Source organism: Myxine glutinosa, chromosome 10 (genome assembly GCF_964187855.1).
Source record: "Myxine glutinosa chromosome 10, kmMyxGlut1.1, whole genome shotgun sequence".
NCBI classification, from domain to species: Eukaryota; Metazoa; Chordata; class Myxini; order Myxiniformes; family Myxinidae; genus Myxine; species Myxine glutinosa.
In genome coordinates this window covers 83,006,728-83,150,906 of record NC_136270.1, presented here as the reverse complement: position 1 = coordinate 83,150,906, position 144,179 = coordinate 83,006,728, and the positions used below count along the sequence as shown (strand labels likewise).

At 45.3% G+C, this 144,179-nt stretch overlaps 2 protein-coding genes across 7 annotated transcripts; both read left to right on the top strand.

Moving 5' to 3' along the window:
- Positions 1–9,279: 9,279 nt before the first annotated feature.
- Positions 9,280–53,485, top strand: STX16 (syntaxin 16). Of its 3 annotated transcripts, none has more exons than XR_013624758.1 (10): positions 9,280–9,573; positions 13,010–13,021; positions 13,842–13,949; positions 14,119–14,259; positions 14,406–14,565; positions 18,105–18,193; positions 35,789–35,932; positions 39,486–39,566; positions 49,087–49,806; positions 52,770–53,485. XR_013624758.1 is itself a non-coding variant. In XM_068126643.2 (10 exons), exons 1-10 carry the CDS (start codon positions 9,493–9,495, stop codon positions 49,189–49,191), a joined length of 969 nt encoding a protein of 322 aa, XP_067982744.1. In that variant the 5' UTR covers positions 9,306–9,492; the 3' UTR covers positions 49,192–53,383. The 3 variants fall into 3 exon arrangements, 2 of the variants coding, with proteins under 2 accessions (XP_067982745.1, XP_067982744.1); XM_068126643.2 differs by adding an exon at positions 17,670–17,790 and having other exon boundaries at positions 9,306–9,573; positions 14,406–14,492; positions 49,087–53,383; XM_068126644.2 differs by having other exon boundaries at positions 49,087–53,383.
- A 9,408-nt stretch (positions 53,486–62,893) lies between these two features.
- On the top strand, positions 62,894–134,733 carry SPIRE1 (spire type actin nucleation factor 1). Of its 4 annotated transcripts, XM_068126645.2 has the most exons (15): positions 62,895–63,587; positions 67,522–67,559; positions 92,514–92,717; positions 94,288–94,413; positions 105,120–105,200; positions 105,325–105,486; positions 114,438–114,524; positions 120,624–120,750; positions 120,876–120,955; positions 124,661–124,727; positions 124,965–125,104; positions 129,958–130,095; positions 130,695–130,765; positions 133,208–133,381; positions 133,570–134,733. In XM_068126645.2, the coding sequence occupies exons 1-15, from the start codon at positions 63,011–63,013 to the stop codon at positions 133,808–133,810; spliced, it is 2,313 nt and encodes a 770-aa protein (XP_067982746.2). In that variant the 5' UTR covers positions 62,895–63,010; the 3' UTR covers positions 133,811–134,733. The 4 variants fall into 4 exon arrangements, with proteins under 4 accessions (XP_067982747.2, XP_067982746.2, XP_067982748.2 ...); XM_068126647.2 differs by lacking the exons at positions 62,895–63,587; positions 67,522–67,559 and adding an exon at positions 87,471–87,570; XM_068126648.2 differs by lacking the exons at positions 62,895–63,587; positions 67,522–67,559 and adding an exon at positions 92,199–92,281.
- Positions 134,734–144,179: the final 9,446 nt, after the last annotated feature.

Sequence of the window (144,179 nt, the reverse complement as noted above, 5' to 3'; positions counted from 1 at the left end):
TGTTGAAAGCAAAGCTTTCAGAATCATTGGAATCTCCCGCGATGAAGCCAACTCCGAGGGCCTTTCACTCACTTACCGCAGGCAGGTTGGTGGTCTTTCTGTCTTATACCGACTCCTCTCCGGCCTTGCTCCCCCAGCTCTCTCTGGGCTCTGTCCCCCAAATATTCCTACAGGTCGCACAAGATCTGCCTGCAACCCTCTTATGGTTAAACAGCCAAAATCAAGACTCTCTATTCACTTTCACTCTTTCATTCCTCTTGTCTCCCACCTCTGGAACAAACTCCCTCACTCTCTTCAATCCCACTCCTCCCTCCAGGTCTTTAAATCAGCTGTTCACCACCATCTCTTGTCTTCCACCATCCAAAACCTTGATCTTTTCTACCCCCATTAATTCACCCCAGATCCACTTTTTTGAAATTCCAACTTCTTTCCTGGAAGTCCTAGTAGTGTCCATGTGTTTTGTACCTCTACCACCCCCTCCTCCCCCCTTCCCGTGCCTCCTCCCCCCAAAGCCCTTTCCCTCCCACAGATCTCCTGATGGGCCTGTTCTCAAATGTTGTACTTGTGCGCTTCCCTCTCTCTCCCCATATTGTCTCCCGCTCCCTTTATCTTATGTTTTATGTGTCAGTTTGTCTTTTTGTGATTAATGTTAGCTCTTACACGAGCTTCGATCTTGTATACAAAAAAAACAAAAAAACGAGTGATGGATAATCCCGTCTGCCTTAACCTAATGCCATATATGTATGTAGTTCACCAAAAAAAACAGCCAACCAACAAATAAGCAATAAGCTGTGCTCTTCCGTTTCTGAACCAACCAGGATGGAGCAGACTGGAGTTGTCATTTGCATCTCAGTGTTATTTGCAAAGATTCGGCAGGTTATGGCCTCCTTCCTGGCCAAGTCTTTTCTCTACCGTACAGGGGACACTGTATCAATGGCACCACAGTGCTCCCAGCAATGATGCAAACCTGTGGACAGGTGCTACATACAAAAGATCCTTAATCCAAATCATACAAAATAATCCAAATCATGGAATTGATACGAGTACAATTTAAATAAAACATTTATTCTCAATATTAAAGACGATGATGAAAATAATAATAATAATAACAATAGCAATAATGGTAAATAAAATTGTGCTTTTATAAACAGACTTCCATTTCCAATGGTGGAGTCTGGAGGAATGAGGGACAAACCTCGATCCAAACTCCACTAGCATCTGTCATGAGCACGCAGAGGGGGTCGGATTTTGAAGTGGCATCGGTGTCCAGGAGGTTGTCACAGGAAACGATTAGGTCCACACGTGTCATACAGTGCGCCATTGCTGCTCAATATCCTTGTTGTCAAACTTTCTCACCCAATTTTGCTTTTCCTTCACTCTTGCACACTCTTTCTCTCCTGCAACAGATTGCAAAGCTTATTTACACATCAGCCTTTCTCTAGTACAATGTAATACGGTATATATAACGAGCAGGTACCCACGGAACATCCACACAATGTAAATTGGGACTGCAAGTTCCCAATTACCCCCCCCCCCCCCCTCTCCTTCCAAACCTCAAGTCCTCAACCTCCACCCCCAACCTCAGGCTGTAACCCCTCCCCACTCCAAGCCTTGAAACTCACTCCACTCGTCACAAATCCTCAACCCCATCCCCCCAACCACAACTCACCACCCATCACACCCATAAAACGGCCTCAACCTCCCTCCCCTCAAAGCCTCAACCTCCACCTCCAAACTCATCTTTGCCCTCCTAATTCCAACTCTGTCCTACCTCCCCCCCTTCCTCCCACTCATAAAAACACAAGGACAACCCCACATCGATCATTACATATTTTTTCATTCCCTCATCAAAACAGCAGAATATTTAACTATTTCCCCTCCCCTATCATGCTATCACCGACTTCACAGAAACTGCGATTGAAACAGCAACATCATGGCTCCTACATGTCATGGCCCATCAAGGTCATCGGTCCAACTCACAATCCTTTGAGATATGTGGAAACTCCATGGAATTGCATCTATTAAGTGACTGAGCAGCCTAATTGTGCCAATTAAATACCCTAAACTAAATCTTATTCTTGATGCATATATACACATTGCAAAAGTAAATAATGACGATATTCTCGGAACTCCTCAGACACAGACCTTTATGATGAATGACATGGGTTTTATGGTCACTGGTCGAGTCGTTTAAGAGAAAATAGTCAGAAATAATAGCAAGGACCCGTGGAACCTCCACGGTAAAAGCCCTTGCTCGAGAGAATAATAATAATAATAATAATACATTTATTTTATATAGCGCTTTTCAAGAAGCCCAAAGACGCTTTGACAGAGTACAAAAAACAAGTGCAAAAAGACAAAAATCAATAGGTAAATAATCAAAGCAAAAGGAAGGAGAAGGAGAAGAGATAGTCAGGGGTTAAATGCTGTGGGTTAAATGTTGAATGCAGAATGCAGAATGCCACATAGCTATCTGGGAGGTGTATAGGCAACAGGCTGCTGCCTCGATAGTTCCTGAAAATAAAAACATAGCCCAGGTTTGAAGCAAAAACATGCCCGCCGCCTATGTGCATATATAATATGTATATAGCCTGGATGGATATATTCCAATTGCAGTGACCCATCGGCTAACATCGAGGCCTCAGGACTGAAGTCTGCAACCTATATTTACTGTGGCCTTCACAAGGTCCGTGATGCTTATCAGCTACAACCTTTCGATATTTGATGATCCTTTTAACAGTCGCTTTGGTTGTTTTACCCTGATCGGAAAACTTGGAGGGAGGGCATGGCGATTGTGAATATGACAGCTCTGAATATGGCTTTGGCTTTGCATAGCACCAACATGGCAGCTATATGATGTTGCAGATTGCAATTGTGGGTGGAGTCAGACAATCTGTCCATCCAATGGTTGGAAAAGAGTGTTACACACAGACAGATGGACAAGCATATTATTATATAGATCAATTTTAAACTTTTTAACAAAAGTGTGCAATAAAATATAATCATCTTGGAACAACGGATTTTTCTTGTGAACTCTTTGAATGTCTGCAACAGAAAAATAAGACTATTGGGTGACATTCTGGTAATATTTATGTTTTGCTTTGACTTAAGTTCCATGAGACGTTCGCAAATGACTTTAGAACCATTTAGTCATGTACAAGAAACAGATGAAATGCTTGAAGGTAAATTATACCACCATTGGTCGTGGACTGTAAAACAGACACAATTTGCGACACATTGGGCTTAAACGGTGAGGTTGTCCACATGGTTTGGAAGCAGGTCGCTAAGTAGTGTAAATGTAGTGTCAATTCAGAATAATAATAATAATAATAATAATAAATTTATTTTGTATAGCGCTTTTCAAGAAACCCAAAGACGCTTTGACATAGTACGTAAAACAAAGACAAAAAAGACAAAAATACATAATTAAATAACCAAACAGAAAGGAAGGAGAAGGAGAAGAGACGGTCAGGGGTTGAATGCGGTGTTGAACAGGTGGGCCTTGAGTGATGATTTGAATGTGGTGAGTGAGGAGTCTCTGACGGTTTGAGGTAGTGAGTTCCAGAGTGTGGGAGCGGCTTATTTTCAAGAATAAACCTTGAAAAAATTCCAATGGAAGAAAGTTTTACAAACTTTCCAACAAAATGGAATACCAGACAATTCCAAGGTTTGTTGCAATATTTTTTCAGCAAGTTTTACAAAAGCCTCCACCAAACCCTTTGCACTGCAGACAAGGTCCAACAGAATGATGTAGATGAAGCGGACATGCCTTTAGGCTGTCTAGACTGGGTTTGACTAGAGTCCCTGTATAAAGAGAGTTGCGCCATGCGCTGACCCGAGATTTCTGGTCACGTGATTTCGTGGCGCCATTTTGTGTCTAACTTCACCGTGCGTGAACGTCAGCTTGGTACGGGAATGTTGTTTATTGCCAAACAAAATGACTGGTTGTTCTGCTTTTGGTTGTTCAAACCAATCTGGGAAATATAAGATGTATAGATTTCCAAGTGATAAAGTCAGAAGACAAATTTGGGAAGCGAAAGTCAGACGAAAGAGCTGGAAAGCGATCGACTCCTCGAGACTCTGCCAGGTAGGCCCAAGCCGCTTGATGATCGATGTTCAAAAGCAATTCTATCTGCTCGGTTTTTTTTGGTTGTACTGCATTTTGTCAGAGGGAATTAATTTTGATTTTATAGGGGTGGGAAACCCAAGGTCCGTTTTGTTTTCAGTTGTCTGTCCGTCCATTCAAAACTTATTCCGAGGCAAGTTATTTTTTTGGTTTAAAATCTTTAGCCTAATCGGCAATCATAAAAGCAATTTTATGGGGGGACCTGCTCAATTTTTTTGCGGGTTGTGCAGCCATCCATACGTCCAAAATTTGACGAGTTATTGTTTGCTTTGTACAGTGCTCATGCGTCTTGTGGCATATTTGCTCAAATATTTCCCACCCCGGGATTTATGGCCAAATTGTAGTGATGGAAGATTTTGCACATTGGACAATCCCTATATATTTAACCTGGTGACAGCTATCGTTCCCAAAACATACAATATTTCTAGGTGATTAATGCAGTAAAACAGGTGTATTTGTGTACCCACATTTAAAACTGGCTCAACTTTCAAAAGCTGTTATCCCTGTTTGATATCAATATACATGTGGTCGATAGAGCTAGCGATTTGTCTGGCCATCTTCCGGAAGATTGTCCATGTGATTTTCTGTTGTGGAAGTACTAGTACATGACAGCTCATTAAAATTAAACTGTGTTGTGTTAGAATAAAAATTCTTATAATGTTAGCTCTTATAGTTATAGTTATAGTATAGTTATAGTTATAGTCTTATAGTTAGTTACTTATAATGTTAGCTCTTATATGCAGTGTTGGCTTGTAATATGCATTGCCATACCACTTTTAATATCACCACACAGCTCTTTTTCATGGCAATAGCTGAGTTTTTGACAAAACAAATATCACCTGTATGTAATAATAGGACTAAATATGTGTAGCAAAAATTTTTTTTAGCAGGTTTACAATATATCACCCCATATCGCGAATGTACATGCATATCTAATCCGACACACTTAGACACAAAATGGCGTCCAAATTTGAGTTGACACAACTCTCTATATACAGGGACTCTAGGTTTGACTATAAAGTGTCATACTGGTATGTCGTAGAAAGAAAGGGCATTGCATTGCAAAGTGGGCTCTCCCTTCGGATAGACCATTAAACTGTCTGCCAGCAGTTGGTCGACATTAAAGATCCCATGGCGTTCTTCACAAGGTGTAAATGAATTCTCGCTGAAACCATGAAAAAAATCTCAAATTCATGACCAAATCATCTTCGGTTCAACGTCAGGCCTGGAAAGCCGGTTCGTGAAGGACTTTGCCCGAAAACGTTCTCGGCTGAACCCACACGGTGGGAATAATTGGGACCGTTAAAGCCGTAGTCGTCGTAGTAATATGCACAGTAGACAAAATTTTAACTTTAAACTTGCAACGAAGATTTACTTATTTTTGGCAGCAAAATCCAAATCTTAAAAGCACAAAAATAAATTTACCCTCCACTTTTAATATAGTTTACACCCATTGTTTTTGTATACAAGGTCAACAACACTCATGGAAGAGCTGGAACACTGAACGGATCAGGACACAACAGAACAAAAGGAAGAGTCGAGATAGAGATGGGAAACACCAACAGCAGAGTTGAAGGTCAAAATAGAGGGAGACTTGGACAATAATGGGTGTGGGGATATAGGGATGAGGGGTCGGGGAGGACGCATGGGGTAGACAAGATAGATACAGAAGCAAATTCTCAGGAAGGAAAAACTGGAAATTTGGAATGAGGGCATGTAGAGTTAACCGGGGTAGAAATGATCATGGTCTTGGATTGGGGATGATCTGAGATGGTGGTGAACAGATGTCTTGAATACCTGGAGGGAAAAATGAAATTGAAGGGAATGTGGAAGTTGGTTCTACAGGTGGGGAAAAAGAGGAATGAATGAGTGGAGAGAATCACAAGTGAGAGTGACTTTTAAGCTGTCATCAGAACCTTAGTTGAAAGTTAAAAGACTTTTAAGCTGGAAAGAATAAAAAAGAAGGAAAATAGATTTTAAAAATTTAAACAAATATTTTGATGACTCTGGTGTGTGTGTGTGTGTGTGTGTGTGTGTGTGTGTGTGTGTGTGTGTGTATGCAAGTCGTTTTTGCCTGCTATTCCAACATGTGGGTGGACCTCAGGAGATGGGACAGAGATCTACTGGGTCTCAAGGTATCCACCTCCGTTAGCGTGTGTATGTGTGTGTGTGTGCATGTATGTATGCATATATATGTGTGTGCATGTGTCCTTGTGTGTGTGTGTGTTTGTGTGTATGTGTATGTATGTGTGTGTGTGTGTGTGTGTGTGTGTGTGTGTGTGTGTGTGTGTGTGTGTGTGTGTGTGTGTGTGCACGTGTGTGTGTGTGCACGTGTGTGTGAGTGGCCTGTAATATTTTTTGAGTTTTGACAATTTGAGTTTTGTCATCAAATTTTCAACTAAGCTTTATTATGAGAATATGGAGAAGACAAATTAATAATTTTGTCAAAGGTCTAAAGGTAAAAGGTCAGCATCACATGAAATTGTCAATTTTCATCAAATTGACCTGAAATTTAAACAATTTGCATATTGGTCACTGAATTGGTTCACCAATCAAAAGCTGAAGTCGATTGTTTAGTTTTTTAGATCAAAAGGTCAAAGGTCAAGGTTGCATAAAATCGTCAATTTTCATCCAATTGACTTGAAACTTGAGCAGGGTTCACCAGAAATATTAGGTGACTGAAACCTATTGCTTTTGAGGCAAAAAGGTCAAGGTCGCCTAAAATTCGTCAATTTTTTTTGTATTTAAAAAAAAGCTGTTTTCGTCATCTATCTATAATTCCAGTAATCTCTGTATGTCTGTATGTCTGTGACCGCTGTTTCTCGACAACCACGGGTCCGATATACTTGAAACTTGCCAGGTATATTGCTGGGGACCCGAGGATGTGCCTTTTCAAGGTTTCATATTAATCGGACAAGTAGTTACCGAGCTATGTCCAAAAAACGATTCAACCAATCAGAGAGCAGCGAGTTATCACGTGTGCCGAACGTGGCGAACAGACTCTGCCTCGGACGGCACATTTGAGAGCGTATTCATTTATTTCACGTTGGCAAACTATGTTGCCGCTATGTTGGCGTTAAACTATGTTTTAAAACTAATTAAAACTAATTTGCGATTCTTTCGCTTTCCTGCGCGTTTGTGCACGCTATGGCGATTTCTTTACCAAACTCCACAAGCCGTTCGCTTTGGACCAAACCATTTCATGTAAATAGAGGGGGGGGATTGTCACCGTACTCGCAAGCCGTTCGCTTTGGACCAAACCATTTCATGTAAATAGAGGGGGGGGATTGTCACCGTACTCGCAAGCCGTTCGCTTTGGACCAAACCATTTCATGTAAATAGAGGGGGGGGATTGTCACCGTACTCGCAAGCCGTTCGCTTTGGCTTTGCGAATGGACCAAACCATTTCATGTAAATAGAGGGGGGGGGATATAATTTTAGATATATATATAGTACGGGCACGCCCTAGTGTTTATAATAAGGAAGAAGACGAGGTCTGATTTCAAGGCGGACGCGGACGGGCTTTGCATTTTCAGATGCTTTCTAGTTGTAGTTTAAAACCGTTTTAATCAGTTAACTCGAATGAATTCAATGAGTTGATTTGAATAACCGTTCTACCTCACCTCAGGGTAGGTACGATCCACCTATTATAGTTAGGCAGCTTAGCAATTTTTGGGGGAACGACTTTACAAAAGTACCATTTTTATTTTAGTGGTTCATTGGACCATATGCAATAGAATTAGGACCGGAGGCAAGACATATACAGTGTTTGACTTTTGCGCAAATACGACTCGCACAGCACAATATCGAGCAATACATTTATGCAACATTTATGCAAATAAATCATCAGCTATTGGAGTTAGACTAAAATCGTAAATACATAAATTGCTGGACAAATTACCTTGAACAACATGTTGTCTGTTCTAAAGCTATATTGTCATTACATCCTTGTAGTTGCGTACGTGTTAGATATATGAGAGGTACGCGAGTCACAAGTATAACACATTTGTATAAACACTCGGTATTATATTACTAATTATTATTACATGGAAGCGTAAGATTTATTATGCAGGCATGAATAAGTTTTACAAATAACACTGAATGTGATGAAATAAAAGTTAGCCTCCTTGTTGAAAATATATACATAATTGGTTTTTGTCCAATAAAAAGGTGAAGAACACTATATTTCTTGCTTCCGGTCCTAAATCTATTGTATATGGTCTACTGGACCACCAAAATAAAAATGGCGCTTTTGTCAAGCCGTTCCCCATTTTCGATAAATATGCTGCTGAGCTGCCTGACTATTACTATTAGTATTAGTATTGCAAAGCTTCACGGCTCCACTTGAATGCACAAACTCGGAAATCTGCATTCGAAGCTAAAAAAAAAGCATAAACGTGGCAATTATATTTGGATGTTTATAAAAGTTTTGCATTCGTCGTCTCCCTCCAGCACGAGAAATAATAACGCAAACAATCATCACAAAATCAGTACCTGAACAAGTACTCTCCTCACGTTGCAGCAATAAAATGCTCACCTTTGTGAGCAGACGAAAGAGATAGAGAGACCGATGCAATAGTAACTGAAATCGAATTGGCTTTGGAGTTTGGGTGTGTTCAAGGTTCAAGTGTTGAAAAAAGGGTGTGTCCTTCCTTACAGTTCAAAATGTATTTCATGAGACAAGTAAGAAAATACATATGTATTTAATTAATACGACTCAAATGTTGTAAGTTAATTCAAATTAAGTTTAATATAAATTTGTGATATTTAGTCTACATTGTAATTTATCTTAAAAGCTGGCCGACACCATCCCTCGTCACGGTAAACCACGTGATTAAAGATCGAATCGTCATATACAGTATAATTAATCGTCATGTACATATAAATCGTCATATATACTACCTAATACTCCTCATGATAAATATTTTGTGAACAAAGCCTGGTTTTACGAAATGAAAATAAATTTGAATACATCATAGTGAACAGCGGTTTCAGTTATGCAACGCCCAAAATGGTCTGCTCATTAAATTAATTATTTAGATGTCCTCAGCTGCGCGCTTCATGCAAGAAATATTTTAAAAACAAATAACATAAAGGCACGTAAAGCATACATAACAATTAATTCACTAACACTTTGCAAAACCTTTAACCAAAGACGTTAGCGGCATGTGTTGTGTCCGGAAGTGTTGTGGTTTACAGTAGGTCCACAAGTATCGGCGCAATATATACGATTAACGAGGGGAATGTAACGCTTTAAGCACAAACGCGCCATACAAAGGGTTTGTTGAGAAAGGCAAAGCCGAACAAGAGATAGGAATCTGGAGGGATAGTAGTACGAGGAAGAAGTGCGCTTGGCGAGCACCGACATGGCGAGCCGCAGCTTGACCGAGGTGTTTGTGCTGCTGCGGAACAACGCGGCGCACAGACGTCTACTTCTCCACGAACAGGTCACCGAGAGCATGGGCAATAAGTGATTGTCTCGGTGTGATTGGTCATGATGTGATAGCCAATCTGAAGGAGATATGGACTGTATCTTACTATAATTCACTAAATGTCTGTCCGTTCGAAGGTACCACAAAAACGGCTGAACCGATCGCAACGTTCTGGGACTCCCTGGAGTAAAATAGGCTATATTGTTTTTCCAATTTTCCAGTTTTCCAAACACTATGGAATAATATTTACCGATATGAACAGTGATGTGGCTTTTGTTGAAATTCTACAAATACTGTTTATTCTACGTACCAGGAGAGAGTAGATCGACTCCTGACGAACTCTTCCTATAATCTATATAAACGTGCGGCTCCGAAGTAACATGGCAGCGTGTGCAAAGCAACTGAGAAACAGGTGTAGCGGCGGCTTCCGTGTTACAGATTCGGATCGCACTCTTCGCACATAAACGTGCGACCGAGAAAGACGTGTAGTGGCCGCTTCCGTTTTGCAGAATTCAATCTTTTTTCAAAATGGGCGCCATGTACTGTTTAGATTTTGATGATTTGCGTGTGATATGATTCAACAGATGTTATATGAATCGTTTAAAATAAAAAAAAGCCTTCAATTTCTGATATTTTGCCTTTTCATTTGGGCTTCCCAATTGAAGCCCCGCCCATAGGGCCAGTACCGTTGCTCGTATGTTACAATAAAAGTTGTTAAAGTTGTGTAATATATTGTGGTGGATTTGTGTTCTTTGAGGTGTCATTGAAACCAGATGACTTGGTTGTTAATGAATCAACTCAGATTGCTTTGTGCGAATATACATTATAGCTTGTTGTCATCATGAGCGATGATCATTCATATTTACGATAACAATACCGGTGTCATAATGTTGTGGTTAGGGCTCCTCGGGGTTAAATAATTAATTAACCTTTAGTATAACGATAGTTATTTTTCAAGTATCTGTTTAGTTAAGTGTATCATATTGCTACGGTTTTGAGATTTGTACATATGACATCATTAAAGGCTAAGGGTTTCCCCCCCCCCATAGTTAGTCTACGAGCAACACGTAGGCCCACTTAGAGTATTAGTTATGTCATAGTATGTGTAAGTATAAGCCATTCCCCGAGTAATATCTGTGTTGTGTAACGACATGAGTTTAGGTCCTTTCATTTTGCATCCACCCTCCAATTCCACCTATGGGCATAATTGATCCCGCGGCCCATTTGGCTGATCCCTCAATTCGTTACGCTTTGGCTGCCCGCAGCATTCTGGTACGCTTTGGTTGCCCGCAGCATTCGCTGCCCTTTGTTCGCTCGCTAGTCGGGTAACACGAGGTAGGCCTGAGAAGAGGGGGGAGCGCGGGGTCGGGGTGGAGCGGCGTCAAGGAGCGCGTCAGAGGCGATGACGGTAAGGGCCACCAGCCAACCAGGGCTCTAAGGGCATGGCGTGATAGGGCGTGGTTAGATGCGTCTGGCAAGTGCTAGAAGGTTCGTGGGGCGGGCCTATAAAAGTCACCGCACAAAGCCCTTGGACAGGACTTGGTCAGGACTTATGAGAGAGGACTTGAAGGAATTGCGCTTTGTCAAAGGACTCGGAGGACTGGTTGGAAAGGCACTTGCTTGAAGGAATTTTAGAGGGCTGGTTGGGAGCACATTGAGAGCACTTCATTGTGTTAGCGCTTCGAGGCTATTGAACTGTTACGTACGCATTGTTACGTTCGCCTATTACGTACGCAGCCACGCGAGTGAACGCGGCAATAGCCGCCAGTGTTAACCGCCAGGTCCCAGACCCTACCGTTCACCCCGTATTGTCCCATGTGCGCCAACGACACGCGGAGAGCTCCTGCCTGCTACGGGATCCATCTTCGCGGTACGAGCTGGGGACCGGGGAGAGAGCTGACAATCCGTGGACGTGCCATCCATCCCTGGACGTGCCGACCTTCATCAGCAAGCCCTGTGTGAGTGTGTCTGTGTGTGAGACGGGCCCGTTTGTCCTGGGAGTAAGTTAAGACTGTTTTTAAAGCTGCACCGTGTCTCTGCTTCTTCTCATCATTGTAAATAGTGTGAATAAATTCTGTTCTTCCTTTCTTCCCAATTAGACCGCTTCTGTGATTTCTCCATTGGGTAAGCGTGGCACGAATAAGAACCGCTTGGATCGGGGTCTAGTAATTGATAACGGCTCGGATTACGTGTTCGCTACCGCTCGGCGTATCCACCAACACACGTGATTTGTGCGAGGCTTATCTCCTCGTTTCAGGGCAGCGCTAGTACTTAGGTAATAGCGAATCTGGTCCTACAACCCTATTTAGTGCTGTCCGGAAAGGACGTCGTAGGCCTCGGGTCGCGCCTGGTCAGTCAGGACACAAGGACTAATCCCCCCTTGGTAAGGGGAGAAGGCCGGCGCTGAGATCCGCAACAATATTATATGTGGATAGATATGCGTTGTGTATGTATTAGATAGATGGTCTTCCTTGACCAAGTGTTTTTTTTCCGCACCCGTCTTACAACTTACTTTTTTTCCTCCTTCAACCGGTTCAAAGCAGCTGCAGTTTGCAGAATTTGAGGAACCAGCAACGACTTTGTAATATGTTGAGGGTGCCAGTGATAACTCACTTCTGTTTTGAAACACGTTGTGGGATCTTTAATGTTAACTTCTGCCGACAATTATATATTAGCAGTCTAATGGACGGCGCATACATTGTTGTATTGACCTGCCTGCGGAATATAACTGTGACAGTTTATCGCTGAGTTTAGATTTGAACTCGGGCAAGATGCCTCTGAGGCAAGTTTGTGTACCCCTCGGCCATCCTTCCAGCCCCAACGGATAGTTACAAGATCTGGGATTGATCGGGTGACTCGGTGGATATTGGAGAAAAGCAGCTTCAAAAGGCAAGAAACATTGCTGTAGAATGTTTCTCCTTCACCTGTTTTAGCACACTTGTTTGACTCGTGTTCAACGTGGTGATGGAGCTGGTAAGCAGGAAGGTAAACATGAGGGATATTATGGGGAGGATATTGTATGCGGACGATACAATGTGAGATTTTCCAGGGTGACAGCCTTTCACCCCTCCTGTTTTGCCTCACCCTGGACGACCCACTGCGCAACCTAGTTAATGAGCAAGGACATGGATACACCTTAAACAACCAATAAGAGAACTTCGAAAATTTTACAAACTGCCGAACCAACTACGTACATACTTTCTTCCATCTATACAATATTAATTTTTGTACATTGAGTATTTTTTATTATGAGTACTCAATGAAGGTATGAGTTGTGATTGTGGTGTTGCTGAAGGTGTAGGTACGCTGTTGGAACATAATGATTCATACGTGTTATTTTATTTATAACATCTGAAACTCAACCTTTCAAAATTCTGTCTTCCTTCACAAACCCTCCCCCTTTTGTTGCATTTTTACTTTCCTGAATAACACCTGGCATGACTGACTACAGGAACTGGATGAGGTACGTGAAGGTTTGGGTTCTTTTTTTTTTTAATGACATTACACTTCTGACCTGGAACAGGCTTGCACATAGCAGACTCTTCCTCGCACGCAGAAACCTCATTCTTCATACACTTCATTCTCGCTCTGTGTGGAGCATTCCCCATGCACAGCACCCTCGCTCCACTGGTGGATTATTCCTCACAGTACCCTCGCTCCACATGTGGAACATTCCTCATGCACAGCACCCTCGCTCCACATGTGGAGCATTCCTCACGCACAGCACCCTCACTTCACATGTGGAGCATTCCTCACGCACAGCACCCTCACTCCACATGCAGAGCATTCCTCACGCACAGCACCCTCGCTCCACATGTGGAGCATTCCTCACGCACAGCACCCTCACTCTACATGCTGAGCATTCCTCACGCACAGCACCCTCGCTTCACATGTGGAGCATTCCTCACGCACAGCACCCTCGCTTCACATGTGGAGCATTCCTCGCGCACAGCATCCTCACTCCACATGTGGAGCATTCCCCACGAACAGCACCCTTGCTCCACACAGAGCACAGCTTCCTCACTCCATGCGGACCACTGCCATACATTAACAATCCCTGATTTATCAAACTTTGTGGTATGCAATTTCCTTGCAATAATGTTGACAGCTATTTTTTTTTTCTTCATTTTAAGAAATTATCCCCCATTTCATATTTATTGTAGTGCTGAAACAAATGTTCTGATAAGCCTGCAAAACCAATTTCATTGCTATGAAGCACGAGGGCAAAAGCCAAAAGTTTTTTGATGACATTGTCAGTGCCGTGTTTTTCTGTTTAACTGAAGATCGCCGAAGATCGCATGGCATTGGTGCCAGGAATTGGCAGTGATGCAGACGCAGCCATTGGTGCAGTCAAACGTGTACCACCTGACTGGATTGATTCAATGGATGAGGTGAATTCCCTCTTTCCTTCATATAATCAATATTCATATTGCACCTGCTTTCGTTCCACATCAAAACATTTATCCGACGATGTTGTCAACATTGTGGTATTTCATAATGATCTGCCATCTTCCATGGCATTTACAATATTATCGACTTTTTATCCAACATTTTGGTAAGGTCCATTTTGACGTGATACGAATAAAGAGCAAGCTAAGGGAGCTGGCTGTTCTGCATGACAAACACCTGAATCGACCTACACTGGACGACGTCAGCACTGAGGAGCACACCATTGAGATCAGCACACAGGAGATCACTCAGGTGGATGCATTATTTTTGCCACATCGTTGTGCCACCATTAGAGCTTTCAAGCTCGTGCACTTTCCATTTTTTCTACTCTTTGCTCGAGTACTGTACTCTCCATGATTCTTGTTTTTATTTTTTTCCTTTTTCTGCTCAACGCCCAGATGTTCCACCGGTGCCAGCGTGCTGTCCAGAGTCTCCAGAGGCAGGGAGGTGGGCGTGGCATGAACGACCAAGTGCTTGCCAATGTGGTGAGCTCTTTGGCACAGAGCTTGCAAGAACTATCCATCACCTTCCGCCATGCACAGTCCACGTACCTGCACAGTGAGAAATACACACAGGTCTTGTGTCCTCTTATAGTTGCTCTTCACAACAAAAACAACACAACAGGCATTTTAAGGCCATTTTCCCTGCTAGAGTGGGGGTTAGCCTGACGGGCCTCATGACAATCTCCTCCATTTTGCCCTATTTTCTACATCTCCCCTTGTTAACCCCCTTGTCCGTATTTCTTCTTCCACCACCTTTAGCCAAGTCTTTATCGGTCTTGCCCGTTCTCCACTTCCTTCTACATTCATTTCCATCACTCTTCTCACCCAGTCACTTTCATCCTTCCTCAACACATGACCAAACCATCTCAACCTGTTTCTCTTCACAGCATCCACCACAGGCTCTATTCTCATCATCTTTCGCAATTCAACATTTGTCTTCCTCTCTCTCAACGATACTCCGCACATCCACTGAACCATTCGCAGTGCCACCCTCTCCAGCCTTCGTTGCTGCTCTACATTCATTACCCATGTCTCGCTCCCATAAATCATAACACTTCTCACACATGCAGCATACACCTTTCCCTTCAGCTTCAAGGACACTCCCTTCCTCGTCAGCACGCCACTCAGTTCCCGAAATTTTTTCCGTGCACATCTCACTCTAGCAACCGTTGCGGAGTCTGATCCACCTCTCCATTCAGCATGTCTCCGAGGTAACAAAATGTTTTCACACCTTCCAGCTTCACGCCGTCTCCAAGATCCAACTCAACATTTCCTCCATCTGCAGCTCCCTCTGTGCACACCTTACACTTGAATGTAGCTGCCACACTGGTTAATGACCCTCTCAGACCACTACATGTTTTGATGAACCCACTCAGCGCATATTGTACATTGAATGGAGTTCACTCCGACACCCTTCCTGCACACAGCACATGGCCACTTCCCAGTTCTTTCCACCTCACCACATGCTTTACCACTTGCCACCATCTTCGTCTTTCTGATATTCACCTTCAGACCTTTTGCCTCCATACATTCCTTCCACTTGTTCATCTTCTCCTTCAGTCCATCCATACTCTCCGCAATCAACACCAGATCATCTGCATACAACTCCCACGGTAAACCATCATTTACGTTCGGGGCCAGCACCTCCATCACAGCTACAAATAGTAGTGGACTTAGTACCGACCCCTGATGCACTCCCACCTTCACCTCAAACACACCACTGTTCCCGTCCTTCGTCCATACAAATGTGCGCGCTCTTTCGTACATTGCCATCACCACTCTGATCAACCATTCCTCCACTCCTAACTTCCTCAATGCCCATGTCACAACTACACATAGAACCCTATCAAATGCTTTCTCCAGATCAACAAACCAAAGAAAAAACTTCTTCCTCTTCTCCATGTACTTCTCCTGAAACTGCCTTACAATCAAAAGCGCGTCTGTCGTTCCTCTTCCTGGCATAAATCCAATCTGCATTTCGTCGATCTTCACTTTCTTCCTTATCCTCCTCTCCAACACCCTTTCCAATACCTTCATTCCATGCTCCAATAACATTATCGCTCGATACGAGCCACAGTCCAGAGGGTCACCTTTCCCCTTGTATAGAGGGTCGACGGTACTGAGTTCCCATTCCACTGGAATGCGGCCTTCTATCACCACCAGATTGCAGATCTCTGTCATTCTCTTCACTCCCCAACTTCCTGCTGCCTTCGACATATCTCCCACAACTCCCGTCGGCCCTCCCACTTTTCTACTCTTCATTGCTTTTATCGATTCCTCAACTTCCTTCTCAGTTATCTTCCCTAAAACTGGGTTACTCTCTTTGTTGCCATCCCATTCATTCTCTGCATTCAACAGCATTTCCATATATCTCTTCCATCTGGGTCCACAACGATTAGTCTAACTTCATCCTTCAAGCAACTCACCCCCATCACATCACACCTCTTTTTCACTATCTGCTTTGCAATCCTGAATACCGCTCTCTGACCCTCTTCCAAATCCAAGCTTTCTCCGAAAATTTTCCTACATGCCTCCTGCGCCTTTGCTACCTCTTTCTTTGCAGCCTTCTTGGCTGCCTTATAACTTTCATGCTCTGCCTTTTCTGCCCCCATATTATCCTTTGCCTTCTGCCACTCCTTGAACTTCTTCCTCTTCTTGTCAATCCTCTTTCCAACTTCATCATCCCACCACCATGTTTCCGAGTGCCTCTGTGGTCCTTTTGTCCATCCATATACCTCACCAACGGCTCCCAACAGACTATCTTTCATTGACATCCAACCATTTTCAAGCTCAACCACATCATCCTCGGCCATACTCAGCCTCTCTTTTAATGCCTCCCTCACTGTCACCTCTTTCAACCTCCACACCTTCATTCTCGGTTGGTACTTCACCCGCCGAGCTCTCCTCGCACCTTTCACCCTTATGTCTCAGACAACCAAGTGGTGCTGTGAAACAGTCGCCTCCCCCGGATCACCTTTGTGTCCCGGAGGTGTTTCCTATCTCGCCTACGCACCATCAGGTAATCAACGGTTGTCATCGAACCACCTGACGTCCTGACGTGTATGTCGCAAGCTTATTATCCGCTTTCTGGAACTGAGTATTAAAAATCAACAAATCAGCTCCATCAGCAAACTCCAAAATCCTTTCACGTTCTCCATTCCTCACACCATATCCGTAACCCCCATTGACTCCCTCAAAACCGTCCATACTCCTTCCCACATGTCCATTTAGGTCTCCTCCTACCATAACAACTTCCTCATCTTTCACGTTTTCCATCAGCTTCTCTATTGCACACCAGAACGTGTCCTTCTCTTCATCGCTCCGACCAACCTGCGGAGTATATCCCGAGATGACGTTCACCAAGAGCTTTCCAATCATCATTTTCACCATCATCAACCTATCACTCACTTTAGGCACACTCACCACACTGTCTACAAACTCCTCAGAAAACAGGACAGCAACACCATTGACGCCTTCTGGGCACCCTTGCGACACAAACTTGTATTTATGTCCCTGCCTACCCTTCACCATTCTCACACCACTTCCCTTCCATCTCTTCTCCTACACACAACATATGTCCACTCTTCTTCTGACCAATACTTCCACCACTTCTCCTGATCTCCCTGTCATTGTCCCTACATTCCATGCCCCAAACCTCAGAAACCGATCTCCACGTCGGGCATCAGACGTTTCGTCGTCATAAATGGAGTGATTTCCACCCTTGCTTCGATCGGGTTCTCCACCTTGAGTTTTGACGAGAGGGAGTGGGGTCCCCCACGGGGTACTTCGGGCTGAACCCTGCCCATATGTAATTGTAATGGTTCCCTTTTTGATGCATTGTTTTATGGCCGGATGCCCTTCCTGACGCCAACCCTTTTAGTCGCCTCTTACGACACGCAGGGATACGGTGTACCTATTGTAAACCGGGGTATACACCAGGTAGTTGCTCTTCCTTGTCGAATACGACTTTGATTTGGTTATTTTCCTATTCTTTCATCCCTAACTTAAATGATTTGTACCACAACTCCTCACATTTATCTCAACACATCCACATTCTCCATACCCTCATCTTTCTCTCTCCTATTCATTTACTAGGAATGAAGAGCAGAGAAGAACGATCAGAGGGCTTTTTTGAAATGGGAGGCCTCCTGGAACAGGCAGAGCTTGACGAATTGTATGATAAGGTGAACACACACATAAATACACACACACACACACACATAAGGAGACTACGTAAAACATTTGACCCATTGTTGTGATGCCTCACGAAAAAATGACTATGTGAGGAAAAAATATCGCTTGTTGGACTAAATCGATTTTGTACCACTTTGGATTATTTTTTGTCAGTCTGGAGTCGACTGGTGATCCAAAGATAAAATTTTAATTGTGCAGATGTGGTGGGAGAGGGGTGGGTGGGGCTTGGGGAGGGACCTGAAAAAATCCATTTCAGATTACAAGTAGGATGACTAGACAGCTCAACACAGATCGCTCAGTAAATCAATGAATGCCACATTTGAAAATACTAAGCGACGTCAATAAATAAAGTGAATTTTATGGTCCCTAATAGTGCATGTATCCGGCACTATTAGGGACCATAAAATGCCGGATTAAGCCTCGGCTGGCCCTGAGGCACATTTTGAAATTTTAGAGAATGGCCTGAACAATTTAAATTAGATATCGGGCTCATGGAAATGGACCCCAGACAAAAGATGAACTGATTCATGAACAAAATATTTAATACAAAAAAAGACAAATATTTAATGTGAAAAGAAACTACTTTCAAACTAGTTTAGTCTATACAATTTGCAGTGTATGAATATATGCATGACAAAACACGCACAGATTTGGCACTTTGCTTTACAGTTTACTAGACCTTAGATTGTAACCTTGCGCGCGTTTACAACTGCAAACTCTTCAATTACGGAACTGAAGTCCAGTTCCGTCTTAGCAAATCACTTTCAATGCACAAAAGGGCCAATGCACCAAGACGCTGTTGATGCATGGTAGAACGCTTCACATCTTTGATTCTCCTTAGCTGCGAAAATGAGGGTTCTCCTGAGCAATTGGTGGCCATCAGTGCTAAGTACATTCAGAAAGCCACTGCAGTGTTTGGAAAGGCTGCATGAACTCCAGTGGTGTGCAGCAGCTCAAACATATGCTGTGCCTGTGCACACCCTGTTGAGGGGGAACTTGAGGGCAGTTGGTCTTTATACCAGCAAATGAACTGACGGAACTCTGACGCAAAATCAGTATTCAGATCCTTGTGATACACACTGACAAGCCCTGTAATAGCAGTGTTGATATCCTCGTCGGTTATAGAGTCAAACTCTGTCAGAACGCCAAACCGCTGCAGCACTACAGAATACGCCTCTATGCGTTTCTGCAATGCACTTCGCAGTTGGTCAATGATGACATAAAATGTATTAACTTTGAATTTTTGTTGGCCCGTCTGGCCCGAATCTGCAAATAGAACATCAGATGTATAAGTTTTAAAACCTTTTATTATAAAATACAAACCACATTAAACACTATACAGTGATGTAGCGCACCTTGAAAATATTTGCGAAAATTGAGATACATATATTACCCTGGCAGGGACAGAAATTAGAAATAATTTGTTTAAAATAATAAAAATTGACGAAAACTGCTTGTCCATTTTTGTGGCCCGAATTTTTGGCTGGCCCTAAGGCACATGCCTTGTCTGCCTAATGGTTAATCCGGCAATGCATGTATGTTATATAAGTGTATTATGTGCAATATTGTAGAGGCAAGTGCAAGTCATTTGTTCGCTACTTAGTACCCGACTTCCCCACATGTGGCGCTACTAATCATGCTAAAAGGTGGCTGCCCCACTACAAAAGAGCGCAATTTCAGAGCAGCTAGGAGTTGTAAGGTGTTTGCTTCATAAAGGTGTCAAACCGTGGCATCCATAGAAGAAAGCATTCGCAATATGGTATGAACTGTTTTGAAAAGGACAGGCAACACAGACATGAGTCTTCTGCGGCAGCAGACACTCGTCACTCAGGTTCATCGTACAAACTCGTCCCTGGTTTTTAAAACAGTACACACAATTCATACATGTTCAAACATGATGTGCAGTTTGTACAATATTGTACCCCACCCTTCTCTATTCCATCTCCAGGCGCTGCACAATGTAATCGCCGGGTGCCGAAGGCCTTGTTTGTTTTCTTTCTTGTTTGTTTTCTTTCTTGTTTGTTTTCTTTCTTTCGTGTTTTCTTTCTTGTTCGTTTGTCTGGGCGTTATCTCAGCCATTCTTTGAGCTAGGAAGGCTGAAATTTGGGCAGAAGAGTGAACAATTACTTTGGCAAAACAATATTTTTTTATTTCTTGATTAATCGTTTGATTCATTACTTAATTATTATCGATTTATTAAGTACTTATTTATTTCCTTTCTCATCTGGGTAATATCTCAGGCACCTTTTGAGCGAGGAAGCTGATATTCGGACACGACAGTGACCAAGTGATTTGGCTATAAATGTTGTTATAAATTTTTGGTGATTTGGCTAAATAATAAATTTTGGATTTGTTGATTCATCAATTAATCGATTAATATGTTTAATTTTTCGATTAGTTAATTATTTAATTAATTGCTTTTCAAAAGGTTAGATTCGGATGAAACAATGGTGGTTTAGATATGCTATTAGCCAATTGAGATTAATTATTTTACGATTATTGTTTATTAATTTTAATTACACAATTAATCAATCATTCATTGCACACAACTCCCTTGCAATTCCACCTCAATGTGCTGCACGGCAGCATCGCCTGTTGCCAAAGGCGCACCGGCAATGTTGTGGGCTGGATGATATGTTATTTATTTAGCATAGGGGTGGTGTACTTTGAATGTAGCTCGACTTGTTGTGCAATTGTTCTCTCAAGAATCATTCTCCTATTTGTTTCACTTATAACCTACATTGCCATTGATCAGTAAAGGCATCTATATCATTTGCTTGATATTGTTTAATTGATAACCCATTCCCAGTCTCGCTGTTGGTAACTTTTTATGTTTTTATTTTTACGGCGTATCCCACAGGGCAAAGCCGTCTTGAACAGTGTTTGTCCGTCTGTATGTTTGTATGTATGTATGTACAGTCACGTGAAAAAGTAAGTACACCCCTTGTAAAGTTTTGACTTTTTCAACATATTTCAACGTACAGCTATTTGATCTTCATTTCAACAATATTGATAGATAATGGTGATATAATATAACAAATATCATGAAACATTTACATTTTGTAATCTATTGTATAATTTAAATAAACATAAATGCAAATTTCGCATGTGGAAAAAGTAAGTTCCTCCTTCATGATGTCTCTGATTCCTTGGTATCTCTCCCAGGTTACACCCTCCTCCGGTATGATAGACGTGAGCCTCGTCCTGGAGGTGGGGTGGCTATCTTTATCAAAAACTCTCTTCCTCACTCTACTTGCACTGCCCTCTCTCCACCTCACCCCCAGGAGTACCTTTGGCTACGGCTTCCTCTCCGCTCCCACCTTTTGTTCATATGTGTGTTGTACCGTCCACCAAACAGTGATGACTCCATCTACATCTCGCTGTCTGATAATATGGACCAACTTCTATCTACCCATCCCAACCCTCTCTTCCTCATATGTGGTGATTTCAGTTGTCACCATGCCAGTTGGCTGGGTGTGGGTACCTCTCTCACCAGCCATGGCACCTCAGCAAAGGACTTCTGTGACTCACTGGGATTGACACAATCTGTCAATTTCCCGACCCGGATCTCAGTCAATGGAGTATTTTCTCTTCTCGACTTGGTTATGAGTTATGACAAACTTCCCTGCTAATGTCTTCTGCTCTTCTTCTGCTCCAATTGGTTCTTCTGATCATGTGCTTGTTAAAGTGGACATCTCTCTGACCATTCTCAGAGAGCCTCCTCAGCGTCGACGAGTCTGGCATTTCACTCAGGCCAACTGGCACGGTCTTCAAGCAGCCATCGATCATCTGGACTGGTCTCCCATCTCCACTGCCTCTGACATCAATTCTTCCTGGGAATTCTTCCAAAGCAAACTGCTCTCTCTCTCATGCACAGATTTATCCCATCTCGTCTTCAGTTGTCTTACCCTTCCTCCCGTCCATGGTACACTGAATCTTGTTGCCTTGAAGCTCTGAAACAACTTGCCTTTGCCTCTTGGAAGGCTAATCCAACTGAAGGCAATCTCAGTTCCTTCCACCAAGCTCGGAACAAGTGTGTGTCTACCCTCAGGAGTGCGAGGAAGCACTATCTCTCCACACTCAAGAATGAACTATCAAACCTGTCTCCTTCCTCCAAATCCTGGTGGCGTCTGGTCAAATCCGTTTCTGGTGTTTGTTCCCCCTCCATCCCCTCCCTTACCTCAAATGGCTACACAGTTGACACCGCATGTGACAAAGCCGAATGCCTCAACTCTGTGTTTGCCTCAAAATCTTGTGTCCCAAACCCATCTCTCTCTGTTCCCACCTTACCCAGTCGAACCCAACTGCTCCTGGACTCTGTGTCCTTCTCTCCTGACAAGGTGGAGGAGTTTTTGTCAAACCTTGACTCTGATTCTGCAACTGGACCAGACGGCATCAGCCCACGGGTCCTAAAATCCTGCTCTGCTGCTCTATCTCACCCTCTCTCTGTTCTATTCACCCTCTCTTTTGCTCAAGGTCATCTGCCAGCATCCTGGAAATCAGCAAACATTACCGCTTTACACAAAAAATGTGCAAAAACAGATCCTTGCAACTAAAGACCAAGCAGCCTGCTCCCGATTATCAGCAAAGTCATGGAATCCATCATTGCTTCAGATATCAAATCCTTCCTCTTCTCCAATGGCTTGATCTCCGATCATCAATTTTGATTCAGACCAGGTCATTCTACTCTGGACATGCTGCTTCTGCTGTCTCAACAATGGATGGAGGTCCTCAATGCCAAACAGGAAATCAGAGCTGTCTCCCTTGACATATCACGTGCCTTCCATACGGTCTGGCACCCAGCTCTGCTCACCAAACTCTCCTCCTATGGTATCCATGGAAATCTCCATGCATGGCTTGCGGACTTCCTCTCTGGTCGTAGTCAACGTGTGACCCTGAATGGATTTCTCTCATCTCCCCTTCCTGTTCAGGCTGGAGTTCCCCAAGGCAGTGTTCTGGGCCCTGTGCTTTTTCTGGTCTTTATCAATGATCTCTCCGACTCTCTGGAAAATCCTCTCTATCTCTTTGCTGATGACTCCACTCTCTGCCGCTCCATTCCTCTTCCCTCAGATCGGCAGTCTGCAGCCTCCTCACTCTCTGAAGACCTGGACAAAATCACAGACTGGTCAAACAAGTGGAACATGTCTTTCAATCCTGACAAATCTCACACTCTTACTATGTCTCTCCGAAAAGATCGACTGGACAACCCTCCCTTCTACTTTCTCAACAATCCTCTCCAAGAAGTTCTGTCGCTCAAGCTTTTGGGTCTCACTATCTGTCATGATCTTTCTTGGGAAAACCACATTTCCAAGCTGGCCTCCAAAGCCAGTCGCCGACTGGGCATCCTCCGTCGTGTGAAGTCCTTCCTAGGCACACCTGAGCTCCTCACCACATACAAGGCTTTCATCCGCAGCTCAATGGAATACTGTTCTCCCCTATGGGCCCGTGCTCCAGCCTCACACCCAGCTCGGCTTCACGCTGTTGAAACCAAAGCTTTCAGAATCATTGGAATCTCCCGCGAAGAAGCTATCTCCGAGGGCCACTCACTCACCGCAGGCAGGTAGGTGGTCTTTGTCTTCTACCGACTCCTCTCCGGCCTTGCTCCCCCAGCTCTCTCTGTGCTTTGTCCCCCAAATATTCCTACAGGTCGCACAAGATCTGCCAGCAAGCCTCTGATGGTTAAACTGCCGAAATCTCGGCTCTCTGCTCACCTTCACTCTTTCATTCCCCTTTTCTCCTGCCTCTGGAACAAACTCCCACACTCCCTTCAATCCCACTCCTCCCTCCAGGTCTTTAAAACAGCTGTTCACCACCATCTCTTATCTTCCCCCATCCAAAACCTTGATCTTTTCTACCCCTGCTAATTCACCCCAGATCCACCTTGTTTGAAATTCCAACTTCTTTCCTGGAAGTCCTGGCAGTGTCCATATGTTTTATACATCTCCCACCCCCACCCCCTTCCCATGCCTCCCCCCCCCCCCCCAAAGCCCTCTCCCTCTCACAGATCTCTCGATGTTCCTGCTCTCAAATATTGTGTTTGTGTCCTTCCCCCTCTCTCCCCATCTTGTCTGCCGCTCCCCATGTTATATGTTTTATGTGTCGGTTTGTCTTTCTGTGTGATGAATGTTGGCTCTTTCACGAGCCTCGATCTTGTATCCAAAAGAAAAACCGTAAACATACCAGTAAATCCATCAAGGAATGGCTGAAAAGAAAGAAATGGAGGGTTCTGGAGTGGCCAAGTCAAAGCCCGGATCTAAATCCCATCGAGATGTTGTGGGGGGATTTGAAACGAGCTGTGCATGCAAGAAACCCCTCAAAAATCGCACAGCTGAAATAATTCTGCATGGAGGAGTGAGCAAAAATTTCTCCCAGTCGATGTCAGAGACTGGTAGACAGTTATAAGAAACGCCAACTTGAGGTTGTATCTGCCTAAGGGGGCAATACCACCTATTAGAGCCAAGGGTGTACTTACTTTTTCCACATGCGAAATTTGCATTTATGTTTATTTAAATTATACAATGGACTACAAAATGTAAATGTTTCATGATATTTGTAATATTATATCACCTTTATCTTTCAATATTGTTGAAATGAAGATCAAATAGCTGTATGTTGAAATATGTTGAAAAAGTCAAAATTTTACATGGGGTGTACTTACTTTTTCACGTGACTGTATGTATGTCCCCTCAAACGTATACTAATCACCGCTGAGGATCTGGTCACATGACAGGGTGATGTCATTACGTCTGATGTCATTACGACTGTACGGCGGCTGACTCCACACCGCCATTGTGATTCCAATTTTGTTCCGGCTGAACATATCGTCGAACCTGTCATGTATCACAATCACCATGCTCTACCTTGTAACGTTTTTCATTCAATGTGAAACACGAACAAAGGGATTGTTAAAATGACCATCAAATATCGAAAGCAAAGACGTTGCGGATCTTCCAACGACACAGTACTTATAGGCTTTCGGCTTCTTGCCTTCATGCCTCTCCTTCATGTCGCTTCGGACAAATTAGCCCAGGTTTCTTAATATAGTTGTATTGTTTTCGTAATAATAATAATGGCGTTAATACTAAGGCCAAGTAAAAAAAAAAAAATGTTTCTCGTCCCTGCCCGCTTCATTTTTAGTCGCCGCCTACTTTTATTTACTATTTTATACTATTTTTTTTAAATATATACTTGTTTAAAAAAAAATCGTTTTGCGAAGAAACTCGGTCTAAAACTTGCCGTTTCCGGACGTTTGCTGATCGTATCTTGTGCATTGATGATCTGAACTATTATGGATCCCGCCCTCTAACGGAACTTCCTGGTTAATACATGCTAGGCTTAACGCAGACACTTTGTGCTAAAGACGGTCAATTCTCGCAGCGGTTGTGCACTGGGCAAGTGCAATTTACGTGTAAAAATCTTGCATTTCATACTGTTACGGACACGGCTTAGATGTTATGATGGGCCGAGCGGAATGGCCGCCGTGTTCGCACAGTTTACCCGATTCCACCCGACGTTGACCAAATCGCGCTATGCTAAATCAATGAAGGAAAGGACACAACGGCTGGGATAAATGAAACGACACAAGGGGTACAGTTCTCAAGACCTCCGGAGGAGGATATAATTGGTGGTGGAGGAAAGGGGTAGATTACAAGGTAAGAGGTAAAGCACAGAAGAGATAGGCACTTAGACACAATCTTATCTATCCCAGACAGACCACAGACAAACGGAACAAGACTGACTTACACAGGGATTGATGGCAGGGAAGGACAGGCAGTCGATAGCACAAGGTGCACCTTGGCTCAGGGACAGGATAAAGCATGGTCCAGTAGATGCAGGGAGGTGTCACGGCGCTCGGAGGTGGCGTCCTTTTCTCTCCAAGCTGAGGGCGCATCTGACGTCACCTCCCTCTTCCTGCGCATGCTCAACGGGGAGTGACACGCCCTCGGCTGCTTGGCTCCGCCCCAGATGGGACCGGTCCGCCGCTCCCATTGGGTGCGGGGGTTACCGGGCTCCGCCCTTGACGAGGAGCTGACGGCGAGCCCCTACGTGGTAACCCCGTCGAGCACATGTTCGATGGCGGCTAACCAAGCCGGAGTGAGGACGCGCACTCCCCGCGCCGCCGCCGTTGTTGTTGCTGTTGTTGTTGTTGTTGCTGAACCGTGAGGAAGAGCTGCGGGGAGGTATTGGGAGGTCCTAAACTTCCTAACGGTGCCATACAATCACATTCTGGTGCAACGAAGAGTCAGAATTAATGGAAACGAGTCCTTAACTGACATAGACTAAGAATAACTAGCAAGATGTCCTATAGTTGTCTACGTGAGATGCGGTGGACCTGGATGCGACATTTAATGGGGGAAATAGGGGGAGGTCGGGTCTACAGAGTGTTGTTTACAGAAAATGGGACTAGGGAATGGGGGATTGGGGATAGTTGGGAAGTATGGAGGAAATAGGGGAATATTTACAAGCGGATATGGATGGAGGCCAATCTCATATCCGCAACATTGCACCCTTCTCTACCTCGGGGCGTCCCGACCCGATAAATTTTTACCTACGTTAGTGTGGCACTCAGATGTAGTTCCCTCTACTATTAACTCAACCCTGAGTGCGACAGTTTTACAGATGTTCACAAATGAGTAAATACGTCCCCCTGCGACGTTGCACCCTTCTCCTAACAGAAACACACCCACAGGATAACCGAATCGCGGAAAGCATTCTCAAACTAAACATACAGCCGGTAGGGAGCATTATTTACACAAGACTGATATTTACACTACGATCCAGGACCTGTTCTTTGAGGTACACATGCAGATGTTATGCATAGAGAGAGAGCACGCATGCCAGCATCGATACACCAACCCACGAGTGCCCCGTGGCCCTACGGCCTTTAATAATGTGCAGAGCACCCCATCCAAGCACCAAAAGCACCACCCCATACACACAGTCAGCACCATCCGGTGCACCAATAAAGTGTTCATAAAAATGCACAATTAAGTGTCCATGGTCACCGGTGGTGTCGCAGCCGGCCGATGTTCTGCCGCTGGTCTTACCTTCATGGAGTGCACTTGGCCTTCTGGCTTCTTTAGAAATAAAGAAAGGCGCCAACCGCATCCATTTCTTAATTGTGGCTGTCAGGGGGCCAACTAAAAGTGGTTCACCTGTATGGCATAGGTGCCACGTTGACCCAGAGGTCCATCCACGGGTGGTGCTTGCCCGCAAAAGAACTGCGGTCCCTTGTGGGCGGCCACAAAAATTGCGGTCCATATGGTGTATCGATCCAGGCAGCAAGCAGCGAAAGTACAGGCCCACAACTGCGGAGCCAGCACCTCTCTCTCCTCTCTCTCTGCCCCAAAGCCAGATCCTCGGAGGTGGAAGACAAAAGAAAACAAGTGAGTAAGGTGGTAAGGGCGCAAAAGTGCACGCAATACTAGGTAATGCACACTAGGGGCACATGGGAACCAGGTGAGACAGGTACGTTCCTACCGTACGCCCCCCCCCCCCCCCCCACCAGGTAACCTACATTGCCCCTCCCTTACCCCTTACTGTATCCACAAAACACAACACTACCCATAAACATCTACTTTACACATCAACAAACGTCCCTACTGTCTTCCCCGTTCCTCCCATAAACCAAATTCGTCTTCTCTCCCTCCTAACCAATCAAATTTGCCATTTCCAACTCAACATCAAAATTTGCCATCACCAATTCATCATCAGTCCCTCCTAAGGAGGGAGAGATGGAATCACCCCAATGTCTCATCCACGTCGTGATGCGTCTCACAAATCCACACAGCAATTCTCCTTTCCTGCAACACAGAACTAAGGAACACAGGGGTGGAGTCATCATCACCACAGGTAAGTGGCTGCGTATGGTGCGACAGGTTCATCAATCCTAACTATTTCCTAAATGACTTTAACAACTTTACATTACCCGGGGTCTTTCCCTGCCAATCCATTGGCCAACTTACACTATGGGTTCTAAAAACCAATTCCCATTGACCAAACTGTGGTGCTTCTCAATTTGGGGTCTCACTCCCCCGATTCATCTCCCGGTGCCCTTGCACAATTTCTGGGCTGCGACGTGTAGCTCTCCCAGCAGGTCTACCCACCTGCACACCTCCACCACTGTAGTTGCCACCCGAGCTTACCTGCTCCTCACCCTAACCTAACTAACTGGGGAAGGCCCTCTCGCACTCTCACCCCCTCAGTGCCCTCTCTGGCACGGGCTGCCCGATCCACACCCGGGATCCTCAGGCACCCACTGACACTAACGGCTCCCAGAGCCCACCTGCGGCCTCACCTGGCCGACATCCTCACAGTGGTGGAGTGCCCAAACCAACTACACACACTAACAGGCTACACGCCCAGCCATTTCCACAACACTAATGCACCCATCCACAATACCATTCTGCAACCGCACCACAAATGCCAATATCCAACCACAATTTACCTATACCTTCTAACTATTCTTTAAACTACCCTCCCCGGGTACTCGTGAAAAGGGGTCCACTCTTCCCCCATCCACACCTTCGCACCATGCACACCACTCCGTACCACTTACTCCAACTCTCTCCACACCACTCATTCCAATACTCCATGTATTCCACACACCTGTACTTGCACACCTGTGCTCTCATACTTGGTGCCGCCTGCACCCTTCTCTCCCCCAAGCGCATTCGCGCTGATCCACAACACTCACTACTCATACACTACTCCACACACCTGTCCAGTTCTCACACAGCATCATCTCATCTAACTACTCCCCTCTGAAACTTGCGCTTCCCAGTCGTCCCTTTAAACTATTGCGCTCCCTCGTCATTATCATCCATACTAATCTACCTGCGTCCCCTCTACAGGTATCAGTCACTATCTAACCTTAACGTTACCTAATGTCATCTTCTAGGGCCCTACACACAATATCCTAACCCACCCGGGCTAGTTTTCACTGCCATACACCCCATAAGCTATAGCGCATTTGCCCCCACTTGTGAGGGATGACAGAGTTGCCATCCCACCACATCGGGCATCTCCCACTACCAATTTTGCACATCAAATTTCAACAAATCAAAAATTTGCCAATCACTACTCATCTGCCAATCATTACTGCCAATCCTTTGCCAATCATCAAATTTTGTTTTTCTAATTTCGGGGCCAAAACACTATCCTCGTTATTACAGTCTACTTACTAATGCCTCTCGGTGCGCCAATTAACTTCTAAAGCTCGGCTTCGTACAGCCAAGCCATGAATGCGGGTTGTTTGGTGCCAGCGGCTGGATACGTCCCGCATTCGGTGCAGGGAAGGAGGTTTACCCGGGCCGAGGTCCCACGCACCATCTCGGCACGGAGCCATCCAATGTCCCGATCTCGACCTGCCGGAATGCCTCAACAAAAAGTGGTCGCCATGACGACCCTTCCTATCGGGCTGCCCGCTCCGCCTCGTGGAGCACGGACGCGGCCGTTCAAAGCGAGGCCCAGCGTGGATCGCGTACGGCGGTCCTTTCAAACCCGCCGTGGCTCGGATCCCCGCTGGTTCTCGCGGCACGCGAAGCCCGGCACGCACCGAGGGCCCGATTCGGCTATAAGTCGCTCTAACCGCTAACCCGGTTACCGTCGATGCCTCACCTGCATGCTTACACGCATACGCTACCCCTTTCTTGCCCATACATCCAGCTGTTCCCATGCTCCTCGTCGTACCTTCTCTAACACACCCAGGTACACTCATTCCACTCACAGCCTTGGTCACACACCTGACCACCGAACACTTTGGCACACATTCGTTGGTCGCACACCTCACCAACACACCTCTTCGCGCCCCTTCCTCGGTCACCTCCTCTGTGACAATCACAGGTGTGCTTTCACTCGCACACCCAACCACGTGCCTCACGACCAACTCAAGTGTGCATTCCCACACACGCTCTACCATTCCAGGTGTGCATCCTTCCATTCCAGGTGTACATCCTCGCTCACCTGTCACAACCAACTCACGCTCCGTGTCACTCTCACTACTCTCACCCTTACTCTAGACAGCGCACTCTTTCCTCATGCACCCGTCCGTTACACACCTTTCTTGCGCACACTCTCCCGTTACATCCTCTGTAACACTCACCACAGGCGTGCATTCTTCCTTACCTTTGACAGCGCACTCTTTCCCCATGCACCTGTCCGTCACACATCTTTCTCGCACACCCTCTCCCGTTACATCCTCTGTAACACTCACCACAGGCGTGCATTCTCCCTTTACACCCTCCGTAACACTCCTCACTACGCGCTTCCATGTGCTCCCTCGCACACGCGCTACGACCGACTCACTCTCGACAGCACCCTCACTCCTTGGCACGCACTTTTTCCTCACACACCCCAGAGTCGGACTTTCTCGCACACCTCCTTTTTCGCACACCAGACCTGTCGCACACTTCACCAACGGCCTCTCACGAACACCCGGGTCCATCTCGACCCCCAAGCTTATTAAATCACCTGGCGCATCATACGCACGACCATATTGGTCACCACTTACACCGGGTCCTCTTTCTCTTCGCTTCTCCTCCATCACCTGCGAATCCCTCATCCGGTTAATGAGCACATCATCACGATCCGAACACAGACTTTGGACCAATTCTTTTACTTCCTCCTTTATCTCCTTCTTATCCTCTCTCCGTCGCTTCTTAATTTCGCTCACCCCTTCTTCCACTTCTTCTAATTTCTGCTTCACCTCCTTCATCTCCTCGTGCGCCTCCTCAAGCTCATCCTCTAAGGCCACCTTGACCGTTTCTATGTGCGTCCTCACCTGCCGGTCCTTCGTCTCCATTACCTCTGTCACCTCGTCCAACCTCGTTGTCAGTCCCTCACGTACCATCTGACATTGCCTCTGTGTCGCTGTCAAGTCATTTTTTTGGTCATTTTGTGTCGCTTTTAACCCTCCTAATACCGCAGTGTTCCTTTGAACCTGCTCCGTTAGTCCTTTTTGTCCCTCCGTCAGCTGTTCCACTCCCAGCGTCAACTCCTCTATACCACCTTGCAATTTTACAGTCCCCTTTCTCACCTCCTTCTCCATGCGCTCCTTACAGTGCCTCACCTCCTCGCACACTCCTCCGACCTCCTCACTCACACCTCTTCTGATCTCTTCTCCCATCACTTGCATCTCCTGCCCAGATGCCACCCTCATCTGCTCCATTTCCTCCCTGTGAGCATCCAATTTAGTTTCTACCCCCATTCTGACCCCCTCTATCTGCTGCCCCATTTTTTAACTTCCCTTTCCGCTTGGTCCCTCATGTCCCTCAATTTGCCTTCCATACTGTTTTCTAACCCCTCTAACCCCTTTTGCATCCCTTCCATTTGATTCTCTTGAGCGGCCATTCTGTTTTCTACCCCCATTAACCCATTCTTTACCTCTTTTATCCCATTGTCTAACCCCTCACCGGTACCCCTCGCTTCGTCCCTCATTACCCCCATTTGGCCCTCCAATCGCTCACCCTGAGCATCCATCCGGTTCCCCATTACCCCCAATTGCTCACTCTGCAGTTTGAGGGACGCCTGCATTTGCGCCATAAATTGCTCCATGAGGGCCTGCATTTGGGCCATCCCTCCCACTTGTGCAGCGGGTGCGGCCGCCGTAGCCATGTGCGAGGCGCCATTTTGCGCGCCCGCAACCTCGTGCGCGAGGACGCCATTTTGCGAACCTGCCGCCCTCACTGCTTCGCTCTCCTCTTGTCCCTCAATTCGGTCCTGGATCGACCCTGCCTCACTCTCCTCTACCGGAACCCAGCCGTCTTGATCCGCCATAGCGCGACTTTCAAAATTCGGGTTTTTATTTTACAACAAAACAAATTTCGGTTACTTGTAATTTTGAGCGCGTTAAGCGCGCTTCGGGTCCGATCTCACTCCTCGACACCAATTGTTACGGACACGGCTTAGATGTTATGATGGGCCGAGCGGAATGGCCGCCGTGTTCGCACAGTTTACCCGATTCCACCCGACGTTGACCAAATCGCGCTATGCTAAATCAATGAAGGAAAGGACACAACGGCTGGGATAAATGAAACGACACAAGGGGTACAGTTCTCAAGACCTCCGGAGGAGGATATAATTGGTGGTGGAGGAAAGGGGTAGATTACAAGGTAAGAGGTAAAGCACAGAAGAGATAGGCACTTCGACACAATCTTATCTATCCCAGACAGACCACAGACAAACGGAACAAGACTGACTTACACAGGGATTGATGGCAGGGAAGGACAGGCAGTCGATAGCACAAGGTGCACCTTGGCTCAGGGACAGGATAAAGCACGGTCCAGTAGATGCAGGGAGGTGTCACGGCACTCGGAGGTGGCGTCCTTTTCTCTCCAAGCTGAGGGCGCATCTGACGTCACCTCCCTCTTCCTGCGCATGCTCAACGGGGAGTGACACGCCCTCGGCTGCTTGGCTCCGCCCCAGATGGGACCGGTCCGCCGCTCCCATTGGGTGCGGGGGTTACCGGGCTCCGCCCTTGACGAGGAGCTGACAGCGAGCCCCTACGTGGTAACCCCGTCGAGCACATGTTCGATGGCGGCTAACCAAAGCCGGAGTGCGGACGCGCACTCCCCGCGCCGCCGCCGTTGTTGTTGCTGTTGTTGTTGTTGCTGAACCGTGAGGAAGAGCTGCGGGGAGGTATTGGGAGGTCCTAAACTTCCTAACGGTGCCATACAATCACATTCTGGTGCAACGAAGAGTCAGAATTAATGGAAACGAGTCCTTAACTGACATAGACTAAGAATAACTAGCAAGATGTCCTATAGTTGTCTACGTGAGATGCGGTGGACCTGGATGCGACATTTAATGGGGGAAATAGGGGGAGGTCGGGTCTACAGAGTGTTGTTTACAGAAAATGGGACTAGGGAATGGGGGATTGGGGATAGTTGGGAAGTATGGAGGAAATAGGGGAATATTTACAAGCGGATATGGATGGAGGCCAATCTCATATCCGCAACAATACTTTTAATGGTACAAATTTGAGTAGGGAATATGACGATATTCGTGTGTGTAAGCATACGTTCGTCGACAAAAGTTTTGAAGTCTTGGTTCGCGAGATCAGTTGTAGATGAGAAGCGAACGCTGAACGATCTCTTCGCTAAACTTGCCAGTGGAGAATTTGACGATGGAGATGACATTGGTGATGGATACCAAACAACGAAAGTAAGTTGACGTCGTGATATAGCGTAAATATTTAAGCCATATCAAGACATACATTTTCTAGTGTACTTGTTTTTAAATACTTGGTGCATTAAAAAATCCATATGTAGCTGTAACGCTATACTTGGATGGCCTAGTACTAGTTGTAGTTTCGTGTATTCTGAAGTGTGAATACAGTCAGGCCATAGTCCTACCCTATGATGTAGGTTTAATGGTGGGAGGTGGGAGTACAACGCGGGTCTCTGAGTGAGAAGCTAGGTATCTAGGCCCTGTTGTAGTTAATAAAGTAGGCCTAGATTTCTGCAGTATTGATTTTTCATTTATTTCGTCAAAGAAAATACAATCACAAAAAAATTCTTAACAAAAAAATTCTTAGAAAAAAATAGCAAAAAAAATGAAAATAGTAAATAGTAAGGGCCGCCCTCCTCCTTTTTCAAAAAAGTCCGGACGAGAAACTTTTTTTTTTTTTTACTTGGCCTAATAATATAGTAAGTATAATCGTAACACTGCAATCCCTTTGTCGTTATTGCAAAGTTTCTAGATTGAAGCCGTGTATGGTCGGTTCATTGTTGACTCAAAACAGAATAAACTAATAGTAATACCGGGATTAGGCGGTATCGTGCGTGTGTCTCGTGGTGAAAAGAGTCCTTAAGTTTTGCAGTTTTATTTTTAGTTTATTTTAATTCAATTTTAAATTTAGCAAACGAGGGAGTTCCAATGCTTCAATATGGATTCATAATGACTGTCTTCCTGTATCGCACGGTTTGGTTCTGGGGTTCTGCCTCTGAGGCCTACGTGGTTCTGCAGTGACCGACCCTCTGATGGTCTCTGTGCCGGCGAGGTGCACCCTCCCTCCCTCCCATGACAGCATGGACTGCATGCCCCTGTTTGTGGATGTGGCGGTTTTTGTGATGTTCGGGTTCATGACCTTTCGGGCCGCTCTTGCAGTGGCCAGGAGATTTCTGACAGTGGGTTTCATCAGCGGGGTTTTGAGCAAGGATCGTGATGGAAGAATACCTGAAAACTTGCGAGTTGTGAGTGGTGTCATATCCTTGGCTCTGCATTTTCCTTTCATGCCGGTGCTGTCCTTGGGCTGCTGGCGAGACGGGAACTGCCCTAGATTTCGATGGATTCAGCTCCTGGCTGCACACCTGGCTCTCGGTTGCGCACCTGGCTCTTGGTTGCGCACCTGGCTCTCCGTTGCGCACCTGGCTCTCCGTTGCGCACCTGGCTCTCCGTCGCGCACCTGGCTCTCCGTCGCGCACCTGGCTCTCCGTTGCGCACCTGGCTCTCCGTTGCGCACCTGGCTCTGCGTTGCACATCTGGCTCTGCGTTGCACATCTGGCTCTGTGTTGCATGCTTCCCCTTGGTTTTGTCGGCGACGTTTTGGATCTGCCTTGGCATCACATATGGGCACTCCCTTCCTGCCACGGCTGGCCTCCCTCTGCTCATGACTTGATCTGCTCGCCCCTCCACCCCTTGGCCCGCTGCTTGGTCTGTGTGTGGACCTTGGTGTTCTATGCTGCGTGTGCATGGGACTTCTCAGTGTTTTTCTGCGCAAACGCTGTGGATATCACCGAAGTTGTGGGATGGAGGTCGGGGAGACGGTCAATGTCGCAGCCTCCATGGCTTCTTCGGTCTGATTAAACTTCATGGGGAGGCTTGGTACAGCTTCATTATTATTTATTTTTTCTCGTTACACTTCATGGTGCCTTTGTTGTGCACCAATGTCTGGGTCTACTCTTCCACAATTGATTGTTTTGATCTTTTTCATTATGTTGATATTTTAAATTGCAATACTTTATATTAACTTTCATATTTTCCTTCTGGCCATTTTGTGTTGAAATAACTTGATATTGGTCTATGCATTTTATAACTTGCATCTTGGTGCATCTTACATTATTATTGTAACTTATTATTGTAATCAAAATGCAATATTTGTAAAAAGACTGGAATTCAGCCTACGGCTGCGAAAGTCATTTTGGAATAAACCGATTATTTATTATATTGTTATTATTATTATTATTATTATTATTATTATTATTAATATAATACAGCAGTATTGTTTTCGTAATAATAATAATAATAATAGCGTTAATACTAATAATATAGTAAATATAATCGTAACACTGCAATCCCTTTGTCATTATTGCAAAGTTTCTATATTGAAGCGGTGTATGGTTGGTTCATTGTTGACTCGAAACATAGAATAAACCAGTATCTCAATGCAAAAAAATTAAATACTTCTATTATTTGCTAACTGGTATCCCCACCCAGGTCATACTATCCTCTTCAACTAAGTATCAAACAAGCCCGGCTATGCCAATGTTAGATATTTCGGTCTTGTTTATAAAACAATATTTTTGTTGTGTCATTGCATTGGTTCATCATGTATGTGTGCTTGTGTGCATTTCTGTATTTTGTAGTGTTTTTCTGAGCAGCAGTTGTTGATGGTGGAACACAATTCTCTACTAGTGACAGAGAGGGAGCGAGAGATTCGACACGTGTTGCAGTCCATTTTCGAACTGAACGAGATCTTTCGAGACCTGGCTGATATGATTGTAGAGCAGGTAAGTACAGTATTACATCCAGGTTATATAGTATAGTATATAGTAACACCCCTGCGGTTATATAGTAACACCCCCGTGGACGGATAGCCGATCGAGCTTAAATTCGAGGCATTCAATCCAATGGCAGTGTGAATACGTGCGGGGGATGAGGGCAGCGAATCTCTTACCTGTACAGATCCCACTGGACGTCTTCGACCCTGGTAGTCAATTCAAACCGACATGGAATTAAAATGTAACACCAAAAAGGTTTAATAAAAATAATGCCAGGAAACAAAGAAATGCACAATAAAACTACGATTCCTAATCGAGGGACCCTCCATACGGACTCATAAACAACACAAGGGGAAAATAACTGGAAAATAAGTGTGTGTGTGTGTGTGTGTGTGTGTGTGTGTGTGTGTGTGTGTGTGTGTGTGTGTGTGTGTGTGTGTGTGTGTGTGTGTGTGTGTGTGTGTGTGTGTACTTAGCTCTGGTCCCCTTGATCGTCACAGCCCCCCCGCCCCACCCCCCGTGTCCCTGTGCGGGAAAGCAGACTGGTTGGCACGAAGTCCTTGCGTGGGAACCAGGCCTTGGCGCGCCGTTCGTTCACCCGCCAGCCGCAGCACAGGTCGCCAAGTCTGTCGCTCCACAAAGCACGGTCTGTCCAAGCTCACATCGGTACCAACGAACCAGGGAAAGGAAAATGCGGCCGCTCGAACTGATTGCCCGGACCAAGCAAAGAAAATGAAATGCGCGGATGCGTCCACCTTCCCCGAACACAAGGAACTGAGCAAGGACGTGCGGCTGCTCGTTCTAAAACCCCGAACCAAGAATAAAAAATACATGTGACTGTTCGCTTTCAATGTCCCTGGCGCAAGAGCGCTGTATATGCGACTCTTCGCAGTGAAATCCAGGGCTGAGAGAGAAAATGTCGGGACACCGTTCTTTTGTTCCCCAGGCTCTTACGTCATCCGATGACGTCCGCGTGAGTAAAGTAACGAGCTGCGAAACCAACTTCAATCAGCGAGTCCATCTCCTCGCTCTATGGCCGGACCAATCACTGCTTTTCGGGGCGTGGTCTGACAGACGTGCCTGCTTAATGTTGCGATGTGGCGGCTAGCGGCACCAGCGGGTATTGTTCAATGTCTTGGATCTGGTTATTTTATTTAGTGTTATAATGCACTCTGATTGCTTGGCTTGGCTATGTGTGTGGTGCAGTGTCATAAGGAACAATGGGGGGGAAAATACAGAGGCGACTACACACAGGGAATCTACCCTAATACCCTAACTAATTAGCATAGCTCCACCCCTCGCATGGAGACAAATATACACTTACGCGACATCCGGGCCTGCGACATCCGGGCCTTAACATCGAAGTGTCTACACGGCATACCGAGCACGCTACCTTATACAATTCTACTTGGACTAAAGTATTTCATTACCTAACCCCACAAACGTAACAATATAAATAAATCATATTTCAGAATGTGGGAGAGGCCAGATTGAATTTATTTTTTAAATCATTTGGAAGTGGTCTCGACTCTAGAAACTCCTGCCTCTCTACAATCTGCAGAAAAGAGAAAAAAAAAAATCCCTTTGTCTAAAATTATTCAACAAGCAAGTTCCCGTTCTTGTTTAGAGACACCCTGCACATTATGTGGCAAGATGTTTTTATTTTAAAATAAATATATTTGTGGTGTGATGTGAAGTTGTATGCATTAGATGACTGGAACATTGTATATTGTATAACAACGTTTTATTGGGAATCCTTGCTTTTTACTCATTGCACATTTGTAATTGGTTTGTAAAAACAGATCAGTGCCATTATTATTGACACCCGCATAAAAAAATCTTGTCTTGGTGACAGAGATCTTTCGTTATACAATATAAAAGTCTTGTGTCCTGCAATATAAAACTAGAAAGAGCAATCAGAGATTGCAGACCCATGCCAGGACATGTTTTTTGTGGTTTTTAAGGCTTTTGTGTTAAAACAAATATGGCGGCCGAACCACGTGACAGATGACGTCATCTTTTTTTTCTCCATCAATTTATCCATAGATGAAGCTCAATAAATTTCATCTTGATCGGAAGTTTTATACTTGTTGACTTATGACGTCATAATGGAGGAACCTATGACATCATCATTAACATATCTTACTCCCCATGGAGAGTTCTTTACAATGAGCCATGTCTCATTTTTTTTCTATGCAGCACTTTCGGAGATATAGAGGTGCATAGTTTTTCGGTTTTTCCAAGATGGCGCCCGTACCATGTGACATATGACGTCATAATTATCACTTAAAAATCATACAGGAGGAGGTGCATCGATGGTGAAAATTTCCTGCCAATCGGACTAACCGTTGCAGAGAAAATCATATTTATTCTGTGCGGATAAACAAACAGCCAGACAAACAGAGAGACAGACAAATGAAAAATCACTCATAGCGTGACACTTGGCAAAACAGAACAAAGTAGAATGGCACTCATCTTTTGACTTCAAAAATAATTGGTGGTTGAATTCAGTAACCTGATATGCAAGTCGTCTTCAAATTTTAAGTTAATCAGATGAAAATTGACAATTTTAGAAATTTGGCCTATGTTGACCTCAAAAATAGTTGGTGGTTGGTTTCAGTAAAAAAAACACCTTTAGAGGCCATTTTTCCCCGCAAGCGGGGGTTGGCCTTTTTCGGGAACTGTGGTTGTTGTTGTTTTTCGGTCCCCTTTTTGAAGCAATGTTTTACGGCCGGATGCCCTTCCTGACGCCAACCCTTTTTGCCGCCTTTAACGGCAATGTATGTATGTATGGTTTCAGTAAGCTGATATTAAAATCCTATTCAAATTTCAAGTCAATCGGATGAAAATTGAGGATTTTAGAAATTAGAAAAAAGTGGTTGACCTTTGGCCTATGTTGACCTTGTGACTTATGTTGACCTCAAAAATAGTTGGTGGTTGAATTCAGTTTGCTGATATGAAAATCCTATTCAAATTTCAAGCCAATCGGATGAAAATTGAGGATTTTAGAAAACTGTAAAAAAGTGGTTGACCTTTGGTCTATTTTGACCTTGTGACCTATGTTGATCTCAAAAATAGTTGGTGGTTGAATTCAGTTAGCTGATATGAAAATCGTATTCAAATTTCAAGTCAATCGGATGAAAATTGAGGATTTTAGAAATTTGAAAAAGGTGGTTGACCTTTAGCCTATGTTGACCTTTTGACCTCAAATATATAGGATTTTGTCGGACCACTCTACCGTTTGGTGAAGTTTTGTGAAGATCGGTTTAAAATTGTGACCTGTAGGCAAGTATAAGTGAGTGGACAGACAGACAAACAAAAACACAAACTGGAGTGATCAACATACCGTACTTGTCAAAAAAAAACATTTTTTGCCAAGTAACAAACGGACTCAAATGCAATACCCTCTCCTCAGGCGAGGGTAATAAGATAATGCCATTGTCTGGGTCTCAGCCATGACAACAGGATGCTTAAATTGTTTACTACTCAAATGGGGATATTTTTTTTTTTTCTTCTTTCTGGTACTGGTGTATACATGACCTTCGGCCAATATCTTTCCCAGGGTACGGTGTTGGACAGAATAGATTTCAACATGGAGCAGACCTGCGTGAAAACACAAGAGGGAATCAAACAACTGCAGAAAGTAAGTGCAATCATACGACTTTAAGAGTGTAGTCACAATGACTATACAGTGCATTCAGAAAGTATTCAGACCCCTTCACTTTTTTCACATTTTGTTATGTTGCAGCCTTATACAGAAATCATTTAATTTAAATTTTTCCCTCATCAATCTACACTCAGTACCCCATAATGACAAAGAGAAAACAGGATTTTAGAAAGTTTTGCAAATTTATTAAAAAGAAAAAACTGAAATATCACATTTACATAAGTATTCATACCCTTTGCTATGACACTTGAAATTTAGCTCAAGTGCCTCCCTTTTCTCTTGATCATCTTTGAGATGTTTCTACACCTTGATTGGAGTCCACCTGTGGTAAATAATTCAATTGATTGGACATGATTTGGAAAGGCACACACCTGTCTATATAAGGTCTCACAGCTGACAATGCATATCAGAGCAAAAACCAAGCCATGAGGTCGAAGGAACTGCCTGCAGAGCTCAGAGACAGGATTGTGTCGAGGCACAGATCTGGGGAAGCCTACAAAAACAATTCTGCTGCATTGAAGGTTCGCAAGAGCACAGTGGCCTCTATAATTCTTAAATCGAAGAAGTTTGGAACAACCAGGACTCTTCCTAGAGCTGGCCGCCCAGCGAAACTGAGCAATCGGGGGAGAAGGGCCTTGGTAAGAGAGGTGACCAAGAACCCGATGGTCACTCTGGCTGAGCTCCAGAGATCCTGTGTGGAGATGGAAGAAACTTTCAGAAGGACAACCATCACTGCAACACTCCACCGATCTGGGCTTTATGGCAGAGTGGCCAGACGGAAGCCTCTCTTCAGTGAAAGACACATGAAAGCCCGCTTGGAGTTGGCAAAAAAGTACCTAAAGGACTCCCAGACTGTGAGAAACAAGATTCTGTGGTCTGATGAACCCAAGTTTGAACTGTTTGGGGGAGGGGGGGGGGGGGGGTAGGAAGGTGAGGGGTAGGTTCCCAACATTAAATGCATCACATTTAAGTAAATTCACACACTTTTCATTGTTTATACATTCTGTGTTGTACATTGTAATGCGGTCCTGTAAATAAATTTAAAATGGGGGATGAGGGGGGGGGGGTGGTGAATCACTGAGATCCGGAGGGTTTTCCCCCTTGCTGTGACCTGGAGGTTTCTTCTGGCTGTTGTGAAGACCGTTTTCCTCCCTCCAGAAAAAACCATCAATGGTTTACTGCTTGCTGCTCTGCCTCTTATTTTCTTTATAAACTAGAATATAAGACTTGTCGCTTCGCTGATGGAAATACCATTGTTATAAACAGAGATAGATTTGCGTATGCACGTGAGAGGAATTTTTGTGGTCACGTACGTCCACCCCGCTGTGAAGCACCATGTCGCATCAGTCCGTCACCCCTCACACATGGAGAATACAGTGCAAAGGGGAAGAGGAAAATTCTACCATATTTGCTTATGTAATAAATAGATGGTATAGTGTTTTGACTGATAGGTTTTAAGAGAAAATAAAGAAAAATTAACTTCCATCATTTCTAAAGGGCCTATGTTGACCCTTTAAAAATCGTGCGATTAAGTTATTGAAATATCACCTGCTTTTTTGTTGGTATACTTTTCTCACCTGTATTGCAACCTGCTTTGTGATGCTTCAAAATGCGGTGTATAATCGGAAATGCTGTTTGCTTGGGTGCTATATTACTGTATATATAAAAAGTATTGAATATAGTAAGCGTTTTCTGAATGTAATCAATATGAGAAGTGGGATTGAATGGGGCTCACCATTAATACAAGTGAAGAGGATTAAGGAGGAAGAGCTTTTCTTTTTATGTAAATGAGTATGGTGGGGCAACAGAAGCTGAGAAAGTTGTATTGGTAGGTTCCACAGTAGATTTGTGGAGATTGGGAGTCATCGTAGAGAGAGGGATACGTGGTTGAGTTTACTTCCTGAGAGTGTTTCATTGAAATCCGTGAATCCGTTCTCAAGTTAAAAAAAGAATTCTTGGGAGAGCCTGCCCTCCGTGCGGTGATAACCAGCGTCGAAAGTTGTCACGTTAACCGGGACGATGTCAGGCGGGGACACCTTGTATAAGCACATAAGCAGTACGCATTTTTTTGTTTCATGTCTATACAGTCGGGTTATTACCCTCGCCAGAGGAGAGGGTATTGCATTTTAGTCCGTTTGTTTGTTACTTGCCGGAAAAGATTACGGCAAGTTTGTTGATCGGTTGGTTTGTCTGTCTGTCTGTTTGTTCGCAGTACTACGTCTACACCGTTGCACGTAGAATTGCCAAACTTTACACACATATTTGTTTTGCCCTGGAATAGACTGTGCCCAATTTTTAACTCTCTCGGCCCAAGGCCTCCATAATGACGTCATAATTTGATAATTCGACAAGTACAAAACTTCATCCAATCAAGATGCAATTTCTTGAGCGCCACATCGGCATAAACTGGTGGAGAAAAAAAATTAATGATGACGTAATCGGTCACGTGGTTCGGCCGCCATCTTGGAAAAACTTTGCACCCTCCGAAAGTGCTGAACAGAAAGAATTGAGACATGGCTCATTGTAAAGAACTCTCCATGGGGAATGAATGAATGATCGTTTTAAGGCCATTTTCCCCGCTAGAGCGGGTGTTTGCCTTGCGGGCCCCATGACAATCATGGTTCCCTGTTTTGAGGCAATGTTTTTATGAGGCCGGATGCCCTTCCTGATGCCAACCCTTGGTCACGCTCTTACGATGCGCAGGGATATGGTGTACCTATTCTAAACCGGGGTACACACCGTGATCATTCATCCCAGCAAGCTGGTACTCAATTTGCCGACATCGGAAGGATGACAGGCTGAGTCAACCCCCCTGGCGTTAATTCAGCGATCGACCGGGATTCAAACCCAGGATCCTAGGATCCCAAGCTGGCACCCTAACCGCTAAGCCAACACCAGGCTAAATATGTTACAGGAATAAATACCAGGAATAAAGAAACAACACCAGGAATAAAATATGTCAATGATGATGTCGTAATACGGTGTGTACCCTGGTTTAGAATAGGTACACCATATCCCTGTGTGTCGTAAGAGGCGACTAAGAGGGTTGGCGTCAGGAAGGGCATCCGGCCATAAAAACATTGCCTCAAAAAGAGAACCATGACAATTACAACTACATATGGGCAGGGTACAGCCCGAAGTGGAGATCGGTTTCTGAGGTTTTGGACATGGAATGTAGGGACAATGACAGGGAGATCAGGAGAAGTGGTGGAAGTATTGGTCAGAAGAAGAGTGAACATATGTTGTGTGCAAGAGACGAGATGGAAGGGAAGTGGTGTGAGAATGGTGAAGGGTAGGCAGGGACAGAAATACAAGTTTGCGTGGCAAGGGTGCCCGGAGGGCGTGAATGGTGTTGGTGTCCTGTTTTCTGAGGAGTTTGAGACAGTGTGGTGAGTGTGACTAGAGTGAGTGATAGGTTGATTATGGTAAAAATGATGATTGGAAAGCTCTTGGTGAACGTCATCTTGGGATATGCTCTGCAGGTTGGTCGGAGTGATGAAGAGAAGGACAAGTTCTGGTGTGCGATAGAGAAGCTGATGGAAAACGTGAAAGATGAGGAAGTTGTTGTGGTAGGAGGACACCTAAATGGACATGTGGGAAGGAGTATGGACGGTTTTGAGGGAGGTCATTGGGGTTACGGATATGGCGTGAGAAATGGAGAAGGTGAAAGGATTTTGGAATTTGCTGATGGAGCTGATTTGTTGATTTGTAATACTCAGTTCCAGAAAGAGGATAATAAGCTTGTTACATACACTTCAGGTGGGTCGACGACAACCGTTGACTACCTGATGGTGCGTAGGCGAGATAGGGGGCACCTCCGGGACACAAAGGTGATCCCGGGCGGGGGAGGAGGCTGTTCACAGCACCACTTGGTTGTCTGCGACATAAGGGTGAAAGGTGCAAGGAGAGCTCAGCGGGTGAAGTACCAACCGAGAATGAAGGTGTGGAGGTTGAAAGAGGTGACAGTAAGGGAGGCATTAAAAGAGAGGCTGGGTAGGGTCAAGGATGATGTGGTTGAGCTTGAAAGTGGTTGGATGTCAATGAAAGATAGTCTGGTGGGAGCCGTTGGTGAGGTAGGTGGATGGACAAAAGGACCATCGAGGCACTCGGAAACATGGTGGTGGGATGATTAAGTGAGAAAGAGGATTGACGAGAAGAGGAAGAAGTTCAAGGAGTGGCAGAAGGCGAAGGGTACGGGAGCAGAAAAAGCAGAGCATGAAAGTTATAAGGCAGCCAAGAAGGTTGCAAAGAAAGAGGTAGCAAAGGCGCAGGAGGCATGTAGGAAAATGTTCGGAGAACGCTTGGATTCGGAAGAGGGTAAGAGAGCGGTATTCAGGATTGCAAAGCAGATAGTGAAAGAGAGGTGTGATGAGATGGGGGTGAGTTGCTTGAAGGATGAAGTGGGACAAATCGTTGTGGACCCAGATGGAATTAAAGGAAGATGAAAAAGATATATGGAAATGCTGTTGAATACAAAGAATGAATGGGATAGCAACATAGAGAGTAACCCAGTTTTAGGACCGGCAGAGAAGATAACTGAGCAGGAAGTCGAGGAAGCGATAAAAGCAATGAAGAGTAGAAAAGCGGGAGGGCTGATGGGAGTTGTGGGAGATATGTTGAAGGCAGCAGGAAGTTGGGGTGTGTCGAGAATGACAGAGATCTTAATGTGGTGGTGAAAGAAGGTCGCATTCCAGTGGATTGGGAACTGAGTACCCTCGTCCCTCTGTACAAGGGGAAAGGTGACCCTCTGGAGTGTGGCTCGTAGCGAGCGATAAAGTTATTACAGCATGGAATGAAGGTATTGGAAAGGGTGTTGGAGAGGAGGACAAGGAAGAAAGTGAAGATCGACGAAATGCAGTTTGGATTTATGCCAGGAAGAGGAACGACAGACGCGCTTTTTATTGTGAGGCAGTTGCAGGAGAAGTACATGGAGAAGAGGAAGAAGTTGTTTCTTGGGTTTGTTGATCTGGAGAAAGCATTCGATAGCGTTCCATGCGAAGTATTGACATGGGCATTGAGGAAGTTAGGAGTGGAGGAATGGTTGATCAGAGTAGTGATGGCAATGTACAAAAGAGCGCGCACAGCTGTAAGGACGAAGGACGGGAACAGTGGTGAATTTGAGGTGAAGGTGGGAGTGCATCAGGGGTCGGTACTAAGTCCACTACTATTTGTAGCTGTGATGGAGGTGCTGGCTCAGAACGTAAAGGAGGGTTCACCGTCAGAGTTGTTGGATGCAGATGATCTGGTGTTGATTGCGGAAAGTATGGATGGACTGAAGGAAAAGATGAACAAGTGGAAGGAATGTATGGAGACAAAAGGTCTGAAGGTGAATATCGGAAAGACAAATGTGATGGCAAGTGGTAAAGCATGGGGTGAGGTGGAAAGAACTGGGAAGTGGCCATGTGCTGTGTGCAGGAAGGGTGTCGGAGTGAACTCCATTCAATGTACAATGTGCGCTGAGTGGGTTCATCAAAAATGTAGTGGTCTGAGAGGGTCATTAACCAGTGTGGCAGCTACATTCAAATGTAAGGTGTGCACAGAGGGACCTGCAGATGGAGGAAATGTTGAGTTGGATCTTGGAGACGGCGTGAAGCTGGAAGGTGTGAAAACATTTTGCTACCTCGAAGACATGCTGAATGGAGAAGGTGGATCAGACTCGGCAACGGTTGCTAGAGTGAGATGTGCATGGAAGAAGTTTCGGGAACTGAGTGACGTGCTGATGATGAGGGGAGTGTCGTTGAAGCTGAAGGGAAAGGTGTATGCTGCATGTGTGAGAAGTGTGATGATTTATGGGAGCGAGACATGGGTAATGAACGTAGAGCAGCAACGAAGGCTGGAAAGGGTGGAAATGCGAATGGTTCAGTGGATGTGCGGAGTATCGTTTATAGAGAGGAAGACAAATGATGAATTGCGAAAGATGATGGGAATAGAGCCTGTGATTGATGCTGTGAAGAGGAACAGGTTCAGATGGTTTGGTCATGTGTTGAGGAAGGATGAAAGTGACTGGTTGAGAAGAGTGATGGAAATGAATGTAGAAGGAAGTAGAGGACGGGGAAGACCGAGAAAGACTTGGCTGAAGATGGTGGAAGAAGAAATGCGGGCAAGGGGGTTAACAAGGAGAGACGCAGAAAATAGGGCAAAATGGAGAAGATTGTCATGGGTACCGCAAGGCTAACCCCCGCTCCAGCACGGAAAATGGCCTTAAAATGCCTGTTGTTGTTGTTGTTGTTGTCATGATGATGTAATAGGTGCCTCCATTATGACGTCATAATTCGACAAGTACAAAACTTCATCCAATTAAGATGAAATTTCTTGAGCGCCATGTTGGCATAAACTGGTGGAGAAAAAAAGAAAGATGACGTAATCGGTCACGTGGTTAGGCCGCCATATTTGTCCAAAATGGCCGATTTTTTAAAAAGTATATTCCGGCAAGTCCTCGGTCTCTGACCGATTTTTCATTACTTGCCGGAAAAGATTCCAGCAAGTATGTTGATCGGTTGGTTTGTCTGTCTCTTTGTCTGTCTGTTTGTTCACAGTACTACGTCTACACCGTTGCACATAGAATCGCCAAACTTTACACACATATGTGTCTTGCCCTGGAATAGACTGTGCCAAATTTTTAACTCTCGGCCCAAGGCCTCCATTATGACGTCATAATTCGATAAATCGACAAGTACAAAACTTCATCCAATCAAGATGCAATTTCCTGAGCGACATGACGGCATAAACTGGTGGAGAAAAAAATAATGATGACGTCATCGGTCACGTGGTTCGGTCGCCATCTTGGAAAAACCAAAAAAATTGCACCTTTATATCTCCGAAAGTGCTGAATAGAAAAAATTTAGCCATGGCTCATTATAAAGAACTCTCCATGGGGAATAAAATATGTTAATGATGATGTCGTCGGTGCCTCCATTATGACGTCATAATTCGACGTACAAAACTTCATCCGATCAAGATGAAATTTCTTGAGCATCATCAAGGAATAAATTAGTTTAGAAAACAAATAATGATGACGTAATCGGTCACGTGGTTCGGCCGCCATATTTGTCCAAAATGGCAGATAAAAAAGTACATTCCGGCAAGTCCCCGGTCTCTGACCGATTTTTCATTTGTTTCTGTTTGTTTGTCCGCACAGAATAAATATGATTTTCTCTGCAACCATTAGTCTGATTGACAGGAAATTTTCACCATCGGTGCAACTCTACGTGTATAATTTTTTATTATAATTATGACGTCGTCGGTCACGTGGTTCGGCCGCCATCTTGGAATAATCTAAAAACGTTGCACCTCTATCTCGGAAAGCGCTGAATAGAAAAAATTGAGACATGGCTCATTGTAAAGAACTCTCCATGGGGAATAAAATATGTTAATGATGATGTCATCGGTGCCTCCATTATGACGTCATAATTCGACAAGTACAAAACTTCATCCAATTAAGATGAAATTTATTGAGCGCCATGTCGGCATAAACTGGTGGAGAAAAAAAAATGATGACGTCATCGGTCACGTGGTTAGGCCACCATTTTGGAAAAACCGAAAAGATTTGCACCTCTATATCTCCGAAGGCGCTGAATAGAAAAAATTGAGACATGGCTCATTGTAAAGAACTCTCCATTGGTAATAAAATATGTTAATGATGATGTCATAGGTGCCTCCATTATGACGTCATAATTCGACAAGTACAAAACTTCATCCGATCAAGATGAGATTTCTTGAGCATAATCTAGGAATAAATTAGTTTAGAAAAAAATTAATGATATTTGTTTTAACACAAAAGCCTTAAAAACCACTGAAAATAAATCCTGGCGAGGGTTTGCAATCTCTGATTGCTCTTCTTATTGTCATTATTTTCGGGACCGAGCACAGCAGCGATCTGTGGCATTATACACTGCCTAAATAAAGGGATGAGCAAATTGTTTAATAAATGAAGGTTTTTGAATGTGATGTAATGAAGTGCTTTTAGAAAGTATTCACACCCCTTGACTTTTTCACATTTTGTTGTTACAGCCCAAATTTAAAATGGATTAAATTGAGATTTTTTTTGTCAATGATCGAGTCATAATACACCATGATGTCAAAGTGGCACTTTTCTTTTTAGAAATTGTTACAAATTAATTAAAAATGAAAAGCTGTTCAATGAAAGCTGTTCAAAAAGCTTTTCAATGAAAAATGAAAAGTCTTGACTCGAATAAGTATTCAACCCCTTTTCTATGACACTCCAAATTGAGCTCAGGTGCATCCCATTTCCTTGAGATGTCTCTACAACTTGATTGGATTCCACCTGTGGCCAATTCAATCGATTGGGCATGGTTTACAAAGAAACACCTTTCTATTTAAGGTCCCACAGTTGACAGTGCATGTCAGAGCAGAAACTTTACCATGTAGTTCAGGGAACTGTCTGTGGAACTCCGAGATAGAATTGTGAGGAGGAAGAGATCTTCTTAGAGCTGGCCGTCCGACCAAACTGAGCAAATGGGCAAGAAGGTCCTTGGTCAGAGAGGTGACCAAGAACCCAATGACCACTCTGACAGTACTACAGAGTTCCTTAACTTAAATGGGAGAACCTGTCGGAAGGACAACAGTCTCTGCAGCACTTCACAAATCTAGGCTTTATGGGAGAGAGGCCAGGTGGAAGCCACTCCTGAGAAAGAGGCAAATGGCAGCATATCTGGAGTCTACAAAAAGCCACGTGAAAGACTCAGTCTTAAGAAAGAAGAGCATCAGGCAAAAGATTCTGTAGTCTGATAACACTAAAATGGAAGTCTTTGGCTTGAATGTAAAATGCTACATCTGGCAGAAACTGAGCACAGCTCATCACCCATCTAACACCATCCCTACTGCAAAGCATGGTGGTAGCAGCATCATGCAATGAGGATGCTTTGCAGTGGCAGGGACTGGGAGACTTGTAAGGATAGAGGGAACAATGAATGGAGCTAAATACAGGCAAATCCTTGAGGAGAGCCTGCTTCAGAGTGCAAAAGACCTTTCACTGCGGCGAAGGTTTCTTTTCCAACAGGACAATGACCCCAAGCATCTCGCCAAAGCAACAATGGAATGGCTTCCGAACAAGAACGTGAAAGTCATTGAGTGGCCCAGCCAAACACCAGACTTGAATCCCATTGAGAATCTGTGGAAATACTTGGAGATTGTTGTTCACCGATGCTTCCCATCCCCATAATGCAACTCTTTAGGTATAAGAGCCTTTTTATATTTACATTGCTCTGGGTTGCTCCCAGAACTGTTTTGCGTACCATAGAAGGGTTCATGTGTGGCAGGCATTTCCTGTTGGTCAGGAAGCATACATACAGTATGGCTGTTGTGGAATTTACTTCCTGGTATCCACTACAGTAATGGGGTCTCATCTCGATAAATGAATATGCACAACGCATATACACCTAACTGATGAAGTACAATGGAACTTTCATCAATGACATGCTCAAAACAAAAATTCTACCATTTCTCCACCCCCCACCCCTTTTTTGCCCTCCATCAGGCTGAGAAGTATCAGAAGAAGAACCGGAAAATGTTGTTTATCCTGCTTCTTGTCATCATCATCGTCGTTTTAGTGGTGACTCTGATTGGAATCAAATCCAAATGATCTTCCATGGATGGGCCTGCTGGGTGTACTGCACTTGGTTGTTGCTCCTAAAACTCAATGGGACAAAGGACATTTTTACCAAATCTGATCAACTGACAGAGTTTTCATTTGAGCTCCAAGTTCAGTTACAGATTTCTCTTGATCACCAACCTCAGGGAGCAGTTTGAAGGTGATGTAATGGTGGTGACTGATTGAGGCAGTGCTGGAATTAAAATGAGATGTGTGATCCTGATGGTAAATCATGGCAGGAAGAAAATGATGGCAGAAGTTGGCAGAAGGCTGTGTTGACGATGGTCGTGAACATTAGGTGTTGAAAGAATGGATTTAAGGGGACGACAAGGAGTGAGATTGGGGAAGAGGGAAAATACTTGGTCTCTCGGATGAAATTCCATGATGTTATGCATTCGTTAATGAAATCGTTTCGATGGTGTTTCATCATCGTCACTAATAAATGTGTAAAACGATGGTGTTTCATCGGAAACACCCTGCTGTATAAAGATTTGATGGTGATAATAGTTGCACAAGCAATCATGGAGGGAAAGCAAAAAACTTTGCCACTACAACAAATCTCAAACTCCACAGTGGAGAAGTCCTTTTAAAAGCAATTTGGTCGAGGTAGTTCAGGCCCTGCTCATAACCCCGTATACAACTCATCCGCAAGAGATTTTGAACCTTGATTTGTGTTATTGGACCATTTACCTTTAAAAATCACACAGGTGCTTCTTCGGAACCGGCTGCGAATGGCCGCTAGGGGTGAAAATCCTAGACGGCTGCCAGTAACCATATTGAAAATATAAATTTTGAACCACTCACCATAGAAGTATGTGTAATACCTTGTTTTATGGGTTTTTGGGTGTGGGGAATCCATTTGTGACATCATCCTCATGATTGAAGGCCAAGGTCACATGCAAAGGTCAAGGTCAGAAATCACAAAAAACGACCAATATCGCAGTTTCACAGACATCGAGAAGCAAACTATCAAAGTTTGATGAGTGATACAATTACTGATGTTTTGCAACTTAACTGACTGTGGGAATAAGTGTAGGCCATGTAGGTTTTTCAAATCTTGTTTATTTTACAACTTCTCATTTTATTTGGCTCACAATATCGTAGGCATACACATTGTTCACTTATGAATTGGAACATTTTAATCATTCTTTAGAACACACAATCTGAAGGAAAAAAAAAAAAAGCTACATTACAGTGCCATATAATACCTGCATATAAGCCATATTCCTTATAATTATGACTAAAAATGAATGGTATATGAGTCAGATGCCCAGATGAGAGAGCTAAGGTGGGAACTTGGCATTTGTTTATTTGTTCACACAGATGGGCTCAACAACCTTCTTATGGCAGTAGATCACACACATAACTTCTGCTGCTTTGCAGGAACAACGCTTTGAGCTACACTTCCCACTACAGCCACACAGGGTCAGAATTTTGGTGGGTATCGGCTTCAGAGACTTAAGGGGCAGGAGCGTGCCATCTTGTTTGATCCAACCATAATGAATAGGGTCAAGCTGACTGGCATCAGCTAGCAAGGTCAAGGCATTGCGGATCACGTAGAATGCCCTCCTCAAATGTCCCCGGATGACGCTGGATGTGGGTGCTCGTTCTTCTAGCCCTACCACTGAATGCCTGTGGACGTCGAGTCTCAAGTGGATAAATGCAGTTGCAGTGGGTTTGCTTTTCGCACCGGTCCATACATGGACGAGGTATTTGTTCCGCCTGATGTATGTCCACTTCAGAGAGAACAGGAGACTCTCCAAAGCTGGAGAGAAACCTTGCAGGTCTGCATACGAGTGCTGCATGTTTTGTGCCCACCTTGCTCAGTGCATCGTCCCCAGTCGTGACATGCGCCTTGATGAGTACACGGCATAATTCGTCTCCTAGCCTGAGGTGCAGCACATGAAGTGGAATCATATGTCGCTTCTCTCCTGTCCCAAACTGAACCCAAAGCTCCTGCAAGCCAACCTCTTTGAACAAACCAATGTAGCGCAGGAGAAGGATAACAGTATCTGTGTCATTAAACACCACAACCACTCTCTCACAGCCCCTTCCAACTGCCCAATGCACGTGAGATATTATGCGGTGGTCTGCCTCCTCCTGCCAGTTGTTGAGAAGTGACGGATCACTCGCAGGTGATCCAGTCAGCTTCAATCTCGCAGATATTAGTTCTTCATTGACCACCATCCCACTCAGAACCACGTCCTGCAGATCTCGTTCCCCCACATCCCGCGCCAGCAGCTGTAGGTTCTGTTTGTTGACACTAGATGCCCATAACTTGTCCAACTGGTGTGGAATAGGCACAGACTCGTCCACGACGGCCAAGTCAACAGCGCTATTCTCACCAGCTCTACGGATCCGCTCACCCTCCTTGATGCTCAATTCATTGTAGCTGTCGAATACTATGTGAGTCATTTCCAGTGATGGACAAACTCGATGGGCACTCTTGAAAACTTCTTGAATTACTCCACCAAAGTTTGTAAATGTAGACCGGAGATTGGGGAATTGTCGTATTTTCGACATAAAGTCAAGCAAAACATGTGTTGCTTGGGGATTATCCCGATTGAATTGGTAGTCAACTGGGGCAAGATTCGTTTCCAGCTCAGTGACCAATTGTGCTTTGTCAGGCTTTGTTGTGATTTCTCCGACAAATAGTGGGCTAGACTGCAGAAGGTCATGTGCATATAGCTTTTCTGGCGAAATTCCACGTAGTGTAGCAATCTCTGCCTCTCTCTGTGCAGATGCGATGTCCGTCGTGGAAATGGTAGCCTTGGTTGCTGCTGTGTCTGTGCTGGTCTTCTTCATGGTACACTGTGAGTCGAAGGCTGGAAGATTCCCAAGGAAGATCCCCAAGGAATAGAAGCCTTCACTGTTCTGACATGCAATGGCCAGTTGCCATCACGGTCTGCAGCAATCAGCTGCTTGATGATTGCAACGATCATCCGAAAGTTCATGAAGTAGTTACATGAAGTAGTTACATGAAGTTACATGAAGTAGTTACATGTTGCATGAAGAAGTTCATGAAGACACGTCTATGCGGATACACATATGCACTACACACCTGCGGAGTATAAAACAACCTTAGTCAGTGGCAAGTTGGTAATGAGTAATAAAATTGCAATGGTCTTAACATCCAGAGCATGACCTTGACCTTCCATCAAAGCAATCATATAGGCAAAGTATAATTTACATCATAAACTTTTAAATAGTGAGTTATACTTGATAGTCTGCTTCTCGATGTGTGTAAAACTGCGATTTTGGCCGTTTTTTGTGATTTCTGACCTTGACCTTAGCATGTGACATTGGACTTCAATCATGAAAATGATGTCACAAATGGATTCCCCACACCCAAAAACCCATAAAACAAGGTATTACACACTTCTATGGTGAATGGTTCAAAATTTATATTTTCAATATGGCTACTGGCGGCCATCTAGGATTTTTACCCCTCGCGGCCATTCGCAGCCGGTTCCGAAGAAGCACCTGTGTGATTTTTAAAGGTAAATAGTCCAATAACTCAAATCAAGTTTCAAAATCTCTTGTGGATGAGTTGTATACGGGGTTATGAGCAGGGCCAGGACTAAGTTTACTCGGAGACATTCTCAGCCGATTTTGATTGGGTGAGCCTACGGAAGTTTTGAACATCTTGAGACAACATTGGTGGCTAAAATGGTCGATTGTTTTCAAACTCTTTGCCTATGAGCAGTTGTGATGTGGTGTTATGAACTGTGTTTCCAGAACATTGAAGCAGTGTTTCCAGAACATTGAAGCAGTGTTTCTTCTTGTTTGTATTGTGTACAATCTTTGGTGTGTATGGGAACCACTGTGCTGGTCACAGATGGTGGAATGGGACAGAGACCTTTGTTTTTAGTGGCCACGCTGATCGGATGGTGTTGCTTTAGTTGCACTGCAGTTGTACCGCTGTCCAGAAGCTTTACGTGGGTTGTATTCACTGGTACGTCACGTTTTGACTTGTAGTCTGAATCCATAACATGTGACATCCCAAATAATTTCTGATAATAGTTCTGCATTCGAGGAGGATATCATGACAGTGTCATTCCAGGTGAAGATACATGCTCTTGGTAAATAGTTCATGAGATATGGCTGTAAATGTTATCATTTAATGTTGAAAATGATGATCACGATTATGTTTTATGTTGGGAATAAAGTTTTAATCATTTGATTGGGTGGTTGTGAGTGTAGATTTTTAGATGTAAGATAAAACAAATGTTTGCCAAAAGATTGTCATGTTTGGGTACATAATAAAATGATGCCTTATTCCGAATCTGAAATATTTACATTGTTATGTATCGTTCACTGTGTCCCATAAAAGGTTACATAGTCGGCCAAACGAGGATGACATTGGCATCATCAGAAAGCTACTCAATACGTTCTATTATCAGGAAAATTGGTTCTAAAATGTCTTCGATAACAGCGAAATTATTCTTGTTTTCCACCACTATGAGCACCGTTCCTCATTTCATTGAGACGGATAAACCTGGACAAAATAAATATTTAATCGGAACCTTTTAAAGTTTGCGCTGTCTAATTATATAATTCTCATAATTATATGGCTTTAACAGGACAAATTATTCCCATGTTGTGTGGGGACATTTTTGGCCCAAGTATTTAACAAACCAACTGGCCACGTCTGACGTTCGACTGAAGGAGGCAGGTGCCAGTGATAACTCCTCTACTCTTCACACAAGTTGCCGTGGGACCTTCAACGTGCATCAACTAAAGCTGGCATATGAGACGCCCAGTTAAACGTTCATCCGGGCGACGGCACACACGTTGATGAATCGCCCTGCCTGCGAAACACCAGGGTGGCAGTTGAAACACCAGCCAGGCACGTGCTGAATAAAAAAAGAACAAGTACAGATACATTCAAAGTACACCGCACCCATGCCAAATAAATAAATATCCTCCAGCGCAGCAGGCGCCCGGCAATGCCGCCGTGCAGTACATGGATATGTTATTGGAAGTGAGAGGTGTTCAAGTGTACAGTTAATTTAAATCAAATTAAAATCAGTTAAAAAGTGTACAAATAAATAATTGCATAATTAAAATCAACAAATAATTCTCATAAAATATTTTCTAAATCAATTGGCTAATAGCATACCTAAACCACCAGTGCTCCATCTAAAGCTGTAACTTTTTGAAAATTAATTAAATAAGTCATTAATTGGAAAAAAACCAAATAATTAATTGATTAAGCAATAAATAATTAATTAATCGATAAATCAAAAATATCCTTTATAGCCACATCACTAGGTCACTGTCATGTCCAAATATCAACTTCCTAGCTCAAAAGGTGCCTGAGATGTTGCCCAGATGAGAAAGAAAACAAATAAATGATTAATAATGAAAATAAATAAATAATAATCATAAAAAATTAAATAATTAATCAATTGGCTAATAGAATACCTAAACCACCACTGTTTCATTTGAATCTGTAACTTAAAAAAAATTAATCAATGGTCATTCATCGAATAATTAAATAATTAATCGATTGATTGATTAATTAATAAATCAAAAAGCACTTGGTCAGCCAAATCAGTAATTGTCATGTAAATTAATTGATTAATCAAAAAACCAAAAAATACGGTTTTTGCCAAAGCACTTGCTCACTATAGTGCCGAAATTTCAGCTTCCTAGCTCAAAGGAGGGCTGAGATATCGCCCAGACAAACAAACAAACAAGAAAGAAACCAGAGTGAAAACTGAGTACTCCCTCTCAGTGCGCATCATCGCTGGGCCCTCTTCGGTGGCTGGCAATAACGTCATGCAACGCCTGGAGATGGCATAAGAAAGGAGCGGAGTACAACAATAAATATGTCGTGCATAGCACGATACTTGCGAAATCCTTAAAATAAGTTGTTGGCCTATGATGACCTCAAAAATAGTTAGGGGTTGAATTCAGTGACCAGATGTGCAAATCCTCTTCAAATTTCAAGTTAATTGGATGAAAATTGAGGATTTTAGAAACTTGGCCTATGTTGACCTTTTGGCCTTTGTTGACCTCAAAAATACTTTGTGGTTGAATTCAATGACCTGGTATGCAAATCCTCTTAAAATTGCAAGTCACAGATGAAAATTGAAAATTTTAGAAATTTGGCCTATGTTGACCTAAAATATAATTGGTAGTTTCATTCAGTGACCAGATATGCCAATTCTCTTCAAATTTCAAGTCAATCGAATGAAAATTGAGGATTTAAAAAATTTGACAAAGTTGGTGACATTTGGCCTATGTTGATCTATTGACCTTTTGACCCCAAAAACAATAGGCTTCTTGCTTATGACCAACTCTACCATTTGGTGAAGTTTCATGAAGATCAGTTGAAAATTGGGACCTGTAGGTGACTGAAATACAGACAGACAGAATAACGCACAAGACCAACCAACATACTGTACTTGAATAATCTTCGATTTCCGCAAGTAACAAGAAAATAACAGGAGTGAAAACTGAGTACTCCCTTCCAGCGTGCGTCATTGATGGGGTCCCTTCGATGCCTGGCATTGATGTCATGCAGCGCCTGGAGATGGCATAGGAAAGGAGTGGTGTGCAACAAGAAAGAAAGCAAGAAACCGGAGTGAAAACTGAGTACTCCCTTTCAGTGCATGTCCTCGCCGGGCCCCATTCGGTGCCTGGCGATGACATCATGCAGCGCCTGGAAAGTGCTTTAAATGAGGATCAAATAAACAAGACCAAAAGTCTAACAGCGCCAAAGTCTAACAGACCAAAAGTCTAAGAGTCAAAAGTCTAACTTTGTTAGACCAAAAGTCTAACAACACCAAAAGTCTAACAGGCTTGTAAAATATTATAAACCACAAACACACATGATTAGCTTTTTAAACAGTCGCTAATGCTGTTTATAACATTAAACAAAGAAATTTGGAGGAATCCAGACATCAATGAGGTAAGTTTTACTTTCAGAACTGAGCGAAGATCTACTGTGATCTACATACCCCACAAGGGTTGGAGGTGTGCTCATTTACCAAGCAGCTAGCTAGCGATTGCCAAGCTAGCCATTCCTTAAGGTTTTTGAATGGAGTGCTTGCTCGAATGATTTAACCACTTGGCGATCTCTCCACAAGAACCTTAGGAAATGAACACACACCCAATGTTCTTGAGACCCGATCATAGATCGACCGTAATCTATGTACCCCAAAGAGGAATGACCTTTCCTGCCGCTCTCAAAGTGAGCAGGTGTTTATGCCATAATGACATCATATACGTAATGACGTAGCATGACGGCTGGACACAAAACTTCCGTTACTTTAATATATATAAAATATATATTTAACCTCCAGTAACGTTGCAGTCACTATAAAGGGATTAGTGTTACGATTAGATTTACTATAATAATAACGTTACATTATTATTACGAAAATTTTATTATTTAAAAAAAAACCGAGGTGAATTCCTCAGGTCAGCTTTTACACCGCTTCAATCCATCAACTTTCCATTCACGACATTGGGATTAAAGTGTTATGGTTATATTTACAATAATATTATTATTACTACGAAAACGATACTACTGAAACGATATCACTGTATTAAGAAACCTGGGTTTAATTTGTCCGAAGCGGATGGTGAGTCATAACGCCTAAGGCTTACACATACCGTATTGTTGGAAGAGACGTAACGCCGATGCTTTCGATATTTGATGGTCATTTTAACAATCGGGTTGTTTGTGTTTCACACTGAATTAAAAACATAAAGGTAGAGCATGGCGATTGTGATATATGACAGGTTCGACGATATGTTCTGCCTGAACGGCACATAAATCAAAATGGCGGTGCGTGGAGAGTCAGCCACAGCACCGCCGTAATGATATCAGACTTAGTCACATCACCCCATCATGTGACCAGATTCTCAGCTCTCATTGGTATACGTTTGAGGGGACATACATACATACAGACAGACAAACTGTTCTAGACGGCTATGCCATAAAAAGAAACATAATTTGGGAGGTAAAATGAATCAAACAAATTGATATTTAATAGGATGGAATTGCTTATAATCTACATAATTTAAAATCAAACTATAAACATTACCTTGAAGGAGCAGTGCTCCTGCTTGAGACGGACGAAGTGACGGACAAGACACAAACTCGTCCGAGAAGATGTTTAATGTATAATCAACTCGGGAACTCTGAAAACCCGTTTATCGGGTTCGCATATATATAATCCAAGCCAAAAAACATACGTCAGAACCAAAGCCACGCCTCTCAGGCGAGGCACGCTTTGGTGGTCATGTGACCGACAGGTGCAAGCAATTATAACCTCGGCGCCGCGGTTTGTCCGCCGGTTACGTCACCGGCTGGGGCAAGGAGATTATGTTGCTGGTCTCGAGCTTTGGGGGACCCATGGGTCGCTACACACGCCCCCCCCATAATTGACTTGGTCCAGGAAGGTCAACCTGAGGGGGGTCCGGATGACCCGACCGGAACGACCCCTGGCTGGTCACAGGGGGGGGGGGGGTCCGGTGTAGTGGCGGGAGGCCGGGCGGGGGGTGCAGTGGACGGGGGGCGGCCGCGCCGCGGTGGGAGAGCCAGCCGTGGCGGCTGGCCGACGTCCATGTGGGCCGGCTTGAGGCGGTCCACCGAAATCCGGTCTGCCCGGCCGCCAATGCTGACGACGAAGGACTTGTTGTCCCGTCGTAGGACCCGGCAGGGCCCGTCGTATGGTGGCCGGAGCGGCCCCCGGTGCGCGTGGTGGCGCACAAAGAGGTACTCCGCCGTGCGGAGTGCTGGGGGGACGTAGGATTGGGGGTCGCGGTGGCGGGACGTGGGCACCGGGGCGAAACGTTGGGCGGCCTCCTGGAAGTCCGTGCGCTGGTGCGCGGAGGACAAGGGGCTGGTGGCGTCAGGCACGAACTCGCCCGGGACGCGGAGGGCCTGGCCGTACACCAGCTCGGCGGTGGACGCCTGGAGGTCCTCCTTTGGAGCCGTGCGGAGGCCCAAAAAGTCCCACGGGAGCTGGTCGGCCCAGCCGTCGTCCTGGAGGCCGGCCATGAGTGCGGCCTTCATGGAGCGGTGGAACCGCTCGCACAACCCGTTGGCCTGGGGGTGGTAGGCTGTGGTGCGGTGCAGGGTAATGCCCAATGTGCGGGCGACCGCGCCCCACAGTTTGGACGTGAACTGTGGGCCGCGGTCCGACGAGATGTCCGCCGGTGCGCCGAAACGCCTGGGCCACGTCGGCGGTGGAGGCGAGGAGCACGGCCTCCGGCCACCTGGTGGTCCTGTCCACCATGGTAAGCAGGTGGGTGAACCCCTGCGATGGGGGAAGGGGACCCACCAGGTCCACGTGGACGTGGTCGAAACGTCGCTCGGGCATGGTGAAAGGAGCCAGCGGAGCCTGGGTGTGACGGTGGACCTTGGCCCGCTGGCAGGGTGTGCAGGCGTTGGCCCAGTCACGGACGTCCCGTCGCAACCCGTGCCAGACAAAACGTGCCGACACCAGCCTCTGGGACGCCTTCCGGCCCGGGTGAGAGGCCGTGGAGCGAAGCAAAAATGCGACGCTGCCAGGTGACCGGCACAACGGGGCGAGGTCGGCCTTGGGAGACGTCACAAAGCAGGACCGTGTCCGCGAAGGGGACGTCAGCCAAGCGGAGGCCCGTGTCCGCCACCCGGAGCGCCTGCACCGTGCCGTCGGTGGCCTGGTCCGTCGCCATCAGGGCGAAATCGACGCCGAGGTGGACGGCATTGGCGCCGGCTCGAGAAAGGCAGTCGGCCACGGCGTTGTCCTTTCCGGCGACGTGCCGGATGTCCGTGGTGTATTCCGACACGGCGGAGAGGTGGCGCTGCTGGCAGGCCGACCACGGCTCCGTGACCTTGGCCATGGCGAAAATCAATGGCTTGTGGTCGACAAAGGCCATGAACGGGCGGCCCTCCAGGAGGTGGCGAAAATGGCGGACGGCCAGGTACAGCCCGAGGAGCTCGCGGTCGAAAGTGCTGTACTTCAACTCGTTGGGCAGGAGTTGCCGGCTGAAGAACGCGAGCGGCTGCCAGGCCCCGTTTACCCATTGTTCATGAACCTCGCCCACGGCGTAGTCAGAGGCGTCCGTGGTGAGGGCGATGGGAGCATGGGGTACCGGGTGGGCCAGCAGCGTGGCGTTGGCGAGGGCCCGTTTCGCGCCGGTGAAAGCAGCGTCCATGTCTGTGGACCAGACGACGTCGCGCTTCGCCGGCTGGCCGTGTAGGGCGGTGTACAAGGGCCGCATGAGTTGCACAGCTCAGGGCACAAAGCGGTGATAAATGTTCACCATCCCGAGGAACTCCTGCAGCGCCTTGATGGAGCGGGGGCGCGGGAAAGCGGCGATGGCCTCGACTTTGGCCGGTAGCGGCACGGCGCCGTTCCGGGTGATGCGGTGGCCCAAAAAGTCGATCGTCGCCGCACCAAAGTGACATTTGGCCGGGTTGACGATCAAGCCGAGCTCGCTGAGGCGGCCGAACAGCGTCCGGAGGTGGAGGAGGTGCTCGGCTCTGGACGTGCTGGCGACGAGGATGTCGTCCAGGTAGGTAAAGAGGAACGGCAAGTTGCGCAGCACGCCATCCATCAGGCGCTGGAACGCCTGTGCCGCGTTTTTGAGGCCGAAGGGCATCCGGAGGAATTCGAAGAGGCCGAAGGGTGTAATAATGGCCGTCTTCGGGATGTCGGCCGGGCGGACGGGCACCTGGTGGTACCCCTGAATCAGGTCCACTTTTGAAAAAATGGTCCGCCCCGCCAACCGGGCGGAAAAATCCTGGATGTGCGGGACGGGGTACCTGTCGGGGGTAGTGGCGTCGTTGAGGCGGCGGTAGTCGCCGCATGGCCGCCATCCGCCCCCCGGGTTCGGGACGATGTGCAGCGGCGAGGCCCAGGCGCTGTCGGAGCGCAGCACGATGCCGAGGCGCTCCAGCGCGGCGAACTCGGCCTTGGCGACGGCGAGTTTGGCTGGGTCGAGATGGCGAGCTCGGGCGTACACCGGCGGGCCCGTAGTGGGAATATGATGATCGATGCCGTGACGCACTGCGACGGCCGAAAACGTCGGTCGCGTGAGGGCCGGGAACTCTGCGAGGAGACGCGCGAAGTCGTCTGCCAACGGGAGGACGCAGGAAAGATCGGTGGGCGCGGAAGGGCTCAAGGCGCACACCAGCGAGCTGAAAGTTTCGGCATTGACGAGACGCCGGCGTTTAACGTCGACCAGCAGCCCATGGGCGCAAAGGAAATCGGCACCGAGCAAAGCCATGGGGACGTCCGCCGTCACGAACTCCCAGCGAAAGAGCTGGCTGCCGAAGCGGAGGGCGACGGTGCGTGGGCCGAAGGTGCGGATGGCGGAGCCGTTGGCCGCGATTAAGGAGGGGCCGCAAATGGCGGCCCGCCTGTCCTGAGCCGAAGCGGGAATGACGCTCAGTTGAGCGCCGGTGTCGCAGAGAAAACGCCGCCCCGACGCTTGGTCCGCGATGAATAGCAGGCTTCCGGAACGGCCAGCGCTCATGGCTGGTAGTGAGCGCCGGCCCGACCATTTCCCGACTTGCCGAACGTGCACGGGGGTCGACATGATCGGGCCCGCCGCCCGAACCTGGCGTGGAAATAACACCAGGCCGGGTCTGGCGGGGGCTCCGGTCGACGCGTCGGGACCGGGCGACGCGGCGTCGCCGCTGCCAGTCGCGCCAGCCCGGCGGCCTCCGGGAAGGAAGCTGCGTCGTGGGCGTTGGGCGGGTGGGCGGGAAACTGCGCCGCGGGTGCCGACTGGGCGGCGGGCGGGCTCCCGGCAGCCACCCCGACAAGCTGGCTCGCTGCTCCGACGAGCTGGCTTGCCGAATAGATCTTGTCGGCCTCCCTGGCGAGGTCGCGGGGGTTCGCGATGGTCGTGCTTGCCAGGGCGACCCGTACCTGGGCCGGGAGCTGGCGGAGAAAAAGCTCTCGGAAAAGGAAATCCGAGGGGTGCTCGCCGAGCAACGCGAGCATGTAGTCCATATGTTCGGACGGGCGCGTATCGCCGAGCTCAGGAAGGTCGAGCAGGCGTCATGCGCGTTCAGCCGGGGAGAGGGCGAAAGCGCTCTGAAGAAGTGCCTTGATGGCGTCGTACTTGCTGTCAGCGGGCGGGCTCTGGAGGAGGCTCAGGCAGCGGGCGGCGGTCACGGAGCGGAGCGCGGCGACCACGTAATGGTATTTAGTGGTGTCCTCCGTAATGCCACGCAGGGCGAACTGGGAGTCCGCCTGAGCGAACCAGACTGCGGCATGTGCTTCCCAGAAAGTGGGCAATTTGAGGGACACTGCCGTGTCCATCGCGTGTCGTGAACTCGGGGTCACCAGTGAAGGAGCAGTGCTCCTGCTTGAGACAGACGAAGTGACGGACAAGCCACAAACTCGTCCGAGAAGATGTTTAATGTATAATCAACTCGGGAACTCTGAAAACCCGTTTATCGGGTTCGCATATATATAATCCAAGCCAAAAAACATACGTCAGAACCAAAGCCACGCCTCTCAGGCGAGGCACGCTTTGGTGGTCATGTGACCGACAGGTGCAAGCAATTATAACCTCGGCGCCGCGGTTTGTCCGCCGGTTACGTCACCGGCTGGGGCAAGGAGATTATGTTGCTGGTCTCGAGCTTTGGGGGACCCATGGGTCGCTACAACCTCGTGACTGTTCTTTATAGTACATTTTGCACATTAGCCACATTAATGGCCATTTCAATGGTTCAATGGCCATTTGCATTAGCCATTAGCCCACATTGCCAGTGGCATATCCAAACCTCTGCATCAAGGAAGGCAAAATCCTGGCAAATTATATATGTCAACAGGGCCAAATGGTCAAATTATATATTGCATGGTCATTTGGCCAAATGTTACCCTTATTATTCTCAACCTGCATGAACCACCTCTATTGGGCCAAAAGAAACCGTCATGGAATGAGTACATGAAACTTTCTGTCTATCTAAATTTTCTGTCTGAACAATCGACAGATGCATTTATTCATACAGCAAATACAAATTCAACTTTGAACCGATCTTGACATGAAAGCTTTGCACCCTACTAAATCGACCATTTACCGCAAGTTTTATTCTGACATTTCCTTGAATTAGGCGTCATTTTATCGGACTTTTTTTTTCTTAGTAGATCATTCATTCATACACACACACACACACACACACACACACACACACACACACACACACACACACACACACACACACACACACACACACACACACACACACACACACACACACACACACACTACCTCCATATTATATATAGATAAGATCCTCCAAAGGTATTAATCCCCAACATCTGACCTAGAATTGAGGCATTTGGTGGGGAGGAACGAATTCCACGAAGGGTGACAAAAAAAATGTCGAATTAGCGAATGACTCGCCAGGGAATGAAGAATGATTTTGTGCTTTGCAGAAGAAATCCAAAAACGTTACGGTTTAATTCCCCATTTGTATCCTCATTGGTACAATTAACCCCGGGTTCCGATCCAACGACCTCGTCAACCCCAGAAACCGCCGAAAAAAAGGGGCTTCGCGTCCTCTGGGGATCTTTGGAACCTTCATGACTGAACTATTGTGCTCTCGGTCCTCTCCGATCCCCACCTTCTATCTCCCACCAAGCCCCGCCTTCTATTTCCCACCGAGCCCCGCCTTCCATCACACACAGAGCCCTGCCTTCTATCTTCCACCAAGCCCCGCCCTCCTTCTATACACCTCCCCTTCCTTCGTCTTTCTCCTCCCCTCTAGTCTCCTCCCGTTTGTTTGATTCATTTTCTCCACCTGCGGCATCGTCACCGTCTCCACCTCCCTTTACTCGACGCCGTGATGGAAGGAAATGCAAGGCCTAGAGATTCCGTGGAACCCAAAGCTAGTAATACTAATAGTATATGTTGTGTTAGCGATTCGGCATCTTCGTCGTCATCGTCATCGTCTTCCTCACTGCTTACAACCTCGGCGGAAAAATCCTTCATAGCGACGCTGAGGAGAGCAACAAACCCAACGGCAGAAACGACAGGACAACAACGGTCAAAAAAGAAAGCATCAACAAGAATGGTGTCAGCACCGATGGAAACGTCAATATCAGCACCAACGTCACCACCTTGTCGGAGGCGTGCGACAACGTCACCACCTTGTCGGAGGCGTGCGACATCGACCTCACCACGATCCCGGGTGAACACCGAGGAGACGACCGAGACGAGCTTGGAGGACGTGCTTTCAGCCTACGGCCGGCACCTGCGGGAAGAGCAGGCGTGGGCTGTGTGTTACCAGAGCGCCCTGTGGTTGTCGCAGCGCCGACGACTCCAACCACCACCGAGGATGTTCCTTGTACCGGCCTTACCGTGCCACCTCACACTGCATCGGGACGGCTCAGTCAGTTGTCGACGCGGCTTGTCCACTCGTGGTACCTGCATTGACACGCTCGCATCCTGCCATCCATTTCATTTGCATGAAAGCGGCCATCAGTTGTTGCACCTGTGCGGTCCCGCGTCCGGTTTGGCCGACCCTCCGCGCGGTCCCACGTCCGGTCTGGCCGACTCTTCGCGAGGTCCCACGTCCGGTCTGGCCGACCCTCCGCGCGGTCCCACGTCCGGTCTGGCCGACCCTCCGCGCGGTCCCACGTCCGGTCTGGCCGACCCTCCGCGCGGTCCCACGTCAGGTCTGGCCGACCCTCCGCGCGGTCCCACGTCAGGTCTGGCCGACCCTCCGCGCGGTCCCACGTCAGGTCTGGCCGACCCTCCGCGCGGTCCCACGTCAGGTCTGGCCGACCCTCCGCGCGGTCCCACGTCCGGTCTGGCCGACCCTCCGCGCGGTCCCACGTCCGGTCTGGCCGACCCTCCGCGCGGTCCCACGTCCGATCTGGACGAACCCTCCGCGCGGTCCCACGTCCGGTCTGGCCGACCCTCCGCGCGGTCCCACGTCCGGTCTGGCAGACCCTCCGCGCGGTCCCACGTCCGGTCTGGCCGACCCTCCGCGCGATCCCACTTCCAGTATGGCCGACCCTCCGCGCGGTCCCACGTCCAGTCTGGCCTAACCCTCCGCGGGGTCCCAGGTCCGGTCTGGCCGAACCCTCCGCGGGGTCCCCCAGGTCCGGTCTGGCCTAACCTTCCGCGCGGTCCCACGTCCGGTCTGGCCGACCCTCCGCGCGGTCCCACGTCAGGTCTGGCCGACCCTCCGCGCGGTCCCACGTCCGGTCTGGCCGACCCTCCGCGCGGTCCCACGTCAGGTCTGGCCGACCCTCCGCGCGGTCCCACGTCCAGTCTGGCCGACCCTCCGCGCGGTCCCACGTCCGGTCTGGACGAACCCTCCGCGCGGTCCCACGTCCGGTCTGGCCTAACCCTCCGTGCGATCCCAGGTCCGGTCTGGCCTAACCTTCCGCGCGGTCACACTTCCGGTATGGCCGACCCACCGCGCGGTCCCACGTCCGGTCTGGCCTAACCCTCCGCGGGGTCCCAGGTCCGCTCTGGCCGAACCCTCCGCGGGGTCCCAGATCCAGTCTGGCCTAACCCTCCGCGCGGTCCCACGTCCGGTCTGACCGACCCTCCGCGCGGTCCCACTTCCGGTATGGCCGACCCACCGCGCGGTCCCACATCCGGTCTGGCCTAACCCTCCGCGGGGTCCCAGATCCGGTCTGGCCGAACCCTCCGCATGGTCCCAGGTCAGATCTGGCCTAACCCTCCGCACGGTCCCATGTCCGGTCTGGCCTAACCCTCCGCGCGGCGCCACGTCCAGTCTGGCCTAGCCCTCCGCACGGTCCCACTTGCGGTATGGCCGACCCTCCACACGGTCCCACGTCCGTTCTGGCCTCACCCTCCGCAGGGTCCCAGGTCCGGTCTAGCCTAACCCTCCGCACAGGTCCGGTCTGGCCTAACCCTCCGCGTGGTCCCAGGTCCGGTCTGGCCTAACCCTCCACGGGGTCCCAGGTCCGGTTCGCCTAACCCTCCGCACAGTCCCAGGTCCGGTCTGGCCTAATCCTCCGTGGGGTCCCAAGTCCGGTTCGCCCAACCCTCCGCGCGGTCCCAGGTCTGTTTCACTTGACCATCCTCGCGGTCCCACGTCTGTTCCGCCCGACCCTCTACACCAGGGGTCAGCAACCTTTTTGACATGAAGTGCCAGTTTGAAATGTTCTTGTTAATTAGTGTGCCATATCAACATTAAGTTTAACATTAAGTTTAATTATGACACCACATCAAAAAAATACTTCCAACAGACATGGAATTTTATTCCATCCATACAGGCTACATGCATAGCAACAACATCCATACAGGCTACATGCATAGCAACAACATCCATACAGGCTACATGCATAGCAACAACATCCATACAGGCTACATGCATAGCAACAACATCCATACAGGCTACATGCATAGCAACAACATCCATACAGGCTACATGCATAGCAACAACATCCATACAGGCTACATGCATAGCAACAACATCCATACAGGCTACATGCACAGCAACAACATCCATACAGGCTACATGCATAGCAACAACATCCATACAGGCTACATGCATAGCAACAACATCCATACAGGCTACATGCATAGCAACAACATCCATACAGGCTACATGCATAGCAACAACATCCATACAGGCTACATGCATAGCAACAACATCCATACAGGCTACATGCATAGCAACAACATCCATACAGGCTACATGCATAGCAACAACATTTTAAAGAAACATTTATCTCTCATAATTAGGACATTGTAATGATCATTTTATCATTGTAAAATTTGTCCCCAATGAGGTTACAAATTATATGCACGGACCCCATTTCAAAACACTGCTTTCAGTAACTCATTTACAAAGTATTGCATTGGAAACAAATGTCAAAAAGTGAGAAAGTGTATCAAACAGAAATACCAGTACTATACAAGAATGCTGCCATCCTCATGAAAACATCCACATCAGAGTTGGAAAAAAAGAGATGGACAAACAGCTACATATGCAAACCCATGTGTACTACAAATAAACAGATGCCTACCAGTCAGTGTGATCCCTGGCCTTGCTTTCCTTTGCTGAGCTCAATTATCTGGGGGTTGTCGTTAGTCACTTTAAGTTGCACACATGCTTCGGAGTGGTCGGTTGTCAAACGACTACGGGAGGCCATTTCTTCAATGCGTCGCTCAACACTTCTAGCTGACATGGGAATATCTTTTATTCTTGATTTGATTATCTCTTTGATGGTAAGCCTTCAAACAGAACCTCTGAGCTACAGAGAAAAGCCTCCTTAATATATTCGCCATCCGTGAATGGCTTTCCACGTTTCGCAATGCAATGAGCAATGCGATAGCTTGCTCCAGTCGCTTGGTTTTTAGCAGTGGCAAAGATTTTGAGGGTGTTGGCTTGCTTCCCATACCTGGACACGGCACGTTTGATGGATTCTGCCTTGTCTGCCTGATCTTTGAAAGTTTTCTCGTGCTTTGTCTCAAAATGGCGCTTAACACTCAACGTTCGACAAACAACATTTTCAAAACATAAAGTACACACAGCACGGTCCTTCTGAAAAACAAAACCCCACTCTTCTGTCCATGAGGGCTGGAATGCTCGAACCTTTACTTCAGCTTTCTTAGCTAGCGGGGTTGCCATCATCTACCGAACCTGAACCGCTTCACTGCACTGTGGGAAATGTGAGCGGGAGGCCGTACCGTCAATCAAACTAAATAAGACAGGCCGCGCAACAGCCAATGGCTGTTCAAGAAGTGATTTGTCATGCAACTGAGAGGGCACTGCTTTCGCCAGTGTGCCAATGATTACGCTGCCGCGTGCCAATGGTGGCACGCGTGCCTAAGGTTGCCGACCCCTGCTCTACACTGTACTGCATCCATTCTGCCCGACTCTCCGCACCGTTGTGCGTCCGGTCCTTCTGACTCTCCGCATGGTCCCGCGTCCGGTTCTTCTGATTCTCTGCACAGTCCGACATCCGGTTCTCCCGACTCTCTGCAAAGCTCGGCGTCTGGTCCGCTCGACTCTCCACACGGTGCCTCAACAGTAATAATAACATTAACCTTCACAAAACTTGATGAATTATGCTCTTGTAATCCATTTACAGTTTATTTCTATCATGTGCACATAAAAAGTTATAAAAGTTCAAAATTGCCCATGGATTTTATGGACACGTGTATTGTAATAATATATGTTGACATGTCTCATGATACTGACTATCTCGGTCGTCAAAGTTTTTTTTAAATCCTCGTTGTACCACATGAACGATATAAAACTTGTCACCATTTTAATGGTTTCTACCGATTGAAAGTTTATTACAACTGTTGAAATGTTTTATACCAATTCTAAGGTGCTTAATATTAATCAAATGTTATTTGTTGCAGATGATGAAGTGGAAAAGGAAGCTGCAACAGAATCACAGGTAAAGATGTCGTGTAGGAAAGGGAATGCGTCAATCGTAGTTGACTGTATCCATGGTGCAGTTTAAATGAACATTTGTCTGTCCGTCCGTCCCAATTTCCACTACTTTTACCTTCTTATGAAGTTATGGTTTCACCCCTGTCTGTTTGTTCGTTTGTGAACAGGATATCTCAAAAAGTTGTCGACAGATTTGGATGAAATTTGGAGGAGACGTTGGAGATGTGGCAAGGACAAATTGATTGAAGTTTGGTGAAGACCCAGATCTGGCGAGAATAATTTTAAGTGATTTTTCACCATTGGGAGATTTGGCCAAAAACGATATATAGCAGGATATTTCAAAAGGTTGTGGACGGATCATGACAAAACTTGGTGAATGAGTTGGTTAAGTGACAAGACAAGTGGATTAGATTTTGGTTCAGGTCTGAATCCAGATCCCACCTATCGGTGGATACAAAACGTAAACTGTTCAGCCTGGTGGCGTATGCTCTCTACCGAGTGCCGTTCTCGTTTGTCCTGTGTTTCTTGTTGTATTTTCCTCACAATCCCACCCAGTCCTTGTCATGCTTTCTATGATCCACAACTCCCACCTCCAACCCCCCTCCCCTTCACCCCACTTATCCCTGCCCTTCCCCCTCCACTCATTCCCACTTGTCATGAGATCAGGAAACACAAGACCGTTAGCTGTGTTAGAACAACAAGAAACCACTCCCTTCCAGTTCACTCGTTCTCCCCTTTCCGGGCTCTTAATTGCTTCGAAAACTCCACTGACTCCTGTTTTCACATACCACTTAATTTTGCCGTCTAACTTGCGCAATATAATCTTACTTTTATAGCTTTCTTTCTCTGCCCGAATGTATTCCAAAGGTTTTCCTTTTACCGTTGTATATCATTCATTCATTCATTCATTCATTCATTCATTCTTTCATTCCAACCTACCTTGCGCAACCTCTCCTGCTTGGCTCCAATGGTTGGCCGTTGTCTGGGAGGTTGTCCTGGCCTTTTGCCATTGTCCTTATTCCATTTTGCTTTGACTGTTTCCCATAGCATTGCGTCTTTGGAATCCCTGTGATGTCAGTTGTTACCAAGGTAGCGGACATCAAAGCAATTGTAGGATTGTTTGAAATGGCTTTAATGCGTGTGTAAATGAGGGAGGGATGGTTGTTTGCTGAAGTATGTCAACTCAAGTCTTTGATTGTTGCTTCTTGCAAACCCTTTGGATTTATTATTGGCTGTTTGTGTTGTTTGCATCCGTGCGACAGTTTTGTTGGTTGCTCAACCTCTTCGGTGATCCATAGCTGTTGTTTCGCATTCAAGTCTAGCTGTGCTCGTCTCTTTGTTGACTGCCTTTGAGCCGCGTTCCCATGGTCTGTTTATGGTCTCCATTTGAGTACTTGCCTCGTTCTGCTTTGACCCCAGGTTCAATTCCCATATAATGCATTGATTTGTGCATTTCCTTGTAATATCTTTATTCAAGCTCCTGCGCAAACCTTAACTGCTGTAGAACATTCCAACAATTCATAATTCCTGCAATATAAATTTTGGGCAAATCGTCATAATAATAATAATAATAATAATAAAAATCATAAATAATGGTTAATTTCATTGCAAAGACTTTAATGGCCAGAGGTTGAATTTCAATCAATTTACAATGATTTACCAGCAAGTAAAAAATAAATAAAACCTAAACATTAAAGACAGTAATGCGTTGCTTAGCGCTCAGGATGCATTCCTGCAGAAGAGAGCAACAACACAACAACATACATTTTAAGGCCATTTTCCCTGCTAGAGCAGGGGTTAGCCTTGCGGTCCCCATGACAATCTTCTCCATCTTGCCCTATTTTCTGCATCTCTCCTTGTTTAATCCCCTTGCCCGCATTTCTTCTTCCACCATCTTTAGCCAAGTCTTTCTCGGTCTTCCCCGTCCTCTAATTCCTTCTACATTCATTTCCATCACTCTTCTCAACCAGTCACTTTCATCCTTCCTCAACACATGACCAAACCATCTCAACCTGTTTCTCTTCACAGCATCAATCACAGGCTCTATTCCCATCATTTTTCGCAATTCATCATTTGTCTTCCTCTCTTTCAACGATACTCCGCACATCCATCGAACCATTCGCATTTCCACCCTTTCCAGCCTTCGTTGCTGCTCTACGTTCATTACCCATGTCTCGCTCCCATAAATCATAACACTTCTCACACATGCAGCATACACCTTTCCCTTCAGCTTCAACGACACTCCCCTCCTCATCAGCACGCCACTCAGTTCCCGAAACTTCTTCCATGCACATCTCACTCTAGCAACCGTTGCCGAGTCTGATCCACCTCCTCCATTCAGCATGTCTCCGAGGCAGCAAAATGTTTTCACACCTTCCAGCTTCACGCCGTCTCCAAGATCCAACTCAACATTTCCTCCATCTGCAGCTCCCTCTGTGCACACCTTACATTTGAATGCAGCTGCCACACTGGTTAATGACCCTCTCAGACCACTACATTTTTGATGAACCCACTCAGCGCACATTGTACATTGAATGGAGTTCACTCCGACACCCTTCCTGCACACAGCACAGGGCCACTTCCCAGTTCTTTCCACCTCACCACATGCTTTACCACTTGCCATCACCTTCGTTTTTCCGATATTCACGTTCAGACCTTTTGTCTCCATACATTCCTTCCACTTGTTCATCTTCTCCTTCAGTCCATCCATACTTTCCGCAATCAACACCAGATCATCTGCATAGAACAACTCCCACGGTAAACCCTCCTTTACGTTCTGAGCCAGCACCTCCATCACGGCTACAAATAGTCATGGACTTAGTACCGACCCCTGATGCACTCCCACCTTCACCTCAAACTCACCACTGTTCCCGTCCTTCGTCCTTACAGCTGTGCGCGCTCTTTTGTACATTGCCATCACTAATCTGATCAACCATTCCTCCACTCCTAACTTCCTCAATGCCCATGTCAATACTTTGCGTGGAACCCTATCGAATGCTTTCTCCAGATCAACAAACCCAAGAAACAACTTCTTCCTCTTCTCCATGTACTTCTCCTGCAACTGCCTCACAATAAAAAGCGCATCTGTCGTTCCTCTTCCTGGCATAAATCCAAACTGCATTTCATCGATCTTCATTTTCTTCCTTATCCTCCTCTCCAACACCCTTTCCAATACCTTCATTCCATGCTCCAATAACTTTATCGCTCGGTACGAGCCACACTCCAGAGGGTCACCTTTCCCCTTGTATAGAGGGACGAGGGTACTCAGTTCCCAAACCACTGGAATGCGGCCTTCTTTCACCGCCAGATTACAGATCTCTGTCATTCTCTTCACACCCCAACTTCCTGCTGCCTTCAACATATCTCCCACAACTCCCGTCGGCCCTCCCGCTTTTCTACTCTTCATTGCTTTTATCGCTTCCTCAACTTCCTTCTCAGTTATCTTCTCTGCCGGTCCTAAAACTGGGTTACTCTCTATGTTGCCATCCAATTCATTCTCTGTATTCAACAGCATTTCCATATATATTTTCCATTTCCTTTAATTCCATCTGGGTCCACAACGATTTGTCCCACTTCATCCTTCAAGCAACTCACCCCCATCACATCACACCTCTCTTTCGCTATCTGCTTTGCAATCCTGAATACCATCACCTTGATCACAAGAGGGTCACCTCTTACCCTCTTCCGAATCCAAGCGTTCTCCGAACATTTTCCTACATGCCTCCTGCGCCTTTGCTACCTCTTTCTTTGCAGCCTTCTTTGCTGTTTTTTTTTTGTTTGTTTTTTTTGTATACAAGATCGAGGCTCGTGAAAGAACGAACATTAATCACACAGAAAGACAGACCGACACATAAAACATATAACATCGGGAGCGGTAGACAAGATGGGGAGAGAGGGGGAAGGACACAAACACAACATTTGAGAGCAGGGACCGAGAGACATGGAGACATCGAGAGATCTGAGAGAGGGCGAGGGCTTTCGGGGGGGGGGGGGGGGGGGCATGGGAAGGGGGCGGTGGGAGAGGTATAAAACATATGGACACTGCCAGGACTTCCAGGAAAGAAGTTGGAATTTCAAACAAGGTGGATCTGGGGTGAATTAGCGGGGGTAGAAAAGATCAAGGTTTTGGATGGGGGAAGATAAGAGATGGTGGTGAACAGCTGTTTTAAAGACCTGGAGGGAGGGGTGTGATTGAAGGGAGTGAGGGAGTTTGTTCCAGAGGTGGTGGGGTTGAGAGGTTGGGGTATTAAATCAAGCCTCTCAAAATATCAGCACTACACACCACGTCGGCCCGGTCGGCCCAGAGCCTGGCGCGAAGTCTGAAGAATCAGTTGAGAAATAAATAAAAAATTCTCGTATCCGGATTCGTATTCTGATCTTCACCAAAATCGAATTGATTCTTGCTTGTCACATGCCCAACGTCTCCACCAAATTTCTTCCAAATCCGTCCACATCTTTTTGAGATATCCTGTTCAAACAGACAAAACATAACATCCGCCACACCTTTGGTGGCGGGGATAATGTCATGGCATTTGCTGCAAAGAACTGGTTTGTTCAATGTCACCAAGTTTGACACAAAGTTATCGACACCTTCTGTGTAGTGTGAGACCTCCGGGTTACCATAAACAGTCATTTATCATGGCTAAGAGCACTACCAGACGGAGTTTTTGTGCCTTGTGGAACCCCAGCATTTGTTGTTTCCACGTGGAAACCCCACTGATCTAATTGGCTTGTTCTTGTCACCGTTCAACTCATCCACCAAGTTTTGTCATAAAAAGTTGATTATTTGTCATAATCAACTTTTTGAGATATTGTGCTATATATCGTTTTGGCCTTGTCTCAGCCTGGCTTCTGTTGGGTAAATATAATTAATTATGCAGATCCGTGGAATAATGCATGGTCTAACACCAAGGTTAATGAATTTATCAGCAACAATATGGTGGCTAACTATGTCAGTTGCAACCAATACTGAGGAATGTTCAGGTACATCAGTTCGTTCTTTCTTTTTTTTTCCTTTTTTTTTGTATACGGAGTCGAGGCTCGTGAAAGAGCTAACATTTATCAAACAAACATATCAAACAAACAAGCAAACAAAGTATATAAAAAGAGGAGCGGTCGACAAGATGGGGAGAGAAGGGGAGGAAGCACACAAACACAACGTTTGAGAGCAGGGACATCGGGAGATGTGTGGGAGGGAGAGGGCCTGGGGGGAGGCAGGATAGGTATAAAACGCAAGGACACCAAGGACTTCCAGGAAAGAAGTCAAAAGTCACCTCAAAAAAGTGGATTTGGGGTGAAATTAGCAGGGGTAGAAAAGATCAAGGTTTTGGATTGGGGAAGATAAGAGATGGTGGTGAACAGCTATTTTAAAGACCTGGAGGGAGGAGTGGGATTGAAGAGAGTGAGGGAGTTTGTTCCAGAGGCGGGAGAAAATAGGAATGAAGGAGTGAAGGTGAGCAGAGAGTCTTGATTTTGGCAGTTTAACCATAAGAGGGTTGCAGGCAGATCTTGTGCGACCTGTAGGAATATTTGGGGGACAGAGCCCAGAGAGAGCTGGGGGAGCAAGGCCGGAGAGAAGTCGGTAGAAGATGGAAAGACCACCAACCTGCCTGCGGTGAGTAAGTGAAAGGCCCTCGGAGATAGCGTCATCGCGGGAGATTCCAATGATTCTGAACGCTTTGGTTTCAACAGCGTGAAGACGAGCTAGGTGTGAGGCAGGAGCACCAGCCCAGAGGGGAGAGCAGTACTCCATTGAGCTGCGGATGAAAGCCTTGTATGTGGTGAGGAGCTCAGGTGTGCCAAGGAAGGACTTCGCACGACGGAGGATGCCCAGTCGGCGACTGGCTTTGGAGGCCAGCTTGGAAATGTGGTTTTCCCAGGGAAGATCATGGCAGATAGTGAGACCCAAAAGCTTGAGTGACAGAACTTCTTGGAGAGGATTATTCAGAAAGTAGATGGGAGGGTTGTCCAGTCGGTCTTTTCGGAGAGACATCGTAAGAGTGTGAGATTTGTCAGGATTGAAAGACATGTTCCACTTGTTTGCCCAGTCTGTGATTTTGTCCAGGTCTGCAGAGAGTGAGGAGGCTGCAGACTGCCGATCTGAGGGATGAGGAATGGAGCGGCAGAGAGTGGAGTCATCAACAAAGAGATAGAGAGGATTTTCAAGAGAGTCAGAGAGATCATTGATGAAGACCAGAAAAAGCACAGGGCCCAGAACACCGCCTTGGGGAACTCCAGCCTGAACAGGAAGAGGAGATGAGAGAAACCCATTCAGGGCCACACGTTGACCGACTATAGAGGAAGTCCGCCAGCCATGCGTGGAGATTTCCATGGATACCCAAAGGAGGAGAGTTTGGTGAGCAGAGCGGGGTGCCAGACCGTATCGAAGGCACGTGATATGTCGAGGGAGACAGCTCTAATTTCCTGTTTGGCATTGAGGACCTCCATCCATTGTTGAGAAAGCAGAAGCAGCATGTCCAGAGTGGAGTGACCTGGTCTGAAACCAAATTGATGATCAGAGATCAAGCCATTGGAGAAGAGGAAAGATTTCATATCCGAAGCAATGATGGATTCCATGACTTTGCTGATAATTGGGAGAAAGCTGATTGGTCTGTAGTTGCTAGGATCTGTTTTTGCACCTTTTTTGTGCAAAGCGGTGATGTTGGCTGATTTCCAAGCAGATGGCAGTTGACCTTGAGCAAAAGAGAGGGTGAAGAGAACAGAGAGAGGGAGTGAAAGAGCGGAAGAACAGGATTTTAGGACCCGTGGGCTGATGCCGTCAGGTCCAGTTGCAGAATCAGAGTCGAGGGTTGACAGAAACTTTTCCACCTTGTCAGGAGGAAAGGACACGGAGTCCAGGAGCAGCTGGGTACGACTGGGTACGGTGGGTACAGAGAGGGATGGGTTTGGGACACAAGATTTAGAGGCAAACACAGAGTTGAGGCATTCAGCTTTTTCACGTGCGGAGTCAGCTGTGTAGCCGTTTGAGGTAAGGGAGGGGATGGAGGGGGGAACAAACACCAGAAACAGATTTGACCAGATGCCACCAGGATTTGGAAGAGGGAGACAGGTAAGAGAGTTCGGTCTTGAGAACGGAGAGATATTTTTTCCTGGCTCTCCTGAGGGTGGACACACACTTTTTTCGGGCTTTGTGAAAGGAAATGAGATTTCCTTCCGTTGGATTTGCTTTCCAGGAGACGAAGGCAAGTTGTTTCTGGGCAACAGCCTCACCACAAGATTCCGTGTACCATGGACGGGAGGAAGGGTATGACAACTGAAGACGAGATGGGATAAATCTGTGCATGAGAGAGAGCAATTTACTTTGGAAGAATTCCCAGGATGAGTTGATGTCAGAGGTGGTAGAGATGGGAGACCAGTCCAGATGATTGATGGCTGCTTGAAGACCGTGCCAGTTGGCCTGAGTGAAACGCCAGACTCGTCGACGCTGAGGAGGCTCTCTGAGAATGGTCAGAGAGATGTCCACTTTAACAAGCACATGATCAGATGAGCCGATTGGAGCAGAAGAAGAGCAGCAGACATTTGCAGGGAAGTTAGTCATAACCAAGTCCAGAAGAGAAGATGCTCCGTTGACTGAGATCTGGGTCGGGAAATTGACAGATTGTGTCAGTCCCAGTGAGTCGCAGAACTCCTTTGCTGAGGAGCCATGGCTGGTGAGAGAGGTACCCACACCCAGCCAACTGGCATGGTGACAATTGAAATCACCACATATGAGGAAGAGAGAGTTGGGATGGGTAGATAGAAGTTGGTCCATATTATCAGACAGCGAGATGTAGATGGAGTCATCACTGTTTGGTGGACGGTACAACACACATATGAACAAAAGGTGGGAGCGAAGGGGAAGCCGTAGCCAAAGGTATTCCTGGGGGTGAGGTGGAGAGAGGGCAGTGCAGGGCGAGTGAGGAAGAGAGTTTTTGATAAAGATAGCAACCCCACCTCCAGGACGAGGCTCAGGCCTATCATACCGGAGGAGGGAGTAACCCGGAAGAGATACTAAGGAATCAGAGACATCATGAAGGAGGAAAGTTTCTGTAAAGCAGATCACGTCTGGTTTGACAGAAGCAACCTGTATGGAGAGATCAGTTAAGTTTGAACGAAGGCCCCGCATGTTTGAGGTCCATACCGTTAATGAAGAGGAAGGGGGGGCATCGGATACAGAACAGGGGGGAGGAGGGGTAGGGTAAGATGTGGAAGAGGTGGAAGAGGTAGGGAGAGCTGTTGAAGGTGTGTCAGAGATTTCAGGATAGCTCGGAGAAAGGGAAGGATGGGGCGGACAAAAGGATTGATGGTGATTGGGTGAGGCACAATGAGGTGTTATTTGAGGAGGGGGAAGAGCGAGGCAGAAGGTTTGGGGAGATGGAAGTGAGAGTTGGAAGGGGGAAGAAGTGGGGAGGATGCTTTGAGGAGGGGGAGTGAGAGGGGGGAAATTGAGAAGAAATTAGGGTGGGGAGATTTGAAGGGGAGGGGCGAGGGGGGAGTTTAGGAGGGGAGGGATTTGAAAGGGCTGGGATATGGGGGAGATTTGGAGGGGAGGGGTGAGGAGGGAGTCTTGGAGGGGAGGGGCGAGGGGGGAGATTTGAAAGGGATGGGTGATGGGGAGGATTAGGAGGGGAGGGGAAAGGGGGAAGATTTGAAAGGGATGGGTGATGGGGAAGATTTGGAGGGGAGGGGTGATGGGGGAGATTTGAAGGGGAGGGGTGTGGGTGGAGTTTAGGAGGGAAGGGGCAAGGGGGGAGATTTGAAAGGGATGGGTGATGGGGAGGATTAGGAGGGGAGGGGAAAGGGGGAAGATTTGAAAGGGATGGGTGATGGGGAAGATTTGGAGGGGAGGGGTGATGTGGAAGATTTGGAGGGGAGGGGTTATGGGGAAGATTTGGAGGGGAGGGGTGAGATTGGATTTTAGAAAGTGTACGATTAATGGGAAACTTTTAAAACATCATCCAGTATTTTATCAAAACAGTGGGTTGTAGACAGACAGACCCCTGAGATAACCAAACAGTTTAATATCAATATAATTTCTCATGTCCTCAGATATACAATTTACAACAAATCCTCATAAACTTTGGATAATAAACATGTGAGTGGGTTGAGACTTGGGACCAGTATAAATACTATAAGCAGATTTTCAAATGTCAGGTAATACATCTTCAGGAAGTGAGCAATTGAGTATTTCACTAAGAGGGGAACACTGTGTGTTTGCAAATTCCTTAATAATACGAGTTGGAATACAGATCGGTCCGCCACTCTTATCAATGTTCAGTTTCTTGGGTTTCTTGATAACAGCCGACGGAAACACTTAATGTGGTGGAGTAGAAAAAGGTAGGTAAGGTTGGTAGGCAGGTGAGTGAGATAATCAAGACCCTTTGTCATCAAAAACCTTCATTCAAATTTGTAACAACCTGGGAACATTCATTTGTTTATAGTGTGGGAGCTGCTGCCAGGACAACAACTACAATGAAATAGCAAGCATTGCAACCTGGTGTCGACTGTGCAAGATCAGAGCACTTTCTACCCACAGTTTTTTGGCAGGAATTTGTAATGTGTTCTTTGTGGCAGCGATACTCACCGACTCCTCACGACCATTTCTAGCAGGCAAGTCCTCCAGTTTAACGACCATCCGTAAGGTGCGTATATTGAGCTGAGATTCGAACCGAGGCTAAGCAGGTCAAAGGCAAGTTTGCATACCTCAAAAGGCTATCCTGGAAGTCCAATGGACTCCTATAGGCTTTAGAGTAGCAAAACGTACTACAAATTATATTGTGGACAGAACCAATGCGCAGCAATATAGTGCACAGCTCTGTGGACCTTCTGTCAAAAATGAGTTAACTTGGGTTCGTAATGATTGATCATTTTAATTTGAGGCTTTATTTATGTATTTTTCTGTTGTCTCACGCATTCTTTCTTCTCCATGATTAGCATTGGTTCTTTGGAAAAATGCATTTTATATCCTGTCGGTACAAGTATTTGAGCCAATTTGCATTCCTTGACTTGTAAGAGAAAAGGTACTTGCTACAGGTGATGTCATGCTTGTACTTTATTGGTATCCCATTATCTATTCCATTTTACTAAAATATTTTTTTCTTTGGTCGATGAAAGTAGATAGGGACATTTTTCCCGATTGGTTGACATATACAGTGCCCTCCTTAAGTATTGGAACAGCGAAGTCAAATTTGTTATCGCTTTTTACTAAAGAAATTTGGATTTGAGATCAAAAGATGAATATGAGTCAACAATACAGAAGGTCAGCTTTTATTTATTGGTATTTCAATGCATATGTTTTACCATTGTCGACCAATAGCACTTTTTACTTTCAGGTCCCCCATTTTAGGTAAGCATAAGTATTGGAACAGATGATTGGCAGGTGTTCCTTGTTGTTCAGGTGTTTCTTATGTTGCATTGACTGTTCACATATAAAAGAGCTGTGAATGTGTAGCTTGGTTTTAGCCTTTACTTTTTCCTTGAGTATCTGCTTTTAGAGTCGGGAGGTATAAAGCGATATGGAGACAAGAGAACTGTTTATGAAAGAAAAGCAAACAATAATTCAATTGGAATCATAACACAAAAACTGGGCATATAATATTTTGTATGATTTGATTCCATTTGGAATAGTGTTTATAGTATTTGTATTTGGAGTATTTGGATACAACAATTTGGAATATTTTGAAAAAGAAAAAGAAACCACGAGTGTACTTAGCAATAGACAATAGCCAGGTCGGCAAAGGAAAAAAACTGCAATTGATGACAGAAAAATCATCAGAGCTGTGAAGAAAAACTCTAAAACAACTATCAGTGACATCACCAACAACCTTCAGAGTGCAGGGATGAAATTATTGCAACTAGCAACGGTACCTACCCTATGGGCGGGGGCTTCAATTGGGAGGCCCAAATGAAAAGGCAAAATATCAGAAATTGAAGGCTTTTTTATTTTAAACGATTCATATAAACATCAGTTGAATCATAAAACATGCAAATCATCAAAATCTAAACAGTGCATGGTGCCCATTTTGAAAAAAGATTGAATTCTGCAAAACGGAAGCGGCCTCAACACGTCTTTCTCTGTCGCACATTTATGTGTGAAGAGTGAGCGCCGAATCTGTAACACGGAAGCGGCCGCTACACCTGTTTCTCAGTCGCTTTGCACATGCTGCCATGTTACTTCGGAGCCACGCGTTTATATAGGAAGAGTTCATCAGGAGTCGATCTACTCTCTCCTGGTACGTAGAATAAACAGTATTTGTAGAATTTCATTAAAAGCCACATCACTGTTCATATCGGTAAATATTATTCCATCGTGTTTGGGGAAAATCGGAAAACTTGGAAAAATTGGAAAAACAATATAGCCTATTTTACTCCCGGGGTCCCAGAAATACCCACCCAAAATAGCGTTGTGATCGGTTGAGCCGTTTTTGCGGTACCTTCGAACGGACGGACGGACATTTGGTGAATTATTGTAAGATTTACCGTTCGCAGAAGATTTCGACAACAGAAATACAAAGGCTACATTGCAAAATGTAAAGCTCTCATCAGCACCAAAAATAGAAAGGCCAGATTCGAATTTGCCAAGAAGTGCAGAGGTGAGCCAGTAGAGTTCTGGAACAAAGTTCCCAAGTCTCAACCACCAAACCACATAAAACAAAGTTTTATGGACAGATGAGACCAAGCTAAACCTTTACCAAAGGGATGAAAATGCGAAAGTGTAGAGAAATGAGGGACTACATTTGATCCAAAGCATACTACCTCACATGTGAAGAATGGTGCCATGGCTTGGGCTTGCATGGCTGCCGCTGGAATGAGCTCACCCATCTTTATTGATGATGTAACTAATGATGGCAGCAGCAGAATTAATTTTGAAGTGTACAGAATCATTTTGTCTGCTTATGTACAAGAAAATGCTTCCAAACTTATTCTGCGGCACTTCACCATGCAGCAAGACAGTGACCCAAAAACACACCACACACCGCCAAAATGACCAGGAAGTTCATCGGGGGGGGGGGGGGGGGGGAGGGGGGAGACAAGAAGAGTCAAATTCCTGATTCTGAATCAGTCCCAATTTCAATCCAATGGAGCATGCATTTCACTTGCTGAAGTCATACTAAAGTCAGAAACCCCAAAGGCGAGCAACAACTGAAAATATAGCAATAAAGGCTTGGTAAAGCATCTCAAAGGAAGATACCAAGAGTTTGGTGATGTCAATGGATCACAGGTTCGATGCAGTAATTGCATGCAATGGATATGCAACCAAATACGAACTATTATACGACTTAAATTTACTTTAGGTTAATCTATTCCAATACTTGTGCTTACCTAAAATTGGGGGACTGAAAATAAAAAGTGCTATTGTTTTACAATGCTAAAACATATATACATATAAATACCAGAAATAAAAGATGACCTTCTGTACTCTTGCCTCATATTCATCTTTTGGTCTCAAATCTAAATTTCTTGAGTATATAGCAGTAATAATAAATTTGACTTCACTGTTCCAATACCTTTATGAGGTCACTATTTGATCTATTGGAAGCCTTATATCTTTTAAAAGAAAGTCAACAGACTGTGGCATAACGGTGAGAGTGTCTGCTCTGAGTCTGCGACATTGGTAGTTTGAATCTCACTCTGGCCGAGTCGGACTAAAGACTCAAATAATGGTACGTACTGCTTCCTTGCTTGACGCTCAGCATTTAAAGGATAGAGCATGGATAAACCCCATGTGTTTGGCATTCCATGGGGAGGGGGAAAATTAGTAATTGCACCGTTGACCGTGGAGAGAAAAGGGACCGCCAAATTTACTTGGTGCCCTGGGGAGTCACGTTGCTTCCTGTGAGGTGGGCAGCATGTTTGTCTGAAGTCTGTCCACCGAATTGAAGAACTGACCAGACTCGGTGGTGTAAGGGTTAGAGCAGTGGTTCTTAACCTTTTTAAAGGCGCCGAACCCTAACGAAACCCACCGAACACTCGTGGAACCCCTCAAATTTGACCAAAAAATTAAGAAGAAATGCATCTTAATGCGTTTTCTGTTCTTCTTTTCTTCTTTCCCAGGCGATCTGGGAAATGCGTGGTTTTGTTTTGGCAAGGGCCACACTCAAATCATTTTCGCATGCAAGCCTGCTCCTTATCTTTGTTTTAATGTCCACCAATTTTGAAAACGCATGCTCGCAGAGATACGTTGTAACGAACGGCGTGAGGATCTCAAGGGCAATTTTAGCGATGTGAGGATACCCTTCCATTTGGCGGCACCAAAACATTGAGAGCATTGTTGTGCCGAAGAGTTGTTGTTGAGTCTGGCTCTGCTGAAGTTTGATGAGGTCGTCGAGGTATTGGTCGTTGACATCTGCCATTGCAACGTCGAAAGTAAACGGCTGCTGCACCCATGCCTGGTATTGCTCTTGGTTGGGGAAGTAGCCGTCGAATGACTTTCCCAGCTCATCCAAGTGTGTGGCAATCGCTTGCTTCAGCTCCCCCGGTACAGCAGGGCCTCCAACTTCAGACTCGTCTTCGATCCCGCTCACGCACTCGTCCAGTAGCGAAAAGTTCACGAAGTTGTCGTTCTCTTTTCGCCGCCTCCACAACGGTAACTTCTTTCGGAAAGCGCTCAGCTTTTCTTCAGATTCGATGACATTCACTCCACCGCCCTGCATCTGGCAATTGAGATGATTGAGTGCGTCGAAGATGTCAGCCAAGTACGCCAAGGCGAGGATGAGCTCTGACTCTTGGAAGTGCGTTGCATGGCAATGCTGGTGTTCTCGCAAAAACAGGGCTAATTCTACACGCAAGGCAAAAACACGGCTCGCTACCTTCCCTCGTGATAACCATCAAAAGTTAGAGTGGTAGAGAAGGACTTCGAATTCAGAGCCGATTTCATTGCACAGCTCTTTGACGATGCGATGATTCAGAGCATGGCTTCACACGTAATTCACAGTTTCAACGACGATTTTCAGAACATTGGCCAGTTTTGGAGGCAGGGTTTTTGATGCCAGCGCGTGTCTGTGCAGGACGCAGTGCGTGACGATGATGTGTGGTGCATCGGCCTTCACCAGCGCTCCAAAACCGGAGTTGCATCCCAGCATGGCTGGAGCTCCGTCCGAGCAAACTGCAGACACCATGTTCCACGAGAGGCCGTTGCTTCTGAAGAAGTCGTCCACAAGCTTCATCACATCAGCTGCCTTCGTCGTTGTGAGAGGCTTGCAGAACAGAAAGTCTTCCTTGATCTCGTCTCCTTTGACATAACGCACAAATAAGATGAGCTGGCTCAAATTCGAAACGTCGGTGGTCTCGTCGATTTGAAGGCTGAATTTCGTCGGGCTCGCGACTAAATCTGCAACTACCTGGGCGAGGTTGTCGTCGCTCATATCGTCGATTCTGCATCTGATGGTGTCATTTGAGAGTGGAACGAGAGACAACTTGTTTTCAGCAGCTTTTCCCAGCATGATGTTGGCCATCTTCAACGTGGCCGGTTTGATGAGTGTCTCGCCAACAGTGTGCGGTTTGCCCTGCTTTGCGATCAGGTACGCAACTTCATACAACGCGGTGAGGATCGGTTTGTCAATTGGAACGAAGCCGAGAGTAGGCCAAGGTAGCACTTGCGTCGAATCGGACTCTCTTCAATTTGAATTCATCCAGCGTTGCGTCTTTAGCCTGGTGTTGGATTAGAGGTTAGGGTGCCGGCTTGGGATCCTAGGATCCTGGGTTCAAATCCAGGTCAATCGCTGAATTAACGCCAGGGGGGTTGACTCAGCCTGTCATCCTTCCAAGGTCGGCAAATCGAGTACCAGTTCACTGGTAATTCCCTGTGTGTCGCAAGAGGCAACCAACAGGGTTGGCGGCAGGAAGGGCATCGGCCATAAAACATTGCTTCAAAAAGGGGACCACGGTGCCCGAAAAAGGCCAACCCCTGCTCTGCGGGGAAAAATGGCTTCTAAAGGTGGTTCTTCAGCGTTGTGTCTTTGTACTGCCCCTCGCCGTGCAGTTTTTTGAAGTGTTCCCGTAATTTTGCTGGTGTTAGGCTGGAGTTGCTCAACTTGACATTGCAAAGCATGCATTGAGGACGCTGACTTCCGTCCCGTTCCGTCAAACACGTGAACCTGTACCGCACGTAATCCTCTGACCACTTCCTTTTTTTGCTCTACATACTGCGAAAAAAAAGTAACAAACTGATCTTAATTGAGTTCGGGCAAATAATTATATGACAAAAATTTAAAAAGGAACATGCTTAAATATAATCAGTACTCCTCTGAAAACTGAGAAATTTTAACGAAGAAAACATAACTTATAGTTACGATAACGGGATTTATTATCGACTCAACTCTGTCACCTCAAATCCCATTATAATATTACATAAAAAACTGCAAATTGTTAGTTTTGAAAGTCTAAAAGCGACGTAGATGGGCTTGTTTGATACTTTAGTTGAAGAGGATAGTCGGACCTGGGTGGAGATACCAGTTAGCAAATAATGTATTTACATTTTTTTAAGTACTCTAAGTCTGTAAGCTGTCTGTCACCATGGATGTGAAAAGATTGCATTGAGACACTGGTTTATTCTATGTTTCGAGTCACCAATGAACCAACCATACACCGCTTCAATCCAGTAACTTTGCAGTCATGACAAAGGGATTTCAGTGTTACGATTATATTTACTTTATTATTATTATTACTAGCAACGGTACCCGCCCTATTGGCGGGGCTTCAATTGAGAGGCCCAAATGAAAAGGCAAAATATCAGAAATTGAAGGCTTTTTTTTATTTTAAATGATTTATATAAACATCCGTTAAATCATATCACACGCAAATCATCAACATCTAAACAGTATTTGTAGAATTTCAATAAAAGCCACATCACTGTTCAGTGTTCATATCGGTAAATATTATTCTATCGTGTTTCAAATTTGGGCAATGGGCTCTCCAATATTCGATGTGTTCACGGTTTTAAGTAACGTAATGTTTGTGACGATGTTGTGACGATGTTTGTGTTCATAGTAGTGTTTGATGTGATGGTGTGAACGTAATTTCGTAATGTTTTTCGTATTTATTTTCGTAATCGTTTAATGAACATTTAATGTTTAATGAACGTTTAATGAGCGTAAGAATGAGCGTAATGATCATTAAATGAATGAATGAATGTATTGAATAATTCGATGTGAAGCGAAAGACGCCTCAGAGCTGTCACATTCACAATCGCTATGTCGTATGTACTCCCCATACGTGTTTCCTTCATTGTAAAAACTACCAAGTCAACAGTTAAAAGCATTTTGAACCGAGAGGTGTTACGGCCTTGGCAAGATCGATGGAGACAGCGATCTGTTAGCTTATACACCGCCCAAATAGCTATGTGGAATTCTCTCATGTAGAGATTAAACTCACGTCGTTTGAACTTTGGCCGAGGTCATTATTTACTTTTAATGATGTTTATATACTCAGTGTCGTCTTTGTCTTTTCCATATTGAATATCTGTGGCGCGATTTTGGCCAACGTCCAGGAATCGGGTTAGTCGGGGTAACTGTTAGGGCCGCGGCGCCATCCGCTCGGCAAAACAACATCCTATCCACGGTCCGTAACAATTGGTGTTGGGCTAGCGGCTAGGGTGCCGGCTTAGGATCCTAGGATCCTGGGTTCGAATCCCGGTTGATCGCTGAATTAACGCCAGGGGGATTGACTCAGCCTGTCATCCTTCCGAGGTCGGCTAATTGAGTACCAGTTCACTGGTAATTCCCTGTTTGTCGTTAAAGGCGGCAAAAAGGGTTGGCGTCAGGAAGGGCATCCGGCCGTAAAACATTGCTTCAAAAAGGGGACCAAAAAACAACAACAACCACGGTTCCCGAAAAAGGCCAACCCCCGCTTTGTGGGGGAAAATGGCCTCTAAAGGTGGTTATATTTTATATATATATAATGATGTTTATATACGAATCAAAAAGAAGATAATTGGTTTTACGTCGTCCTTTCCGCATATCTCGTGGGATTGTGAGTTGGTGAGACGACCGTGATGGCAGGGAGGGGGTTGGCATTCTCTCAAGCAGGGATTCAACCCATGTCCTTATAAAAGGTCTTTGTCCGAGGTCACCGAGTCCGATCGGTGCAGCTGTGCAGCGATAGGTGCAGCAGTTTGTGCGGCACCCGGGAAAATAACATTATGTTGGAGTCCAAACCTGAAAATGCTGGAGGCCAAAGCTGAAATTGGAAAAACAATATAGCCTATTTTACTCAAGGGGATCCCAGGATTACCCACCCAAAATATTGTTGCGATCGGTTCAGCCATTTGTGCGGTACCTACAAACAGACAGACAGACAGACAGACGGACGGACATTTGGTGAATTATAGTAAGATTAACGTTATTATTATTACTTGCAAAATCGAATATTTTTCAAGTATATTGGTCGGTTGCGTTTGTGGTTGTCTGTCTGTCTGTTTGTTTGTCTGTTTGTCTGTCACCGGCCTACAAGTTACAATTCTAAACCGATCGTCATGAAACTTCAAGTTGTATAGGTCGTCCCAATTGAGAACCCTGTTGATTTTTGAGGTCAAAAGTCATCTGGAGGTCAAATTTCTAAAATCGCCATTTTAAATCCGATTGACTTGAAAATTGAATAGCATTTGTATATTGAGTCACTAAATTGGGAAATGAAATATTTTTGAGGTCAAAAGGTCAAAGGACAACTCAAGGTCAAATTTTTAAAATCATCAATTTTCATCTAAAAAGCTGTCAATTCTCAACCGATTGACTTGAAAATTGAACAGCATTTGCATATCGAGTCACTAAATTGGGAAACATACTATTTTTGAGGTCAAAATGTCAAAGGTTAACTCAAGGTCAAACTTCCAAAATCATCACTTTTCATCTGAAAAATTGTCACTTTTCATCCTGTTGACCCGAGCTTTGATCAAGATCGTAAATTTTAATCTTCATGAAATGGACAATTTGCTGTATCAATGGAAAACTTTTTGGGGGGAAGGGGGATTTTGCAAGTATCATGTTCCGCATGACGTCTTCTTGTTTTTATTATTATTATTATTATTATTATTATTATTTCGAAAACAACACTACTGTATTAAGAAACCTGGGCTCATTTGTCCGAAGCGACCTGAAGGTGAGGCATGAAGGCATGAAGCCTAAGGCCTATGGCCTATACGTACTGTGTCGTTGGAAGACCCGTAATGCCTATGCTTTAGATATTTGATGATCATTTTAACAATCACTTTGTTTGTATTTTACACTGAATGAAATACGTAAAGGTAGAGCATAGCGATTTTGATATATGACAGGTTCGACACTATGTTCGGGCTGAACGGTATAGAAATTAAAATGTTGGTGTGTGGAGTCAGCCGCCGTACACCCTAATGACATCACAGACGTAATCACATCACATCACCCCTGTCATGTGACCAGATCCTCAGATTGGTGTACGTTTGTGAGTGGCATACATACATATGGACAGACAAACACTGTTCTCGACGGCTTTGCCCTTCGGGCTACACCGTGAAAAAAGTCAGTGGTACGTGCTACTTCCTTACTTGACAGCATTTTAAAAGGATAGAGTATGGACAAACAATGTTGGGAAGGCAATGGCAAACCACACAGTGTAAGTCTTGCCAAAAACTGCTTCAGCTGCACCAACGCTCAATAATATAGTACATCAAAATGAAAAATATTGAACAACTGCATGTTTGATAATGGAAATACCCTGTAGTGTTGTGCTGCAATGGCAATTTTTCGGGTAATCCTCTCCCAATGTGAGTTCAGCCTGAGGTGTTAAAAACACGAGTGAGTAAACTTAGTTCTGCCATCCTTGTGCTGAAGATTCATGTTCTCCTGTTCTGACATTTCAAATTGCTATTTGGTGCCTTCAGGGTATTGTTGTATCTGGAAGTACTGCATTCAAGTTTATTAGCCCCAAACTGGGTGCCAGCCTGGCTGGGAGCTTATAATTTGCATCATGTCCATCCGTCTGTCCGGAGCCTCTACTCAAAAATGACTGAACGCATTTCTTTCATAATCAAAACTTTTGTAATAATATTTGGGAGTGAGGTACATCAAATTATTTTGAAATCGGAGCCAAATGTCATGGGATACACAATTATATTTCCAATATATTTATATCATTTTTGGCGATTAAAAGTGTTTTTGGGCTTTCGCTCTATGGAGAATATCCAGGCTATCTTGTCACCCGTAAATGGAGGACTGCCATCTTGAAACGCATTTCCTCCAATTACAGATGAGATGTGATTGGGCTTTTAGTATTCATATGTTAATTGCTATCAGCATTGCACTTGTTACATTTTTGGGAACCTCAGTGGTTTGAGTTTCTATCTCCACTGTCACTGATTAGTTGCGAATAAGTCATGTAAGTGTTGAAACCGGTCCGGCGGCTGGTTTGAGTGTAGCATTGGGTTTCTCAAACATGTGCTACTTTTAATTGTCTGCAGCTGTGGAGGAACCCGGGTAGGGTTTGAAACAGAAAAGGCTTACCCTGTGTAGCTTTTTTGGTTGGTTTTATGCAGCCTTCGTTCCCTTGAAGGGCCATGTTGATGAAAAAATTTGGGGCAATGCCCCTGGGCTCACCTGAACCACTTGTAGGCATGGATGATCCATGAAATATGTAACAGGAAAGAAAGCAAATATCTATTTTTGGGGGGGGGAGGGGGGGGGTCAAACACTCTGTGATCCCCTTAGACCCTGACTTTTTATTTAGTACTGCAAGCAAAATTTGGTACATCACAGGTGATGAAGGTTGTGGTCCAGTTTCATCGACATTGTGTGTGTAGTTTCGGAGAAGTTATGAGGAGTGTTTACATACTGCCTGATTCACTGACGGACATCACATGATGCTAATACTTCACCTGAATAATTTTTGTTCCAGGTGAGCTAAAATGAGGAGGGGACACATCTACATGCATTCACTTCTATTTCAATTCTTCATTTGCTCCTCCAAAGAAAGTGGCAGCAAAGGCACAGGAGGCATGCAGGAAAATGTTCGGAGAATGCTTGGATTCGGAAGAGGGTCAGAGAGCGGTATGCAGGATTGCAAAGCAGATAGCGAAAGAGAGGTGTGATGTGATGGGGGTGAGTTGCTTGAAGGATGAAGTGGGACAAATTGTTGTGGACCCAGATGTAATTAAAGGAAGATGGAAGAGATATATGGAAATGCTGTTGAATGCAGAGAATGAATGGGACGGCAAGATCGAGAGTAACCCAGTTTTAGGACCGGCAGAGAAGATAACTGAGAAGGAAGTTGAGGAAGCGATAAAAGCAATGAAGAGTAGAAAGGCGGGAGGGCCGACGGGAGTTGTGGGAGATATGTTGAAGGCAGCAGGAAGTTGGGGTGTGAAGAGAATGACAGAGATCTGTAATCTGGTGGTGAAAGAAGGCTGCATTCCAGTGGATTGGGAACCGAGTACCCTCGTCCCTCTATACAAGGGGAAAGGTGACCCTCTGGAGTCTGGACTGTGGCTCATATCAAGCGATAAAGTTATTGGAGCATGGAATGAAGGTATTGGAAAGAGTGTTGAAGAGGAGGATAAGGAAGAAAGTGAAGATTGACGAATTGCAGTTTGGGTTTATGCCAGAAAGAGGAACGACAGACGCACTTTTTATTGTAAGGCAGTTTCAGGAGAAGTACATGGAGAAGAGGAAGAAGTTGTTTCTTGGGTTTGTTGATCTGGAGAAAGCATTCAATAGGGTTCCACGTGAAGTAGTGACATGGGCATTGAGGAAGTTAGGAGTGGAGGAATGGTTGATCAGAGTAGTGATTGCAATGTACGAGAGAGCGCGCACAGCTGTAAGGACAAAGGACGGGAACAGTGGTGAGTTTGAGGTGAAGGTGGGAGTGTATCAGTGGTCAGTACTAAGTTCACTACTATTTGTAGCTGTGATGGAGGTGCTGGCTTGGAATGTAAAGGAGGGTTTACCATGGGAGTTGTTGTATGCAGATGATCTGGTGTTGATTGTGGAAGGTATGGATGGACTGAAGGAGAAGATGAACAAGTGGAAGGAATGTATGGAGGCAAAGGGTCTTGAGGTGCATATTGGAAAGACGAAGGTGATGGCAAGTGGTAAAGCATGTGGTGAGGTGGAAAGAATTGGGAAGTGGCCTTGTGCTGTGTGCAGGAACAGTGTTGGAGTGAACTCCATTCAATGTACAATGTGTGCAGAGTGGGTTTATCAAAAATGTAGTGGTCTGAGAGGGTCATTAACCAGTGTGGCAGCTACATTCAAGTGTAAGGTGTGCACAGAGGGAGCAGCAGATGGAGGAAATGTTGAGTTGGATCTTGGAGATGGCGTGAAGCTGGAAGGTGTGAAAACATTTTGCTACCTCAGAGACATGCTGAATGGAGAATGTGGATCAGACTCGGCAACGGTTGCTGGAGTGTGATGTGCATGGAAGAAGTTTCGGGAACTGAGTGGCGTGCTGACGAGGAGGGGAGTGTCGTTGAAGCTGAAGGGAAGGGTGTATGCTGCATGTGTGAGAAGTGTTATGATTTATGGGAGCAAGACATGGGTAATGAATGTACAGCAGCAATGAAGGCTGGAAAAGGTGGAAATGCGAATGGTTCGTTGGATGTGTGGAGTATCGTTGAGAGAGAGGAAGACAAATGATGAATTGCGAAAGATGATGGGAATAGAGCCTGTGATGGATTCTGTGAAGAGAAACAGGTTTAGATGGTTTGGTCATGTGTTGAGGAAGGATGAAAGTGACTGGTTGAGAAGAGTGATGGAAATGAATGTAGAAGGAAGTAGAGGATGGGGAAGACCAAGAAAGAATTGGCTGAAGATGGTGGAAGAAGAAATGTGGGCAAGGGGGTTAACAAGGGGAGATGCAGAAAATAGGGCAAAATGGAGAAGATTGTCATGGGGCCCGCAAGGCTAACCCCCGCTCTAGCAGTGAAAATGGCCGTAAAATGCCTGATGTTGTTGTATTTGCTCCTCCCATTGAGCTTGACATTGCTTTTAACCTTATATCAGCATGTGAACCTGACACAGTTTTTCATCATGGTGGGGATATGGCCTTTTCTTACATGTAGTAGCTGTCACATGTGTACAGACTTCTTGACTCTTCAACCTTCAAATAATTGTTTTAAAAAACATGAAAAAAATGTAATATTGCACAAACCTCATCAATATAACCATCATCAATACAAGGGTCATGGAGGATCTAAATGGCAAAGGCCAATAAGTTTACCGACTACCAAAGAGGATTGGGGTGGGGTGAGGTTGGGCAAGCATGAAAGGCAAAAACAAGTAACAATGGTCCAGAGAGGAAAATAACAGGAAATAATCTGTGTGTAGAAGAGATTGTGAATGTGCCTGAGGTAGTTTTGGGCAGTGCATTTGAAAGACAAGTAACGAGGACAAGAAAACAGAAACACACAGACAATTCCAAAATCGGCAGAATAAGGGGATGAATTAATGCATGTGGGGTGAGGGCTTCTCAAACAGGTGGGGAATGCTTGTGACCTGGGGTGGCTTGGAGAGGGCAGGAGGAGCAATATGAGACGTAAGCTTGTATATAATAGAGAGCCCACCAACCTACTGCCGGTGGAAGAGTCCTTGGGACTTAGCCTCCTGTCTTGAGATTCCAATGGTGTGGAATTCCTTGTTTTTGACATGCCTCAAGAGGGGCTAAGGTGTGGAATGCAGGTTCACTAACCCAGAATGGGGAGCCATTCTCAATGAAGTTCCATCCAAATATAAAGGTCTTTCCAATTAATAAAAACAGAGCTCGGTGTGGCTCAAGAATGTATTTGCTCTATGGAGAATATCCAGACCAACCTTTGATACCGGTTTGGTGATAGGATCCTCACAGAAAAGGTTATGGCAGATAGTGAGGTCAATGAGTTCAATAACTGCACCTCTTCCAGGGGTTCTCCAGAGAAGTGGATTAAAACATTTGATTTCTGATCCTTGTGGAGAGTATGTGATTTGCCTGCATTTTACGTCATGTTCTAAATGGCTGCCAAATGGCCCAGCAACCTATCTTGTCCATGCCTGGAAATTACTTGTAGTGACAAGTGAATGAATCCATTCATTATTTCCACCATTGAAGGTCGACAGACGTTGTGTTTTCACCCCTCTCTGTCTGTTTGTTTGTTTGTTTGTTTGTGAAGAACTGGTTCAATTTTGGTGAAGATCTGGATCCGAGATTTGTGTAAGCGATTCTTCACCAATGAGTGATAGGGCCAAAAATGATATGTAATATGATATTTCAAAAAGTTCTGGATGGATTATGACAAAACTCAGTGGATGAGTTGGGTAGCTGATGAGAACAAGCTGATTTGATTTTGGTTAAGGTCTGGATGCAGATCCGACCTATCGGTGGGATACAAAATGTAAACTGTTCAGCCTGGCGGAGATATGCAGCTAGTCCTGGTTTTCACAAAAGATTGGCTATTTACTTTGGGGCCCAATATTATAATGTTGATCTTTCTTTTTCTCCCGTTGTCTTCATATGCTTTGGTATTCACCTTCCATCTCTCCTCATGCAAGTTGATGAAAAAAAGAATTAATTCTCACAAATGCCATAATACACTTGTTTCCACTTTTTAGAATTGCCCACATGTCGATATCATTTGCACAACTATGTTTATTATAAAGACTGTGTAAATAAAGTACTCTCTCTATACCTCATGCAACCCTGGTGTTGGGCTAGCGGCTAGGGTGCCGGCTTAGGATCCTAGGATCCTGGGTTCAAATCCCGGTCGATCGCTGAATTAACGCCAGGGGGGTTGACTCAGCCTGTCATCCTTCCGAGGTCGGCTAATTGAGTACCAGTTCACTGGTAATTCCCTGTTTGTCGTTAAAGGCGGCAAAAAGGGTTGGCGTCAGGAAGGGCATCCGGCCGTAAAACATTGCTTCAAATAGGGGACCGAAAAACAACAACAACCACGGTTCCCGAAAAAGGCCAACCCCCGCTTTGCGGGGAAAAATGGCCTCTAAAGGTGGTTTTATACCTCATGCCAGGGCCTAAGTCCCAGAGGAAGATGTTGGCACAGTTCCAACAAGGAATGCTAATGGATTTTGATTTGGGTACGGCCAACCAACAATGTGGACTGTCTTATCTTGGGGGAACATGATCATTAAGTGGATGAATGAGGAGGGCAGCAACTGCACAGAAGTGAGGTCTGTGTATGGTGCTCCGCAAAGAATGACTATCCCAGAACCTCGCCATATGGAAGCTGGTTTTGTGTTCCGCATTCATTCCAGGTACACATTGTTTACATCTAACAGCAGGGTTTTTAGGATGTGTTGGGATGTCATATATCCACTCGATGATGACCAAACTCAAGGAATCACACACTGTGGTGTGAGCAGGAGAGCAACGTGAGAAACGGCAGAGAATCTCGTGTTTCATACATGAAAAAAAAAAAATTAAAAGGGTCTGGGTCATCTTTGGGGCTTGAGAAGCCCCAATAAGATACAAAATGGATGCCTGTTGAGGCCTGTTATGCATCGAAAAAAAAGAAAATGTCCTGTGATAGTTGGTAAATAATGTCCTGCGACATTTGGTAGGACACATCATGAGTAAGTGTTTGTGTGTACCTTGTTTTGTCAAAATGGCAACTGTCATTGCTTTACTTCTTTTTTCTTTTTTTTCTTGGTTTCGTTAATTTATTTCAGAATAAACCTGCCCAGCTCAACAAGTGAGGGCACGTCTGAATCGCACTTGTTTATAACAGTCAACATTCAATGTGCTTGAATAGCCAGAGTACAGGCCTTGTGCTTCAATGTAAGTTGAATGAAAGATTTTAAAGCCTAATGTTCTGTTTGGCCTTTCTTTTCAATTTGCCTTTCTTCTCACCATTCTACCTTCTTGGTACCCATATTATTTTGCCCCTTGATCACCCCAACGCTGTTGTATTGGCATGCCGCTCATTTTGCTCAACGTTATAATGCTTGTTTATCATCACCATTCTCACCCATTTCCCCCTCCCTTCTCCCGTGTGGACTACTGCCATCAGCTCGTGGAATGGCTCGGCTTGGTTACGTACCGTGCCTTGGACTGGGGCTTGAGTGAAGATGAAGAACGAGATTTGGACCCAACGCTGGAGTCGCTCATTGACTGGATGACGAGCTTGCGTGACGGTGGGGAGGACGAAGGGTATGAAGCTATAGATGATGACTACGCAAAGTGTTTCCAAGGAGCTCTCCACGCGGTCTTGAAGGTGCATTTTACAGAAATTGTTCACTTAACTCTGAATGTTACCTTCAAAGGAAAACTCTTATTTCCAGCCATTGACATGAAAGCAATTTTATGTACAGACAAGCATATACAGTGCCCTCCATAAGTACTGGAACAATGAAGGTCAAATTTGTTATTATTGCTATATACTGAACTAGCAACAGTACCCGGTGTTGCTGGGCAACGCTGGGTCCCTCCTTCCACCCCTTCCCATGCCTCGTCCCACCCCGCCCCACCCCTACTCCTCCCTCCTCACACACGTTTCCTTCCCTCCTTCCACACCATAACCCCTCCCTCCAGATTCTCACCCCTACCCCCTTTCTCCTCCCCTCCCACACCACCCCTTCACCTACCTCCTCCCCTCCCATCCCACACTACCCCACTCCACCCTCTTCCCACTTCTTCCCCTGCCTCCTCTCATCCCACCCCTCGTTTCCCTAGCCTCTCAAGCAGGCCATTGGTATGGGTTTTTTTTTTAACCGCCTCTCTCGTCTATCTCCAACTTCTCTTTCATCCCCCTGACCTTCCCCAGCAACTCCAGCTTGGACGTGTTCTTCCAGTAACCTTTTCCTTTTTATGTTTCCAAAATCCATGGCTGAAAGTTTCAAAATCGTTTTACATTTGCAAAATCCATTTCCTAAACTTATTTGCTCCTCGCTTCCCCTGTCTGTCTCCTGTCTCGCTTCTCCTTCTCCTGTCTGTAGAACCACCTTTCTGAGGCTGTATTATCCCACTCTTCCCTGTCGAGCTTCAAGCAGGTGGTGCATCTCCATATTGTCATTTCCCCATCCATACCCATATCCCCCTTGTTGGCTTAGCAGTTAGGGTGCCGGCTTGGGATCCTAGGATCCTGGGTTCGAATCCCGATCGATCGCTGAATTAACGCCAGGGGGGTTGACTCAGCCTGTCATCCTTCCGAGGTCGGCAAATTGAGTACCAGCTTGCTGGGATGAATGATCACGGTGTGTACCCCGATTTAGAATAGGTACACGGTATCCCTGCGCATAGTAAGAGCGTGACCAAGGGTTGGCGTCAGGAAGGGCATCCGGCCATAAAAACATTGCCTCAAAACAGGGAACCATGATTGTCATGGGGCCCGCAAGGCTAACCCCTGCTCTAGCGGGGAAAAATGGCCTTAAAACGATCATTCATACCCATATCCCCCTTCCCTCCAATTGATCGTGCCTAGCCCAATACTCTTACTTGTAGGTCGCTGTCTTTCATCCCTTCCCCCTCTCTTTTCCTGTTGGTTCATTCCCTTGTTTGTAATGACCAACTATTGCTACGTCTGTTCATAACCTCCATCATCTCACTTTCATGATCCTCAATTCTGTAAAGAAAAAAAGTCTTTGCAGCCTTTTCCAATACTTCTCAAATGATCTTTTAAAACGAATTCACAGCAGAGGTATATTGCACTGTCCATTAAAAGAACTTCATATCCCTGCGGAACCTGATTCACAGTTGTTGTGGAATACAAGGAATTCAATTGAACATAAATGGCAGTGTTTAATTATTGCATGGTGATGTATGTTTTCACACATGTGGCCCTCCAGCAATGTGCTAACCACCTGCCTGTTCCACGGGAGGCATCCAGTCATTATCAAGCTGTGTGCCGTGCCCTCTTTGCTGAGGCCTTGGAGCTACGGACATTCCTCGCTCAGATTCATGATGCAAAGCAGGTAAGGCTTCTCTTTTTTTATATCCAAAGTCAGGGATCATGTCAGAGCTAGAACATAGAACCGATCAGGACATTTCAGAACAAAGGGAATAGTTAAAGGAGAGGGGGAGCACACCAACAGCTGAATGACAGCTGAATGCTGAATGAATGCCTCAACTCTGTGTTTGCAGAGTTGAGGCATTCAACTATACAAAGCTGAATGCCTCAACTCTGTGTTTGCCTCAAAATCCTTAGTCCCAAACCCATCTCTCCCTGTTCCCACCTTTCCCAGTCGAACCCAACTGCTCCTGGACTCTGTGTCCTTCTCTCCTAACAAGGTGGAGGAGTTTTTGTCAAACCTCGACTCTGATTCTGCAACTGGACCAGACGGCATCAGCCCACGGGTCCTAAAATCCTGCTCTGCCGCTCTATCTCACCCTCTCTCTGTTCTTTTCACCCTATCTTTTGCTCAAGGTCATCTGCCAGCATCCTGGAAATCAGCAAACATTACCGCTTTACACAAAAAAGGTGCAAAAACAGATCCTTGCAACTACAGACCAATCAGCCTGCTCCCAATTATCAGCAAAGTCATGGAATCCATCATTGCTTCGGATATGAAATCTTTCCTCTTCTCCAATGGCTTGATCTCTGATCATCAATTTGGTTTCAGACCAGGTCACTCTACTCTGGGCATGCTGCTTCTGCTGTCTCAACAATGGATGGAGGTCCTCAATGCCAAACAGGAAATCAGAGCTGTCTCCCTTGACATATCACGTGCCTTCGATACGGTCTGGCACCCAGCTCTGCTCACCAAACTCTCCTCCTATGGTATCCATGGAAATCTCCATGCATGGCTTGCGGACTTCCTCTCTGGTCGTCGTCAACGTGTGGCCCTGAATGGATTTCTCTCATCTCCCCCTTCCTGTTCAGGCTGGAGTTCCCCAAGGCAGTGTGCTGGGCCCTGTGCTTTTTCTGGTCTTTATCAATGATCTCTCCGACTCTCTGGAAAATCCTCTCTATCTCTTTGCTGATGACTCCACTCTCTGCCGCTCCAATCCTCTTCCCGCAGATCGGCAGTCTGCAGCCTCCTCACTCTCTGAAGACCTGGACAAAATCACAGACTGGTCAAACAAGTGGAACATGTCTTTCAATCCTGACAAATCTCACACTCTTACTCTGTCTCTCCGAAAAGATCGACTGGACAACCCTCCCATCTCCTTTCTCAACAATCCTCTCCAAGAAGTTCTGTCGCTCAAGCTTTTGGGTCTCACTATCTGCCATGATCTTTCTTGGGAAAACCACATTTCCAAGCTGGCCTCCAAAGCCAGTCGCCGACTGGGCATCCTCCGTCGTGCGAAGTCCTTCCTAGGCACACCTGAGCTCCTCACCACATACAAGGCTTTCATCCGCAGCTCAATGGAATACTGTTCTCCCCTATGGGCTGGTGCTCCTGCCCCACACCTGGCTCGGCTTCACGCTGTTGAATCCAAAGCTTTCAGAATCATTGGAATCTCCCGCAATGAAGCTATCTCTGAGGGCCTTTCACTCACTCACCGCAGGCAGGTAGCTGGTCTTTCTGTCTTCTACCGACTCCTCTCCGGCCTTGCTCCCCCAGCTCTCTCTGTGCTCTGTCCCCAAAACATTCCTACAGGTCGCACAAGATCTGCCAGCCACCCTCTGATGGTTAAACTGCCGAAATCTCGGCTCTCTGCTCACCTTCACTCTTTCAATTCCTCTTTTCTCCCGCCTCTGGAACAAACTCCCACACTCACTTCAATCACACTCCTCCCTCCAGGTCTTTAAAACAGCTGTTCACCACCATCTCTAATCTTCCCCCATCCAAAACCTTGATCTTTTCTACCCCCACTAATTCACCCCAGATCCACCTTGTTTGAAATTCCAACTTCTTTCCTGGAAGTCCTGGCAATGTCCATATGTTTTATACCTCTCCCACCCCCCCCCCCCTTCCCATGCCTTCCCCCCAAAGCCCTCTCCCTCCCACAGTTCTCTTGATGTCTCCATGTCTCTCGGTCCCTGCTCTCAAATGTTGTGTTTGTGTCCTTCCCGCTCTCTCTAACGCTCCCGATGTTATTTGTTTTATGTGTCTGTTTGTCTTTCTGTGTGATTAATGTTCGCTCTTTCACGAGCCTCGATCTTGTATACAAAAAAAAAAAAAAAAAAAAAAAACAGCAGGGTTGAAGAACAAAATAGAGGGAGGGGGACTAGGAGAAATAAAGGATGTGGGAAAGAAAGATGGATATGGAAGGACACACAGGTGAACAGGATGGATATAGAAACAAACTCTTAGGAAGGAAAAACTGGAAACATGGAAAGAGGTGGGCTTGGAGAGAGTTAATATTGGTGGAAAAGATCATGGTTTTGGATGGGTGATTATCTGAGATAAAGACCTGGAGGGGGAAATGAGATTGAAGAGTGTTGAAGTTGGTTCCACAGGTGTTTAAAAAAGAGGAATAAGAATGAATGCAGGTGAGTAATGATTCTGGATTTGGGTGGTTTCAACAGAAGAGGCTTGCTAGCAGACTGTGTGTGCACTGTAGAAGCCTGGGAGGAAGCAAAGGGTTAGGGGTACCTAGCATGGAAAGAATAGAAGGTGCAAGACCACAAAGGAAGCAGTAAAAGGCAGAGACCACCGACCTATCTGCAGTGTGAAAATGATAAGGCCCATAGACTCGGCTTCATAGCAGGAGATTCCAATAATCTTGAAGGCCTTGGTTTCCATGGCATCAGGCTGAGCAAGGTGTGTGGCAGGGGTGCCAACCCAGAGGGGGAGAGCAGTACTCAATCAAGCTGCAGATAAAGGCTTTGTAGATTGATAAGAGTTCTGGTGTGCCAAAGAAGGACTGCGTGCGACGGAGGATGCCCAGTCGGTGACTGGATTTTGAGGCCAACTTTGAAATGTTGTTTGTCCAGGAAAGATCATGATTGTTAGTGAGGCCCAAAAGTTTGAGTGACTGAACTTCCTCAAGCGGATTGTTAAGAAAGTAGATGGGAGGGTTTTCCAGACAGTCCTTTCGGAGAGAGATGGTAAGAGTGTGAGATTTGTCAGGATTGAAAGACGTATCCCAAGTGTTTGACTAGCTTATGATTTTTTTTTTTCAAGGTCTGATCTACTGTTCTACTGTAATCCATACACCCCAGAGAGGATACCTGACCTTTCCTGCCGCTTCCATAGGGAATGGGTGTACTAGTATATTAACGCAATGAAGCTACATGAGTATGAAGCCTTCAAACCCATTGGCTGGAAAGTTAGTTTTACTCCACCCACAATTGTTAGGAAGAAAGATAATGCATCTGCCATGTGGGTTTTCAGACAAGTCTAAGATGCCTTTGGAAGTCTTATATTCACAATATGAATTATCTGAGTTATATAACCATGATGTATTATATATACACATAAGTAGTAAGCATGTTTTTGCTTAATGTACGTCAGTTGGGGGGGGGGGTTTTGTTTTTTTGGGGGAGCGATTGAGGCAGCGATCTGGCCAATACACTACCCCCAAAGAATGGGATTAGCAATTTTTATGATACATTAAGGTTTTTGTGTGTAATTAGTCCGAGTTGTGAAGGCTCAACAGTGAGTGTATTGTGTAGCGCTATTGTTGTTGTTCATGGCTATTACAAGTCATGCCGGTAATGTAATAAAATATATCGATTTATCTGCATGAAAACCATTGACATTGGAAATTATCATGATTGTTTGAGTTTTTTGTTTGTTTGTTTGACTTGTATCCACTCTTGCACCGCTGAACTGAATAAGCTTAAAACTGCAGCTTGTGCTCAGGGGTGAAAGGGTAGAAAAGGTAGTTTATTATTTTGACAGTATGATTTGAGAAGTGCCTGTGGGTTTATCATTCACGGATGATGTATAGTGGGTGGTAAGTCATAAACATTTATCGTTTACCAATGGTGTACGGTGGCAAATAAGTGTGACAGTGCATATGTTAAAGTGGTATGTGTTTACATTTATAGTCGTACCTCTGTATCAGGCACCCTGGTAAAAACAAACATTCAGCACATGTTTAAATCAATGCATAACTCCCTGTATTCACGATTCACATTGCCGCACGATCCACATTGCTGGAAATTAACCCGGAAATAAAGAAAGGTCGCTTTGTCCCGGCAAGTTGAAAGCGGATACAAGGCCGTATGTTCAATAATCCTCGAAATACAGATGAGATTGCTGAAATCGATTTATCCAAAACATCAAGAGAAACAATAATTTTATTATTGATTCATATATTCATATATTGAAACAATAATTCATATATTCATTCTGCGTGTTTGTGTTGCTCTGGTGCTGAAATACACCATCCAGTACTAATTACATCTGCGCTGCTTAAGAAGAGGGCATGCTAGCTAGCATTCAGAGCAACCAGTTCCAGTGTAAACTACACCTCTTAAATGTAAAGCTTATCTGTTAGAAAAAAAAAAGAAGGTAAAAACACTGATTGCTGTCATGTGGCAACATGTCTGCTTGGGTCAAGCATGACCCACAATCCTTTGTCCAGGCTCTTTCCATTTTAAATGCTAAGTGTCGAGCAAGAAAGCAGCACTTCCGGTTTTTAAAAGTTGTTGGTTTGACTCAGCCGGAGTTCGCAATGCCCAACTCCCAGACCCAGAACGGATCCTCTGACCATTACACCCCCTATTCTGGTCATGCAGTTGCTGTGAAAACTTCATTATGTCAACCCGGGGGTACAACGAGCCACATAATTTCTGGGTTTTATATATGGCGGTATGATTCAAAAAGTGTCTGAAGTTTTTGTCGTTTACGGACAATATAGTTTTTGCCGTTTACGGACGATATATTTTTTTGTCCTTTACGGACGATGTAGAGTGATAGCAAGTAGTAAAATTTAACGTTTTCAGACATCAGACAATGTGAAGTGGTAGGTGTTGCATTTTAAAATTTGGGATGCCATTGAGGTAGAGGGACAGAGACTTCCAGCTGGGCGAGGCATGCTTGGACCTGCCCCATTGGAATTCAGGTTAAGTAAGAGGTTCGGAGAGACCAAATATAGGTTTTTCCAAACAGAATTTTTGCTTTACAGCAGCGTTTTGTTGTCCCCCGTCGCACCGCGGAGCGAAAGGGGGACTATGGTTTTCCCCTCCGTCCGTCCGTCTGTCCGGGCGTGCGTGCGTGCGTACGTACGTGCGTGCGTAAGCGAAGGACCGCATTCAAATTTGGTGTGTGGGTGCAACCCACGTCAAAATCTAAGATGGCCGACGCCATGTATGTCTGAACCTTGTGAGCGGAATATCTTGAAAAATAAGCAAAGTACCAACTTCTAATCTGGTGTGTGGGTGTATCTCGGCAGAAGGAAGAACCCTATTGAAAATTGGGCCGCCACCTCAAAATCCAAGATGGCCGCCGCCATGTATGTCTGAACCTTGTGAGATGAATATCTTGAAAAATAAGCGAAGTACCAACTTCTAATCTGGTGTGTGGGTGTATCTCGGCAGAAGGAAGAACGCTATTGAAAATTGGGTTGCCACGTCAAAATCCAAGATGGCCGCCACCATATATATGTCTGAACCTTGTGAGCGAAATATCTTGAAAAATAAGCAAAGTACCAACTTCTAATCTGGTGTGTGGGTGTATCTAGGCATAAGGAAGAACGCTATTGAAAATTGGGCCGCCACCTCAAAATCCAAGATGGCCGCCGCCATGTATGTCTGAACCTTGTGAGATGAATATCTTGAAAAATAAGCGAAGTACCAACTTCTAATTTGGTGTGTGGGTGTATCTCGGCAGAAAGAAGAACGCTATTTAAAATTGGGTTGCCACGTCAAAATCCAAGATGGCCGCCACCATATATATGTCTGAACCTTGTGAGCGAAATATCTTGGAAAAATAAACGAACTACTAACTTCTAATCTGGTGCGTGGGTGTATCGAAGCATAAGGGAGAACGCTATTGAAAATTGGGTCGCCATGTCAAAATCCAAGATGGCCGCCTTGCGTCTTCCACTTTGTCAACTCGCATCACTTTACGATGGGGGACCTAGGCGTAACGCTTGTTTACTCATCAAGGCATTCCTTCTTCAGTCATATACCGTCTTGAAACGTGCAAAATGACTGTTATACTGTTCTGTCCCAAACACGACTGCGTTTATTGTCAGATCGGGAGTTGGACCTAGAATTGCTATTTCTCTAACAGCGTATCACATAAATCATTACTAATCTTTGTTCAATCAGCTTGACAAAAATCAAACATGCGAACTTAACATCATGATTACTATAATTGGCTCCACCGCTGTGGAAAGTGGGAACGGCTACAAAAATATGATAAGCAATGGGACATAGTCTGAGACTCCATCTTTGAAGAATCAAAAACGCGTCCTCTTCGAGTTGCCGAGTAACCCATTCGAGTGTCGACAATAATACCCACTCATGTCACGCCGTGAGGCGCCGAGGCCGTGTTATTGGCTCAGGAGTACAATCCTGGACGGGTCGCCACCACTCCGACGCAGGATACTCGAATGGCTTATTACCCCAGTAAGCTGATACCCATTGTGCCGACCTCGGAAGAATGACAGGCTGAACGAGCCCACCTGGAGTTATTTCAACGACACGATGGGCTCAAACTCAAAACCCTAATATCTTAAGTCGGCCACCTTAACCATTAAGCCAACACCAGGCTAGTGTCAACAATAGTTTTATTTTTTAACTTTAACCTATTTACAATAAAAATGGTATTGGAGTGAAGTTTTAAATAAATAACTCATTCTGATCACTCATTCTTTATTTGCTCGAGTTATTTATGTTCTTGCACCACAACATAGGGTTCTTCCACAGAAACCTGCGTTTAAAAAGAAAGAACTCATGGACATTTAGAATTGATTGGACAATAAAATGAGGTGGAAAGAGTTGGAATGAAAACTAATGGAAGATGGCGGATTGTGGCCTAAGAACCTGTTTATAAAAATATGGGTCTTCAAGTCATCCGCATCGAGTGCTTCATCCAATCGTTTCTGCCCCGAGACTTTAAGTTGCGTAACGTCTGAATATACTTGTCTTTGTATACCGTTTCGTCTTTCCCAAGGAAATCCACAATAATTACCCCTTCCTGATACCAAAAGATTGATGCCCTTGCTCTTTCTTTACTTTTGAACTTCTATGCCTAACTGGGGACCCTTTGTGTTTGCTTTGCTGCGTTTCACGTTCTGTTTCTATGCCGCAAGTCGTGATCTCATGAGAGAAAACGCCGTCGGTCCTTCTATATGAATCCAGCAATTGCTGCAAATGTCCTTGCGGAGCGTTTTCTTCTTCCTATTGCTGTTGTTGGCAGGTTTGAAGCCCTCTAATTATCTTTTCTGTGGTGCCCTTCATCCAGTTCGACACACTGGCCGATTCACCGGTAATTGCAGGACGATTTGCTCGGATTAAAGCATCTGCCTACCTTCGTTTCGTTCTCGTCTGGCGCAAAGCGAATCGGGAGGCCGCTTTGTGGTTTGTCGGGCGGATCCGTTTTGCCGTCTTTCGAATAGCGAATGCATCTTTGAAAGTTGCTGACGTAAATCGTGCTTTCCGTAAACTGTGGCCAGTTGTTTTAAATCTACGGAACAATTTTCACCGGACTTCACAAGGAATTTGATCGCCACACTTTTGCAAAGCTTGCCGTCGTTTGTTGAGTTTATTATTAGGAAACAAATGTAAACATGAATGAGCGCATGACTGAAGAGGAATGGTGGGAGATTGTCTGTATGAAAATTCTTCTTCTTTTTTTTTTTTTTTAATATAACTTGTGGCTCAACAGGCCTTTCTCCCATATTTAATTGCTCATTTTGTATGCAGCCTTTGGCTGCTGGTTGCGTTATTGCTGGGAGTGTGGTTGTGCCGCTGATGTCGCGCCCCCTGTAGGTTAGAGGTGGAATTTGTTGAGGGTGCTGGCGATAGCTCGCCTACTCTTCGTGAAGGAGACGGTGGGATCTTTGACGTCCACCAACTAATGCCGGCAGATGGAATGCCCAGTTTAACATCCATCCGAGCGACAGCACACCCATTGGTGCCTCTCCCTGCCTGCGAGACACCAGGATGGAAGTGTATAGCTGAGATTTGAACCCAGGCCAGATGCCTCAGATGGAGGTGTGTGGACCCCTACGCCATTCTGCCAGTCCTTACCCCAATATAATGTGGGTAGTGACAAATTTAGTTTTACAAGTAAGCAGCATAAATTAATCGATTACTCATTCAATTGAAAGCCAAATAAGGTCCATGAGAATAGGTGTGATAGTACTGTACTGTATTTGTGTGATTGTGTCACCAATCATGTGGCAGAATCCTGAACTAGTTGTAAATGATGAATACCAGCAAGTATAGCTAGTTGCATTAGTCAGGGTGGGGAATAATTAGAGCAGACAGAGGTTTTGCTCTGGTATAATCGATGCAGGAACTGATTTAGCAATGTTGTGTAGCTGCCACGTTATGGTTTTGCAAGTTTTGCAAATCTGAAGGTCAGCACTTTGTATTGGGTTCATGTCAAATCTAGCATTGCATATTTTTGCAGCAGAAAGAAGTTTATGACAGCCCAATTGGTCACTGTAATATGTGTCATTTTAACAGCAGGTAGGGGATCCAAATATATGCAGATCTGTTTTGATCTCATTTAGTTGGACTCAAATGAATCAACCTGTATTTCGATCTCCATCTTTGAAGAGATAATCTTCATTCACATTAAAGCTTAATACCTGGCCATAAAAAAAACTATCCATTAAAAAGTTTTTTTTAAAGTATCCATTCTTTTGTCTTTTGGGTCCTCAGGGTCTTTTGGGTCTTTGGACAGGGTCTTTAAGGGTCTTTGGTGTATTTGGGATCTTTAAGGGTCTTTTTGGTCTTCACCGTATTTTAGGTCATCTGGGTCTTTTGAATATTTAGTGTCTAAAATAGTTTTAAAGAGTAGTTTTAGGTTTCCAAAATGTTTAAGGTATCTTAAAGGGTCTTGGGGGAGGGGGTGGTCTTAGTGGTCCTAAGAGTTTTAAGAATTATAGGGTCCTTGTGGGTCTTCGTGGTCCTTGGGTTATTCATGGTCTTAATGGGTCTCAGGGTTGCAAAGGTTTGAGTGGATCGTAGAGGTCATGATGTGTCTTAGGGTTCTAAAGGGTTTAATCTATCTATAATTCCATTAATCTCTGTGTGTATGTGTGTATGTGTGTTTGTATGTTTGTCTGTGACCGCTGTTTCTCGACAACCACGGGTCCGATATACTTTAAACTTGCCAGGTATATTGCTGGGGACCCGAGGATGTGCCTTTTCAAGGTTTCATATTAATCGGACAAGTACTTACCGAGCTATGGCGATTTAGCCGTTCGCCGTTCGCTTTGGCGTTGCGAATGAACCAAACCATTTCATGTAAATAGAGGGGGGGGGTTCTGTGGTCGTTGCGAATGGACCAAACCATTTCATGTAAATAGAGGGGGGGGATTGTCACTGTACTCGCAAGCCGTTCGCCGTTCGCTTTGGCGTTGCGAATGAACCAAAACATTTCATGGACCAAACCATTTCATGTAAATAGAGGGGGGGGGGATTGTCACCGTACTCGCACCCACGTACCCACGTACCCACGTACGGGCATTGCACCCACGTACGGGCATGCCCTAGTGTAATTAATGCACGTACTTACGTTCTGTGCGGACAAACAAACAAACAAACGAACCCAAATGCAATAGCCTCTCCTCTGGTGAGGGTAAAAATATATGCAGATGAAAAACATAATATTTATTTACATATACTGTACTTACACACAACTTTAGACTGCAAATGAATGTCGTGTTGTCACCGGACAATCTACTAATGAGCGCACTGTCCAGAAGGCAAAACTCGGAGGGATGCCATCACTTCATTGATGAAGCCCTAGTAGTTCAGTTTCAGTTATTTTACAGATTGAATCGTTTTTTCTTTATCCATATTTCTAAAGTATCTGTCTTGGTTTGATTAGTCTGACCAGAAATTGCAAAAAGTTTGATTTGCACAGTTAAAAAAAAAAAAAAAAAAAATTGCAAAGTGCATTTTCTGGTGTGTACTTAGTCATTCGAATGTATGCGCTCATGCATCTCAGCTATAAATTGTCGTCCTGGTACTTCGCAGGTAGGCCAATACATCAATGTTTCCATCGTCCCTCAGGCGAATATTAAACTGGGCGCACCCCATCTGTTGGTGGACGTTAAAGATCCCATGGTGTCCTAAACCTAAAGAGTAGGTGAGCTATCTCCGGCACTCTGACCAAATTCCTGATCTAACCTCCAGGGAGCACTGCATCAGCGGCACTGCCACGTCTTAACAAGAACCAATGCTAATCCACAGCCACATGTTGCATACAAACGATGACTCGTCGCATGCCAATACTGTATGCTGAGAGCCAAAGCCTTAAAGGATCCCTTCAAATGTGGAAGTCGGGAGGGGGTGACAAACAAAGAGAATGCACATTTTAAATTGTTACAATAAAATTGATTTGTTTACTCATGAAGTTGGTGAGATGATTCACATAGCTAGTGATGTGGACTGAAATGTTGGTGCAAGTCCTCCCTCCAGCTTTTATATGCACGACCACCAGACCACCAGTAATCTTTAAGACGCCTTGGACACTGATCTCATCTTCCAGCCCTTTTAGCTACATTAAGTATTCTTCGGAAAAACGAATATTTTCCCAAAACTTTACACTGACAATGCTTGTTTTCGTTTTTTTTTTTTCGTTTTTTTTTTTTTCAGATGCTTCATAGCTTGGGAGAAACCAACACCAGAGACCGGATGAAATCTGCAGAGCTTCAGGAACTGCAGAATGCAGACTGGGTTAGCTGTAGCATCAGTTCTTTTTGTCCAGTTCTCATTGGATTTCGTGTTGCCGTTGAGTGGATTGCACTAACCTCCCTACCCCGAACACCCTTCCCCGTCTCGATCGTCTTGTCCGCACCAGGCACAGCTGTGGGGACAGGTGGTGTGCGATCTTCGCCGTGGAGTGCAGTTAAAGCACACGCCCCATTGTGAGGATCGCCTGCCCATCGAGTATGCACTCACACCTTACGAGATGCTCATGGCTGACATCCGTGATCGGCGGTACACCCTTCGAAAAGTCATGGTGAGTGCCCCATCACCCGAGACGATGTCAAATTCGGTTCTCCACTACCATCTGATTGGTTCATTATCCTAAAGTTACCTTTTACACATTGACTTTGCTATTGTTTGTCTGCATTGCTTAATGATAAATATTTCCTACTATGAACTTGCAGTTGGTCACCGTCTTTAACATCAATACAATTTTTCATGACAGACCAGAGGCATCAAAAGCTACATATATAGAACACTATCCGAAAGCACCCGCTGTTGCCCGGGTTCTTTTTGAATGAATTTACTACTATAATTCAGCTTTTACTCGCGGCCATAGAAGATTGACTACTATAATTCAGCTCAGCTTTTAATTGCGAAATGGGCCCAGCCCGGCCGAGGCGGTCTCGACCGCCCTCGCCACCTAGCCTATAACCTTCCTGGGGCCCGTCCCGACATTTTTTTTATTAGAGGTTTCCTCCTATCTTTCACCGTTCAGGAGATTAGCGCGTGCAGGCAAACAAACAAACGTTGGACGAGTTGGTTAGGTGAGAAGAACAAGCAGATAAGATTTTGGTTCAGGTCCGAATCCAGATCTGACCTATCAGTGGGAATCAAAACGTAAACTGTTCAGCCTGGTGGAGGTATGCTCGCTAACGATTGCCGCTTTAGTTGAAGTTGCTTCCTGAATGCTTGCATTTTCCTTGCACCCTTTATGTATGGTAAATGTAATAGATGCTACCCCACTTTCTAGTAAAGACAATAATTATCCTTTACCCACCCCCAACTTCCGACATAAAAGAGCAAAATTATCCTTTCCCGCCACCCGTTTCACAAATCAAACATAAGCACCCACACGTCCACTTATTAAATTGCAACATTTACTCTCCCTCACCCATTTACAGCATCTCCTCATCTTGGGGTAGGGAGGGGCCATATGATGGAGGCAAATTAATTTTGTTCCCTTGACTTTCCCATGGGTACTTTGAGCATGTATGCAAAAGTTAATCAAAATTGACCAAGCAACCCTTACATGACTGAAGAGAAGCATAACTATGGGTCACCCATATACAGTCACGTGAAAAAGTAAGTACACCCCATGTAAAGTTTTGACTTTTTCAACATATTTCAACATACAGCTATTTGATCTTCATTTCAACAATATTGATAGATAAAGGTGATATAATATAACAAATATCATGAAACATTTACATTTTGTAGTCCATTGTATAATATAAATAAACATAAATGCAAATTTCGCATGTGGAAAAAGTAAGTACACCCTTGGCTCTAATAGCTGGTATTGCCCCCATTGGCAGAAACAACCTCAAGTAGGCGTTTCTTATAACTGTCTACCAGTCTCTGACATTGACTGGGAGAAATTTTTGCCCACTCCTCCATGCAGAATTCTTTCAGCTGTGTGATGTTTGAGGGGATTCTTGCATGCACAGCTCGTTTCAAATCCCCCCACAACATCTCGATGGGATTTAGATCCGGGCTTTGACTTGGCCATTCCAGAACCCTCCATTTCTTTCTTTTCAGCCATTCCTTGGTGGATTTACTGGTATGTTTAGGGTCATTGTCATGTTGCAAGGTCCACCTTCGGTTGAGCTTCAACTTTCCAACAGATGGCCTCACATTATCCTCAAGCACTCTGGTACAATGAAGAATTCATCGTGGATTCTATGATGGTGAGCTGCTCAGGCCCTGATGCAGCAAAGCTGCCCCAAACCACAATATTTCCACCACCATGCTTTACAGTTGGTATCAGGTTCTTGTGGTCAAATGCTGTCTTTGGTCGAAGCCAAACATGTCTTCTGGTACTGTGGCCAAATAGCTCTACCTTTGACTCATCTGTCCAGAGCACATTGTTCCAGAAGTGCCGGTCTTTGCCTAGGTGATCATTGGCAAACTTTAGTCTTGCCCTGATGTTCTTTCTGGACAGCAAAGGTTTCCTCCTGGCACACCTCCCATGTAGATCAAATTTGTGCAGCCTCTTTTTAATGGTAGACTCGTGCACTTTGACATCAACAGTGGCAAGAGCTACCTGTAGGTCCCGTGATGACATTCTGGGGTTCTTTGAGACTTCATTCAGCATCTTGCGGTCTGCTCTCGGGCTGAACATGCTGCGGCGGCCTGGCCTGAACAAGTTGGCAGTTCTTTGTAATCTTCTCCACTTGTAGATGTTCTTCCGGACAGTGGAATGATTGATTTCAAATTGTTTGGAGATCTTTTTAAATCCCTTCCCAGACTCGTAGGCATCTATAACAGTCTTTCTGAAGGCCTCAGAGAGCTCTTTTGATCTAGGCATGGTGACGCCGCACGCTTCAACAACAAAGAGCAAACCAAACTAAATGTCTGAGGTTTAAATAAGACAGGTTCCTCCAAGATCCTCTCTAACGATGTTCTAATCATTTGCACCTGAGCTGGTGCACCTGATTCTAATTTTAGGTATTTGAAGTAGTGATAAATGGAGGGGTGTACTTACTTTTTCCACATGCGAAATTTGCATTTATGTTTATTTAAATTATACAATGGACTACAAAATGTAAATGTTTCATGATATTTGTTATATTATATCACCTTTATCTCTCAATATTGTTGAAATGAAGAGCAAATAGCTGTACATTGAAATATGTTGAAAAAGTCAAAACTTTGCATGAGATGTACTTACTTTTTCACGTGACTGTATGATGTGCTTTCTGTCTCTACTCAACACACATTGCAATCATCAACACCTCTGTTTTCTTTGTTGTTGTTATGTAAGCAGATTAATTTCATATGATTACCATCCTGATCTAGAATAGTCAAATTTGGCACAAAGCTTCATATTTTGTACACAAAGGTGCAATCATCCAATACTTGCATGATGAATTACCCTATATATTACCCGATAGTAATTACCCTATAGCAGAAAGTGCATATCTATCTACATGTAGTCATGTACTTAACTTTCTTTTGTTTTTGTTTTTTTTAATCCTGGAGCACAAAGTTTAACTTGTCCAAGACATTAACAATACCAGCAATGGTACCCGCCCTATGGGCGGGGCTTCAATTGAGAAGCCCAAATGGAAAGGCAAAATATCAGAAATTGAAGGCTTTTTTTATTTTAAACGATTCATATAAACATCCGTTGAATCGTATCACGCACAAATCATCAAAATCTAACCAGTACATGGCGCCCATTTTGAAAAAAGATTGAATTCTGCAAAATGGAAGCGGCCGCTACACGTCTTTCTCAGGCGCACGTTTATGTGTGAAGAGTGCGCGCCGAATCTGTAACACGGAAGCGGCCGCTACACCTGTTTCTGAGTCGCTTTGCACACGCTGCTGTGTTACTTCGGAGCCGTACGTTTATATAGGAAGAGTTCATCAGGCATTGATCTACTCTCTCCTGGTGCGTAGAATTTCAACAAAAGCCACATCACTTCATCACAGTTATTTCCTCTTTTCTCCCGCCTCTGGAACAAACTCCCTCACTCTCTTCAATCCCACTCCACCCTCCAGGTCTTTAAAACAGCTGTTCACCACCATCTCTTATCTTCCCCCATCCAAAACCTTGATCTTTTCTGCCCCCACTAATTTCACCCCAAATCCACTTTTTTGAAATATCAACTTCTGTCCTGGAAGTCCTTGGTGTCCTTGTGTTTTTTCTTCTCCCACCACCCCGCCCCCCTTCCCACGCTTCCTCCCCCCAAGCCCTCTCCCTCCCACACATCTCCCTGCTCTCAAATGTTATGTTTGTGTGCTTCCCCTTCTCTCCCCATCTTGTCTTCCGCTCCCTCTTTTTATATATTTTGTTTGTCTGGTTGATTTGTTTGTGAAATAAATGTTAGCTCTTTCACGAGCCTCGATTCAGTATACAAAAAAAACAAAAAATCGGTAAATATTGTTCCATCGTGTTTGGAAAAACTGGAAAATTGGAAAACTTGGAAAAATTAGAAAAACAATCTGGCCTATTTTACTCCCAGGAGTCCCAGAAATACCCACCCAAAATATCGTTGCGATCGGTTCAGCCGTTTTTGCGGTACCTTCGAACGGACGGACAGACATTTGGTGAATTATAGTAAGATGAAGCCCTGTGCCAAATTTGGCGAATCTAGCTTTCCTCGTTGGCCAGTTGGTTTCCATACAAATACAGGCAGTATCATCACGATACTCATGCACTCAGCCTCCAGCCGTGGTGTGAGTAATGACATCGAGGTTGTGTGTGTTTTTAATTGTACATACAAGGATTTTTGAAGTTTTTGGGAGGAAATTGACATGCAGGTACCAGAATGTATTTATCCCCCACCCATTAGCTTTCTCCACTCCACTAATTTTCCAGTCCCCTCTCCCCTACCACCCCACCCCACATTTCATGATTTCGATTTGAACCTGTTCAGTAATGATTTGATTAACCTTTTTGGGTAACTGTGAAAACATGATGGTTATATTTTTAATTATGGGACTGCTACAACTGCTACTGCTTCGAGCAATACTACTACAACTACTGCTACTAATACTCGTACTAATACAACAACAACAAACAACATGCATTTTAAAGGCCATTTTCCCTACTAGAGCGGGGGTTAGCCTTGCGGTCCCCATGACAATCTTCTCCATTTTGCCCTGTTTTCTGCATCTCTCCTTGTTAACCCCCTTGCCCGCATTTCTTCTTCCACCATCTTTAGCCAAGTCTTTCTCGGTCTTCCCTGTCCTCTACTTCCTTCTACATTCATTTCCATCACTCTTCTCAACCAGTCACTTTCATCCTTCCTCAACACATGACCAAACCATCTCAACCTGTTCCTCTTCAAAGCATCAATCACAGGCTCTATTCCCATCATCTTTCGCAATTCATCATTTGTCTTCCTCTCTCTCAACGATACTCCGCACATCCGTCGAACCATTCGCATTTCCACCCTTTCCAACCTTCGTTGTTCATTACCCATGTCTCGCTCCCATAAATCATAACACTTCTCACACATGCAGCATACACCTTTCCCTTCAGCTTCAACGACACTCCCCTCATCATCAGCACGCCACTCAGTTCCCGAAACTTCTTCCATGCACATCTCACTCCAGCAACCGTTGCCGAGTCTGATCCACCTTCTCCATTCAGCATGTCTCCGAGGTAGCAAAATGTTTTCACACCTTCCAGCTTCATGCCGTCTCCAAGATACAACTCAACATTTCCTCCATCTGCAGCTCCCTCTGTGCACACCTTACATTTGAATGCAGCTGCCACACTGGTTAATGACCCTCTCAGACCACTACATTTTTGATGAACCCACTCAGCGCACACTGTACATTGAATGGAGTTCACTCCGACACCCTTCCTACACATAGCACAGGGCTACTTCCCAGTTCTTTCCACCACTTGCCACCACTTTACCACTTGCCATCACCTTCGTCTTTCCGATTTTCACCTTCAGACCTTTTGTCTCCATACATTCCTTCCACTTGTTCATCTTTTCCTTCAGTCCATCCATACTTTCCGCAATCAACACCAGATCATCTGCATACAACAACTCCCACGGTAAACCCTCCTTTACGTTCTGAGCCAGCACCTCCATCACAGCTACAAATAGTAGTGGACTTAGCACCGACCCCTGATACACTCCCACCTTCACCTCAAACTCACCACTGTTCCCGTCCTTCGTCCTTACAGCTGTGCGTGCTCGTTTGTACATTGCCATCACTACTCTGATCAACCATTCCTCCACTCCTAACTTCCTCAATGCCCATGTCAATACTTTGTGTGGAACGCTATCGAATGCTTTCTCCAGATCAACAAACCCAAGAAACAACTTCTTCCTCTTCTCCATGTACTTCTCCTGCAACTGCCTCGCAATGAAAAGCGCGTCTGTCGTTCCTCTTCCTGGCATAAATCCAAACTGCATTTCGTCGATCTTCACTTTCTTCCTTATCCTCCTCTCCAACACCCTTTCCAATACCTTCATTCCATGCTCCAATAACTTTATCGCTCGGTACGAGCCACACTCCAGAGGGTCACCTTTCCCCTTGTATAGAGGGATGAGGGTACTCGGTTCCCAATCCACTGGAATGCGGCCTTCTTTCACCACCAGATTACAGATCTCTGTCATTCTCTTCACACCCCAACTTCCTGCTGCCTTCAACATATCTCACACAACTCCCATCGGCCCTCCCGCTTTTCTACCCTCCATTGCTTTTATCGCTTCCTCAACTTCCTTCTCAGTTATCTTCCCTGCCGGTCCTAAAACTGGGTTAATGTCTATGTTGCCATCCCATTCATTCTCTGTATTCAACAGCATTTCCATATATCTTTTCCATCTTCCTTTAATTCCATCTGGGTCGACAACGATTTGTCCCACTTCATCCGTCAAGCAACTCACCCCCATCACATCACACCTCTCTTTCGCTATCTGCTTTGCAATCCTGAATACTGCTTTCTGACCCTCTTCCGAATCCAAGCATTCTCCGAACATTTTCCTACATGCCTCCTGCGCCTTTGCTACCTCTTTCTTTGCAGCCTTCCTGGCTGCCTTATAACTTTCATGCTCTGCTGTTTCTGCTCCCGCACCCTTCGCCTTCTGCCACTCCTTGAACTTCTTCCTCTTCTCGTCAATCCTCTTTCCAACTTCATCATCCCACCACCATGTTTCCCGAGTGACTCGGTGGTCCTTTTGTCCATCCACATACATCACCAACGGCTCCCAACAGACTAGCTTTCATTGACATCCAACCACTTTCATGCTCAACCACATCATCCTCGACCCTACTCAGCCTCTCTTTTAATGCCTCCCTTACTGTCACCTCTTTCAACCTCCACACCTTACTTCTCGGTTGGTACTTCACCCACCGAGCTCTCCTCGCACCTTTCACCCTTATGTCGCAGACAACCAAGTGGTGCTGTGAAACAGCCTCCTCCCCCGGGATCACCTTTGTGTCCCGGAGGTGCCCCCTATCTCGCCTACGCACCATCAGGTAGTCAACGGTTGTCGTCGACCCACCTGACGTGTATGTAACAAGCTTATTATCCTCTTTCTGGAACTGAGTATTACAAATCAACAAATCAGCAAACTCCAAAATCCTTTCACCTTCTCCATTTCTCACACCATATCCGTAACCCCCATGAACTCCGTCAAAACCATCCATACTCCTTCCCACATGTCCATTTAGGTCTCCTCCTACCACAACAACTTCCTCATCTTTCACGTTTTCCATCAGCTTCTCTATCGCACACCAGAACTTGTCCTTCTCTTCATCGCTTCGACCAACCTGCGGAGCATATCCCGAGATGACGTTCACGAAGAGCTTTCCAATCATTTTCATCATCATCAACCTCTCACTCACTCTAGTCACACTCACCACACTGTCTACAAACTCCTCAGAAAACAGGACACCAACACCATTCACGCCCTCCAGGCACCCTTACCACATAAACTTGTATTTCTGTCCCTGCCTACCCTTCACCATTCACCATTCTCACACCACTTCCCTTCCATCTCGTCTCTTGCACACAACATATGTCCACTCTTCTTCTGACCAATACTTCCACCACTTCTCCTGATCTCCCTGTCATTGTCCCTACATTCCATGTCCCAAACCTCAGAAACCGATCTCCACTTCGGGCTGTACCCTGCCCATATGTAGTTGTAATTGTCATGGTTCTCTTTTTGAGGCAATGTTTTTATGGCCGGATGCCCTTCCTGACGCCAACCCTCTTCGTCGTCTCTTACGACACGCAGGGATACGGTGTACCTATTCTAATCCAGGGTATACACTGAGAAACATTTAAAACATGTAAATTCGGGCGCGGGGGGGAGGGGGGGGGTGGTGGTGGTGGCGTCAGCATCACTGCTGCGGTTTAAACATATTTAAATAATATTTAAACAAAACCATGAAAAACAATCTGGGAAAAGTCTCTAAGTGAGAACGTGGATTTGAGAAAGCAGGAGCAGAGGTGGAAGAAAAACGAGATATAGGGGGTGGGGCACAAGTCGAGATGAGGAGGAGAGCGAACAAGCACGTGTCCGGGAGGAGAGAAAGAATTAATATAGAATTTTTTGTTGTTGTTTATTTGTTTGTTCTGTTTTCAAAACGCTGGACAAAGGGTAAGATGTTTGTGAGAGGTAGGGGGGAGAAAAGAAAATCAAAGAAACAAGCAAATACTATGAAGGAAAGAACCCATATTCACAAAACACTGATGGGGGGGGAGGGAGCATGGAGAGACCAGGCCGCGCACGAGGCGCGAACAAAAAAACGACTAATTACACGCAAATGTGCAACAACTACAAAACCAAAACCAAATAGAAACACACAATAACACATGCACAACAAAATACCCAGCGGAAATTTGACAAAGACACGAACGGGAAAACACTCAAACTTTGATGCCGTGGAGAGATCGAAGCAAGCCTCGTCGCTCGAGGGACCGGAAGTCGGAAGCCTAATATTGCTTTTAACATCCCCCAATTATTTCCACCTCATTGTGGGTCAGACAAGCAAAGCTTTCAACACAAGTCTCTCAAAAACAGACAGGTCAATCCTGGCAGTCGACTGAAGGTGATATAAATTTTGTAATTTGACCAGTTTGCCAGTGATAACACACTCGCCTATGCTACGTGAAAGACAAAATGTGATTTTCGACATCTAACGACTAATGCTAACAGGCAGGTCATATAGTTTAACGCCAGAGGCACTGCGTGCTTTGTGATCCAATCCTCGGCCTGCAAAGTACCAATCAGACAGTGGAGAGTCGGGTCGGTAATTGAACTAGGCAACTCAAAGCTACCTCTCCACAATCCTTTTGGTGCCAATTTAATTATGGGACCATCTACTTCTTACTTATTACATAAGCACTAGGGCAAGCCAATTTCTTAAGCCTTGCACAAACTGATGTTTATCATGATATAATTTAGTTGTTCGCATTAAGCATTTCGTATTGCCTGGGCTTCCTCTAGTCATTTCCCAACTTGTGTTGAACTCATCTTTTCTGGTGTGATATGCACTTTACAGGTTCATGGAGACATCCTGCCACGTATTAGGAAGAGTGCCCATGACATTATCTTGGATTTCATTCGCTCCCGCCCAACTCTCAATCCTGTAAGTTCCTATTCGATCATCTCTATTATTGTTGCTGCTATAACCTTTTGTTCTACACATCTTGGTTTATGAAACTGATGTTTCATCTATTCTTCCCTTGAGCATCTACAACTCCTGGATTAGCTTTCACATGCAGTGCACACGGAACAGTAACACCAAGATATGTCTGTGCACTTTTATTCATAAAGTGCAGGACCATTAACATACAATTGACAGATCAATATAATGCATGGAAATTGAACCCAGGATCTCAGCATCAATGAACTGCATGCTCGGATGTCAACCCCCAATAAACTAACTCATAACTATCAGCTTTACATCTCAGCACTAACTTTAGAAAACAATCAGAAATTGCAAACCCTCACCAGGACTTGTTTTGTGTGGTGTTCGTGTGGCGTGTAGATGATGCATTGACCACGTAGTTTAAGTTCTTACAGCGGACAAATATATGTATATTTTTATGTAGATTCACCTTCCAATCGTATATACTTTCGAGACCTACACGGTCCAATTGCATGTACATTATAGACATACTCACATCAATACAGTAGTGCATACTTTAGACGTACTCGCATTCCAATTGTACATTGGTATTGGACAACCAAACAGCATGTTTTTCGGTTTTATTATACAGATTATACGGAATTGATAAAGCTGCTCATGTTCCAATAATACGTAATTAGACATAGTTCCAATTGGACGTAATTAAGACATACTCACATTTCAATAGTACTTAATGTAATTAGTAAACATACTCGTATTCCAATGGTATGTAATTAGATGTACTCACATTACAATAGTACATAATAAAGACGTATTTGCATTTCAAGAGTCAGTAATTCATAGAAGTAATCACATTTCAATAGTACGCAATTAATAGATGTGCTCTCATTTCAATAGTACCAATAGACATACTCGCATTTCAATAGTATGTATTTAATAAACATACATATTGTTACGGGGTCCCCCCCCTTACCCCCGGTCTCGGTAGGCCTCCGAACCCCGAGAGGGTCCCCGGCAGAAAGATGTTATCCCTGGTTGAAACCCAGCAGATAACGTCCCTCAATGGAACCAGCAAATGAAACAGCCGAACCAATGGTGCAACCACACCAAGTTATAAGCAAACCATACTATATTGTAAATCACACACAAAGCCATACAGCAATGGGGCAATCACCCCTACTTTCAAATCTTACGATAATATCCTTGTCAATCCCCTTAAACCCACTCACGGCACCTCCCCCAATGTCTCTGCTCTCCTCCAAGGCGAAGTCCCAATGTCTCTGTGCGCTCCCGCGATCGGGGAGTCAAGGCCCGGTGGTCAATTGAGGCGTGGACGAGCGAGACGACCCCGAGGTCACGTGCTCCGCCCCCAGCAGCACAGCGGTGGCGAGGAACCTCACAAAGATGCGCTCCGACGTACACGTTGCGGTTCCACCTGCGAGCCTCTGTATAATTCTCACGTGTCCCTTTCTGGCACAGCCGTTCCCGGCAATCCACCAGGGAATAATGTCCAGCTGACACGACGAAAGCCGGTGCACGGCCGGGTGCTCGCGTGGCCAAGATGACGGACGGCTTTCGCTCCAACCCGGATTCTCAAGGCCTGGATCCTCCGGAACCTCAAGGAGAATTCCCGACGACACCGACTCCACACACTCCGGCGATATTTCTTATCGACCGAACTTCCCTTCAAGGACGCAAAGTTCCCTCGCCCAGTACGTCGAACGCTCGGCCCGGAGCTTCAAACCCCACGTCTCTTTTTGATCTCCTCCCACCTCCTTTTCTTCGCTCCACCTCTTCCGGTCTCGATCTGGATTTCTGGCCACATTTTACCAAGAGCGCTTTTAAATCTTTTACTCACAACAACCCTTTCCCTTAAGTCACAATAAGCCTAATATCTAGAATACTTCGAACCAGCAACAATACTCATAACCACAATCATTAAGGCCGAGTCCGTAACAATATCAATAGTACGTTACGTTTATGGGGGTCGGTGAAAGGTTACCGTAGGGAAGGTAGGACTGTATGTATAGTTGGAGCATTTACCGTGGATGCGTAGGAGAAACCTCGATGTACAGTAAGTAGGGAAACTGTAGCTTAAGATTGTTTATGTCTTCACATGAGGGGTGAAGCAGTGCTAATTATTGTAGGGATTAAGGCTAATTTTCCCCAGTACATGATTTCCCCTCTGTAATTTTCTCTTTACGTTTTCGCTGACTCGACCGGCCATGCAAAAACCTCCTTCAAACAACAGCAGCAACCGCCCACTGCAAGCAAGCAGGTTCCCAGACTAAGGTCAGGTCAGCTATGGGAGCATGTGCTGGAGCAGCGTGTCACCACATCCACTTTCCGACGGTATTCCAGGGGCCTCCGTCTGGCCACCCCCCAGGCTGATGCCTGGCCCATCCCTATCTCCTTGAGATGCCGATCAACCTGCTGCAACCACGAGGCATGCGGATGGCCCGTTGGCCTCCTCCACTCACGAGGCTCCCTAGCTGAGAGTATCTGGTGAGCTGGATCAGGGTCCGGAAAACGAGCCACATGTCCATACAGCCGCAGCTGACGCTCACGGACCATACAGGAAACAAATCTCATCTGAGTTTCACTCAGCAACTGCTCGTTGGACACGAAGTCCGATCAGCGATAGTCAAGGATTCCCCGAAATCTTGGTTCCAACGGCATTGTCTCATTCTTTGGCCCTTGGTAAGGGTCCAAGTCTCACATCCGTAGAGCCAAACTGGAAGCACCAACAACTTAAAGACTCTGACTTTCGTCCTCCTGCATAGATACCGACCGTGCCACACCCCATGATCCAGTGAATCCATGACTCCCCAGGCCTGACCCAGATGTCTATCAACCTCTGGCTCGCAACATGTGGAGACATGAATAACGCTGCCAAGGTAAGTGAATCTCTTCGTGACCTCAACTTCGGGATGTGGGTGGGGAGGCCAACGATGCGATTGGTTCTCAGGAGTAAAGAAGAGGAGTGTGCTTGGTTGGTCTAAAACTAACAGGACGCTCGCCATTTTTGGTTCTGTGGGATCTTGACTTTGCGAGGGAGGAGAGCGTGGACGGAGAGCTTGGTGGAGGAGCAGGAAACTGTGCTTCGTGGCAGAAAGGACCATAGGAGTGTAAAGCGGAGTCCGTGGTTGAGGAAAAGGGATTGCGGGTAGTGCTCGTCCCCCGCCTCATTGCCGAGCGCTTTTTGGCGCGTGGTGCTCAACACGTCGCCATCTTCCCACCTACGTGTTCGGGCATCCAAGCCCGCAGGCGGGAAGATGCACTATAAAATGCACTCCAACGAACTCGTTGGGACGACGAGCTAAGTGCACTATAAAAAGGAAACATTTTATTTTGTTATCTTTTCCCTGTGTGTGTATTCGAGACTGCTGGAGGATAATCAAAGTAGGAATTTCAATTCGTTTACCTCACCATTCATTTTATTCTTTGGTTTGTTTTCATTAAATTCATATTTGTTGAATTTACTGTCATGTTTTTGTCGTGGGTTCAGAATAAACCGGTGTTGCTTTCGTTCCATTCATGTAAACGTCTCGCATCCCGTCATTCCCGTATGTATTTAATAAACATACATATCAATAGTACATAATTAATAGAAATACTCACATTTCAATAGTATGTATTTAATAAACATACATTTCAATAGTACCTAATTAATAGAAATACTTACATTTCAAAATGATGTATTTGATAAACATACTGTCGTGTCGCCAGTGATTAAGATCACAGGCGGCAGACAGCCGAATGTTGCTTTACCTCCGAGGCGTATTTCGAAACTTGGCAGGGATTATCTTTTCGCGCGCGCGGGAAAGGCCCGATGCCTTATCTAATCGGATGGCCGCCATGGGGTTATTACTCGACCCCCCCCCCCCCCCCGCATCCCCCTTTCCCCCCGCTCAATCCCAAAGCTGGCACAAGAGAGAGAGAGCGAGTCCGCTTCTTCCTCGTCCTCTCCACGATCGTGCACGGGCCAGGAACAGCCAAGCCTGGGACAAAGAACAAAAGCAACTGCCCGATCCAATTGCCAGGACCAAGGAGAGGCAAAACAATTACAACTGTTCGCCACGCACGCCAGCACCAGAGAGAGTGAGAGAGGGGGGTGCACCCCCTTTGTCCCTCGCTGACGTCACTCCCCGACCAATCCTGATGTCCCATTACATCAGTCCATGGCCATGACCAATCATCGTCTTCAGGGCGGGGTCTTGCGGCCTTGCTTGACGCCCAATGATGGTCGAGGCGTGGCCTCCCTGTCACGAGTCGTCGGGGGGTGGAGTCTAATCTCTGTTCGGGAATGTTGGGATGACGTCGGGGTTTACTTGCTGATTGGCAAATGTGCTGGGTTTCTGTCGAGCTTGTCAGTATGGTTGTGGCAATGTGCCGAGTGCATGGCTGGCCGAGTGAATTTTATAAAAACAAAGGGAAAATTACAGGAGGCGTTACATACTCGGGATTAATTAACCATAAGCCCTATTTAACTAGCACAAAACCGTATGTCGACATGCAAACGCTCTTGCCCGCACAGTCGGCCTACTTAATAGAGATTCTTCCTCTTCGCGGCATACGTTCCATTCTAAACTCTCCATTCATGACTTCACTAAGGTATTTCATCTCCTACCCCCACAAACGTAACAATACATTTCAATAGTACGTAATTAAAAGAAATACTCACATTTCAATAGTATGTATTTAATAAACATACATTTCAATAGTATGTATTTAATAAACATACATTTCAATAGTACGTAATTAATAAACATACATTTCAATAGTATGTAATCAATAAACATACATTTCAATAGTATGTATTTAATAATAGTATGTAATTACTAGATGCACTCTTTTAAATAGTACGTAATAGACATATGCACATTTCAATAGTACGCAAATAATAGATGTACTCTCATTTCAATACGATGTAATTCATAGATGTACTCATTTCAATAGTACGCAATAGACATACTCACATTTCAATAGTACGCAATTGTACTCACATTTCTCACACTCACATTTCAATAGTACGCAATTGACATTCTCACATTTCAATAGTACGCAATAGACATACTCACATTTCAATTGTACGCAATAGACATACTCACATTTCAATAGTACGCAATTAATAGATGTACTCGCATTTCAATGGTATGTAATAGACAAACAGTACTCTCACTTTGAGGGGATGTAATTAATAGACTTACGCACATTTCAATCATGCATAATTAATGGATGTACTCACATATCATTAGTAATTAATAGATGTACTCACATTTCAATAGTAATTAATAGATGTACTCACATTTCAATAGTAATTAATAGATGCACTCACATATCAATAGTACGTAATAGAATGAATGAATGATTGAATGAATCTCACATTTCAATTGTGCATAATTAATGCATGTACTCGCATTTCAATGTTGTGTAATTAGGATATGTACTCATTTCAATAGTATGTGATTAATAGACATGCACACATTTCAGTAGTACATAATTAATAGATGTACTCATTTCAATACTACGTAATTAGTAGATGTACTCATTTCAATACTACGTAATTAGTAGATGTACCATTTCAATTCTATGTAATTAGAAGATGTACTCACATTGCAATAGTACGTAATTAAAAGATGTACTCTTATTTCAATAGCACATAATATGTCGACGTATTTGCGTTTCTAGTGTAAGTAACTCATATGTACTCACATTTCAATAGCATGTAATTAATCGACGTACTCACATTTCAATAGTATGTAATTAATAGAGGTATTCGTATTTTAATAGTACGTAATAGACATACACACATTTCAATCGTGCATAATTAATGGATGCACTTGCATTACAATAGTATGTAATTTGTGAGATGTACTCACATTTCAATAGTACATAATTAAGACATACTTCAACAGTATATAATGAATAAACATCTTCACATTTCAATAGTATGTAATTAATAGCCACATTCTGTGCAGACAGACACAGAGAAAGGACCCAAAAGCAATACTTTCTCTCTGCAATATATGGTAACACAAGCCTCATTATATTCAACCTTTTGTGAAATCTAAAGAAAAAAAATTCTTCTTGAAGGCGGTGGAGCGGCGCTTGCGACACCCGACACCGAGACCTCGCAGCCTCCATGAACAAATGCTTGATGAGATTCGCGGTGATCACAGACTGCGACCTGTCTCGCCTTTATTGCAGCGCAGCCATTCAGGTATGTGGTCTCCACCCTTCTGCGCAATATACATAAATTATTGCTCTGTCTTTAATACCTCCATGACATTCTCTGACCTTTGTTCCATTAATATTACATTCCCCACTTTGTCTTCTCCTGTCTAGAGGTGAATGTTGCCAAGGGGAAACCAGGCCGCAAGCGAGTTCTGCTCAAAGCACCCACTCTAGCAGAGTTGGAACCAGATGTAAGGAACAACCAGGCCAAGCTTGATTTTATCTCAACACTTCTCTCTTTGAGCAGTGCAGGATAATTTATACCATTCAAGTGCATCAGCCATCTTGGTTATACTTGATGGCTTTGATCACTTCGTTATTTTGAAACTGCCCTTGTAAAAGGCACATTCAGGTTTGATGAGTTTTGTTTTGGAAAAGGTTGTTTTGTTGATACAAATGGTTTATGGAATATTAAAAACCTAGGTGAAAGCCAATGGGAAAAATACCCCGATAGAAAAAGGGGGGAAAAGTAAGGCTTTTATTACTGTGCTGGTTGAAAGAGGTCAAAAATAATAATAAAATCGTATTTCTTAAGAGTAAAGATATCGCAACACATCCTCGCTTCATATTGGTACCTTAGTTTATATTTCACGTGGAAAGTCCGAATCCAACCTCTCCATCACTTTGCTCCCTTGCAACGCGGATCCTTTACATCCTACCACATTTTCTTCTCGATATTGGCAAATATGCAAACGGCTTAGTCTGCATGTCGTGGGTTTGGGAAGATTAGTGTCTGCACGGATAGCACCCCACATCGCTCGGTTTTGAATCGCTATTTGCGGGTCGGGCGTGAGGAAGTACCAGCACGTCGCATAGCAGGCTCAAACGTTCCACCGAAGCAAGGTGGCGCTGCCTCAGGGACTTGCTTTATACACATCGTTAAAAGTAAATAATGACAGAGGTTGTGTTGTTTTTTTTACACAATGTCGTGAGATTACTCGGACAAAGGCCCTTGTAATCGATGCCATGGGTTTTCTGGTGTAGTCCCTGGTGGAGTTGTGTAAATATAAAATAGATGGAAACAGACAGCTGTTTCTATCACCCAAAAAAAAAAAACCCCACATTTGAAGCAAAAACATTTTCACTGCCGACGTACACATCTTCCTATAATTCACCAGATGTCTGTCCGTCTGTCCGTCCGTTCCCAGGTACCGCAAAAAACGGCTGAACCGATCGCAACGATATTTTGGGTGGGTAATCCTGGGACCCCCTGGAGTAAAATAAGCTATATTGTTTTTCCAATTTCAGCTTTGGTCTCCAGCATTTTCATGTTTGGACTCCTGCCTAACATTATTGTCCCGGGTACCGCAAAAACGGCTGCACCGATCGCAACGATTTCCTGGAACCCCTGCAGTAAAATCCTATGATAATTCACCAAAGGAACATGACATGAAAATTAAAAACGGCTGAACAGTATTTCATGAACATTTCATGGCGGAATTGAGGAAAATCCTGATGAATTACGAACCTGCCGCAAATGCGGAAGTGGACAGATTACGGCAATGAGCTGGTTTGATAATATCCCAAATAAATGACAACCGTCATTTAAAGTAGTATTTTGTTAAAGTATCAATTGATGGTTGGAATTGAGTGAATACAATTACGATTTTGAATAAGTAATTGTATTCACCCAACCGTACGGAACTTCACATCAGGATTTAAATATTTGTTTATGTCACGAATGTTGTTAAAAGTTAATTTTTTTTTTTAATGCTATTTAATTTGTGATTGGAGTTATGCTGTTTGGAATGAAAAAAGATATCGAGTTCAAGTGAATGACGAAATGCCATGACGGTTTCTACTTTCTAAATGTGAAATTCGCAGATCGCAATATGCAGATTCGCCATTGACTGGGTATGGAACAAACATACCCGTTTGTTTGCGAACGGGTACGTTTTTCATGGAAGTCCTTCACGAACTTGCTGTCCATGTCTGACATGTGACTGAAGGTGCTACAGGAATGTGGAATTTATTGGTTTCATACTTTAGCATTCGCCGTTTCTGCATTGTCTGTTTGCTTCCGGCCTCCCACCCGTGCGTGGCACGGGTACCTCACTAGTATAATAAATACATTATGCTTGTATAGCTCGGATAGATTCCAATTGCACTTACCAGACCTGAAGCACGAAGCCTATATCATTACAAAGGCCAATATGCAGATGAGCTGCAACCTTTCAATATTTGAGGATCATTTTAACAGTCCCATTGGTCGTTTTATACTGAAGAGAAAAGTTGTAGGGAGGGCAGGCAATTGTGAATATGACCACTCCGAATAAGTCTTTTCCTTTGCATAAGACCAACATGGCTGCCGAATGATGCCTTTAATGAGTGGACGAAATGTTACACAAACAGTGTATTATTGTATGTACTCGTATCTACTCACATTGCATTATTGTATCTATAGATGTATTGAGTAGGGTCAAAATTTAAAATAATCATATTTCTCAACAGAAAAGATATCGCTGCATATCTTGGAATTGAAAATAAATTGAGGAGCAATCAAAGCAGCAGTCGGCCCTATACACTGCTCAGGTTTAATTGTTTGTCAGATTGAATTTTTTTTAATTTTTCCGTAGGTTTGGATTCGTTTGAAGCAACTTACCTAATATATTTCCTCTCCGTATTGTAAGGCTACGTATTGTAGGGATCACAGGATAGCTGAGAGGTACACACAGCCCCTCTGAGCTGTCTAGCCTGGGTTTGATTCCCGGCCAAGCTATAAACCGTCATCCTGGTGTTTCGCTGGCAGGGTGGGTGATTCGTCAATGTGTGTCGTCCCTCCAAAGCGACGTTAAACTGGGCATCTCATCTGCCAGCTTTCGTTGGTGGACGTTGAAGGTCTCACGGTATCTCAATACAGACACTTCTGTCTGTCCTAGGTCCACTGACTAATCGCTATTCAAGTGCTTTCCAGCTCCATCAGCTCGTTTTGCACTGTACACCACCAGGTCTTTTCTCTGGGTCGTCCTACCCTCCTTCGACCTTCAGGCTTCCAACACAATTACTCTTTTTGTGATATTGTTTTCCAGACACAGTACACGCCCAATCTATCTCCCTCTCCTCATTTTAATTTCCTCCATGACCTTTTTCCTTTTAATCGCTTTCTACAATGTGTAAAATTATTGGAATCTTGGTACTTTATATCCTCGAGAACAACACTCGTGTTTCTGAAGTGTATCAAGAACTGCCAAGTGCACTTGTATTGATCGACTAATTGATTTAGAGGTCAAGACTTGTGGAAGGACTGAACATAGGATGGAATGTTGAGAAGTTGATGATGGGATTTAGAGGAACATGTGGACAAGGGAGAATCCAGACAAACAAGTTTGGGATTTGCATGAATGGAAAAGCTCCATGGGTAGGTGTTGGAGAGACACAAGATGGCAATACGATGCTGTCTTGAGGGATTTTAGGGAGAACATGACGGTACTCAGGAAGGTGATTCCACAGTTTGCAAAGATGAACAAAGGAGCAGAGGTGATCATAAAGATCATGCATAGAAAGTGCAACCAGAAATGTGTTCCTGAATGAATGGTTGCTACCTGGTAGAGCTGGAGATGGAGAAAAATATAAAGAAGCGCACAGTGAGAATTGCCTTCAATACATGTCCCCTAACGGTCCCAATGAATGTTATTTGTGGGAAATTGACGAAACACCCTGAAACTCGAATTTGTTTTGTAACTTGTCATAATAAGGCTATGTACCAAGTTTTAGTTGAATATGTTAGCACAGCACCAGAGTGCTGTGAGGCCACAGGCCTGACTGCATTGAGATACAGTAACTCCGATGATGATGTCATGATGGTACCTTAGCCAAGCAGTTGGGTCTTCAACTTTTGTATTTCATTCGTTGCTGTCCACTTGTCACATGTCCAACTCTTCATTTTCATCAACCAGGACAGCTCAGAAGAAGACCTCTCCCCAGAATCTCCACTTGGGCTACTTCCTCCTTTAGCTCTGCATGGTAAGTTGGCATTCACATTGGGAAAAGCTTAAGTTTTGCAGGAAATTGGAAGTTACAAGTGGAACGAAATGGGGCATGAAATAAATGTAGATGTATTGATTGATAGGTTGTTTGAGCAATGCTGCACTTGCATTCAATAAAGCATATAGGCCATGTTGAGAGAAAAAGGGAGAAGGGATTAAGGTAACAGAGGCAAATGCTGTCTTTTATTTAATTATTTTTCACTGTGCCTTACAGGCCGGCGTGCCAGGCCCGTTTCTGCTACTCCTCAACCGCAGCGCCGTGCACCCACGGCTCGGAGGCATTCAATCGAGAAGTTCATGGATGCAGACCAATCATTTGACTCCGAGAACCGGCGGAATAATTCAGAGTCTCTGGTCAGTTTCTCACCAAAGATTGTTCTGTCTTTTTATTACCTCCAGCTGTGTCCATGCAATTGTGTCCGCTTTATACCAACCTCCAAAGTCCTCTACCATTAATTTTTTTACACACACACACACACACACACACACACACACACACACACAGACACACAGACACACAGACACACCAGACATGACAGATGAGACAAACAGCCACTGAGCTTTCGGGGTAAGTGCCGTCACTTCCTGTGGCTCTCTCATTGCCAGCAACGTTGCAACAACGGCGCCGCCTTTCTCACCACACTCATTGGGGCATTTCCAAAGGAGGAAATACCTCATCCCAATGCATGCCAACCTATAAAAGGGCTCTCATCTAATATATAATACCGTCTGTGCTCTCATCTAATATACAATACCGTCTGTGCTCTTATCTAATATATAATACCGTCTGTGCTCTTATCTAATATATAATACCGTCTGTGCTCTTATCTAATATACAGTGCGTATCAAAAAAAAGGTAATCCGAATTCAAAGGGTTAATATGCAAAGGTTATTTAGTTTGACAATTTGCATGTGGTTTACCAATCATGAGGAGATCCTCAGCTTTCCATTGATGCCTTTCATGCATCATTGCTGTCACACATGACCAAGTACATGTTCATTGAAAATGACGAGTTCAAATCGCATTTTTACAAGTTTGGCTAATTTAATCTCCTCATTTTAATTTTAATTTTAATCTCCTCATTTGTCGCTAATTTAATTTGGCAAGACAGTTTTAAATGGACGCATTACTTGTCGAATGCCAAGTTGATTATGTAAAATTGTTAAGCTGGTCTGGTAATCGTCGGTTGCATCATCCTTTGTTTAAGATGGGTATTTAAGATGGGCCTGCAGTGTATGGGTTTAGAGACAGTCCGAGTCATTGAAAAGATGGTTCAACTTACGACGGAACAGCGGACCTTCGTGATTACAACCTTTCACCAAACTGGAAATTTGCAGCAAACTCGTGATGCGTTCAGGGAACGTTTCCCAGAACGGGAGCCTCCAGCAGCCAAAACCATCTGGGCGAATGTTAGAAAATACCAAGAGCATGGCACTAGCCTCAACCGCAACAAGGAGAATTCTGGTAGGAGGCGCACTGGGCGATCGGAAATGAACATTGCAGCAGTAAGGCAGCAAGTTTTGGAGCATCCTCGGGATACCAGCGCAAGACGAAATGGGACGGGATTGCTTTCGGCAACATTCAACCGAATCACAAGACTGGACCTCCACCAACATCCATATCGGATTCATATCCGGCATCAACTTACGCCATGGGATTTTGCCAGGAGGCTGGTGCTTGCCAGATGGTTGATAGCACATTGCGAAGCAGATGTCAATTTCCTGCGGTATCTCGTTATCGGCGACGAAACTGCTTTTTGCCATGGACGGCAAGGTCAATACCCATATTGTTCTTGAATATGCACCGACAGGACAACCTCCGGAATTTAATTTTGACACCAACATGAATCGACAAAAGTGGACTGTTTGGTTGGGACTTTGTGGAAGTGGTCAGGTGATCGGACCATTTTTCTTTCAAAGGAATGTCAATGGTAACAGGTATCTGCAGATGATCAATGATGAAGTTTTACCGCAGCTGGAGGAGAACATTGAGCGACAGTTTCGTGGTGTCTTCAGATATCTCTGTTGGGCCCAAGACGGCGCCCCAGCACATCGTCTTGTCTATCTCCCCCTTCCCTTCCCCCTTCCCCCCTCCCCTCCCCCTTCCCCCCTCCCCTCCCCCCTTCCCCCCTCCCCTCCCCCTTTCCCCCCTACCCCTCCCTTTCCCCCTACCCCTTCCTTTCCCCCCTACCCCTTCCCCTTCCCCCTCTCCCCCCCTCCCCCTCCCCCCTCCCTCCCCCTCCCCCCTCCCTTTTCCCCTCCCTTCCCCCTCCACCCTACCCTCTCCCCTACCCTCTCCCCATCTCCCCTCCACTCCCCCCTCCCCCTAGACTCCCCCCTCCCCTTCCCCCCTCTTCTCCCCTCCCCCCCCCCTCTCCTCCCCTCCCCCCGTTCCCCTCCCCTCTCCTTTCCCCTCACCCTCCCCTCCCCCGCCCGGCAATGCCGGGTACTTCTGCTAGTCTAATATATAATACCGTATGTGTTCTTATCTGATATATAATACCATCTGTGCTCTCATCTAATATATAATACCGTCTGTGCTCTTATCTATATATATATATAAAGCAGTAAAGTATGTTTGTTTGTTTGTCGTCTTATAACTCGAGAACTACTCATCGCAGAGAAAAACCAAAGGCATATTTGGAATCAGTACGTCTCAGAGCAACTACAGCACACCTTAAATTTAAAAAAAACTTCGGGTTTAAAATTAGCGTATTAGCGCAGAAGCGCTAGCAGAAGAGGGAGGGAATCGAAGGGAGGGAATCGAAGGGAGGGAGCGCAGCGCTCCCTCTAGCGCCACTGTATGTTCGTTTAATACGTACGCGCTTTGATGGGCGGGGCGTATGGCGTTCTTGAAATGGTCGAATGCGGAAGTGCTTGAAGCCGTTGCGAGCGACTCGCATGATCTCTTGTCATGGTCCACAAGATTATCACAGAGACGTGCGTCGTGCACCCAGCATTACGAGATATGATCGAGACCTAACTTTTGAGACCAGTCCCAGCCTTCTAGGCCCCGTGGTTGGTTCAGACGACCCCGACAAAGGACGTGTTGGATTTTATCGCGAGCCGATTCGAGCGCCGACGTGCCGGCGAACAAAACCAGTCATATCTTTTTAACGCGTGGTTCGATTTTTACAAGATAAACTTTTTCTTGAAGGGCTGAACCGTGCGCTCACAACGATACCGAGTTTGACCCTGGGAGAGCCGTTGTGCGCCGGCAAAGGCGCCTTGTTTTCCGTGATGACCATGTCGTGCTGCATAGATTACCATAAATTATAATATATTACCGGCGGCGCGTTCCGTGACGTCATGGCTCATTTAATTGCAATTATCTCTGGGATTCCTTGGCCGAATCGTACCAACTTCTATATATATAAAGCAGTAAAGTATGTTTGTTTGTCCTCTTATAACTCGAGAACTACTCATCGCAGAGAAAAACCAAAGGCATATTCGGAATCAGTACGTCTCAGAGCAACTACAGCACACCTTAAATTTTAAAAAACTTCGGGTTTTAAAATTAGCGTATTAGCGCAGAAACGCTAGCAGAAGAGGGAGGGAATCGAAGGGAGGGAGCGCAGCGCTCCCTCTCGCGCTTCGCAGCGCCAGCGCTTCTGTTAGCGTAATTAGCGTATTTCGGAACGTTAATTTTTCAACTTCATCATTCGGAATCAGTACGTCCCAGAGAAACTTCGTAATGTTAATTTTTCAACTTCATCCGATTGACATGGGACCAACGGCATGTGACAGAGAGTGAAACATACATGCTACATTTATTTGACGGCAATGAGTTCCGACTTCCGGGTTCGTGCCGCCAACCCTGTTAGGCGCCTCTTGCGGCACACAGGGAATTACCAGTGAACTGATACTCAATTTGCCGACCTCGGTAGGATGACAGGCTGAGTCAACCCCCCTGGTGTTAAGGGGGAGGAGGGGAGGGGGAAGAGGAGGGGAGGGGAACGGGGGGGAGGGGGAAGGGGGAGAGAGGGAGGTGAAGGGGGAGGGGGGAGGGGCCCTTCTTCCCCCGGGCACACCCTCCCCTCCCCCTCCCCCCCCTTCCCCCTCCCCCTCCCCCCTGTTCCCCTCCCCTCCTCTTCCCCCTCCCCTCCTCCTCCCCCCCCTTCCCCCTCCCCCTCCCCCCCGTTCCCCTCCCCTCCTCTTCCCCCTCCCCTCCTCCTCCCCCGACCGGCAATGCCGGGTACTTCTGCTAGTCTAATATATAATACCGAGTCGGGTTGTTTTTTTTTAGCAAATCGTTTACGTGCTTGCCAATTTACTTCATGTCCATAGTTTGGACCATACATCAGTTTACATCACCCACGTTGTGGACATTGACAAGTTTATATCCATTTGTTGATTGTCCTTTTTATTCATGTTTTAGCCAATTTTAAAGGTACACACGTTCCTGTATGCCTGCCATTGATTTCCACGTCTGACCGACCTCTCTCCCATGAGCTTGGATCATTTCACGTGACAAAAAGACCTATTGAAAAAAAAAAAACCTTTTCATGACAAAAACTTTTAATTTCATGTTTGTTGTGTGTGTGGCAATCTCACTGTCATCCAACTTAGCGAGAATGATAAAGGGTTTATACACCGCCTCGTCAAAACTCGCAATAATCTACGTCTTTCCCATGATTGCATTTATATATTACATTTATATATATGCCTACCTTTTTAGTGACGAGTAGTTTCTTTTACCGCAGCCTTACCTTTAGATACTTCTGAGTATTTTTTTGTCGTTTGTACTTTTTGTGACATGTTCTGTACACTCGCTTTTTCCCTTTAACTTGTATGTTTTTCAACGTGGATTGTTCCACGGATATCACTGGTCTTTTAAATGCCGAACTTCAAGCAGTGAATAACATAAATGCAACACGTACCATTTTAGAAGTCTTTGGTATCATTCGGTCGGAGTTCTATCCGCCGACCTACCGAACTCGGAGCAAACGCTTAAACCATTACACCACCAAGTCTGGTTGCACCAAGTCTACCAATTTCCTCCATCTCAAACACTCTTCCCCTCTTTTCCTTCCACTTGTACCCTTAATTTTTCTATCACTCCACTGTTCTTGGGTGTTTTCAGCCCTTCTTGGATGGGGAGGAGGGTGTTTGGGGAGTTTGGGGGGAGGAGTGTGAAGGATTGTGCATCACGTGGTGCATTGCTATATTTTTGGTTATGTTCTACAAATTTTTCACTTTTTACTTAGAGAGATCTTGTGTTGCCTGGGGATGAAGTATTGCTCTCGGTTGCTGAGGTGATGCATATCCGCCAAGTCCTCGTTAAAGCAGAGCTGGAGAAGGAGCAGCAGCACAAGGAAATGTACAATGCATTCAAAAAGGGCAAGGTGTGTGTTTCAGCGAATCCCTATAAATTAAACGAGTGTCCACCCATCCATATCTTATTGCACTTCCAATCTCCTCTAACTGCTTTGTGCGTAGTCAACAAACTTCATTGAGATAATTTAACAGTATTGAAATTCTGCGAATGGCATCTAAACTTACTTACACCTCCTCTATTTATTCCGTTTGGCCCACTTGAAAGTAGACTTTTCTCAAGGCATTTCCAAAGCTGGATGACGTCATGGCATTCCGGTGGGCGGAGCTAGAATCACAACCATCAAGGGGTTTTGTTGCCGTCTCCATTTATGTTATTCTGTAATGGCCCTGGTGCCCTATCAAATTCCATTCCATCCCATCACCTGTGCTTGACAGGTATGCACGCTAGTTGTAAATATTTGCAAATAAACGGTTCATTTATGGATTGCGACTTGTACATATCAAGACCCCCCAATCCACCTTATTGCTCACCTGCTTTCTGTGCATAGGTAATAAATAGATGGTTCATCTTCATCAAACATTTAAAATATTTTCAATGAACATTTTCCATCGCCACTGCTCCCCTCCCCGCCCCCCCCCCCCCCACCCCTCTTGCCTCTCTCTTTAGATATGTTTCTGCTGCCGTAACAAACGATTCTCCATCTTCAATTGGTCATACACCTGCCAATTTTGCAAAAGGTATTGCTTGCTGAACCATCTGGTGAGGTAGGCATGTTGCACCATGCCTGTTCAGTGGTGCAATTTTGCGTTGGATCTACGAATTAGCCATTTCCCATGACTGACTGTAGTTTTACTGCACACTTGTCACTTTGCTGCTTTCTTGCCTTCACCATGATCCGTTGTGTCGTTTACATCCACTTTGTGCATCCGTTTGAAAATGTGATGACATTCAGCCGGAATTGCTTGCCGCATTTCAAGCTCATCCCTCCGTGCTTCAAGCAGATAGTGCACCATCTGTCGTACATCATGCTACTCTTTTATACCCCCAATAACCCTATTTTACTTGTAGGTTACCATTTCTTCATCCGCATTCTGTCTCCTTTTGATTCCCTTGCATTTAAAAAAAAAAAAAAAAAAAAAAAAAACCTTTAGGGGCCATTTCCCCCCCGCAAAGCGGGGGTTGGCCTTTTTTGGGGACCGTGGTTGTTGTTGTTTTTCGGTCCCCTTTTTGAAGCAATGTTTTACGGCCGGATGCCCTTCCTGCCGCCAACCCTTTTTGTCGCCTTTTACGACAAACAGGGAATTACCAGTGAACTGGTACTCAATTAGCCGACCTCGGAAGGACGACAGGCTGAGTCAACCTCCCTGGCATTAATTCAGCGATCGACCGGGATTCGAACCCAGGATCCTAGGATACTAAGCCGGCACCCTAGCCGCTAGCCCAACACCAGGGCATATTGTATCGAATTGTGGCCCACTCTCAGTTCGATCCCTTTTTGCTTTTCGAGTGAGGCTCATGGAAGAGCAAGGTTGAACTGACATTGGGGTAGTGGTATAACATTTGGGCACGGTTAGCAAAGGAATAAATGAACAGAAAAGGAGAGAATGGGAGGAACCACTGAAACCAACAGGTACAAGAGTTAGATTAGGAATGGTTAATGAAGGCACTAAACATCATGGGTCATGACGGGGGGTTAACCAGAGGTCCTGCTTGAAGGCGGGGAGAGTGGGAGAGTGGGAGAGAATGGCATTTGGAAGGCAGATCCATAATTGAGAGAAGCGAGGCACAAATGAGTTGTGTGCAGTCAACCTGGATTTTGGAAGTTTAACCTTAAGGGGATTAATGGAAGAACAAGTGCATCAACAAGTTGCTGGAAAAGGTCGGATGACAGAGCAGACAGCGCAATATTAAAGAGGCAGCAAAGACCAGTGACCTGCTTGAATGTGAAAGCAGCAGACCTTGTGCTTTAGCCTCATCACTGAAGATTCCAATAATGTTGAGAGCTTGAGATGCCACAGATGTGAGGCTGGGTCACCAGCCCATAGTGAAGAGCAGTACTCCATTGAGCTGTGGCAAAGGCTTTGTAGACTATGGAAATGCTCCGGCCTTCCAAAGAACGACTTGGATTGACCAACGATGCCCAGTCTGCAGCTGTCTTTGGAAGCCAGCTTTATGTGGTTGCCCAGGAAAGGTCACGTCCTATTGGTGCGGCCTTGAAGTTCAAGAGAACCTCTTCCAGTGGCTTCCAATGGTAATAGAGAGGTGGGTTAGTTTGTCGATCCTTCCAGAAGAACAATGTGAACGGTGATATTTGTCAAGGACTGAAGGACATGTTCCATTTATCACACCAGAATATAATCGATTCGAGATCAGCAAAGTGAGATACAGCTGCAGTCTGTCACGCAGTGGATTGTGGGTACTGCGCATTGCAATGTGGAGTCGTCTGCATAAAGGAAGAACGGTTTTCCAACGCATCAGAGAGGTCATCAATATCGACGAGGAACAAGACTCGATCCAAGACAATGCCGTAGGCATCTCCAGCCCCCACTAGAAGAGGAGTGGAAAGGGTTCCATTGAAGACGACACATTGGCTGCGTGATTGGAGGAAATCTGAAATACAGGAAAGAAGGTAGTCTTGTATGCCACAGGCAGAAAGCTTGCCAAGCAAAGCAGGATGCCAGACCATGTCGAAATGCCTGATATGTCCAAAGAGATTGTGCTGACCTCTTGTGATTTAGGGCCTCCAACCATTGCTGAGAGGTGCAGCAGCACGTCCAGAGTTGCATGACCGGGACAGAAACCAAACTGATGGTCAGAGATTATGCCGTTTCAAATGTATCATGATCTTAACTGAAGGACTCACTAGGAAAGAACCACTGACACCCATGAAACTGTTTTCAAACTGGTCTTCAAATACGGGCCAATCAATCCGATCAATCGATGCCTGTTGTCTAAGAACCTGGTTTGGCTTGGATTTCATTCAGATTGTTCATGAAAAAAAAAAGGACATCAGTTATCCCATGGGCTGTTTTTGCTGCAATCCCGTGCCGACATGAGGATGTGTGTATTGGTGTGCTCTATGTTGATGAAAGCAGTACAGATTACAGTTTTAAGGTTAAATGTTATATCAGGGGCAGTGAACAGGACACGCATCATGTACCTGTCTTCCTTTCCCACAGTCCGGTGTGTGCTCAGTGCTGTAAGAAGATGCGCCTTCCTCACAAGCACGCTGAACGGATTCCCATCGGCGTATTGGCAACGTCGGAGTGCCAAGCATCTGCCGCAGGTTCACAAACGACTTCCGCAGGTTCACAAACGACTTCCGCTCGTAGTCGTCATTCAAACCGTATGAGGTATTGTTTTTCTGCCGCTTGCTTCAGTATCTGCAATGTCTTGAGGTTAACTTTGGAGAAAAACGACTTGATGTTAATGTGTAACAGCTTTCTTTCACAAAATTTGCTCGTCGTCTTGTTGTTGTTAGATGTTGTTGTTGTTAGACGAGCAATACAATACGATGTCCTCCTTTTGTTCACATTCCCAGTCCAGCTGACGTGAATTCCTCTACATCGTACACCAGCAGCCTGTCAGCGGAATGGCCACAGAGTGACGTCTGCACTGTATGCCAAGGTTTTGTGCACGACGTCATAGCATCTAGTAACAAGAGCGGCCAGTCTGTCGGTTGCCGGCCATCTTGGGACCAGTGGCGAGCGAAGCGCACCGTTAGGCCGTCTCTCCGCAGCAAGGTTTGTCCCAGCCGAGATGGGAGCTGTGGCAATGTGTAATACGAAGTCAACACAACCACAGGTGGACATGTCAGAAGGTGCTGGGTGAGACTTTTTCACGATTGCTGAACGAATGTGAGATAGTCCTTCGGGACGTCGTGAGAATTGTTTGTTTGCTGCGATGCGAGACGTATCGCGTTCCCTTACGCCGAGCGAACTCGGCCTTGCTCGGTCTTACCTTCGCAAATTCTGAACTACGTGCGTCTCGGAATGACTTAATCTTCAACTACTCTCTAATCGGCGCAGGCACGGGTATCGGTTGATCCCCAACTGGCGCGTGCACCGGTGAGCTTATCCGTCCAACGTAACATTGCACGTGCCAGTAAAAGGATGATCGTAAATGGCGCTACTCTCGCATGGATCATTCGGCCGGACGACGAGCATGACCCAGCATTAAGCCGGATGCTTGTCCCGAGTCACCAAACTCCTAACCGTGGATGTAATTTGGTGTTCAGCTCGTAAATGAAGGATACACATCAATTGCAGTTATTTCATACTAGTCGAGGCTCAGCCAAGCATTGTAATTCCAAATAAATGCAGTACATAGGAATGCCTATTATAAAATAACAACTGCAAACCTTTCTGGTAATAATTTATTGTAAATTATTTTTATACAACCAAGCAAATGAATGGCACTTTTGTTATCGTTTTTTGGAGAATTCAGCTTGAGTTGAAAAACTTGTGTAACAGGCACTTTGAGATGCAAGGCGTTCATTTTTTTTTTTTTTAAGTACTCCACAAACAAGCTTCTTGTGACTAACGCTCATGCTAATTTATGCATGCTTATTGCCACGGAAGGAGATAATAAAAACTTTCTTTTTAATTTATTCTAATCTCTGCAGATTCAGTTGTGGCTTTGTACATGTCCAGTGAATTCCACTTTTTTTTGTTAACCAATTACAGTATTAAAGCACTAACAATAATTTTGACTTGTCCTTTTTAACGATTGATTCATTTCATTCACAACATTTCATTCACAACATTTCATTCACAACATTCACAACATGATTCATTCACAACATTTCATTGCATTCAGCCAGCTGAAAATACATTTTCCATCTAACCCGCGCTCCTCCCTCACTCTCCGTTTGGCATGTCTGGATATGGGTAAATGATGAGTAAAGAATGAGGTTTTCACCAAATACCAAAATAGGCAAAGTGTCAAAAATAAAAATTTAGTTAGTATAAGCAGCATTGAAAGTGCACATAAAGGTAGCTCTGGCCATTTTTTGGAAGGCTTGAAGTAGATCGTCTCAGCTATTTATAATGTGAAAATGGTGGCAATTTGTGTGACGTCCATCAACAGGGTGCCAACTGCAATAAACAAGCAAACTTTGTCAAAGCTTCGGCTTGGAATTTATAATCGACTAATCAGATTTCAGTTCATACAACAATGCCCAAGTTCCTGGAACAATCACAATACCATTCGTTTTGTTGACCATACATGGATATTTTCACACTGGAGTTTTCTATCAATCCTTTGCAGCATTTTCATTCTCGGGGATACAAAGTGTTGCTGGAATTTGCACTGGGGATAAGTCGCGCTTCATTCCAGATGGATAAACCTGCTCCATAATTTTATTTTAGGGTCGATTGCATTGACTACATGCAATTTTAATAACCCTCAAATATTCATTAAACATCCAATAGTCTTGAACTATTTTAATTTAAAAACAAACAAACATTTCATTGGAAATGCAGGAAGTTGTGATGCAATCTGAGCTTTTGACTGAAGAGCTGTTAATTGTCCTCAAGGTGATGAATCTTTCAAACCACAACCCAAAATGGTTTTGCACTGAGCAGCAAATCCTAACCGGCTCTAAATCACAATTTTGTACCTGAGTGAGGCTCGGTGATATATACCATGGGTAAGTTCAGGTTAAACATAAAAAGTGTGAAGGGCGCAAAAAGAGACAATACCAACTATAGGCCCATGAGCTTAATTACAACCACAAGCAAAGTCACAGAATCCATCAAAAGTCACAGTCTTCTGTCATCGAGCCGGCAAGCTGGGAGCAACAATTCACATTTATTGCCAAATCTGATGTGATTTAAATTCTCTGATGGCGGAAACTCTTTGTTCGATATACGTAGCTTTTTGATGCCTAGGATGTGTAATAAAAATTAGTATTGGTGTCAACGCCAGTGACCATTTGCAAATTAATAGTGGGACGTCAATTCTTTGCCGTTTTCAAACAACCTGATCTCTGACCATCAGTTGGATTCCGTCCGAGTCATTCAACTCCGGACATGCTTCTGCTCATCTCACAGCAATGGTTGTTGACCCTCGATCTCAAAGGACAGATTGCACAAGTGCGCAAAGTGGTTTTGCATCACCAGCACAAGTGTGGAAAGTGGTTTTGCCTCACTAGCACAAGTGTGGAAAGTAGTTTTGCAACACTAACACAAGTGGGGAAAGTGGTTTTGCACAAGTGTGGAAAGTGGTTTTGCATCACTCGTAGTCCGGGGGCCAAAAGCCTGAATTTTGGTGAACCTGGTTTTGTTGGATAAAGTTTTTTATCTTTGCTGTTTCTTGTAGCCTGGGGGTAGCTCATTAAGTTTAGGAGGGTGCCCGGTGAGATCCCTTGGGCAACTCAAGATATTAACCCCTTCATGCGATATGCGCCCAAATCATGAAAAAATGGGAACTTCCCATAATTTCATGGTGAATACTCATCAAATGCATCAAATTTAAGTCAGATATGAGGAAAATGGAAGAGGAGACGAATACCACCACAGTTCAACTGTATCACAAGGAGGAGGCCAAGGCAAGGATAGAAGCAGATGCCAAGGACAGGGCTGGACTTTGAAAGAAACTCGACACATGCCTTCATCCATTGGATCCCAAGGCACATCCAGGGGGGAGTACTGTTGTCAACATTATCAGCGGGAAGCTAGCTCCACCATCTGTCAATGTAGACAATGCTGTGAACATTGGAGAGGCAATGTTAGAAGATTTTGAGAAGACCTGGCCTGAGGGATTTTACAATACCATCCCCAAGAAAGTGGTGACTATGGCAGCAACAAGCAAATCTGTCCAAGTTGGTGACTCCAAAGTCTATGATATGAATGCCATCTACTTAAGGGTCATCGCATTGTTATCTAGTGACTGCGATATTGACGTGAAGGATGTCCTTTCCTATGAGCTTGCACCTGTCCCAACTGCAATGTTCACGAAGGATGGAATGCGGATTTGTAAAGACAAGTCCACACTCAAGAGGTTGCTCCAGGTTGAAGTCTCCAGGAGGAATGCCGGTGATGCAAACGTCACTGTCATAGATGGATCAGCCCTTCTTTGGACCATCCATTGGCCAGCAGATGGCACAGTAGCCGATTTCATTGCGAATGTCAAGAAGCGGATAACTTCATACTTGACAGACAGTGACATTTACCTCATCTTTGACAGGTACCATGAGTACAGTATAAAGTCCGTCACGAGGGATGGCAGGGAGACGGGGGTTAGCAGGAAACATCATCTGCTACGGACAATGAAGCTTCCAGCCCAGAAGGTTGTCTTGTCATCTGTTAAAAACAAGAAACAGCGTATCCGAATATTATGTGATGAACTGACTCAGGACAGGCTTTTCCATCTACGGAGCACGGAGAAACACAAGTTGGTTGTGACAGGGGAGGACCCTTGTCCCATCGAAATCAAGAAGGAAGAAAGAAGGAGCCGGTACGATCGAGAGACTCATCATGAAGAAGCCGATATCATCATTGTCCAACAAGTCTTGGAGTGTGCTGGAGAAGCCCATCAAGTCTCTGTGGTTGGATGTGTTCGTATTGCCACTTCATGATTACCAATTGGCAAGACTGGAAGTACCACTGGCCATGGAATCCCCAAGCAAGGAAAGGGCAATAGTGGACATCGTCAACACTGGCTCAGCATCAAGAAATTGTAAAGAACCTTTTACCTGCCCATGCCATATCAGGATGTGACACTGTAGCATGTTACTTTGGCATTGGAAAAGGCTCTGTAATCAAAGCCCTGACAGCTGGATATGAATTATCGGCCATCGGCAATGTGGACGCACCGCTCCAACAAGTCATTAATCAAGCCACTGGCTTCATCTCAGCCTCTAGCTGAGGACATGGACATGTCACACACAAGGCTGCTTGTATGGGGGAAAAAGAATGGAAAAGGTCATATGTCTGCACCAAACCTGGCTGCTCTTCCGCCAACGACAAAAGCATTTATTGAAAATGTGAAGAGGGCCCACTTTCAGGCAATTTTGTGGCGAACCATCAATGTAAATCCTCCGCCAGCTCTGAACCCAGAAGAATTTGGATGGAAGGAAGACACAATCAACAGGTCACTGAGCCCAACCAATCTACCAGAAAATGCCAAACTTGCCCCAGACTACATTTTGAAAATGATCACATGCGGCTGCAAAAGTGAACCCCTTTGTAACTCCAAGAGATGCAGTTGTCAGGTTAAAGGCTAAGCTTGCACAATGTTTTGTGCATGTTGATTTTTCACAATGGTTTTTCAATACCAACACAAGAGGGGAAGGTGCAACACTAGCACAAGTGCGAAAAGTGGTTTTCAACACTAACACATGTGCGAAAAGTGGTTTTCAACGTGAGCACGAGTGCGAAAACTGGTTTTCAATGCAACCACAAGTGCGGAAAGTGGTTCTGCAACACTAACACTCGTGCAGAAAGTGGTTTTGCAACACCAACACAAGTGTGGAAAGTGGTTTTGCATCACTAGCACAAGTGTGGAAAGTGGTTTTGCAACACTAACACAAGTGGGGAAAGTGGTTTTGCAACCATTGCACACGTGCGCAAAGTGGTTTTGCAACACCAACACAAGTGGGGAAAGTGGTTTTCAACGCTAGCACAAGTGTTAAAAGTGTTTTTTCAACACGAAGAGGAGTGTGAAAAGTGTTTTTCAACAATAAGTGGAGTGTGAAAAGTTGTTTTCAATGCTAGCACTAGTGCGAAAAGTGTTTTTGCATCACTAACACAAGTGTGAAATGTGTTTTACAAAACTAAGAGGAGTGCGGAAAGTGGTTTTCAATGCCAGCACAAGTGCAGAAAGTGGTTTTGCAACATCAGCACAAAGTGCGGAAAGTGGTTTTGTATCAGTAGCACAAGTGTGGAAAGAGGTTTTGCAACACTAACACAAGTGTTAAAAGTGTTTTTTCAACACGAAGAGGAGTGTGAAAAGTGTTTTTTCAAAAATAAGTGGAGTGCGAAAAGTGGTTTTGCAACACTAAGTCAAGTGTGAAAAATGGTTTTCAACTCAAGCACAAGTGTAGAAAGTGGTTTTGCAACAATTGCACAAGCGCACAAAGTGGATTTGCATCACTAACACAAGTGGAGAAAGTGGTTTTGCATCAATTGCACAAGTGCGCAAAGTGGTTTTGCATCACTAACACAAGTGCGCAAAGTGTTTTGCATAATGAGCACAATTGCACAAAGTCGTTTTGCATCACAAGTGTGGAAAGTGGTTTTGCAACACCAGCACAAGTGCAGAAAGTGGTTTTTGAATGCCAGCAGCAGTGCAAAAAGTTGTTTTTCAACACTAACACAAGTGGGGAAAGTGGTTTGCATCAATTGCACAAATGCGCAAAGTGGTTTTGCAACAATTGCCCAAGTGCTAAAAGTGGGTTTCAACGCGAGCACGTGTGCGAAAAGTGTTTTTCAATTCAACCACCAGTGTGAAAAGTGGTTCTGCATCACTAACACTCGTGCAGAAAGTGGTTTTGCAACACGAACAAGTGTGGAAAGGGGTTTTGCAACACTAGCACAAGTGCAGAAAGCGGTTTTCAACGCTGCCACGAGTGCAAAAAGTTGTTTTTCAACACTAAGAGGAGTGTGTAAAGAGGTTCCAAAACTAAGAGGAGTGAGGAAGTGGTTTTCAACGCCAGCACAAGAACAAGTGCGGTGTGCACAAGTGTCACCAGCACAAGTGTGGAACGTGGTTTTGCAACACTAACGCAAGTGTGGAAAGTGGTTTTGCAACACTAACACAAGTGCGAAAAGTGGTTTTCAACGCCAGTACAAGTGCGGAAAGTGGTTTTGCAACACCAACACAAGTGTGAAAAGTGGTTTTCGACACTAACGCAAGTGCAGAAAGTGTTTTTTCAACAATAAGGAGTGCGAAAAGTTGTTTTCAATGCTAGCGCAAGTGCGAAAAGTGGATTTGCAACACTAACACAAGTGGGAAAAGTGGTTTTGCAACAATTGCACAAGTGCGCAAAGTGGTTTTGCATCACCAGCACAAGTGTGGAAAGGCGTTTTGGAACACCAACACAAGTGTGGAAAGTGGTTTTGCATCACGAGCACAAGTGTAGAAAGTGGTATTGCAACACTAACACAAGTGTGGAAAGGGGTTTTGGAACACTAACACAAGTGGAGAAAGTGGTTTTGCAACACGAACACAAGTGTGGAAGTGGTTTTGCAACAAGTGTGCAAAGTGGTTTTGCATCACCAGCACAAGTGTGGAAAGTGGTTTTGCAACACTAACACAAGTGAGGAAAGTGGTTTTGCAACAATTGCACAAGTGTGGAAAGTGGTTTTGCGTCACGAGCACAAGTGTGGAAAGTGATTTTGCATCACGAGCAAAAGTGTAGAAAGTGGTTTTGCAACACTAACACAAGTGTGGAAAGGGGTTTTGGAACACTAACACAAGTGCGCAAAGTGGTTTTGCAACACGCGCACAAGTGGAGAAAGTGATTTTGCAAAACTAACACAAGTGAGGAAAGTGGTTTTGCAACAATTGCACGTGTGGAAAGTGGTTTTGCGTCACGAGCACAAGTGTGGAAAGTGGCTTTGCAACACTAGCACAAGTGCAGAAAGCGGTTTTCAACGCTGGCACAAGTGCAAAAAGTTGTTTTTCAACACTAAGAGGAGTGTGAAAAGAGGTTTCAAAACTAAGAGGAGTGAGGAAGTGGTTTTCAATGCCAGCACAAGAACAAGTGCGGTGTGCACAAGTGTCACCAGCACAAGTGTGGAAAGTGGTTTTGCAACACTAACACAAGTGCGAAAAGTGGTTTTCAACGCCAGTACAAGTTCGGAAAGTGGTTTTGCAACACTAACACAAGTGTAAAAAGTGGTTTTCGACGCTGACGCAAGTGCGGAAAGTGTTTTTTCAACAATAAGTGGAGTGCGAAAAGTTGTTTTCCATGCTAGCACAAGTGCGAAAAGTGGATTTCAACACTAACAGGAGCGTGAAAAGTGGTTTTACATCACCAGTCCAAGTGTGGACAGTGGTTTTTTTAAACTAACACAAGTGGGGAAAGTGGTTTTGCATCAATTGCACAAGTGCACAAAGTGGTTTTGCATCACTAGCACAAGTGTAGAAAGGGGTTTTGAACACAAACACAAGTGTGGAAAGTGGTTTTGCAACAATTGCACAAGCGCACAAAGTGGCTTTGTGTCACTAACACAAGTGGAGAAAGTGGTTTTGCATCAATTGCACAAGTGCGCAAAGTGGTTTTGCATCACTAGCAGAAGTGTGGAAAGTGGTTTTGCAACACTAACACAAGTGGGGAAAGTGGTTTTGCATCACGAGCACAAGTGTAGAAAGTGGTTTTGCAACACTAACACAAGTGTGGAAAGGGGTTTTGGAACACTAACACAAGTGTGGAAAGGGGTTTTGGAACACTAACACAAGTGTGGAAAGTGGTTTTGAATGCCAGTACAAGGGCAGAAAGTGGGCTTTGAACGCGAGCAGCAGTGCAAAAAGTTGTTTTTCAACAGTAACACAAGTGGGGAAAGTGGTTTTGCATCAATTGCACAAATGCGTAAAGTGGTTTTGCAACAATTGCTCAAGTGCGCAAAGTGGTTTTCAACGTGAGCATGAGTATGAAAAGTGGTTTTCAATGCAACCACAAGTGCGGAAAGTGGTTCTGCAACACTAACACTCGTGCAGAAAGTGGTTTGCAACACCAACACAAGTGTCGAAAGTGGTTCTGCATCAAGAGCACAATTGCACAAAGTGGTTTTGCATCACAAGTGTGGAAAGTGGTTTTGCAACACCAGCCCAAGTGCAGAAAGTGGTTTTTGAATGCCAGCAGCAGTGCAAAAAGTTGTTTTTTAACACTAACACAAGTGGGGAAAGTGGTTTGCATCAATTGCACAAAGTGGTTTTGCAACAATTGCACAAGTGATGTCTCTGATTCCTTGGTATCTCTCACAGGTTACTCCCTCCTCCGGTATGATAGACCTGAGCCTCGTCCTGGAGGGGGAGTTGCTATCTTTATAAAAAACTCTTCCTCACTCACCCTGCACTGCCCTCTCTCCACCTCACCCCCAGGAATACCTTTGGCTACGGCTTCCCCTTCGCTCCCACCTTTTGTTCATATGTGTGTTGTACCGTCCACCAAACAGTGATGACTCCATCTACATCTCGCTGTCTGATATGGACCAACTTCTATCTACCCATCCCAACTCTCTCTTCCTCATATGTGGTGATTTCAATTGTCACCATGCCAGTTGGCTGGGTGTGGGTTCCTCTCTCACCAGCCATGGCTCTTCAGCAAAGGATTTCTGTGACTCACTGGGACTGACACAATCTGTCAATTTCCCGACCCGGATCTCAGTCAACGGAGCATCTTCTCTTCTGGACTTGGTTATGACAAACCTCCCTGAAAATGTCTGCTGCTCTTCTTCTGCTCCAATCGGCTCATCTGATCATGTGCTTGTTAAAGTGGACATCTCTCTGACCATTCTCAGAGAGCCTCCTCAGCGTCGACGAGTCTGGCATTTCACTCAGGCCAACTGGCACGGTCTTCAAGCAGCCATCAATCATCTGGACTGGTCTCCCATCTCTACCGCCTCTGACATCAACTCATCCTGGGAATTCTTCCAAAGTAAATTGCTCTCTCTCATGCACAGATTTATCCCATCTCGTCTTCAGTTGTCATACCCTTCCTCCCGTCCATGGCATACGGAATCTTGTGGTGAAGCTATTGCCCAGAAACAACTTGCTTTCGTCTCCTGGAAAGCAAATCCAACGGAAGGAAATCTCATTTCCTTTCACAAAGCCCGAAACAAGTGTGTGTCCACCCTCAGGAGAGCCAGGAAACAATATCTTTCCGTTCTCAGGACAGAACTCTCTGATCTGTCTCCCTCTTCCAAATCCTGGTGGCGTCTGGTCAAATCTGTTTCTGGTGTTTGTTCCCCCTCCATCCCCTCCCTCACCTCAAACGGCCACACGGCTGATTCCACACGTGAAAAAGCTGAATGCCTCAACTCTGTTTGCCTCTAAATCTTGTGTCCCAAACCCATCCCTCTCTGTACCCACCGTACCCAGTCGTACCCAGCTGCTCCTGGACTCTGTGTCCTTTCCTCCTGACAAGGTGGAAAAGTTTCTGTCAACCCTCGACTCTGATTCTGCAACTGGACCTGACGGCATCAGCCCACGCGTCCTAAAATCCTGTTCTTCCGCTCTTTCACTCCCTCTCTCTGTTCTCTTCACCCTCTCTTTTGCTCAAGGTCATCTGCCATCTGCTTGGAAATCTGCCATCACCACCACTTTGCACAAAAAAGGTGCAAAAACAGATCCCAGCAACTACAGACCAATCAGCCATCTCCCAATTATCAGCAAAGTCATGGAATCCATCATTGCTTCAGATATGAAATCTTTCCTCTTCTCCAATGGCTTGATCTCTGATCATCAATTTGGGTTCAGACCTGGTCACTCTACTCTGGACATGCTGCTTCTGCTTTCTCAACAATGGATGGAGGTCCTCAATGCCAAACAGGAAATTAGAGCTGTCTCCCTTGGCATATCACGTGCCTTCGATACGGTCTGGCACCCCGCTCTGCTCACCAAACTCTCCTCTTTTGGTATCCATGGAAATCTCCACGCATGGCTGGCAGACTTCCTCTCTAGTCGTAGTCAACGTGTGGCCCTGAATGGGTTTCTCTCATCTCCTCTTCCTGTTAAGGCTGGAGTTCCCCAAGGCAGTGTTCTGGGCCCTGTGCTTTTTCTGGTCTTCATCAATGATCTCTCTGACTCTCTTGAAAATCCTCTCTATCTCTTTGCTGATGACTCTACTCTCTGTCGCTCCATTCTTCATCCCTCAGATCGGCAGTCTGCAGCCTCCTCACTCTCTGCAGACCTGGACAAAATCACAGACTGGGCATACAAGTGGAACATGTCTTTCAATCCTGACAAATCTCACACTCTTACGATGTCTCTCCGAAAAGACCGACTGGACAACCCTCCCATCCACTTTCTGAATAATCCTCTCCAAGAAGTTCTGTCACTCAAGCTTTTGGGTCTCACTATCTGCCATGATCTTTCCTGAGAAAACCACATTTTAAAACTGGCCTCCAAAGCCAGTCGCCGACTGGGCATCCTCCGTCGTGCGAAGTCCTTCCTTGGCACACCTGAGCTCCTCACCACATACAA

Excerpts from the sequence above, each read along its gene's own strand:
- STX16 (XM_068126643.2), top strand. The coding sequence starts at position 9,493 with ATGGCGAGCCGCAGCTTGACCGAGGTGTTTGTGCTGCTGCGGAACAAC. Across the intron at positions 13,950-14,118 it reads GGATTGATTCAATGGATGAG|GTCCATTTTGACGTGATACG; the intron begins GTGAATTCCCTC and ends CATTTTGGTAAG. Across the intron at positions 17,791-18,104 it reads GGAGTGGGGTCCCCCACGGG|GAATGAAGAGCAGAGAAGAA; the intron begins GTACTTCGGGCT and ends TTCATTTACTAG.
- SPIRE1 (XM_068126645.2), top strand. The coding sequence starts at position 63,011 with ATGGAAGGAAATGCAAGGCCTAGAGATTCCGTGGAACCCAAAGCTAGT. Across the intron at positions 120,751-120,875 it reads ATTGCAGCGCAGCCATTCAG|AGGTGAATGTTGCCAAGGGG; the intron begins GTATGTGGTCTC and ends TCTCCTGTCTAG. Across the intron at positions 130,766-133,207 it reads ACCTGCCAATTTTGCAAAAG|TCCGGTGTGTGCTCAGTGCT; the intron begins GTATTGCTTGCT and ends CCTTTCCCACAG.